At 41.1% G+C, this 144,179-nt stretch overlaps 2 protein-coding genes and 1 pseudogene across 4 annotated transcripts in view; 2 read left to right on the top strand and 1 right to left on the bottom strand.

The window, feature by feature from the left end:
* LOC308420098 (alpha-enolase-like) overlaps positions 1 to 9,847 on the top strand; it is a 23,374-nt pseudogene extending 13,527 nt beyond the window's left edge. The window contains exon 3 of the transcript in view: positions 8,604 to 9,847. The product of the transcript in view is annotated as an alpha-enolase-like (transcript). The remainder of the gene's footprint in view (positions 1 to 8,603) is intronic.
* A 41,862-nt stretch (positions 9,848 to 51,709) lies between these two features.
* Positions 51,710 to 71,089, bottom strand: EXTL2 (exostosin like glycosyltransferase 2). 2 transcript variants are annotated; one of them, XM_080916571.1, is made up of 6 exons: positions 70,701 to 71,089; positions 69,211 to 69,362; positions 67,830 to 67,909; positions 57,371 to 57,798; positions 56,294 to 56,364; positions 51,710 to 52,296 (listed from the first exon to the last, which is right to left on the bottom strand). In XM_080916571.1, the coding sequence occupies exons 3-6, from the start codon at positions 67,835 to 67,837 to the stop codon at positions 51,811 to 51,813; spliced, it is 993 nt and encodes a 330-aa protein (XP_080772697.1). In that variant the 5' UTR covers positions 67,838 to 67,909; positions 69,211 to 69,362; positions 70,701 to 71,089; the 3' UTR covers positions 51,710 to 51,810. The 2 variants fall into 2 exon arrangements, with proteins under 2 accessions (XP_080772697.1, XP_080772696.1); XM_080916570.1 differs by lacking the exon at positions 70,701 to 71,089 and adding an exon at positions 70,062 to 70,213.
* Positions 71,090 to 71,220: 131 nt separating this feature from the next.
* Positions 71,221 to 134,727, top strand: SLC30A7 (solute carrier family 30 member 7). The gene is made up of 11 exons (XM_080915192.1): positions 71,221 to 71,436; positions 71,652 to 71,753; positions 88,127 to 88,240; positions 90,929 to 91,016; positions 91,637 to 91,763; positions 96,368 to 96,511; positions 103,297 to 103,347; positions 106,093 to 106,228; positions 124,457 to 124,547; positions 126,786 to 126,935; positions 134,004 to 134,727. The coding sequence occupies exons 1-11, from the start codon at positions 71,357 to 71,359 to the stop codon at positions 134,049 to 134,051; spliced, it is 1,131 nt and encodes a 376-aa protein (XP_080771318.1). The 5' UTR covers positions 71,221 to 71,356; the 3' UTR covers positions 134,052 to 134,727.
* The last annotated feature ends 9,452 nt before the right edge of the window (positions 134,728 to 144,179 follow it).

Below are 144,179 nucleotides of genomic sequence, written 5' to 3'. Positions count from 1 at the left end.
CAAACAAAAGCACTAAATTAAGAAAAAAAATACCAGTGGAGCTAACAATTTGAAAGCAGAATTATGCTTGTGAACTTGGTTCTCTCAACAACAGAACTGACAGTAAAAATAGAAAACACCCGCACTGCCCACAAATTTTCACCCCTAGGGTGGTATCACAACCAACTCCCACCTTTCACCTATTGGAAATTTAGATGATGGCTTGACTTCTGGAGATGTGAACTCCAGAATTAGTGCTGCTGTGAAATTTTAGTTGTTTGATGATGCCTCAAACTAATGATGTGTACTGCTGAGCATTGTGTGGGTGCTGGTACCGTATGCTGCTGGTGTATTTGTTTACAAGACTGTATTTCATCAGAATGAGTTATATTTTCAAGTTTTATTTAATTTCTGGGTGAGAACCAGTTTAGACTCTGGATATCATGAAGAAACAGATTGCTGAGGGTGAAATTTACGTGACTCGTGATAAGAGGTTGATTCCTGTGTAGAATAATCTCACCCTTGTCCTAGGTTGGAAAACAAAGATAGTAATAAGTGAAGCCTTTGTAAACTGTGCCCCTTCCTGAATCAAAAGAATATTTGTATGTGAGAGAGAGAGGGATAAATATAGCCACGTTCAAGGACTGGAGGGGTCAAGTGAACAGCAGAAGGTAAATGAAAATAGACAACATGGAAGATAAAGTAAAAGAAAAGGAACAAAAGGAAGGAAATATACTCAAGAAAACAGTTACCACTGTCAGAGTGAAGGCCACTCAATAGGAAAAAAAAACATTTCCTGTTTTTATAATATTGAGGTAAAATACAATTGTCATAAAGAAAAAAGCCTCTAAAAATGTAGTGTGTCCAGAAAATATAAAGGTTTTCCATTGTATAGGTTGGTTGTGAGTAAGCCAGCAGCTGGGGTTCACACACTGATGTCTTTTTTATTTTTTTAATTCAAGTATGAGTTTCATACAATGTGTTCTGATTGTATTCACATCCCAGACTCTTCCCAGACCCATCCTTCGTTCCCTACTCACACAACTTTGTGTCTTAAGAAGAAAATCAAGACCAGTTGGTGCTGCCCAATTTTCCATGGATGTGTGATCTTCCATGTATGCTGACTTTAACAGGGCTACACTCTTAGACAAAACTGTTTCCCCCTTTCTCAGTAGCAAAAAGTTGCCATTAGTTCCATGGCTAGTTTTAGAGTTCTATGACCAGTTGCCCTCGGGCATTTGGTCTGGCTTGGACCTGCTCAGGTTTAAGACACTCTGTGACAGGAGATCCAGGGAGACAGGCCTGATAAGAAGGCATTCCGACTAGCCAGGGTGCAGAGAGATCTCTGCAGAGAGATCTCTGCCGAGCATGTGAAAGTGAGCCCCCCTTTCCCAGCTTGGTTAAGGGAACCAGTAACCCGGCATTGAGCTATTCCCAGCATGAGGACATTGAGTGCAGAACGGGCACTCTAAGAATCTACCACCAGGATATACCCAGCAAAACTCTCAATCACCATAGATGGAGAGACTAAGATATTCCAAGACAAAACTAAATTTACACAATATCTGACCACAAACCCAGCACTATAATGAATTATGCGGAGAAAACCCAATACAACGAGGGTAACTACATCCAAATAAAAACAAGAAAACTCTTAAGCAATAAAACCAAAAGAAGCAAGACATACAGGCACAATTCAATCCCCAAAAGCAAAAATGGCAGAAAAGAGCTACCACTATTCCTTGATATCTGTTAACATAAATGGACTCAATTCCCCAATAAAAAGATATAGGCTATCAGACTGGATACATAAACATAACCCAGGATTTTGCTGCATACAGGAAACTCATCTCAGAGACAAAGACAGACACTATCTCAGAGTAAAAGTTTGGGAAAAAACCTTCCAAGAAAATGGCCCCAATAAGCAAGCTGGAGTGGCCATTCTAATATCAAATAAAGTAGATTTTCAACCAAAAGTTATCAAATAGTTAAGGAAGGACACTTTTTACTCATTACAGGGGAAATTTGTCAGGAGGAACTCTCAATCCTTAACATATATGCTCCAAATGCAAAAGAACCCACATTCATAAAAGAAACCCTACTAAAGCTCAAAAAATACATTGCTCCACATACAATAATAGTGGAAGGCCTCAATACCCCACTCTCACCAATGGACAGATGATGGAAACAAAAACTAAACAAGGACACTGTAAAACTAGCAGAGGTTATGAACCAACTGGAATTAATAGATATCTACAGAACATATCATCCTAAAAAAATAATAATACACCTTCTTCTCAGCACCTCATGGCACCTTCTCAAAAATTGACCACATAATTGGTCACAAAATGAGCCTCAATAGATATAAAAAGATTGAAATACTCCCATGCATCCTCTCAGATCACCATGGTCTAAGGCTGGTCTTTAATAACAACAAAGACAACAAAATCCCATATACACATGGAAACTAAACAACGCTCTATTAAAAGATAGCAAACTAGAGAAGAAGAAACAAAGAAAGAAATTAAGGATTTTCTAGAATTCAATGAAAATGAAAACACATCATACCCAAACCTATGGGATGCAATGAAAGCAGTACTGAGAGGAAAACTCATAGCGCTGAGTGCTTCCTAAAAGAAACTGGAGAGAGCATCAGCAACTTGACAGCACAACTGAAAACTCTAGAACAAAAGGAAGCAGATACACCCAAGAGGAGTAGATGGCAAGAAATAATCAAACTTAGGGTAGAAATAGACCAAATAGAAACAAAAAGAACCATTCAAAGAATCAACAAAGCCAAAAGCTGGCTCTTTGAGAAAATTAACGAGATTGATAAACCCTTAGCCAGACTAACTAGAGGGCAAAGAGAGAGTATCTAAATTAACAAAATCAGAAAGAAAAGTAGAGAAATAAAAACTGAAACTAAGGAAATTCAAGAAATCATCAGATCCTACTACAAAAGCCTATACTCATCAAGGCTGGAAAATCTAGAGGAAATGGATGAATTCCTAGACAGATACAAGATACTAAAGTTAAACCAGGACCAGGTAAACCATCTAAATAATCCTATAACACCTAAAGAAATAGAAGCAATCATCTAAAGCCTCCCAACCAAAAAAAGCCCAGGTCCAGATGGGTTCAGTGCAGAATTTTATCAGACATTTATTGATGACATAATACCAATACTCTCCAAACTATTCCACAAAATAGAATCAGATGGAACATGACCTTTTTTTTTTTTTTTTTTTTGAGGCTACAATAACCCTCATTTCTAAACCACACAAAGACCCTACAAGGAAAGAGAACTTCAGACCAATCTCACGTATGAACATTAATGCAAAAATACTCAGCAAAATCCTTTAAAACCGAATCCAAGAACACATCAAAATGATCATTCACCATGACCAAGTAGGCTTCATACCTGGGATGCATGGATGGCTTAATATTCGGAAATTCATCAATGTAATCCACCATATAAACAAACTCAAAGAACAAAACCACATGGTCATCTCACTAGATGCTCAGAAAGCATTTAACAAAATTCAGTACCCCTTCATGTTAAAAGTATTGGAAAGAACCGGAATTCAAGGCCTATACCTAACATAATAAAAGCAACATACAGCAAACCAACAGCCAACTACAAGCTTAACAGTGGGAAACTTGAAGCAATCCCACTAAAATCACGGTCTCGACAAGGCTGCCCATTCTCCCCCTACATATTCAACATAGTACTGGAAGTCCTGGCCGGAGCAATTAGACAGGAAAAGGAAATCAAAGGGATACAAATTGGAATGGAAGAAGTAAAAACATGACTGTTTGCTGATGACATGATAGTGTACTTAAGTGACCCTACAAATTCCACCAGAGAACTCCTACAGCTGATAAAAAACTTCATCAAAGTGGCTGAATATAAAATTAACTCACACAAATCAGTAGCCTTCCTCTACTCAAAAGACAAACATGTGGAGAAAGAATTTAGGGAAAAGATACCCTTCAAAATAGTCACAAAAACTATGAAATACTTTGGTGTTACTCTAACTAAGCAAGTGAAGGACCTGTATTTCAAGAACTTCAAACCTCTAAAGAATGAAATCGAGGAAGAACTCAGAAAATGGAAAGATCCCCCATGCTTATGGATTGTAAGAATCAACATTTTAAAAATGGCCATCTTACCAAAAGCAATCTATAGATACAATGCAATTCCCATCAAAATACAAACCCAATTTTTCATTGAGTTGGAAAGAAGAATGTGTAATTTCATCTGGAATAACAAAAGACCAAGAATAGCGAAATCCTTCCTCAACAACAATAAACATTTGCGGAAATCACTATCCTCTAACTCAAGCTATATTACAAGGCAGTTGTGCTAAAAACTGCATGGTACTGGTACAGAAATAGGCACGTGGATCAATGGAATAGAATAGAAGATCCAGAAATGAGCCCTCACATATATGGCCACCTGATTTTTGACAAAGAAGCTGTAAACATTCAATGAAAAAAGGACAGCCTATTCAACAAATGGTGTTGTTCCGACTGGCACTCAGAATGCAGAAGAATGAAAATAGACCCTTTTTTATCTTCTTGTACAAAGCTCAAGTGCAAGTGGATCAAAGATCTCCACATTAAACCAGGTACACTGAAACTATTAGATGAGAAAGTAGGGAAAACCTTAGAACACATAGGCACAGGAGAAAATTTCCTGAACAGAACACCAATGGCTTGTTCTCTAAGGTAAAAGATCGTTAAATGGGACTTAATGAGATTGAAAAGTTTCTGTAAGGCTAAGGACACTGTCAAGAAAACAAATCAGCAGCCAACAGAGTGGGAGCAGATTTTTACCAACTCCACATCAGATAGAGGCCTAATATCCAAGGTATACAAAGTACTCAAAAAGCGAGACACCAGAGAATCAAACAACCCTATTAAAAAATGGGGTAAAGAGCTAAACAAAAAGTTCTCAATTGAGGAATATCAAATGGCTGAGAAGCATCTAAGGAAGTGGTAGACATCCTTAGCCACAAGGGAAATGCAAATCAAAACAACCCTGAGATTCCACCTCACACCAGTCAGATTGGCCAAGATCAAAAATTCAGATGACAGCAGATGCTGGCGAGGATGTGGTGAAAGAGGAACATTTCTCCACTGGTGGTGGGATTGTAAACTGATACAACCACTCTGGAAATCAGTCTGGTGATTCCTCAGAAAATTGAACATAGTACTACCTGAAGACTCAGTTATTCCACTTCAGGGCATTTACCCCAGGCATGCTCTAACATACAGCAAAGACACATGCACCACAATGTTCATAGCAGCTCTATTTATAATAGCCAGAAGCTGGAAAGAACCCAGATGTCCTTTAGTAGATGAATGGATACAAATATTGTGGTACATTTACTCAATGGAGTACTACTCAGCTATCAGAAAAAATGACCTTATCAAATTCTTAAGAAAATTGATGCATCTAGAGTTTATCATCCTGAGTGAGATAACCCAGTTACAAAAGAACAGACATAATATGCAGTCACTGATAATGGGATATTAACCCCAAAAAACTCTGAACACCCCAGAAACAACTCACAGACTGTGTGAAGTTCAAGAAAAAAGAAAAGAAAAGAAAAGAAAAAACCGTTATGTTTACTCCTTACACACCAAGAAAACCTTGACTGATTCCAGGTTACATCCTGTTTTACATGTACTCTATGCTCATTGTAACTAGTAAGATCTTAATGCACACTATCAAACCTTATTTTTAAAAAAAATCTAAGCAATGACAAAAATGTATTCATATACTTTTATGCAAAAATGTTTAAAATTTGTACATTTATTTTCATTTTTTAAAACAAAGTTCTTCAATTAAAAAAAAGACACTCTGTGACAAACTCTGTGAGTTCATATGAGCTCTTCTGTGTCCAGAAGACACCTTTCCTTAATGTTCTCTGTGCCTTGGAAAGGGGTATTGTATGTATGTGTATGTTTATGTATATGCACAGTATATACAAACTCTCTTCCAAGGTATATAGATAAATATAGATAGATATAGATAGATATAGATATAGATATAGACATAGACATAGACATAGACATAGACATAGACATAGACATAGACATAGACATAGACATAGACATAGACATAGACATAGACATAGACATCGACATAGACATAGACATAGACATAGATATAGATATAGATGATATAGATATGGATATGGATACGGATACAGATACGTATACAGATACAGAGACGGATTCGGATACGGATTCGGATACGGATACGGATACGGATACGGATACAGATACAGATATAGATATAGATATAGATAGATATCCTTTATTACCAAATATTCTGCAGTCTCCTGTCCTCTACACCTTGGCTAGTATAGGTTACTCTGTTTGTCACATCTACTGCAAATAGAAACTTCCAAGTAAGGGTAAGAGATACATTTAAATCTAGATAAAATGATAAAGCGTCCATTTAAAACTATGTCCTTTTAGGAGCATAATAATTGTAGGTTCCTCCTAAGGTCCACAATTGGTTCTAGCTATAGGTTATAGGCCCATAATGGTAATGGGGCAACATTTCATGTTGTGACGCAGGGTTTAAATCCAATTTAAAAGAAAAAAAAAATTTTAAATGTTGGTTGCTCCCTTAACGTCCATGCCAGTACAGCATCAGTAGGCATGCCTCTCTAGGGCAGTAATTACTGTAGCTCAAAGGGTTCATAGCTGAATGCGACTGATAATTTTTATCATTATGAAAGCTAGCCAGTAAGGATAAAGTCTTCAGGTCATACCAGCTTGATTTTGCGATGTTCTGTGACTCAGATTTGTAGGGCCTTTGTAATAGGATTTTACCAACATGTTTTGGATGGTATCCAAAACAACAGCAATAGACTTTAACATTTTGGGGACTAAAGGATTTCACTGGTTCATAATTGCAGAAGAAATAAAGCTTTTTGCTGGCAGTGTTTTTTTTTTTTTTTTTATTAGTTTGTCTCTAGTGTTTAGTACAAGCATGGATGCCCATTTATAGGGTAACTCTACCTTAAATTTTTATGAATATTTATTTGTAAACTTCTTGAGTAGATTTCCATGCATATACCATAGATCATATAACCAAGATGCACAAGACTTGCAGATTTTAATACCATACCAAGTCTATGCTCTAGGAAAATACTCAACTATGACTCTATATAAACTAATTTCAATGGACCAGTTTCCAAAACACAATATAGCATAAACACAGCTAGGAGCACCGTGGAAATGCCCATTCCAGAGCTGTGCTCGAGATATGAGTTAAACTAATCTAAGGGCTGACAAAGTTCATTGATAGCGTAGGGACAAGTAAAACTTATTATAAAAATCTTCATGAAGTCTTTCTGAAAATTATCTGTAAGAAAGAGAATGAATGATAATTCAATGATCAGCAAAAGACTTAGCAGAAATGTGGACTTAGGCAAACTTAAAGGTATTGTTAAGGCTGAAGCCCTACTCCTTCATGAGAATGAAGTGGCAGTGAACCCTGAGGTGTCCAAGCCAGTTAGAGCTTGTTTTGTCTGAGGCTCCCACAAGAAACAGGCAATGCAAGTGACTATCTTTGACCCAATTTCACTATGACTAAGGTCTTTTCCAAGTACAACAATTAATTCCTTCATGGAACATGCAAGGAGAAAATCAGACACTCAGCTGATCAATAGGACTATGGCAATGAACAAAATAAGCATTTTTCTCACTCCGCAGAATTATGGCCTAATCAGAGAAAGAGTATGTTTTATATTTGAAGAACATGTCCCGTGGAGCGTTCACACTGGGATGCTGCAGCTGAGGACCGGAATGTGCATTGCACTGAAAACAATAAAATGTTGAAAGGAAGAAAGCAAACCAAATAAAAGGCTTCTTGGAATAGTCTTAGAATTGAAAGGAAGCCAGCCATGAGAAAAGAGAGGAGGAAGAATGTCAGAGAGGACTGAGGCAGGAGACCAGTAGTGTCTTCAGCAGTAGTGTCTCAGTCCCCAGAGCCACACAGAAATGTAAATATTTTCTTGGAACAGAATATTTACTCTCTAACTTTATCTTATAAAAGGAACTGTGGGAGGGGAGACTGGGAGGTGGGGTCAACAACTGGAGTGTAAATAAATAAAATAATTAAGATTTTTTAAAAAGTGTCTTTTGATCTCACTTTCCAGACTGGTTGGTGTCCCTAATAAAATTCTATGTGAACTCAAACCAATGGATCTCAACGATTATTTCATGCATAGCCATTAAAGGTATTGAAGCAGTGGTGTGAGGTGGAACCAGGCTTTCATTTTAATATCATGTTAGCTTCTCTGTATGTAAAGATGCCCACTTTAGAGGGGGCGTCTGTCCAGGTATCTGTAGAGCAAACCACAGAGGAGAGTTTGGTAGCTGGAGAGGCCTACATCTGTGGATGTAGATTAATACCTAGTGAGGTCAGCTAGTGATGAAGAGTAGTCTGTACTTCTGGAGAGGAACAGGTGATTAAGTATATTCAAAATGAAAAATGATAATTGATATGGCATTTAAGATAAATGATATCGTTTTTTAAACACATTTTCTGAAGCTGACTTTCTTCAGTGTCTACAGAACCCTCTTTCCTTCCTTTGCAGCGATCCAACTGCCAGAGGTTGCACCAAGTCTATTCTCGGGATCCATGCCAGACAGACCTTTGACTCCCGTGGGAATCCCACTGTTAAGGTGGATCTCTACAAAGCAAAAGGTGTCTTCCCAGCTGCGGTGCCCAGTGGTGTGTCCACTGGCATCTACGAGGTCCTAGAACTCCGAGACAATGATATAAGATGCGTCATGGGGGGCGGTGTTTCAAAGGCTGTTGAGCACATCAATAACACTATTGTACCTGCTCAAGATGGACGGCGCCGAGAATAAGTCTAAATTTGGTGCAAATGCCATCCTGGGAGTGTCCCTGGCTGTCTGCAAAGCTGGTGCCGTGGAAAAAGGGGTCACATTGCTGACCTGGCTGGCAACCCTGAAGTCATCCTGCTGGTTCCAGCTTTTAATGTGATCAACGGTGGTTCTCCTGCTGGCAACAAGCTGACCATGCAAGAGTTCATGGTTCTGCCTGTGGGGGCAACCAGTTTCCGGGAAACCATGAGCATTGGAGCGGAGGTTTACCATAACCTGAAGAATGTCATCAAGGCGAAGTATGGGAAGGATGCCACCAGTGTGGATGATGAGGGTGGATTCGAACCTAACATTCTGGAGAACAAAGAAGCACTGGAGCTGCTCAAGACGGCAATTGCAAAGGCCGGTACACCGCCCAGGTTGTCATTGGCATGGATGTGGCTGCCTCTGAGTTCTACAGGGCTGGCACGTACGACTGAACTTCAAGTCTCCAAATAACCTCAGCTGGTACATCACATCCAACCAGCTGGCTGACCTGTACAAGTCCTTCATCCAGAACTACCCAGTGGTGTCCATTGAAGGCCCCTTTGACCAGGACGACTGGGATGCTTGGCAGAAGTTCACAGCTAGTGCGGGCATCCAGGTGGTGGGGCATAACCTCACAGTGGCCAGCCCTAAGTGGATTGCCAAGGCTGCTGATGAGAAGTCCTGCAACTGCCTCCTGCTCAAAGCGAACCAGATCGGCTCTGTGACCGAGTCTCTGCAGGCACGTAAGCTGGCCCAGTCCAATGGCTGGGGTGTTATGGTGTCCCATTGATCTAGGGAGACTGAGGACACTTTCATTGCCGAACTGGTGGTGGGGCTCTGCACTGGTGTCCCTTGCCGATCTGAGTGCCTGGCCAAGTACAATGAGATCCTTAGAGTCGAGGAAGAGCTGGGCAGCAAAGCCAAGTTTGCTGGCAGATCCTTCAGGAATCCGCTGACCAAGTAAAGCATGGACTGGAGATCCCGCCAGCCACCAGCTCTGTCCCTGAGTCATCCAGGCTGCTCAAGGCCAGAGCAGTGCTTGCCCCTCCCACATCATTGCTTCCTTAGAAGTCCACACCTGACCACCTGGAGCCTTGCTGGAGACCCCAGCTTTGCAGTCATGTGATCAGTCTGAATCATTGTTTCTGTCACCTGACTTCCCAGCTAGTGTCTGGAGCCCTCAGAACTCCAGTGTAATTTCTAGGGCTCCAACCTTCAAGACTCCCTCCTGTGGTTTACATGCAAAAAATAAAAGCTGCAGAAGCACCGCCCCCCCCCCAAAAGTGGTATCACCAAATCAGTGTTAGTTCAACACCAGGTCCACAGGAAATAACATTAAGAAGTCCCTAACATGGAGCTGCAAGAGGAGCAAGTGTGAAAATGTGTCCTTTCTACTTTATAAGTTTTTTGGGGGATTAAAACAGGAAGTGGGAGATGAATAACATGCCCCAGACAGCTCATGCTAAAAATAAAACATGTCTCCCTAAAATGAAATTTTTAAAAAGGTCAGGAATTTAAACTTTGGTCTCATTAATATTCAGATATCACCAAAACCAGTTAGTCATCCTGAGGACTGATGGATGACTGACTACATTTTGGGACCATTTCATCTCCAATGAGCAAGAGTACCAAACATCAAGTAAAATAAAATAAAATAAAATAGAAGGAATTATTAAAAGTAATGTCCCTAATACCTGACGAAGAAAATAGAAATTTTAATTTCTAAATAGAAAGCAAGAGTGACAGCTTGACTCTGTGGTCAGTTCTTAAGTGAGAATCAGGTAGCCTGTTGTTCCCAAGTTCATTCTAAATGCCTGACTGGCACCTCCAAGGGCAAGAATTCAGACTGGAAATGTCAAAGTAAAAATTAAGGAGCTCAGTCGTGGTGATCAGCAACCCATGTAATCTCCTATATAGCCTTCTCGCCAACATGCCTGTTCTGTTCGGTCTGCCATTGTGCCCACACAAGGATGCCTGACAACAGAGGCTGGATGATATAATTAACATCTTGGTCGTTTAGTGCCTCTTTCATACAATATGTTCATACGTGGAAAAGTCTTCATACTTCATATCCAGTTCTTCAGGAGATCGCCCATATGTGTTACCTCTGAATTTTCCTAGTCTTTATCTTCAGACATTTCTGTTTCCAGACTCCTAATAACCAGTTAAAGAATACTTACTTGTAAACGTACTTATTTGGAGTACTTCTTCCGCTCAAGGATAAACACACAGTCTACAGTGATCTGCTCATTGGGAAGGTAACAACTCCCACCACTGAATTCTAGGACCATCCATCCATAGGTTCTTGGTACCACAGTATGGTGGCACAGCAGTCTTTAGAGATCTGTAGGCATACAATGAATCAACATATCAATAAATCAACACTGCACATTTTTATCTTTTACCAGCTCAGTGTAATGGAATCCCTGTTCTTCTCAATACTGGTATAAGCTGAAGATTTGGGGCCCATGCAACAATCATGAATGATAATGTAGTTCTGGAACATTCATACAGCTATGTGTGTCTTTAGCCATGTTCCTTCACTACTCCAGACACACATGCCAAGAATACAGAAGATTCTATGACAGAACTCAGTGTTTATGAAGCAACTCTTGTCACGTGTTTGTTACTTCCCTCATTTGTAGGATTCAATGTTCTTTTCATGTTACTCAGACACTGATGATTTCTCCTCTTCTACTCCTTTATTACTGACAATAAAGATGACAACTTTCTAGACCTCTGTTAGGTAATTAAATTATACTCAATGGCAATAACACAGATTCTAAAATAAAACTTTACAATAAAATGTTATATTCTATATGCATATACATATCTATTAAATTTTTTCAAAGACCAAATGTCTTTGGAAAATATAGCATGGATCAAAAAGTCTATATCTGCCCCCAAGAGCCATTGCAGATGTGGCTGCTGTGTTACATGTGTGTCAGTAGGTAGCAAAGAGGAGAGAGGCCATGTCTATGTTCAGTGTTCAAGCCTATAGACATCTGAATAATTATTAACAACACTCCCTGAAGGAAATGAGCTTGACATGACAACCAGTCCAGTGGGTTCCCAGGACAGGGATCAAGTCATCAGTCTCATCTCCTTTGTGGTAGCCTGGTCAGGAGAGAGATACCCTTCATTCTCGGGCCCCTCAACCCCTATAGCAGACAGGAGACTTGGTCCTGGGGTCATAAAAGCAGGAGATCTGGCCCAACCCCACAGCAGCTGCAGTATGCTGGAGAGTGGGCCCTGCACACAAAAGATGTTTCATGGTTATATAGTGAGATTTATTACGTATTGTTGTTTTACTAAAATCACCACTAAGTTTTGTTTAGGACCTTACAATTTCTTATCGCTGACTGCATAAAATCAGTCTTGCAGACAACTGGTAACTGGTAGATACATGAAATAGTTTATGGATAGCAAAGTAAGGAAACTGATCTTAATTTTAATATCATATGAAAAGATACACTGGATGGAGACATATATTGTAATATGGATGAACACATAATACTATTTATGAATTGTACCTTTTAAATAAACTAACTCACTAAATAAGCCATTAAGAATGTTTCAAAGTTTCTCAACTCATACTTTTTTGTTAGAACGTTTATGAAAATGTACCTTTCATTTCTTCAGAATATCAAAGGGTATGGAGCTTCAGAAAATGAGATCCAAACATAGGAAGACCATCAACTTGGAGATTTAGATAACAGAGGTTTTTTTTTTTTTTTTTAATAGTACAGAATAGAGTTTATTCAGGTCATGGGAGAGTTAAGAGGGTGGTAGAGGCAGAGAGAGAGAGAGAGAGAGAGAGAGAGAGAGAGAGAGAGAGAGAGAGAGAGAGAGAGAGAGAGAGAGAGAGAGAGAGAGAGAAGAATAGGCAAGTAGAGGCTGGCCATGAGCACGTGGAGGGAGAGGGGGGAAGGGGAAGCGGAGGGGTAGGGATGGGAAAGCAAGGCTGCAAACTCTCTCTCTCTGCCTCTACCACCCTCTGAACTCTCTCATGACCTGAATAAACTCTATTCTCTACTAAAAAATAATAAATAAAAAAATAAAAAAGTTGATAACAGAGTTTTTAAAGAAAATATTCAAGTTGTGTGAACAGAGAGGTCGGGGGAGAACCAGCAGGTGATGACTTCGTAGACATGGAAGTGAGAAAGTCTCAGGGGGATGAGCCAGTGTCACACCATGAGGAGAGGTTACAGCTAAGAGGTGTATTTTAGATTGGTGGCTCAGATTTCACGTGTGTCCTTGAGATGGGCATATTTAGTACAGGCTGAGAATAAAACAAAATTGTGTCTCACATGAGAAGCAAAAGTGAGCTGAAAAAAATATGATGTACCTTTTTTTTTTATTCGAAGACTGAGCTTATATATTTTTTTTACATTTCCCAGAGCTCATTTGTTGCATGATTTTATTTCCTAATTTTCTTTTTGTAAAAAACGACTTTATTTTACAAAACAAAGATAAATGTACAGATTTTAAACATTTTTGCTTGAAATTATACTTTTTTGTCAGTACTGTTTTTTCAGACATTAAAATAATTTTTCACATAAAACCATGTGAATATATTTTTTTTAGTCAGTACTTGATTTTTTTCAAGGGCCCGACAGTACGCATTGAAAACCCAATAGTTACAATAAGCATAAAGTACATGCAAAACAAAACGAAACATGGAAACAGTCAAAGTCTTCTTGTTTGTAAATATATGTATATTTTTTTTGTTTTCTTTATTTCTTGGACTTCAAACACTCTGTGAGTTGTTCTGGGGGAGTGCAAGCCTCTGGGGTTAGCATCCCACTATCAGTGACTGCATATTATGTCTGTTCTTTTGTGACTGGGTTATCTCACTCAGGATGATATTCTCTAGATGCAGCCATTTTCTTAAGAATTTGGTTAAGTCATTGTTTCTGGTGGCTGAGTAGTATTCCATTGTGTATATGTACCACAATTTTTGTATCCATTCATCTTCTGAAGGACATCTGGGTTCCTTCCAGCTTCTGGCTATTATAAATAGAGCCGCTATGAACATTGTGGTGCATATATCTTTGTTGTATATTAAGGTGTCTCTGGGGTATATGCCCAGAAGTGGAATAGCTGGGTCTTCAGGTAGTACTATATCCAATTTACTGAGGTATCGCCAGACAGATTTCCAGAGTGGTTGTATTAGCTTGCAACCCCACCAACAGTGGAGAAGTGTTCCTCTTTCTCCGCAGCCTCGCCAGCATCTGCTGTCATCTGAGTTTTGGATCTTGGCCAATCTGACTGGTGTGAGGTGGAATCTCAGGGTTGTTTTGATTTGCATTTCCCTGATGGCTAAGGATGTCGAGCACTTCCTCAGATGTTTCTCGGCCATTCCGTGTTCCTCAACTGAAAACGTTTTGTTTAGCTCTGTACCCCATTTTTTAATAGGGTTATTTGATTCTCTGGTGTCTAGCTTTTTGAGTTCCTTGTACACCTTGGATATTAGGCCTCTATCTGATGTGGTGTTGGTAAAGATCTTTTCCCATTCTGTTGGTTGCCGTTTTGTTTTCTTGACAATGTCTTTAGCCTTACAGAAACTTTGCAATCTCATTAAGTCCCATTTGTTAATCTTTGACCTTAGAGCTTGAGCCATTGGTGTTTTGTTCAGGAAATTTTCTCCTGTACCTATGTGTTCTAAGGTTTTCCCTACTTTCTCATCTAATACTTTCAGTGTATCTGGTTTAATGTGGAGATCTTTGATCCACTTACACTTGAGCTTTGTATAAGGAGATAAGAAAGGGTCTATTTTCATTCTTTTGCATGTTGAGTGCCAGTTGGACCAGCACCATTTGTTGAATAGACTGTCCTTTTTCCATTGAATGTTTACTGCTCCTTTGTCAAAAATCAGGTGACCATATACATGAGGGCTCATTTCTGAATCTTCTATTCTATTCCATTGATCCACATGCCTATTTCTGTACCAGTACCATGCAGTTTTCAGCACAATTGCCTTGTAATATAGCTTGAGGTCAGGTATAGTGATTCCCACAGATGTTTGTTTGTTGTTGAGGATGGATTTCGCTATTCTAGGTGTTTTGTTATTCCATATGAAATTGCACATTGATCTTTCCAATTCCATGAAGAACTGGGTTGGAATTTTGATGGGGATTGCATTGAATCTGTAGATTGCTTTTGGTAAGATGGCCATTTTTAAGATGTTGATTTTTCCAATCCATGAGCATGGGAGATCTTTCCATTTTCTGAGATCCTCCTAATTTCTTTCTTTAGAGGTTTGAAGTTCTTGTCATACAGGTCCTTCACTTGCTTAGTTAGAGTCAATCCAAGGTATTTCATAGTTTTTGTAACAATTGTGAAGGGTACGTTTTCCCTAATTTCTTTCTCCACATGTTTGTCCTTTGAGTACAGGAAGGCTACTGATTTGTTTGAGTTAATTTTGTATCCAGCCACTTTGCTGAACTTGTTTATTAGCTGTAGGAGTTCTCTGGTGGAATTTTTGGGGTCACTCAAGTACACTATCATGTCATCGGCAAAGAGTGATGTTTTTATCTCTTCCTTTCCGATTTGTATCCCCTTGATCTCCTTTTGCTGTCTAATTGCTCCAGCCAGGACTTCCAGTACTATGTTGAATAGGTAGGGGGAGAGTGGGCAGCCTTGTCGAGTCCCTGATTTTAGTGGGATTGCTTCAAGTTTCTCGCCATTAAGTTTGATGTTGGCTGTTGGTTTGCTGTATATTGCTTTTATTATGTTAAATATGGGCCTTGGATTCCTGTTCTTTCCAGGACTTTTAACATGAAGGGGTGTTGGATTTTGTTGAATGCTTTCTCAGCGTCTAGTGATGTGACCATGTGATTTTGGTCTTTGAGTTTGTTAATATGGTGGATTACGTTGATGGATTTCCTTATGTTAAACCATCCCTGCATCCCAGGGATGAAGCCTACTTGGTCATGATGAATGATCGTTTTGATGTGTTCTTGGATTCAGTTTGTGAGGATTTTGTTGAGTATTTTTGCATCAATGTTCATAAGTGAGATTGGTCTGAAGTTCTCTTTCCTTGTAGGGTCTTGGTGTGGTTTAGGTATGAGGGTTATTGTAGCCTCAAAAAATGAGTTTGGTAATATTCCAAATGATTCTATCTTTTGGAATAGTTTGGTGAGTATTGGTGTTATATCCTCAATAAAAGTCTGATAAAATTCTGCACTGAACCCGTCTGGACCTGGGATTTTTTTGGTTGGGAGGCTTTTGATGACTTCTTCTATTTCTTTAGGGATATTTAGATGGTTTACTTGGTCCTGGTTTAACTTTGGGACCTTGTATCTGTCTAGGAATACATCCATTTTTTCCAGATTTTCCAATTTTGTGGAGTATAAGTTTTTGTAGTAGGATCTGATGATTTCTTGAATTTCCTCAGTTTCAGTTGTTATGTCCCTACTTTCCTTTCTGATTTCGTTAATTCGGATACTCTCTCTTTGCCCTCTAGTTGGTCTGGCTAGGGGTTTATCAATCTTGTTGATTTTCTCAAAGAACCAACTCTTGGTTTTGTTGATTTTTTTCAATGGTTCTTTTTGTTTCTATTTGGTCTATTTCTGCCCTAATTTTGATTATTTCTTGCAGTCTAGTCTTTTTGGGTATATCTGCTTTCTTTTGTTCTAGGGCTTTTAGCTGTGCTGTCAGGTTGCTGATGTGAGCTCTCTCCAGTTTCTTTGTGGAAGCACTTAGGGCTATGAGTTTTCTTCTCAATACTGCTTTCATTGCATCCCATAGGTTTTGGTATGTTGTGTTTTCGTTTTCGTTGAATTCTAGAAAATCCTTAATTTCTTTCTTTATTTCTTCTTTGACCCTGCTATCCTTTAACAGAGCATTGTTTAGTTTCCATGTGTATGTGGGCTTTTTGTTGTCTTTGTTGTTGTTAAAGACCAGCCGTAGACCATGGTGATCTGAGAGGATGCATGGGAGTATTTCAATCTTCTTATATCGATGGAGGCTCGTTCTGTGTCCAATTATGTGGTCAATTTTCGAGAAGGTGCCATGGGGTGGTGAGAAGAAGGTGTATTCTTTTACTTTGGGATAGTTTGTTCTGTATATATCTATTAATTCTAGTTGGTTCAAAGTCTCTGCTAGTTTTGCAGTGTCCTTGTTCAGTTTCTGTTTCCCTGATCTGTCCATTGGTGAGAGTGGGGTATTAAAGTCTCCCACTATTATTGTGTGGGGTGAAATGTATTTTTTGAGCTTTAGTAGGGTTTCTTTTATGAATGTGGGTGATTTTTTATTTGGAGCATATATGTTAAGGATTGAGAGTTCCTCCTGACAGATTTCCCCGGTAATGAGTAAAAAGTGTCCTTCCTTATCTTTTTTGATAACTTTTGGTTGGAAAATTTACTTTATTCGATATTAGAATAGCCACTCCAGCTTGCTTCTTGGAGCTGTTTGCTTGGAAGTTTCTTTCCCACCCTTTTACTCTGAGATAGTGTCTGTCTTTGTCTCTGAGATGAGTTTCCTGTATGCAGCAAAAGGCTGGATTTTCTTTATGTATCCAGTCTGATAGTCTATGTCTCTTTATTGGGGAGTTGAGACCATTTATGTTAATAGATATCAAGGAATAGTTGTTTCTGTTTCCTGCCATTATTGCTTTTTTGGGTTGAGTTGTGTCTGTGTTTTTTCTTTTTTTTCTTCTTTTAGTTTTCTTGTTTAGGAGTTTTCTTGTTCTTACTAGGCTGTATTTTCCCTCCTTGTATTGGGTTTTCCACCTATAATTCGTTGTAGTGCTGGGTTTGTGGTCAGATATTGTGTGAATTTTGATTTGTCTTGAAATATCTTTGTCTCTCCATCGATGGTGATTGATAGTTTTGCTGGGTATAGCAGCTTGGGCTGGCACTTGTGCTCTCTTAAGGAGTGCATGATGTCTGTCCAGACTCTGCTAGCTTTCATAGTCTCTGTTGAGAAATTGGGTGTGAGTCTGATTGGTCTGCCTTTATATGTTACCTGTCCTTTTTCCCTTACTGCTTTTAGTATTCTTTCTTTACTTTGGGCGCTTGATGTTTTTACTATTATGTGTCGGGAGGTATTTCTTTTCTGGTCCAACCTATTTGGAGTTCTGAAGGCTTCTTTTATGCTCATGGTCATCTCATTCTTGAGGGTAGGGAAGTTTTCTTCTATGATTTTGTTGAAGATATTTACTGTGCCCCTTAGTTGATACTCTTCTCCCTCTTCTATTCCTATTATCCTTAGGTTTGGTCTTCTCATTGTGTCTTGGATTTCCTGGACATTTTGGGTTTGGAGCTTTTTGTTTTTTGCATCTTCTCTGGCTGTTTTGTCTATGTTTGCAATGTTGTCTTCTGCCCCCGAGATTCTCTCTTCGATCTCTTGTAATCTATTGGAAATGCTTGCTTCTGTGACTCCTGATTTCTTTTTTTGGTGTTCTGACTCTAGGGTTATCTCTTTTAGTGTTTTCTTTATTGTGTCAATCTCTGTTTTAATTTCCCTCTTCCATTCCTTTATTTCTTTGGTTCTGTTTTCCTCTCGTTCTTTGAGTTCTTTGAGTGTTTTTCTTGTTTTTTCTTTAAAAGCTTCTGAATCTTTTTGCTTTTTCTCCCTTTCTTGTTTAATTAACTCTATCAGTGTCTTGAGGCATGATTTCAGGTCTGTGTCTTCTTTTTCTGGAGTGTTTGGAGTTCCGATGTTTGCTGTTATGGGAGAGCTGGGCTCTGGTGTTGCTAGATTGTCTTGGTTCCCTTGGGATATACTCTTTCTCTTTCCTCTTGCCATTTTGTTGTCAGTGATATGTTCTTACCTTTCCCTTGTATCTGGTCTGTGTCCCTGGTTCTCCACTGGTTGAGGTGTCAGATGGGTCAAGCCCTGTTTTATGCCTCAGAGTCGTCGGGTGTGAGCAGAAGTTCCAAAGTTCTGTTTCTGTTTGCTGGATCAGGCACAGTTGCTCAGCCTCTGTGAGCCGCCGTTCAGCCTGGCAGGTAGGCCAGGCTCCTCTCTATGTCCGGAAGTCTCCTCCGGGTGGAAACAGAAGTTCTAATTTTCTGTTTTCAATCGCAGGGCGGGGCAGGGCGAGTTACGGTGTGCACTTTCCGTGTGCACTCCACAGAGATCTCTCTGCTCCCCTGCAGTCTTGGTCTCCCACTCACCAGTTGCTCAGCCTCTATGAGCCGTCGTTCCGCCTGGCAGGTCATGACGTACCTTTTTTATTTTTGCCATTTTAAAATTGCTTTATTAGTGATGTCATTGCACACAAGGGGTTAAGTGATGGCAGCTTCACACATGTATGTACAATGAATATCGATCACATTCACCCCTGGTGACCCTGGAGAAGCCTCAGTGGGATAAAGGAGGGTATTTACAAATGATGTTAATACAATGTTCTGCATAACTTTTTCTTTTGTTGTGATAAGGGTACAGCAACTTTCAAGAGATTTTTGATAAAATTTAGATATACAATAGTTTTATGTCCATTGACCTTTTATCCTATAATATTATTGAATTCATTTATCATTTCTTGTAGGTTTGTATTGGGTTTTCTTTTCTTTCTTTTTTGGGGGGTGCTTATGTTTTTTTGTTTTGTTTTTTTTTTGTATTTTGTTATGTTTTTAGTTTTTTTTTTTTTCAAATTTTAGTATTCCTAGGTAAGTAGGTTGATTATATTATTTTATTCTTTACCTACTACCAGATATTTGCTTTTCTTTCTCTTTTTTTTCTTATTGTATTGGTGAACACAACACCCAGTGAAAGGTGTATAGGAACATATCCTGTGCCTGAACTTAGGGGGGGGAGGCATGTCCTACTTCAGTCTTTTCCAGTGTTTTAGTAAATAAGTATTTCAGCAAATTGCTTTCCCAGGATGAGCTCCACTCACTCACAGCATCAAATCATATATATATATATGATATCATAAAAAATGATATATCATTAAATTTGCAGGCAAATGGATAGAACTAGAAAAAGTCACTCTGAGAAGCAGCCCAGACCCAGAAAGGCAAACATGATATGTACTCATTTACAAGTAGATACTTAGCTGATAAAGTAAATCCCACAGCTTCAGAGAAGTTAGATAAAAAGGAGTGGTCAAGCTGGGAGACATGGGTCTTCCTGGGAAGGAAAATAGAATAGATTTTGTTCGTGGAGTGGGGCGCATGGGTGTGGGAGCAGGAGGGATCAGATGGGGGAGGGAGGTCCAGAGGTGAGAGATGAGTGAAGTGGTTAGATATTTAGGGGCAATATAGAAACCTAGGACAGCAGAGACTTCCTGCAACCCATGAGGGTGATCTTAGCAAGGACTCCTGGTAATGGCAGATATGCAGCCTGAATCAGCTACCTTCTTTTACCAGGCAAGGCTCCATGGGGTAGGACTAGGACACCAGTCCAGTCAAAATCTACAACCCATAACCTACCCTGCCTGCAAGATTCCCTGGGGAGATGGTGGGTCGGAGCTTGTGGAAGCGGCCAACCAATGACTGGTCTAACCTGAGGCCAACACAAGAGGAAGCACTTGCCAGACACTGCCGAGATGGCCAGCATCGATCTAGAAGCTGGATGGCTCAAAGCCCCATATTGAACTAAGTAGGGCTGATAAAGAAAAGTCAATGAGTCAAATAGTCAAATGCTATTTTACGATAACCATAGTATCAGTACCTAGACCAGTTGTCATCAGAGAGGCTTCCTCCGGTAGCTGATGGGAGCAGATGCAGAGATCACAGCCAAACATTAGGCAGACCCTGGGAAACCGTACAAAAGTTAGGGAGAAAGGATGGTAGGAGCCAGAGGGGTCCAGGAAAGAGGGAGGACATTGCCCATAGAATTAACTAAGCAGGGCTCATGTTAGGAGCTGACAGAGACTAGAGCAGCAACTCCAGAGCCTTACATTAGTCTGCACCAGGCCCTGTAGACGCAGGCTTAGATTTTTTTGTTGGACTACTGACAATGGAAGTAGGAGTGCCTCTGATTCTTAAGCCTGCTCATGTGACCCATTTCCTGCTGGGTTTCCTATTCTAGCCTTCATAAGAGCGCATGTGACTAGTCTCATTGAATCCCGCTATGCTGAGTTCAGTTGATATCACTGGGAGGCCTGTCTTTACTAAAAGAAGAGAAAAGAGCTGGGGAGAGGGGAGGTTGTGGGGGTTGGGAGAAGAATGGTGGCAGGGGTTGGGGTGTATTGTGTGAGAGAAGAAAAAATAGAAAGGGCTTTTTAAAATAGAATATGGATGGAGCTCAGTGATCTTTTTATTGTTTAATTAAATTCATAAGTTTTCTCTGTTTCGGTTACTTCGCCAGGCTTTGCTTATCATACCTATTTATCAATAATGTAATAACATAGTATCTACAAAGTCTGGGATGTCTCTGTTCAATTTGTAAGGTAGAGATTGTGTTGTGAGGACTCCCTTGAGGACTCCCAACTGGGATGCTAGCGATTCTGAGGGGGTCAAAAGGGACATTATGAGTCATGAGAAACATTCTCGTGCTTCTGCATGAGGGTGCCAGCTCCACAGTGGCAGGACAAAAATGTCTCCTGACATTACCATGTACCCAGACATGCAGGGAGGGGTCCTACTGCTCTCCACAAAGGTTTAGCTTGAATTTCTCCCTCTATTGTTAATGTTTCTATCTCAAGGATTTCTTATTTGTAAGCACCCCCCCACTCACTTTGATCTTAATGTTTTTTTTTTTCTCTAAGAGCTGAAGAGGTGGGAATGTTTACAATTGACTTTAGATCTTTGTAATAAGATCATTTAATGATGCAAACGTTTCTGGCAAACTTTAGTTTGGCAGCTTTTCCCACATATGGTGGTTTTGATTCCACTCAATGGAAATCATTTTCTGATTTTCTTTATGACTCTTTTTTAAAATTTTTTTAAGATTATTTTTTATTTTACACGTATGAGTGACTTGCCTGCACCTATGTAAGTGTACTGTACGTGTGCCTGGTGCTGAGAGAGGCCAGATTGTATATAGGGTCCTCTGGAACTAGAGTTATAGACAGCTTTATTGAGACTTAAACCTAGTCTTCTTCAATAGCAGCCAGTATTCTTGACCACTCAGCCATCCCTTCAACCCCACTGACTGGTCCCCACATATACAGTCTGCTCCCCTCCTCCTTCCTCATCTTAAATGATAAACAGCAATTGACTCCAGTCAGTCCTTCCAATGCAATGCTGTTTTCTTCCATGTACCTTAAAACAAGTCACACTGGACACTGTTTCCGAAACAGGCCATAAATGGTTACCATTGGTTTTGAAACAGTCACTTAATTGGCGCCATATAATCCAGCCAAGTCTTTCCAAACATTAGCAATTATACATGAAAAATAATTACATTGAACTAACAGCTGTGTTGATGGGTTTTGAGGAAATGTTGCCATCTGTTGTGATGACTAAATGTATGTGCTATATGAACTAGTGATTAATTTTGGGTCACAAATAATGTACTTGTGTCACATTAAGGGAAGGAGTAAAAGCACTTGCTCTCAGAATGATTGAACTAAGAGTGAGTCCAGATTCGAATTCTCTACTTCATGTTCCCTGTGTTCTCTGCCTTCTGTCTGTCTGTTGCACGAGTCTGAACCTGTGCCTGCCTGATACATCCCTGTCCCTGTGTCTATCTCTGTTTGTATGTCCCCATCTGTTACGTGAGCTCTGCGGGTCTGTTCCTAACAAAGTGCTTTACTCTATATTTATTGAACACCGAAAACATCACATGGGGGGAAGGAATGGGAAACTCTACAGAAATCTTTAATAGAGTTACAAGGGATTAAGTCAGTGACTCCAAGTTACCCAGAAAACAAACACCATTGTTTATCAGCCAGTATCTGTAAATGGTTGCTCTCTAATGAAAGACAGAAAGTGGGTAGATCTGTGTGAGATAGGAAGTGGGGAGGAACTGGGAGGGATGGGGGAACAATCAGGATATAGTATATCGGGGAAATATCTACTTTCAGTAAAAGGGAAAAAATGCCCATTGTGGTCACTGAGGAGGTAACATTTCTCTGAATAAATTTGCAGATGTCTCCCCATATGCCCTCTCTCCTGAAAAGTGTCCATACACGAGCCACTGTTGTGTTTGGCACTTTTGTAGTTGCATAGAAACACATAAACCACCTCTCTTTGTAGATGTGCTTTGAATGCTGGACTCCTGCTCTTCCAGGACATGAACATATGGAGGGCCTCCTGCAAACTCACTGCTTCTCATCTGAATACTGGTCCCTCTTTTCATCTCTGCTCTATTCATGCAAAAGAGATAAATTCTGAACTTTATTCCTCTAATTGTCATAATAAACCAGTGAAAGGACATTAAAAAAAAAAAAAAGTTCCCTTGTCTAACTGCCTGGTCTTCTAAGTGGTGCATTAGCCAGAAGCATTAATAGCTCAACACTTTTGTAGTCAGCATTAGCTTTCATCTTAAAACTAATTACTGCATTACAAAGGAATAGATGAATATAAGAACAAAGACAACAGACATGCTGAGCACCACCCTACCACGCACAGGAATCGAGTACAAAAAGATGAGCAAAGAGAGTTGCTAAAGACAAAACCTTTAATTTAACACTAAGGTGTTAGAAAAGGGTTTTTAGCGTGTTCATTAATAGAAAAGGCTCAACATTAAGTCGTTATGATCTCCCGTTAGAAATATGATTCATTGTCACTTGGGTTATGTGTTTGGTAAAAAGATGCTAATAACTAAATGAACTAAGTCAAAAACATGAAATGTGTTGTAACTAGCATTGGTGCAGCAAGGTACAGACTCCTTTCCTAAGAGTTGGGGCTTTCCGGTGTCAGGTTTGTTTGTATGAGCTGGTGAGCTATTCAAAGGAATTTTAACTCATCCAGGCCCATCCAAGATGGATGGCCAAAGGCTATATAAATTATATAGAATGTAGAATTAGGCTTCAGACTCCCTGGAAGAGTTTTTACAGTGTAGTCTCAAATCCGTACCTATTAAGTTAGCTTTTGCCAGCAGTTCATTGGCTACTTGTTGGCAATTCTCTAGGTGACTGTAAGGAGCAGTTAGAAATGAGACGTCCGTATTGATTTAGTATTTAAATACGCTCCCTCTCCTGTGTGTCTTCTTGTCAGCCTGCCTGCTTGTGTGCATTCGTGACCTTCCCTCAGGTGTCATTTCTCATTCATTTATCTATTTTTTTTATTCTGTGGGATGGGGTCTCTCACTGGCCTGGAACTTGACAAAGAGTCTAGCCTTGGCTAGTAAACCCACCAGATCTACCTGCCTCTACTTTCCAAAGGCTAAGATTAGAAGCCTTAGCCATTACATTTAAATTTTTTTTCTTTTAAATGTGGGTCCTGGAGATTAATCTTGTGTCTCGGTAGTTACAAACCACTTTACTAATGGAGCCATTTCCCCCAACCCGAATACAGTTATGTTGATGGCTTCTCTGATTAGACCCAATCAGTAGGTCTAACTTCTTAGACCTAATGCTGTAGTAATTTCTTCCCATATTTTCTTATCATTTTTATGACATATATATTCCCATTTACATAAGATTGTCCTCAACTTGTAGTCATTGTTTAGAATCTATTTTCTTTTCATTCTTTTCACTTTTCTTCCTCTTTCTTTCTCAACTTATGTCAAATGACATTGTTGTGGTGTATTTTTAATACAGAATTTTGCCTTAACTATAACCCAGGTATTAGATACACATGTAATGTCTCTTAAATTTTGTTTACTCTTTATTTGAAGATCAGAGTCCATCCGGTAGAAGTAAATGTTCAGTGAGTTGCTCAAATGAAAAATAAAAATGGAAACTAGAACTAAGTTATACTTTTCATCAAATTCAATAGGACTCTTATGAGCCCTGATGAGTCACTGACGACTGGTACAGCTGGAACATCTTCATCATAACAAGGAAATAGAACAAAGCGTTACCCTTGATTTGGTCTTAAATTCCATTCTGCTTGCTGCTTGTGGGATGCAGTGTCCTGCCTATGCTTGCTTGCTTGTTGCATGCTAGACAAGCGTTATCCTGCAGCCGTACATTCCTAACCCTGATCGCTGTTGTCCGAGTGAATAGAAATGGCACTTTTCAGCTCAAATTGTAAGCCTGTAAGCTGTGTGATTTTGGTGAAGTTACTTAACTGCTCTGAGCCCCCAGGGGATAATATCAATGACAACTCAGTAAGCTGTATGGGAGTGAGATACTTCCGGGAAAGAATGGGAAGTCCTTCAAAAGCTAATTTTAAAACACTAATGTGTTGGCTAGTTTCATATTGCTGTGACCAGAATCCTTGACGAAGGAAGGTGGTTTATTCTCGTTCACAGTTTCAAAGAGTTCAAAGTAGAGTCCATGGCCAGAGTGTGGAAAAGCAGTGCCTCACATCTGGGAGGCCCAGGAAGCAGAAGACGCAGCAGGTGGGCAGGGGCTGGGGCTACATAAAAGCTTCAAAGACCCACATTCCTAGTGATCTATTCACAGCAGCCCATTCAAAACTCTGGATTCTACAGCCTTTCAGAAACAGGGCCACAGTGTGGGGAACTAGCATTCAGAAGACAGCCCTGCAGGTGACAGTTCACATTCAAACCCATAACACATGGCTTTTGGACAAGTGCCGTGACTGCCCCTGGAGTCCAGCAGACCTAATGAATGGTGTGACTTCTGGCAAGTTCCTTAATGACTTTGGATCTGTGTACTCTGGTCATTGTGGAGATTTGGTGAAAGCACCATGTTTGTGATGTGAATATTTGTTTTCAATGGTCACTTATTTTTAATATATGACAATGAGCATGGTGAAATGAAGAGAAAAGCTTGCCAGCTTGCATCTCTTAGCATCCAAGCTCTTGGGGATGGAGACAGTGATGCTTACTAAGAATGACTAGACTACTCATAGTCTGCGAAAGACATGAGACTTGAGATCATTGTGTTTTAAGTAGAAGCATCATGTTTGTTACAATGATCCAGTCTCCTGACTAATACACCTACTGCATGGAGATGTTTTCAAAGTAATAGAGAATCTCTAAAAGGGCCAATGGATATATCTAGCTACTATACATATCCAGCAGCATTCAGGAAGGGGCTGTAGTCACTGGCTGGCTTCTTCCATTTTTATATTTTCCTTCAAAAAGCCAAAGCTGTTCACTGTCTTGTGATAAAAAGATATGTGTCCCATTTGTGCTAACATAAAATAGAACAAAGGACTGGAACATAGATGTCTTTCAGAGTCACATTGCCGATAGCTACATACTACAAAGTTTCAGTGGGAATCGCTCCTGCTTCTCTCTGACCCAAACAGAGTCCAAGGAAACGAGTTCAAGTGACTCAGGGCTGAATAATCTCAAGCTCTCTCCTCTCCTCTGATAACCAAGGCTTTGGTGTTTGAACATATGATATCTGACTCTTCCCCAAGTTAAGCTCTTTGCTAGAAGGATCTTCTCAGCACCTTAATGGAAATAGATTTGCCTGAGTCTATTCAGCAGCATACCTGAACTACATGAGTAGCTTCTTTTGAGCTGGAGGGATGGTTCAGAGGTTAAGAGCACTGACTGTTCTTCTAGAGGTCCCGAGTTCAAATCCCACAACCACATAGTAGCTAACAACCATCTGTCATCTGTAATGGGATCTAATGCCCTCTTCTGGTGTGTCTGAAGACAGTTACAGTGTGCTCATATACAGAAAATAAATGAGTAGATTCTCTTAGCTTCACGAAGAGTATGTATATATGTATGCATGTATGTGAAGCCAGGTGGACTGCTACCATGTAGAAGTTCCATACACGGTGTTGTTGTTTTTGAAAGTTGTCAGGCTGGAGAGTTGGTTCAGTGGTTAAGAGCACTGACTGCTCTTCCAAAGGTCCTGGGTTCAATTTCCAGCAACCACATGGTGGCTCACAACCATCTGTAATAGAATCTGATGCCCTCTTCTGGTGTGTCTGAAGACTGCAACAATGTACTCATATCTCATGTCCATAAATAAATAAATAAATTTAAAAAAGAAAGAAAGAAAGAAAGTTGTCACTAATAGATTATATGTTATACTCTCTAAAATTTCATTTCTTCTGTGTGGTGGCACAAGCCTTCAGTCCCACTACTCAGGATGCAGAGGCAGGTGGATCTCTGTGAGTTCTAGTCCAGCTTGGTCTATGTAGCAAGCTCCAGGCCGGCAAGGGATATATTAATTTGATTTAATGTAATAACTGTTCCTCTCTGTCTCTGTGCCTGATTTGTACTGTAAGCTTTTGAATCACTACTGTCACAAAGTTTGACTGACTTTGATTCTACATGCTGTCATGCAGCAGAATGTTCTAGACACAGAGGTGGATTTACTCCTACCACTAAAAGAAGTCAAGTCAGAAAAATGGACTCAGAATGTCTCACATCCGTTCGAATTCACCCACTATTGTTTTAAGATCTATTTTTAAACACATTGTTGGTGAATTTTCTTTTGATTTTCATCAAATATGAATCTTTAAACTTGGCAAGTTTGATAAACCATGGTGATTTCCCAAGGAAAGTGAGAGTGTTTGATGCTACAGGAACTTTTTATGGGTTTTGATCTTTCTTTAAAGCAGTCTTCAAGCAGAACATGTGTGCCAGACTTTCACTAATATTGCAATTAGCATGAATTGTCTCGCTTCCTTCAGAAAATACTAAAGGGAATTTTCTGCTTCTTTTAGTGGACAAAAACCTAGCAAAAACAGGACCTAGTATAATAAGCCTTAGGGTGTTACTTTTTTCCTGTGTTAGTACAAACAGTCCCATTTTTAAATCAAGTCATTAACACCAACAATAATAATTTGATATTTAATTCTTTCTAAGTTTATTTACTGACTACAAATTTTATTGAAAATGAAAGTCTGAATAGTAGAATATTTGGAATGAAAAAAAAAGTTCATTTGATCTAATCATCTTTTCTTTTTTTCTTCTTCTTGCAATGCTGGGGACTGGCCTTTGGCCATTCTTAGCTAAGTGCTTTGCCACTGAGACACACTCCCAGCCTTAAACAAACCATTCTAGCATATACACTAACATGGTAGCCAGAGATAGTACATCACTTGAGGGTTTGCTTTGTGTTTCACACACCTAGGTCTTCTGGATGTGTACTTGAATAGAAGAAACACCAAGAAAGCCCCCTCCCCAGGTTTCTTACTTCATTTATGACTGGGCTCAACCATCATGGTCCAGTCACTTCCCAAGGACCATTCTTCCCCAAACTATTGCTTTTAAGTTTGAGATCCTTAACATATAAATCCTGGGCAGAGAGAACAAATATTTCATTTCCAGAAAGCACAATGTTGGTTAGTGAAATACCCAATTTATGGTAGTTTCCGTGTGTTATGTAAAAATGTTTCTTTTAAATAAGCATTTATGCCATAAACATTTGTACTCAGATAGGATATCAGAGTTATGTTAAACATTAGTCGTGTATTATGAATACATACTAAGGCTCATCCTACTTGGTCACCATTCTGTAGCAGCTTCATATATCTTCTGGTGCAAATGATGTGTTAAGAAAGGAAAAGAGGGCCAGAGAGATGGCTCAGAGATTAAGAGCACTGTCTGCTTTTCCAGAGGTCCTGAGTTCAATTCCCAGTAACCACATGAGATATCATAGTCATCTATAATGAGATCTAGTGCTAACTTCTAGCCTTTTTAGCAAACATGTAGGCAGAACACTGCATATATAATAAAAAAAAATCTTTTTAAAAAAGAGAGAAAGGAAAAGAGAGAAGTGTTTCAAAATAAAGTACTAAAGTCTGAATTTACGAGAAAAGTGAAGTTAAACTGTTTACCTCAAGGCATTGTAATTTTAGAGACTCGAATGTCCCTACAGTTGGTTTTATGCCCTTGGTATTTCACACAATAGCACAAAGAACATGGAAATTGTGACTTCATCTCAATGTGCTATGCTTTCTAAAGCAACAAAAACATCAACATCCACATCAAATGTAGATATTCACCTGGAATCATCAGGGCTATGACAAGTAAGGGTCTTCACTGATGTAATGGAAGGGCAGTGCTTACTGTAAGAAAGGAACCAAGACTCAACTCTTCAGGATAAACTGCAAACCTTCCCTTCCTACACCTACCTCAGTGGGACTGGGCATTTCTTTCCGTTCCTTACTTACATCAGATGTCTATTGGCCACTACTTCAGATGCTTCTAACTGCCCAATAATCCAGCCCACACTGTACCTGTGACCCATTTGCTTCAGCCATTCTGACCAGATTAACAGTTCCTCTCTCTCTGCCTCTGACTTCCTGTTTTGCCAGGATTTCTCTGAAATCTGCAGGTTCAGTGCATCCACGGAAACCTGCTTCATCTTAAAATCTTTCTAGGTCCAATAAGAGTAGCAGGGTCATTCCTACGGTGACCATATTTGTTGTAAGGTTCTGGTCTTATAAAACCAATGCCTGTTAGACTGTCAGAGTATGGCTAAAGTTTATTTTATTCATTTTTTTATTAGGTTATAATCTCACCAAAGGTAAGGCCTTGGTTAGGAGTGGACTGCACTTTTAAATATATTTATCTATAAGAAAGGCATTCTGTAAATGTATATTTGTTTTTTTTTTTTTTTTTTTTGTATATTTGTTAACTACCTACATGCACTAAAATTTTTAAGTGGATAAGCTTATCTAAAGGCCAAGGTTAAGACTAAAATTTGCATGAACTTTAAGGTTTATTAATGGTGTTTTCTTTAAGGGTAAAAGCTAGAACCACCCTACCTTAACCTATTTATTTATTTATTGTATATGAGTACTATCTTACTGTCTTTAGACTTACCAGAAGGGTATCATCGGATCCCATTACAGATGGTTGTGAGCCACCATGTGATTAGTTGCTGGGAATTGAACTCTGAACCTCTGGAAGAGCAGCCAGTGCTCTTAATCACTGAGCCATCTTTCCAGCCCTTCCCTCTGCCTTTTAATAGTCTCAAAAAAAAATACAGCATGGTAAAACATAGTGTATTTTAAAAGTCTCTAATTAATAAAGAAATTAAAACTATATAAATAGCATGAAATTTTTAAAGCTGCATATAAGATGAATATTTGTGTTCATTAATATGGACACACACACACACACACACACACACACACACACACCAAATTGTGTAGTTTAGAAAATATTACTAAACTTTACACAAAGGCTCACTGGCCATAAAAGACACTCAGAACTGTAAACAGCCCAAAGACGTCATGGTATCCGGCACTCTTCTTCTAGAAAGGCACAAACTCATCTTGGTTGGTGAACTGCTTAAACTTTTCTGAGAAAAAGCTTTATCCCCGAGGGCTGGCTGGGGCTGTGTAGTCAGTTCTCTGGGCTCTGTGATATTTCCAGCAGAGAGAGAGATGTGAGGTGAAAGGATGACTTTAACCCCTGGTTAAGGTCAGACCTGTTATTCCACTCTCCCCACGCACCAGCCAATTCCTCTGCTCCAGCTGACAGTGAACACCGCCAAGCACTTGTCTCTTGAATGAGCACAGAGGTTTAGGCACAAGCAACCTGACTCCAAGGCCTTTCCTCTTAGATGTTTTATATCTAAGAATATATTATGAAACAGCTCCTCACTCCTCAAAAGCTAATGCAGTGATGTGCAGGGATTTGAGTAGATCATGAAGTCTCTTCCTTCATCTGTGGGTTAGGCATTGATAGATGTCTTCATAATTTGATGAGCTACAGGGAAGTGATGAAGTTTGGAAAGTGGGATCTTACTCTATTCTGTCTGCCTGCTTCCCTCTCTCCCTCCCTCCCTTCCTTCCTTTCTTTCTTCCTTCCTCACTCTCTTCTTCCCTTCCTTCCTTCTATCCTTACAGCCATCATTCCTTGCTTTTTCCCCCCCCTGTAATAAAACACTCTACAGTAGAAACAAAACAACACAGAGAAAGAAAGTGCCGATTTGGCTTATACTTCCAGGTCATTGTCTATCACCAAAGACAATCAGTGGAGGAAGAAATGCAAGAACTAGAATCAGAAACCACGGAGGAGTATGGCTGGCTACCTCACTTGCAGGCCAATATTTAGCTGGACATTTTATACATTCCAGAACTAACTGCCCAGAGGATGGTGCTACCCATGGTGTACTGGGCCTTCCTAATCCATTATCAGTTAAGACAAACCCCCAGAGGCCAATCTGATCTGGGCAATCCTCAGTTGAGACTCCATTCTCAGATGACTCTGGACTGTGAAAAGTTGGCAATTAGAGATAAGATAAGCCTTGTTGAAAATAATAGTACTTGGGGACTAAATCTTGTCCCTATTTTGTTCCCACCCATGTTCTCCCTCCTGGTTTCCATGGGGTGGTTTCCTTTACTGTGACCTGCCTCACCATAGATCACCTTAGAAACAATGGAACCAAGCCACCACTAACTAAACCCTCTAATACTGTGAGACAAAATAAATCTTCTTTCTTTACATTGTTCTTATGCATTACCTCATAGTGAGGTAAAACTAACACAGAGTTATTAATTTTTAATAATGAAATCTTATAACACAATTAAACATATTTCTTGTAAAATAGCTATATGTTTATCAGCCAGGATGAATAGGTATTAACTTATCCTCTTTAGCCAATTTTAGACCTCTATTTCTTCAAAATTGTTTCATTCCCTGTGATCTCTTCCTTATCTTTTTTCTTTTGGAGATTCAATAGTGTACATGTTATATCATCTTTATTTACTTACTTATACCTAATTATATTTCTGTAATATTCATCATCCTATTTATACTTAGCATTATCCTACAGTTCCTCATGATTTATTTTTTTATCTTGGTTTAAATTTTGTAATCATGTCTATGTATGGGGGTACTGGCTCCTCGGAGTCAGTCTTCCCTCCTTCACTACCTGAGATCACCTCATAACCAATTTCAATTTTAATCCAGAGAGTTTTTACTGAGTTGTTCTTAAGTTCATCAATCCTTTTTTCCTAGTGATCTGTCTACTCTTAAATATGCTGAGTGGGATTTTTGCTTGAAACATTATACTTTTCCATTTTAGAACATTTCCTTTGATTTTGAGTACACTTACTCTTAATCCAACATTCTCTTACATCTTTATTTTTTTTAAATCAAATCAAATTAACCTGGGGCTTGATGGTGTTTCCCTTTAAAATATTTTTAGTTCATGTTTTATCATTAATAAGTTAGGACTTAAAATCTAATTTCCACAAAAAATGCAAAAGACTAAATCCCTACCCCACCTCCATCTCTTTTGCCTTCTGAAGAAGTGTTGCTGTGTGGTTAAACTTGCCTCTAAATTTATTTAGCATTCAGGGCTTTTCTCAATATCATCCAGTCCTGTCAGTTACCATCTAGCACCGTCGTCGTTTACTCTCTGCAGTAACGAGAGACTAGTTCTACCGATTTACTCACACACAGGATGTCTGTCCTATCCTGGGAGAAAAACAACCAAGGTTCTTTGACAGAACATAAAAAGCTCACTTCCTTGTGAAAAAAAGGGGGGGGGGTTCCTCTGGGTACTCAAGTCTGAATCTTGGGGAAGAAAGAGTCCATATAGTTCCAGTTCACAGACTACCACTGGGGAAAACCATAGTGGTAGGAACCTGAACAACTGATTGCATGATATCCACAGGTTAGATGCTCAGCATCCTCTTCACTGAATTCCTTGTCCTAGAAAATGTGCTGACCAAGGTGGGCTGGGTCTTCCCACATCAATTAGCATAAGACAGCCCACTATGCTCACAGGCCAAGCTGACCAGGACAGTGTCTCACCTAGACGTTCTTTTGTTAAGATTTATTTATTATATATGTAAATGTACTGTCTCTCTCTTCAGACCCACCAGAAGAGGGCATTGGATCCAATGACAGATGGTTGGGAGCCACCATATGCTTGCTGGGAATTGAACTCAGGACCCCTGAAAGAGCAGTCAGTGCCAGGAACTGCTGAGCTATCTCTGCATACTCTCACCTAGACTTTTTTCCCAGGTGATTCTGGATTGCACCAAGCTGACAATTAAAGCTAGCCATCACACCATTTATTTTTTCCCTCTCTGGTCTATGTTTGGTCTCTTCCCAGAGTCGATTATGGCCTTGAGGGTTATATGTACCTGAAACCTTATATTTATATTATTTCAAAGCCCACAGAATATATTTTGGTGTTGAAAGTCAAGGGAAAATGGTATTGCCCAATATGAATTGCTGTCAATATTCCTACACTTTAGGTAGAATTTCAAAAAAGGGTTCTTGCCTGTTTCCTTCACAGGGGTATCTGAATTGCTAATAGGCATCGACAAAAGGTGAGAATGCAACTATATGGGATGAATATGAACAGGAGCTAATTCTTCTAGATAGTTTCCTCTTTCTTCATACATGAAGCTTAGAAACTTGACTTCCTAACTGAACATCAAGTTCAGCTGCTTTGGGGGATAGCTAACTAGTTTTTCTAATGTAAGCATTTCCTTGTCTTTAGATAAAACTAAGCAGTAATGAGTAAGCTCATTTTAGTAATATGAAATGCCTTCCTGCTTATCTTACTGTGTGATTATGCTGTGCCTAAGCCAGAAATAATTTCTCAAAGTTTGCCAGTCACAGAAGCATGAAGATAACACAAAGCAGGGGTTTTCTTTTGTATACTGCTGACTCTCAATGTGCCCACAGAATACCTGCTTAACCCAACAAGAGCTCAGAGATGCAGGTATCTGGGCAAGCATTGAAAGTGTCATTAACTTATAATATCTGTACCATCTTAGGATGTCATCACTGCCATGCTAGATACATCTTTTCTTTAAACTAAGTCTCTGTGTAGTTCTGAGGGACCTTAGATATTCTTTTTATTATTTTAATTAATTTCTTCACATTCTGCCCAAAACTTAGCCCCACCTATCCTCTCAGTTCCCACTCCCCTCCCCATCCCACCAACCATATATCTATCCCTTTCTCTTTAGAAAGGGAAGACTTTCCATGAAGATTAGCCAGCCTTGGCATAGCGAGTTGCCATAAGACAAGGCACATCTTCTATTGAGGCTAGCAGAGACAGCCCAGTAGGGAGAAAGTGTCTCAAAGGCAGACAACAGAGTCAGAGAAAGACCCTGCTCCCGCTGTTAGGAGTCCCACATGAAGACCAATCTGTACAACAGTCACATATGTGCAGAGGTCCTAGGTCAGTTCCCTGCCTGCTCCCTGTTTGGTGGTTCTGTCTCTGGGGGCCCCTTTTGGGGGTGGGAATTGGAGTGGGGGTAGGGTGGGGATTGGAACAGGAGGGATTATATCAGGGAGAGCACTGGGAGAGACAACTAGAATGGGAGGCATCTCTGGGACAAGCTAGAAACTCAGGGCAATGAAAATGCCCAGGAATCTATGAGAGTGAGCCTAGCAAAGACTCCTAGCAATGGGGGAGATGGAGGCAGAACTGGCCAACACCTATAACCAGGCAAGACTTCCAGTGAGGGATCGGGGCACCAACGCAGCCACAAAGCCTTTGACCTACAATATGTCCTGCCTACAGGTTTATAGAAGTAAAGATGGAGGAGAAATTGAGGGATTGGTCAACAAATGATTGTTCCGTCTTAAGACCCATGCAATGAGAGGAACCCACCCCTGACACTGTTAATGATATAATTTTAATGTTTCAAAGTCTACCTTTAATGATTGTTTTCAAATGCTTTAATCTCCCTTGTAGCTCACCCACCACCCACCAGAGGTAGTGGGAAAGAAAGGTTACGGGGTAAGTGGAAAGGTTATTTGACGCAACTCCCATCTGTGTTGTCTGGAAATCGGCAGTTCAGTTCACAGGTTAGCTGCGGCAGCTCAGTCCACTCACAAACATTGCACAGATACATCAGCAGTCCAGTTTAGTAACGTCAGGACAGCAAACATGGATCAGAAGTGGTGGCACCACCTGGCCGAAACAGCCAGTCCTCAGCCTTAGCACAAGTCAGCAGGAAGGACCTGGAGAAGCTCTCAGCGAAGTGAAGATCAGCTCAGACTTGAGACCAATAAGCGTTATGCAGCTAGCTTCACCAGCAAGCCTAGTTCTGCCTCCATCACTGTCCATAGAGTTCTATTTATCCTCCCTCCAAACGTCATTTATCCTCCGTGGGTCTTGCCTCAGCACCAGTCTTGCCTCAGCATGTGTGTCTGTTTCAGCGGACATCACTCTGCCAATCAGCCCAAGTCCACAGAAACAGCAAGGAACTGTAGCACACCACCAGGAATTTTTGGTGCATTTCTCTCTATGGAGTCCTGACAGATGGTGCTCATCTGCACAGTATAAGGTGGACTAATATATGCATGTTATTAGCAAAGAATCCCTCATCACGAGTCTTTCGAGTGCTCGATATAGCAGAACATCCTTTTCCCTGTGCCTGCTTCAGCAAAACATTCCTTCATGAGTCTTCCTTAGCCTTCCAGCTGTGTCCACTTCAGGAAAACACTCCTTTTCATGTTTGCCCCAGCAAAAGACCATCCAACACAACTGACTTCCCAAAGAACCCTTAAGTTTCCACTTTATTCTGCTATGCTTGCAGACAGGAGCCTAGCATGATGATCATCAGAGGGGCTTCATCAAGTAACTGATGGAAACAGATGTAAAGACCCACAGCCAAACATTAAGCTGAGCTTTGGAAATCCTATGGAAGAGGAGGAGGAAGGATTATAGGAGCCAGAGGGGTCAGAGACACCAAAAGAAACTATAGAACCGACTAACCTGGGCCCACAGGGCCCGTAGGGATCTCAGATCCTTAGATTTTTTTCTATGTAACCCTGACTGGACTTGAATCTAAAATCCGACTCCGCCTCATAACCCACCATTTAAAAATAATAATAAAAAGGGTCTCACACAGCCTAGGGTCACCTACATAACTGAGGATGACCTTGAATTTCTGATCTTCTTGCCTTTACCTCCCAAGTGCATATCACCACTTCATCTTATGTCAATCCAGGGACTCAAGTTTAGGGGTTATGAATAGTAAACAAGTTCTCTATGTGATGCACCATTTCCTTCAATTGGACATTTTCCTTACAATGAGAACTTAAGAGGTTACTCTTTTTACATGTTAATTTCCTACTTTTTTTCCCATGTTTCTTACAAGGCATATTTTATATGTGTGTCATATGATTTCTGTGCTGTAGAATGGGAGCCTGAAGTCCTGTGTGATAAAACTTCTAAGCTGCGGGATGCTTACTAAAATTTTCTGATGCATTTAATCAGAAAGATACCGCACACAGCCTAACGTTCTGTAAACGAGAAAGCTATGCAGTGGATGAGGGAGGGCTGCTTTTGGGGTTGCGATTCTGCATGCTGCAGGAGGGAGCCAAACTTCTGAACGTCTACTCTGTTGCCATGGACTCCTATTCATTAGCAAGGCATTCCTGTGCGTTCTGCTTTGAAAAACTGGAAATTCCCTGAGAACTTTCCCAGAAAGCTGCAAGCCATTTAAAGGGAAAGAAAATTGAAAGTCTGTACGAACACAATATGTGGGCAATGAACCTAAAAATGTAGAAGCTTGGCTCTGTCTGAGTGGCTGTACTTTTGAAAGATATGATACTGTTCTGTCTTAGACATGGGTGCATGTATTGTTGTCTCCTGTGTTGGATTTTTTTTCTAGTCTGTAATCAACCAAAAAAAAAAATGTATTTATTGACTCACAATACTTAGCTGTGCGTGAGACAGTGGGATGTCTACAGAAGAATCTGTGTACTCTCTGCCCTTCCAGAGCTCTCTACTAAAAACAAAGAATAAAGTCAATACATTGAAGGCATAAAGCAAGGCAAGATGGCACATAATTTCTCTAAGTGCTAAAGTGTAATGTACAGACTGTTAGTACCATACAATTGTTTGGAGAAGGAGGCATGGCATCCAGGAGTTGCTTCCAGAATTCAAAAAGTCTATTTCCCGTTTCTGAGGAATGCAGGGGTGTTCTTTCTTACAGCCGGTGGGTAAACTGAACTCGTTAGTTTTATTCACTTTGTTTATCTTACAGTTCACAATAGAACTCTTAAGGGGAGATGAATAAGACCCACAGCAATTTGGGAAAAAAAACCATCGGAGGAAATAGAATTGTTGTGGGTATTAACATTGGCAACAAGAAGAAGAATCAGTGTAAACACAGTGGGTGGATAGGGGTTCAGGGATGGTGGGTGCTGGCCAGAGTAGATATGGAGTTTTGTGGGGAAGTCCAGGACCAAAATCAAAGTTGAACAATCTGAGAATGGAAGAGGAGAATTAAGGGGTTCGATGACTTAACATAGAGGCAAAGGGAGAAATTTGATGCATGTTTTAAAATATCCACGGGTAACAGGTTTCTCATTTGGTTACTGCACTGGTTCTCAATCTTCCTATTGTTGCGACCCTTGAATACAGTTCCTAATGTTGTGGTGTCCCCTGATCATAAAATTATTTTTGTTGCTACTTTATAACTGTTATGAATCATAATGTAAACAACTGATATGCAGGATATATTATATGTGACCCCTATGAAAGGCTTGTTTGACCCCAAAGGGGTCAAGACCTTCAAGTTGAGAACTTCTGGGTTACAGGAGCTGAAGGAAAGTGGTTGTGGCTTTGGTATCCTCATAGGAGAAAGTAGGAAGCTGGCGTGATAAAGAGGAGCAGAATCTGGATCACAAAGAGATGAGGGTCTCCTCTCACTATTGCTAAAGAGGCAAGGCTGAGAAACACCGCAGAGAAGGAAATGCTGCCTCCTGGGTAAGCAGAGAGAGGAAGGAACAGGCAGGAGTAATGAACTCCATGCTCCACAGTGCCTGGGAGATCTCATTGCAAGTGACAGTACAGAGGTGGTAGAACTAGGTAGGATAATTTGATCTTTTCCGTGAGGAGCTGACATGGCAGTGGAACTGGGCAACAGTGGTCCAGTCATTTTGCAAAGTTGCACAGACACATTCTGATGAGCATATTTAAATGCAAAACATCCTGACCGCAAATGAAACCCCACACTATATCATACAATACATACCATTAGATACCCAATAGTAACAGCACCTTTCAGTAGAATGTCAGACAAGAAAATCAAGCGTGTTTCTCTGACTGAAAGCTGTCACCAAACTCACCAATATTTGTATTCGTTTCTACTTCAGACTGGTTTGTGCCCTGTACACACTCGAAATAAAGGCTGTGTACTTTATAGCTGTTGTCTTTCTGTTGGTGGTGATGTCTAGGTGACACAAACCATTCTAAGGATGATGTACATAAATATGATTCTGTGTCTTTTTAAAATGTGAAGAATAATACAATAAAAATGAAATCTGTAAAAGTCCAAGGGATAGGTAAAATCAAGGAGGCAGATTTTGATTCAATACAAAAAGCACTTTCTAAAAATGTGAACTACCCATAAATGGAAAAAGCTAAGCATATTCCCTCTTCTGGAAATCTTGTAGCAGTAGCTCAACTCTGTAGAGATGCTATATATAGGATTCTGACTTGGGGCTTAGGACTGAAAGACCTCCATAGCATTTTCCTATTATCGTCCTCTTGTATGTCCTGGATAAGGAGAGAAGCTCATATGAATACCAATTGTGTTCTCTTATTTGTGCAAGTGGTGGTTTGGGGGTCTTTAATTAGACATTGAGGATGTAATAATGCACAGCCTGAACTAATCTACATGACTTTGCAGATAGTAAGAGATGCAGGTAGCTGGCAGATAAGCGTTCTTCTAGAAGTAAATATATGGTACTTGGGGAGCATATATCTTAACCTTAGGGTGCCAAGGAACACTTTAGGGAATAGATGACATATAATATGAAGTATCAACCATTAAATTGAACTTGACTGATGAAGATAGAGAGACTTCAGTCCCTGTAATCTGTTTACATGTTTAGTCTTTATTATCTGAACACAAGAACACTCACAGGTTAGGAAGCTTAGGAGGAGGGCCCTCTATGAGACAAAATGAACTTCATTCTCAAAAGTGAAAAGATAATCTTTATGCATAAGATAATATTAGGAGGTACTCAGGACTTGTTCACATGTAAATGTATATCTATATGTCTAACTTGGACACTGAATCTTCCTTATTCAAGGCTCCTATATCAAATAGGGTTGTCCAATCGACCCAAGCAGAGACAAGGCAGAGGGAGGGAGGGCGTCATAGCAAAGCTAGAAAATCATAGCATCAAATTGTTGACTGTTTGACTGTAAAGGTCAAGTAATATAAAGATTGAATCAAGTATTTGCAGGTAAAATTTTCCCTCCCAGAAGGAGATAGCATGAAGGGTTTTGTGTTTTTTTTGTCTGTGTTTTGTTTTGTTTTGTTTTTTCTTTGAGGTAAGGAAAAATGTGTTGGGATACAAAACTACTGAAAATCCACCAAGTGTTCGTACTCCAGAAGCTACTTTGTCCTACCACCGCCTCAGTAACTGTTTCTAATGGCTCCCTCTCATTGTAGTTCTCCCGAGTCGATGAGAAAGCAACGGGACTCCCAGAAAGGGTCAGGGTTTGGAAAATAAATTAAAATTATCCTGCTATGTAAAGTTTAGCTATGAATATAGATGTAAGAATACTTTAAAAAGTTGAATTGACAATCTGAAGTTAGCAGTGTACTAGATGATGAGGATTCAAGTTGGAGAGTAAGGCCAAGTGGGGCTGGAGAGAAGGCTTCACTTAAAGGCTAGGCTCACAGCCGAAACTGTAAGAATGCAAAGCTTGTAACACTTTGTAAAATTCTAGAATGCCATTAATCGAGAGGAAAGACTAAAGGAAATAAATCTTGTGGGTTTATTTTCTTGCAAACTTGATATTACCCCCAAAGAATATTTGTTAATACAAAATTCAGTTTCTAATCTTACACTAAGGGTCACTCAGAAAACATATATTAAAAAAAAAAGTTGAAGAGTATCAACCTTACTTTAAGGGTTTTATTTTAGTCAATTGCTGTTCATAAATTATTTTTGGTAAGTATATGAACAAATGTCTAGCAAATTTAAAGTCAGTAAGATTGCCATATTTCTAATGAAGACAAAACAAAACCATGAAACCAAAATGTTCTGAGGACTCCTGCTCATTTCTCCCTTTAGTCACCATTACTACTGCCTATCTAGTGCTTCGATCAACAAACCACAGGAGTCAAAACTGGGTACGAGAGAGCATACTACTAATCCCATTACATGGGAAGATCATCACAAGTTCAAGACTAGCCTGGGCTGCATAGTCAATTTAAGATCAGATCAGCCCAGGGCTATAGCAAAATAAAATAAAATAGGTGTCCACAGTCAACCTGTCAGCACATCCCAAGATGGCAGTAGGGTTATCAGTGCATCAGCTGTAAAAACCAAAATCTCCCCAGTCCTTGCTAAATGCCCTCTGGGAAGTTAGAAGACACCAAGTCACCTCATGATTCTTGCCCATTATTAGTCTTCTTAATTGTTCCATCTTACCCCATACAGCAGCCAGAATAATCTTGTTAAGGTGTACAAGAACCCTGAAAGACTGTATGTAGGCTGCCAAATACAGTGATTAGATTTGTCTCTTGGGAGAAAGAACTTGTATTGAAGCAAGAGGCATAGAATTGAGGTCAAGGATAACAGAAACTTGGGGAAATGAAGAAGCATAGCTTTGACGAGGGAGGGGGACCAACAGAATGCTACTCTGATCCCGGCTCTGCCGTTTGAAAGCCCTAAGGCCTTAACCAGACTTTTGCCTTCTTGGGCTTCAGTTTCTACATCTATTTGATAGACATGATTACTCTTACCCTTGGGATGACAGGAGGGTTAAATATGACAACATGTTAAAACATTGCGTTGTGCCTGACTCACTGTAATCAGTGAGTGACCAGCAGCTGACAAAGCATCCTAGGTAGTAGCTAACAGTGTTCTGGAAGAGGGTAAATTGCAGAGATCGTAAGGTAAGCAAGCTTGAAAAACTGACACTTTCAGGTTTGGGGATTAGGGAAAAGAAAAGCACAGCTTTCAGCTTCTTGACAGGCAGCAGCTTCGTGGGGAAAGTGGAGTGACCACCGTAAGCTTTGTGAAGATGTGGGGTGGCCGGTTGGTCTCTCCTGCACAAGTATCTTCTGCTTCCATCCTTCCTGCTTCCCCTTCCCGCCATCCTGTCTTCCTGCCATCCCACAGTCTGTTTGTTTCTTTGCCTCCTCAAGTTGTAGTACATCAAACACAAAGCTGTGTTTAGAAAGAAAAACTGCAGCTTTAATTTCACTAAACCAAACCTAGGGTTTTCACCAATTGTCAGTTTAGGGGGAAGAAAAAGAAAACTACGGAAGGTAAGAGTGCCTATGACATTAAAAAAAAAAATTCTATCTTGGGCTTGGTCTTAGCAGGTGAAAGCACTCGCCACGCCCTGATCACCTGAATTAGATGTCAAGCGTCTATGAGGTTGAGGGATAGAACCCACTCTCCCAGATTGTTCTTGGACACGTTCGACATGATATATGCAAGTCCCCTAAATAATAATAGATCTAAAACTATAAACACATTTTTGTTATTTTGGAGTTGCCACATGTTTCCCCAAGTATCATTATTTTTGTGAAATTATAGCATTCTATGTAATCCAAGTAAGCATTATTCTAAGGAGTCGCTAGACATCTCCGAATGAATGCTCTCCAAATGTATTTGGCAGAGAAAGGTCAAGACTTCCTTCTGGGTCATTACATGGGCCATGTGTCTGCTTCACTCTCTTAAGTTGTTGTTTCTGTGAATTCTTGTCCTTCCTTCTGTCTGTAAGCCTCAATTGCCGCCCTGTGTCCCTCCGAGATGAACACCCATGTGACTTCATGTGCTTCCCAATTGTTCTGACCACTCTTTGGATGCATCCCTTTACACTCAGTCTTAAGATGTAAGAATGAAGCAGGTTCTGCCCACTCACTTTCCCACCATCAACAGACATTACTGAGCAGAGAGGACAATGCTTCACAGCTTGCTACTGAGCACGGACAGCTGGCAGCCATTTGCCATTTGGAGGTGATAGTCAAAAAAGAAGAGACCTATATGGGAGTTACCAGTCAGCCGGCAAGTTACTTTGCTCAAGCTGAAGTTTTATGGCATGTGAATTCCCAGTGATTCATCAGCAGTGGTGAGAGGAAATTCCATTAAAAGACCAAGTTTGCCAAGATCGGGCAATGCTTGTAAAGCTGTGACTGCATTTTCTAACCGTCTTCGAGACATTACGCAGAGCGAAGTGAAGCACATATTGTTCTCTGTCTTGATGGATGTAGCACAGTTGGCTAGAGCAGGGAACAGGTGGAATATTTAGGGTATTTTCACTTCTTGAATCTGTCTCGAATATGATTTTGATGATTACTCTAGGTACAAATATTAGGCAAACATTCATTTTTCTCTGAGTGTTTGATTTTTTCATAAATGAATGCATGACACCTGCTGGCTGATTATGGGGTTTACTTAGCTTATTAAATCAAAGTTTATGAATTTTACATATGATGAAATCCATCAATTGCAAATGTATGAGGCTGTGTTTTTGATCTGTGTGTGTGCTTACATAACCACCACTGTAGTCAGAATCCGGAATAGTCTATTATTTCCCATGGTTTCCCTGCACACATTCATAGACAAGTCCATCTTCAGGACCAGGTGGGTGCTGACTTGCTTTCTGTTCTAATAGTGTTACATTTTCTAAAATGTCATGTGGATGGAATCATATTGTATGTAATCCTTTGTGCCCGCCTTCTTTCCTTTAACTCAATGCTTCGTAGATTCGGCCTTGCTGGTACAAATATCAGTAGTTAGTTCTTTTTTATTCTAAGTAACCTTTACAAAATGAATACATCACAATGTGTTTATGTGCTAATAAATAATAGAAATGTGGGCTATTTTCATGCTCTCTCTCTCTCTCTACACATACGTACACATGTGTGTATGTACACATTGAAACTTGGCATGTAATTGTACATATTTATGAAGCACAGTGTGGCATTTTGGTACCTTTTAAGAAAATCTAATGATCAGAGAATGATAATTGTCCTGTCCATCATTTCTGTAATTAACCATCTCTTTGTATTGAAAACGTTCAACATCCTCTCTACTAGCTGCTATTTTGAAACATTCAATTAGCTCTTTTTCAATTAGTTATCATACTGGGCTACAGAACACTAGACATCATTCAGTCTGCCCATCAAAACCCTTGAACCACCTATACCCTCTCTTCATAATTTCCTCCAGGAACCTTCTCAACCTCTGGAAGATGCTGTCCTATTCTATATAAAGTTAAAATTTAGCACACATACATGCAAGTGAGAGCAAGTGACATTCGTCATTCTGTGCCTGATGTATTTACTAAACAATGTTCTCCAGATCCATCCATGCTGCAGCATGTTATGGATTTTATTCTTTTTTGTGGCTAAATAGTATTCCAGCATGAATAATAACATATTTTCTTTATTTGTCCATCTGCTGATGGATGGAATGATACCATAGCTTAGCTATTTTTGGCAGAAGACTATTACAGTCAGCAGATGTCTCTTTGTAGTGATAATTTTGGAAATCTTATTTCTTTAAAAAAACAAAGAAATATTATAAAAATTTGTTTTCATTTTAATCCCAGGGGTGTGATATGGGGCTGCTACAGCTGACTATGATTTGCCTAGTGCTCTAGCAAGGGTGTGATTTTGGCAGCTGTAGATAGTTTCTGCGACTGTTTGTTATTTGGAATCCTGGGAACTTTTCAAAGGGCATATAAATGCTAGGGCTCAGAGAGGCGAGGTTGGTTGTTAGTGGGTTATGGGGGTTGTTGGTCATTTGAGGGAGTTGGATGCAGTTTATTAATAGTGTGCTCAAAACAGAAACAAGAAACTAGATTTAGGGACCTTTTCCTCCTTCCCTTCTATCCTATTTTCTTTCCTATCTAATGTTAGGGAGTTGAAGTGGTGGGTAAAGGGTGAAGAAAGGGAGAAGAAAGAACCTGGAAAGTAGAGTAGCAAAGACCATCTATAGCTCTTCAATACACTGATTCAGTTTCCTTTAGTTATCTGCCCAGTGGCAGAAGAATGCCCTGTGGTGGCTCTATGTCTAGCTTGTTTGAGGGAAACTATACTATATTCCACAATGGCTATATTAATTATATTAGCATCAAAGTAGTAAGAGTAAAGTATTCTTGCCTCCTCCTTACTAACATGTGTTTTGTTCTGGGGTATGTGTGTGTGTGCGCGCGTGCTTGCTTGCTATTAAAAGTCATTCATTAACTAGCTGGAGTGAGAGGATATATCATTGTAGCTTTGATCTCTTAGTGGTGCTTAGAATTTTTTTCATATATTTACTAGTCATTGGTAGAAAGATAGAAAGAGATCTCTTTATTTATTGTGTAAACATGTTTAGCTCTATAAAATCTCACCTGACAGTCTTTGCATTTGCTGTCTATATTTTTAAAATATATACTTTGAAATATGTGTATATTATATATTTATATTAATATATATGTAGTCCTTTCAGTCTCTTAGTCTATAAGTATCTGTTTCATTTTTTAAAGTGGGGTCTCCCCATGTAGACCTAGTTGGTCTGAAACTTGCTATGTAGATTTGGCTGATTTATAAAGTCATTAAAGGCATCATGCCCTCACGTCCAACTAAAACATAACATCTTGGTTTTGTTATTCAAATTTTTAGCCTCAATTTCATCTATTTACTGTGATTTTGTTGATTTGCCTCATTAAATCTGGGGCTTGTTTTTCTCACTGTTTTAGTCATCTTGCTAGGTTGCTCATTTGAAACCTTTTTATTTTCTATTCAGGGGGGATGTTGAGTTTCTGAACCTCTCTCCTTTACCTTCTGAGCACTGCAACAGCCTGCCCTGTTTATGTGATGCTGAAGGTTGAACCCAGGGCCTTGTGTGCTAGGCTTTTAGTACGCTTGAACTATATGTGATAGCTTCAGACATGGTGTGTTTCTATTTTCACTTGATTCAAGAATATTTTTACCCTTCCCATCAATTTCTTTTTTAAAATTCTTATGTTTCTTGAGATTATAATATAATGACATAATTTCCCCTCCCACTTCCTCCTTCCAAAGTGTTGGTCGGAACCTTTGTGTTCCCTTCAGGTGTTGTGCTTTCGTCCTTTCCATGTTCCTTCTGCCCCCAGCATTGATGCATCTATACAACCGTTGCATTTTTCCAATTTTATGGGCTTTTGTTATTGCTTTCTTTAGAGAAAGATCCATCCTTGGGGGTGCTTTGTGAGAGTATCAGCTATGGCTTGTTAGCTGTAATTTTGTGTAGAATTAGAGATCATCTAATTCTCTCAGCTGAGTTACTCTTGACTGGCGGCATCAATGACCTAGGCTGGGTGGATAAAGGGATCACCTTAAAAGGCTGTTGCAGGTGCTTGGGGATATGTCATTGAGCTGACTGTGTAACAGGTTCACCTGAGGGCACAGGGTGTCTAATAAGGATCAAAGGGGACAAAGAAATGCAAGGAAGAACAACGCCTTCAAAGGAACACATAAGTCTGGAAGCCAGAGTGCCAGTCTTTCTTCTGGGTCTCACCTCTGAACAGTGAGGATTATGGTACTCCAGTGATGAGTGTCAGGAATGGAAGCACGTTGTGACTGTCAGACCCCAGGAAGGAATACTGGGGGCAGTGGGTCAATGTTAAGACGGTGCCATGCTATAGATACTTATGGCACAGAGGGTGGGTTCCTGCTCTGTAAAACACGTGAATTCTGAGAAATTCTCCAAACTTTGAGGGCTGCCACGCTCTCCTGTGAAGACATGGAATGACCAAAGGACCACTGGAATCTTAGAATAGGTTTTCTGTGGTAAAAGGAAGTCTGTTTGGTCTTTGAGCAGGGCTGGATGGGGCTAGAGGCAGGATGCTCTGGCCTCGTACACTCCTCACGCTCACAGCACTTCTGTGCTCCCTCAGCCACTCAGCAGGAAGAGTCAGTTGTTGATGTAGATCCCTTCTGTGGGACACTGAGTGACAAGCTATTCCATTCTGTCCTGGTGACTTTACGTCTGCTTTTGGCTCCTAGTGATTATCAACAGGATTTTGATAAACATTTGTGTATTTGTGTGCATGTACATCTCCATATCTGCTTGGTAAATATTTAGGCCTTGGTTACTATTATAAGATGAATGCATGTTTGACTTTATAAGAAACAGTGTCTACTGCTTTTCAAAAGTAATTTTATACATGTTCCTTATGGTAAATGCATGTTTACATTTTTGTGGTTCTCTTTATTTACTTTGTTATATTTGAGGCAAAGAGTTTGAACTCGGGTCATCAGGCTTGGAGGCAAGCAACTTTACTGGCTGAGCCAACTCAGTCTCCATAACTTAATATCTCTATAACTTTACTGAAGAAGATGGAGTTCTCAGGGAAAATCAGAAACAGTAGGTTTCAACACTGCTAATGTAAAGCTTAGCTAAGTTGACTGGCAAGGAGCTAAACCACCAGAAATCTTAGTCCGTTAGGTTGCACTGACATCTGCTGGTAAGAAAGTCAATTCCATAAGATTGTGTTTTGTAAGTAGGAAACTTGTAGTCACATTCTGGGTTTACATTAACGGCTGTAAGTAGAAATTTATGATGCTTGCAAGCCTGCGACAACTTTCTAAATGTACCTTATAAACTTATAAACCAGCCTTCCTGATGTCATAACACTTTAATACAATTCTTCATGTTATGGTGACCCCCAAATATATGATTTTCATTGCTACTCTATAACTGTAATTCTGCTACTGCTATGAATTGTAATGTAAATGTCTGTGTTTTCCTATGGTCCTAGGTGAACCCTGGGAAGAGATCTTTGACCTCCCCAAAGGGGTTTCGACCCACAGGTTGAGAACCACTGCTATAAAGGAAGAAAGGAAGTGTCTTCAGAGATAGCCTCTCCGGGTGTTCTTATCACATGACGATGCATCCTCAAACACAATGATACACAGCAATGTGTATGTCAGATCTCACTCCAAGACCCTGCTCTGGAAAGTTGGGCCTCAGCTTTAAGTGAGAGCACCGAGTTTCAAGATGGGGACATTCCAGAGTAGAATTTTCTCTTGCCAGAATGTAAGACATGGCTGCTACTGCCTTTGTTGAAGATGGGGCTTCACATGGTCCAGGGTAGCCTCAAACTTGCCATGTAGCCGAGAATGACCTGACCCTCCTGTCTCCACTTTCTGTTGAGTAGAAGGTGTGTGCCCCCACACGCAGTTTATGCTGTGCTGGCAACTGAACCTGGGGCTTTGTGTATGCCAGGTGAGCACCCCACTAACTTAGCTACATGCTCAATCTATGGCTGTGCTACCTTTTAAGAATATTCTGATTTAGGATCATCAGACTTTACAGTTGGAGAGACATTTACTAATCATTTAGTTTTCCCCTTTCTTCCATGAGGAAGGCAAGAAAAAGAAGTTAAAATATCTTGGATACCTGGAAGATTCTAGGGGGAAGAGCCCCATGATATTCCAATTCTGAAATCCTTCACTAGATGTGTATTTGCTTATGATTTAAATAAAAAAGAAAAAACCTGATACATGCAAACATGTTTTAAAATCTATATGTAGCTTTTCCCGACTCATTCATGCCAGCTTTCTCAGACTCACGGTGTGTTATTTGAATACATAGAGTATTATGTAATGCTGCTATCTGGCACTTCCAAAATAGGCTTTGTTCCTAAGTCCTTCTCAGAAAAGCAAGCTGTCTTCTGCATTTCTTCAGATGGAAGAATGGAAGGGGAATGTGGACCAGTCTGAATAAGCCGTCACTGGAGATATCTGTGGCTTTCTGATGGGACAGTGCTTCACAGCCTCGCACACTGGATGTCTTATCAGACAAGCACACTTCCCCTCAAGTTTGCATCCCAGTAGACATCTTCACACAGGCAACTTGCTTGTGAGAAAGCATGCTGTGTACATAATTAATAGCCAAATGACCTGGTAAGTGGTGCTAAGCAGGCTTTTTCTTAGCTGTGTCACCATCAAATCTGCCTTATCCGTTGGTGGGAACTTAGCAACATCACCTTTAACATACCAGTGGTGAGTAGCATGTCTCCATTTGTAACAACCAAAGCTATTTTACCTAAATTGCCAGATGTTCTTGAAACAGAGAGACAGACAGACAGACACACACACACATACACACATGATTAGTCCAGGTAAATACCTGGTATAAAATAAAACTGGTTTCTTGTGAAAAAAAAAAAGCAAAATAAACAAAATAAAAAGGAACTAAAAAATAAAATCCCAATTGGGTTTTTAATATTTTCTCTCAGAAACAAATGAAATACTGAGATACAGAGGCTCTAGAATCACATAAATAAAACTTTATAGAAATTTTTTCTGGAGCCAGGCATGATACCCAGGCCTATAATCCCTGTGATCAAGAAGCTAAGACAAGAAGACCCTAAATTGAAGGCTTGCTCGGTAATAAACTAAAGACCAGACTGGACTACAGAGCAAAAACAAACAAATAAGTACATCCCTTCTCTTTGGTGGGCTTACTATAGTACATTTTGGTATTTGCAGAAGCTTGCTCCATTGGGCTTACTATAGTACATTTGGGTATTCGCAGAAGCTTGTTCTCTCTTCTTGCTGTAACAGTATGATTTTGATACACCCATATGTCATAATTAACTTTAAAAACAACCTCCTGGCTGCATGGCCCCTTTTTTGTGATTTCTGAACTCACTGCCAAGACCTTTCTAGTAGACAGTACCCTTCCCAAACAAGTGCAACAGGTAAAGTTTCAGGGCAAGTGTCTCATCCTTACCCTACAGGGAAGGATGTTAAGAAGGGTCAGGACCCAGCGCAAGTGTGTTAGAAAATAATTGGGTCTTATGTTGTGGGAGACTTCATGAAAGGAGGGAAGATGGAGGTGATTCCGTGTGTATTGGGGTATGGGGAAAGGAGAACAAAGTTGGGAGTCTTAGTAAGACAAAAGCTGACATAAGTGGGGTCATGTGTCTATACAGCAACCTTGAAATTATTTCTAGACGTATTTCTAAAGCTTCCCGGATGCTTCTACTGCCCTTTGAGCTGTCATTGGACAGTTCCTTGTCTTGCCTGTTCAACCTTCTCAACACCAAGTTCTGTGAGAGAGAAACTTTTAAAACCTTGTAGCCCTCAGACAGTTTATGTGGAATGAGTAGATGACGGGAAAACGGAAATGGCAGAAGTCAGGAAGGCTGGTAGAAAACAGGTGTTCCCAGATGGGCTATTAATAGTGTTGCCATGGCAACAGTTCTAGAGGAATCTAGCAGTGTGTATCAAAACACATAAAAGATTAGATGAATCCCGCTAGATAGATCCAGGTGTGCAATTTTGTTGGACTTCATTTTAAGGAAATAATCACAGGATGTGCTCATAGATCTGTAAGGTAGGGTGATCTATCCAGTTTGATACTTCTATCCCACATGGTGGAAGGAATTCATTGATTCTGAAAAGGTGTCCTCTGGATATCACACACATGCCCATGCCCACACACACATCCCTGAGTGAACACACACACACAGAGGGAGGGAGGGAGGGAGGGAGAGAGAGAGTGAGAGAGAGAGAGAGAGAGAGAGAGAGAGAGAGAGAGAGAGAGAGAGAGAGAGAGAGAGAGGCAGACATGGTCTTACTTTGTAGCAGGGCTGATCTTCACAGGAATTCTCCTCCTGAGTGCTAGGATTATAGAGGTGAGTCAGCACAGCTGGATCTCTGATTTCTTTACACTGCTGTGAATATGCCCACACTGATAGAATGAATATTACTGTTCTAATATGAAGAGCCAGGTGTGGTGTCTCATGTCTGTAATCTCAGCATTTTGGGAGATTCAGGCAGGAAGGCCTTGAGTTTGAGGCTAGCCTACATTAAAGAATACGAGTGTCTCCAAAACAACCAAGGCAAAGGGGAAAAGTATACGAGGAATGAAAACAAGAACAATCCTCTGGTTCCTGTGGGCTGCGCTCTCAGTATTTCCCTTGGTGGATGTCGGGTCTCCAGCATTAGAGCACACAGATGTACTGCTTTGAGCATCTAAAATAGGGACGCCACTGTACCATAGTAATGCATACCATCCTATTTTTTAAAATTAATTCTTAATATAACGGTGACTACTATCCTATTCTCAGTTTCCCAGTGCTTAGAATATATAGGCATTACTTAAGAAAAATGAAGCAAAGTGATCACATTTAATGAGGAAAAGGGGCTCTTTAAATGTGGTGTGTATAGCAAGGATTTCCACCCAGAGTCTCCTATCAGAGCCTGTAGACTGCACTCCTGAGCTACACAGCTCCACAGGTGGGGTTTTGAGCCCGCACCAGTAATTTTGGATCCTGTGGGGCAAGAGTAAGAGGGTTCATGGAATGGTGGTCTTAGGAGAAATCTTTCTTTTTCTTTTTTTTTTTTTTTGTTTAACAAGAAATGTATTTTTTGTTGACTGTTTATAGCACGTGAGAACATAATATAATTTATATGCTATAATGATGCATTTAAAACAAGATTTAAAATTACAGGAAAACAAACATGGGACTATTTTTCCAGTAGGAAACTTATTCCTGGTGAGCACATCAAGTTTTCAGCTTCTTTGTGAGTTGTATCGCAGAGTACACGGGAAACACGGAACAAATCACCAAAGCGGCACGCTCAGCTAGTAACACAGTGGACAGCTGACATTTATTTATTTGACAGTGGACGACCAAGAGGCAACAAATGTATTACCAAATCTGGAGAAAGCAGATAACCGAAACGACTTCTAGTGAGATCAAGTAAAGTGGATTTCTGATTGCATTAAGACAAGCACATATGTTAGACAGACAGACGCTGAACTGAACTCGGGAAGAAGACCTTGCAGTGGGACTTCGGCTGCCAGGGTTCTAGTTTCATGCCTTTGAGGATGAGTAGGCCTCATATGAAGAGAAGGAGGAAAGTGATCACGGGTGCCTGGTAGAGTACTCCTTTTCAGTAGTGGTGAACAAGGTCAAACCAAAGGACACCAGGCAGGACACAGACACTGGCTCCCAATTCGAGGTGCATGTAGTAGGAACGGGCAACTCCTGAGGGTACCCACAGCCTTCCTACATGATGGCTCAGTCTTTTTTTATTTTCTACAACTATGGAATTGAAATTTCATCATGATGAATAGTGCCTTGGAACTTAAAACACACACACACACACACACAAAAACCTAACAAAATCATGGGTTCTGGATAGAAACATTTCTGTGTAATACACTTATTAAATACTCAAAAGACAGCCTATGCTTTAATAATAAAGATCTTTGATGCTAAGTTTTTAAATTTCTGCTAGCTTCTACTTAACCACTCTTTCAAAAGTTATTTATATATATTTATTCAACACATTCTGTAAGACAGAAGAACTAAAGTAGATTCTCAAGGTCACACACAGTGACAGATTACAGGAAGACACCGACTCCTTGTTGCATATAGGTTGCATATAAGAAACATGGCTGGCACATTTTAGTGATCCGTGCAGAGTAGGCCCACAAAAACAAACAAAAAACCCAAACAATCAAACAATAGTCAGCCATGAAAACTTACACTCCCAGTCCCAACAGGCCTAACAGCAAAAACACCAGCACTGACAGCTTCACCAAAACCATGCTGGGCTCAGTCAGTTCTGCTTAGAAGGGGCAGAAAGGGCCCTGGCAACCAGGAGATTTCCTGGTTCTCGACACAGGGTTCAGACTAAACTCTCCTCACATGGCTTTTCCCTATACCGCAGGCATTTCAGGCTTCAAATAAAAACAATCAACCTTCACTGAAAAGCTGAAAATGGTCTCTTTTGAGTCTCTGGAAGCAGCTTGCTTGTAGGTCCTTAAGGCAAATGCCAGGGCTCAAACAAACCAGAGAGCAGTCTCAAGATGTAAACAATAATATTGCCTCCAAGGAGTGACAACCTTGGACAAAAGCTCTTCACAGCAAATCCTATCTGGGTAAGGCCAGCTTCTTGGCTTTTGAAGTCCACGTGTTCTATATTTGAGAAGTACTGCATATTTTTTCTATCATAGATTTCTGGACTAGATAAAAGTTCATGGTGTTGCTTGAAGAAAAAAAAAAAAAAAAAAAAAACACAGCATGGAGAAGCCACTGAAAACCAAGAGGTGGTTTGGGTTTTTGTTTCTAGCTCACATTTTACTCTTGTGGTTGGCATATGGAAAACCAAACTGGGTAATCATGATGTTGGAGTACTTTAAGGGCATGCCGTCGTAGATATTAACCAGCTTATTTAGACAGTAGGATCTCTGCAGAAAGTGCTCTGCCCGGTGCCACATCCCAGAATACCCGTTGGTTTCTTTCTCCAAATTGACCATGTTTATAGGTTTCACAAATATCCCCGAAGGCTTGCCAGTGTGCTTGGTGACGATGAAATTCATGGCAATATCATCACAGTTTTGAGTCTCATCAATCAGTGCATGGACAGCCGCTGGCTGTTTCTGGAAGAGTTCCAGGTATTTGCTGTTGAAGAAGGAGGCTCCAATGAGCACCATGGAGTACTGGTCGCCATTTCCGAGCCCAGGTGTCTGCAGCTCAAAGCCTCCGTAACTGTAGATACCAGAGGAAGTGGAGACGTGTTTTCTAGGTACAAATCCTACAATTTGATCAGGAAATTGCTGAAGAGAGGAGGAAAGGGATAGTTAAGTGTGGTGTTTCTTTAGAGCAGACACAGACAAAGATGCTTATGTATTAAAGGGGCTGTCGCTGGTTTGTCAACTTTCCCTTAGTCCTTATTTCTGCATTTTCCTTATTTTTGCACCCTAACTTTCTCTAACTCTAGACAGTTATGATTTTGTCTATGGATAAGTATACAGCTTAAATTCCATCACAATCAAAAACTCTGAAGCATTCTTACCTTACAAATATTCTCCCGATTCTAGCATCCGATTCAAACACATTTTAATCCCCAAGGAGACTAGTCCTTCAAAGTTTGCTCTAAGAAAAATTGATCATGCTGGTGTGTGGTGGTACATACCTTTAATCTCAGCACTCAGGAGGCAGAGTCAGATGGATCTCTGGTCTATAGAATGAATTCCAAGACAGGCAGGACTACACAGAGAAACCTTTGTTTTGGAAAAACCAAGCCAGCCAAACAAAGGAACCCCATACTTCCCAAAGCATCAAACAAACAAACAAACAAAAAAGAAAACTTGCTCTCAAGAATATTATTATAGGAGATAAGAGGTAAGTGATCGCGGTTTTTGTTTATTTGTCTGTTTGTTTGTTTGTTTGTTTTGAGATAAGGTTTCTCTGTGTAGCTTTGGCTGTCCTTGAACTCTTTCTATAGACCAGGCTAGTCTGGAACTCACAGAGATCCACCTGCCTCTGCTTCCTGAGTGCTGGGATCAAAACTTGTGCCAGTACCGCCCAGCTACAGAATTTTTTTGACTGCTTTGCAATGTTGATTTAAATGTTCTTAAATGTCAATATTGATCTTAAACAATATTATATTTATGCCTCTCAGATTTTGATAGTTCCTTTTGGGGGTCGGTCTGGTGCTACAATGTATTCAAATGCCCCCGCCCCCAAGATCCAGTTGTTCTCATGCAAGCAAATTTCCATGTATGATGGCCTTTGTTGTGTAAACCTTGCTCCCAAATTTAAAGCTACTGGTTAAATAAAAGTGGTTACAGACAATTACAGTGGAGAATAGAGGTGGGTGGAGTTTCAGTTACCAGGCTGGGAACACAGGTATGAACCACAAGGAGGAGGAGGAAGGGAGGGTTAGAGGGAGAAGGAGGGCAAAGGAAGAGGAAGGAGAGGAGGAAGAAGAGGAAGAGGAGAAGGAAGCAGGTGAAGGAGAAAAAAGATGGAGAGAGGAGATGGCCACCATTAGGCTGATGGATACTGAGCACAAGGCCAAGAGAAGTGCACCCTGAGGACAGGAGCAGACATAGCAGACATAGGGCAAGACTCAAATAGCAAGTACTTCGGGAGCACAGCTGGGAATAACGAGTCTAGTATATAGAGAACTAGATTAGGGGCAGTTCACCCAGTAATTGGGATAAAGCTGATTTAAAAATCCACGGGACTCTGCCTCAATTATTGTGGGGCTGGCCTGGTCATATTAATAACTAGTAGTTTATTAAAATCCATTTATAAGTTCCTTTTCAAAAATATGAATTTAAATAAGTAAATACAACAGAAATTATGTACTTACATATACATACAGATAAGAGACACTTCAAGATCTTTGAAGAACAGATAATAGCACAAACAATTCTATCAAGAGGGGACTTAGCAAAGATAAAACAAACAAAAGAAATCACAGAACTTACCGGACTGAAAGTTTACAAGTTTAATTATTCTTGGGAATAATGTAAACTTCACTCAGTTTGAGTGTCATTTGCCAAGGAGAGGGGGCGTGGCACGCACGCTTGGGAGCTTGAGGGCTCGTACACACACACACAATCTAGGTCGAGTTAAATTTTACTTCAAAGAGCATAGAGTATAAGGAAGACATGCTCACAGGTGAGCAGTGGATTCCCATGAGAGGTCAGAAGGCTGGAAAGGAAGCTGCATACGGCAGATCGGAACTTGAGAAGCATGAGAAGTGTTGCTGGAGGCAGAGAGGTGGTGGATAAAGGCTCCAAAGAAGTACCATTACCCACTCCAGATACTGAAGGATCTCTCAGGCTGGAGAAAGGCACCAGGTGGGATAAGGTGGAGGAGGGGTGGTTAACAGGCCTATGATGGGGTGGGTGGTTAACTGGCCTGTGATGGGGGTGGTTAACTGGCCTGTGATGAGGTGGGTGGTTAACTGTCCTGTGATGGGGTGGGGTGGTTAACTGGCCTGTGATGGGGGTGGGTGGTTAACTGGCCTGTGATGGGGTGGGGTGGTTAACTGGCCTGTGATGGGTGTAGTTAACTGGCCTGTGATTGGGTGGGGTGGTTAACTGGCCTGTGATGGGGTGGTTAACTGGCCTGTGATGGGGTGGGTGGTTAACTGGCCTGTGATGGGGTGGGGTAGTTAACTGGCCTGTGATGGGGTGGGGTGGTTAACTGGCCTGTGATGGGGTGGGGTAGTTAACTGGCCTGTGATGGGGTGGGGTAGTTAACTGGCCTGTGATGGGGTGGGGTAGTTAACTGGTCTGTGATGGGGTGGGTGGTTAACTGGCCTGTGATGGGGTGGGGTGGTTAACTGGCCTGTGATGGGGTGGGTGGTTAACTGGCCTGTGTGGGCACAAGTGACCCGTCTCTCCACTGTACTTGCATAAACACCAAACAATGAAGAGATGCAGGGCACTGACCAGGTGAACCACAGATACTTCTTGCCAATGGATTGAAATGGCTTCTGACATTTTATGAATAAAACTTAAAAGACTATTTATATTTCTTTATACTTCTATTCAAGTTGCTCTAACCAATCACATTCTTTGTATTGTACCTGATCCTATCTTTATACACAGGATAGGCTGATCTTTTCTTAAAAGAACAAAACCAAAACCACAAACCTTAAGTGGAAGTCTCACAGGTGAAGCATTACATGAGAACGTTTTGCCTAAGAAGATTTCGTTTGGGGGCAGGAAAAAATGTTAGCATAGAAAAAAGTACAATCCATTGATCAATACGCTAGGCATGGAATTAAAAACAGCAGCTTTTGGCAGGCTGGTGTTGGCAGACCACTGTCACCACCTGCCCTTTGAATCCTCTGATGTTATGTGGCAGGTGGCCTTAGGGAGGACTTACTGCAAATATGGCCAACTAGGATAGCACAGTATTCAGTCAGAAGATCTTCACAGTTCTGGATTCAGGTAATCTGTAATATTGCTTGTGAAGCTCAACTATTATTAGCTTATTATGTTTAACAGGAGAGCTAGCAAGCAATTAATGTCCACTCATTCAAGCTGGCATTTAGGGACAACCAAGCCAAAACAAACACCTGCTGCCACAATGATACACACAGAAGATATACACATATGCTTGGGCCAGGGAGTAGCACTATTAGTGGCCTTGTTGGAGTAGGCGTGTCACTGTGGGCATGGGCTTTAATACCCTGGTTCTAGATGCCTGTAAATCAGTCTTTTCTTAGAGGCTTGCAGATGAAGGTGTAGACCTCTCAGCTCCTCCTGCACCATGCCTGTCTGGATGCTGCCACGCTCCTGACTTGAGGATACTGGACTGAATCTTTGAACCTATAAGTCAGCTCCAATTAAATGTTGTCCTCATGAGAGTTGCTTTGGTCATGGTATCTGTTCACAGAAGTAAAACCCTAAGTCAACTAGTATGTGATTTTGTTTAGGTGATAAATGCTTTCTTTTATAACAAGTTTCTTACATTGTTAGTATACAAATACACTTGCCATTTGGGACACAGATGGTCTGGGAAAAAATTTCCTGCATTGTTGTCTTGGCTGCTCCAGATTGTTTCATTGTTCTTGGGAAGCTAATTCCACTTTTTCTTCCTATTATAAGAAGATGTTAAGCCAACCTTCATTTTGTCTTAACTAAACTCTAAAACTCTTGATTGGCCTATGATGATTTCAGCTATGGTTTTAGATGCTGTCTGTACTGTCTTAGTAGCCTCCATTAAAAAACTAAGCTGCCCCAGTTAGGTATCACATAGAAAAGACTTTACCCGTATGTTGTCATAAAAAATATATAGGAACATTACCTGCCAAATTGAGAAAGCGAAAACAAGGTCCTGGGCACTAATGAGCGTGTCATCATCTACCATTAACACCGCTGGGAGGGAAAGGGAAAAAAGAGACACTGAACAATGTGGAAATGCAAAACTCAGGAAGATACAGCTGTGTCTATATAGACCATTCAAACTATTTCCTAGCCCAATTACGACATCAAAAGATGTATTTTAGAGAGATTTGTCTCCTAGGGGGGAAATCTGCTTGAGGGGAAAATACCATCTTGGAATTATAATCCATTCACCCAGAAACTAATAAATTCTGAAACAGAACCAAGGTACTTTTAAGAAAAATCACACCCCGGAGAAATTGTTACAGTGGGAAGAAAAGAAGGTCACACATGCTTTAAACGTAAATGTCATTGTGCTGGCTTTATGTCAACTTGAGCTGAGAGGAAGGAGCCTCAATTGAGAAAATGCCTCTATAAATCAGGATGTAAGCAAGCCTGTGTTAGGTATTGGCTTAACTAGATTGATAGGGGACGGCGGAGCCCATTGTGGTTGGTGCTACTCTCCTGGGCTGCTAGTCCTGAGTTCTATAAAACAAAACAAAACAAAATAAAACAAAACAAAACAAAAAAGCAAGCTGAGCAAGCCAGTAAGCAACACCCCTCCATATCCTCTGCTTCAGCTCCTGCCTCCAGACTCCTATGCTGACTCCTTCAATGATGAACAGGATGTGGAAGTATAAGCCAAATAAACCTTTTCCTCCCCACGTTGCATTTGGTCATCGTGTTTCATAACAGCAACAGTAAACCTGACTAGGACTGTCATCTTATCAATTTTTCTGTAGTGAATAAGATACACTTTGTGTGTACTATGCCACACAACATACCTTTTAAAAATATTTTAACACTACCCCTTTGTTATCATCATAAGATATCTGTACGTCCCACCCCCTCTGACCCCTCTTCCCCAGAAGCTGGTTGTTGGAAATCTGGAAATTGCTTCTTAAGTATTTCGAAGTGCCTTTTTAACGGTGATTTCCCTGAAAGCCGGAAGTCCTCCCAAACACCCACAGGAGCCCTGTCAGAGCCAGCTTTGACTCACCGTTGGTCTCCACTTCAGGGAAGACCTGGAGTCGATTTCTCATTTTGTTTGCTGTTTGTGGTTTGAAGATGACAGGGATGGGGTGAGGCCCCAGAGAATTCCACAACTCCTCTGGTCCCTTCTCTCCCACATTGTTCCACACCACGATCACTTTGTGCAGATTCGGTACTGCCTGATAATGATTCAGGAGTCTTAGTAAGAGGTCTGTTCTGTTGTATGTCTGCATGATGAGAGTGAACGAATCCAGGGCCGACTTGCTCTGGGATTTGATTTCCCTGCGCAGAGTGAGCATCTTGTCTTCTTTGATGTTGGGGAGTAAGTTGGTCAAAGCTCCAGCTACCAGCAGCAGTACAAGGATGACCACCAGGGAGAACCGGAGCACTCGAATCCCCATGACTCTTCCCGGAAGTTTGCAGATGTGGCAACCCCTGGAGTAGAGATGGCAATAAAATACAATCACTATGTTTCAATTAAGTCATTGACCACTCTTGTGAGGGATTTACATCCGTTTGTAAAGTGATTTGGCCCTGCAGTCTTACGTCCTTTAAAAAATATAGTTTTATTCATTTTTTGAGAATGTCATACATGTATTTTGATCATAATGCATTTCCCACTCCTCCCCACAGCTCCCTCCAGATCCACCACCACTTCCCACAGCACTCTAGGTCCTCCTTTCTGCTTTTTAAGAAGAACCCACTGTTGGGGAACCTTTTTGTACATTGTGTCAGGATTATCTTTTTAGCTTTCCATTGATGAGTACTGAGAGGATCTTGATATTGTTATTCTTAGGGGTCATCACGTGCCAGTCACCTTCGTCACTTGCTGATTGGCCTAATAAAAAGCTGATGAACAACAGCTAGTTAGGAGAGAGAGCTCGGGACTTCTGGGCTGAGAGAGGCTCCTGGAGAAGAATCAGGCTCTAGGAGACTTGCCAGGAGGACACTGAGGTGCTCAGACTTAGTACCAGGACTGAGAGTGAGTAAGAACTAGCTATATGCAGGCTGTGAACTAGGATACTCAGATGAAGTCAGTGCAGCTAGCTGAGCAGTAGACTAACCTATGGCCTAAGCAATAATAAAAATGAGTAAGTCTATATATCATTATTTACAACACTGATGGGTCCAGAAAGTTCCATATAACTCACAGAGACCAACTTGTGCTGACCATGTGTGCCTAAGTTTGGGTCTACCCCTGGAGTATAGTCCTTGTACTTCCACGGGGCCAGGTCTCACAACCTAGATCCCAAGGTATGGTGATGCACATTGCAATCCCAGCATTCAAGAGGCTGAGGCAAAAGGATGGCAAGTTCCAGGACAGCCTGGACCACATAACTCTAACAAAACAGAGCAGTCTTCCTGAGCTAACCATGGAGGGGCAGCAGTGAGTACAGCAGGAGAGGACAGACTGGATCCTCAGGAGTGAGGAGCTTTTAGCTAATCAACCTCTCCAACACTTTACACACTGAGACATGACTTTCTGGCTCCACACACTATCATTTCCTGGATTGCTACCTCCTGCTCTAACACTGATAGTTTTTAAATTAACCCTGCTTCTCATTCCAGACGATTTATTACACCCACGAACCTCCACTAAGCTTTTCAGGCATGTCCTTACATTGTTATTTTGGTAACTGTCTCGGATCCATTTTGTCAACAGGTGAATCCTGCTTGTCATGGCTGTAGCCATCTTATAATGTAACCTCCAGGACTGTCTTGAGTAGGAAGCGGGGCTTCCTTGAACAGTTTCCCAGCGCACCATAAAGAGATAAAACATGGAATCACTAGGCTTTGCTCTCAGACCCTGCTCTAGGCAGATGCCTGAGTTTTTAATATGATTTCAGGATAAACCAGGTACAGTATAGATAAAATGTCTGCCTTTCTTCCTTAATTTGAGGCTAGTCCTAGGGCCTAGTCTACAATACAAAGCCCAGACTTGGGAAAATAGAGTCTCCAAAGAAATTCATAAATGAAGAGACTAGATTTAAAAAAAAGTCAACTAGGAACTTCTGCTCAACATAAAAGTGCCTTTAAGTCAACAGAACAGATTTCTCAGGATGACAACAAATATGAGGGTCTGGGAGAGACAGCTCAGGGGGTGACATCACCCAAGCCGGAGGATCCGAGTTTGACCCTTAGCACTCCTATGAAAAGCTGGGTTTGGTAGCAAGCACTTGTAATTGCAGCTCTGCAGAGATAGGCAAGTGGGTTCTTGGTGCTTACTGGCCAATTGAGCTTAGTGGATGAACAGCATGTCCCAGTGAGAGAGACAGAGATAGAGATAGAGATAGAGGGATGGAGAGAGGGAGAGAGAGAGAGACAAGGATAGCCCATATCTCAAATAATCAAGGTGGCTGGCCCTTAAGGAACACTAGATTGATTAATTATGGATAACTGTAAATTGTTGACAATGTCAAGCACACACTCTGGACTGACAGTGTCCCTTTCATTTATACACCTAAGTTGGAGTCCATCCTCTGTACCATCACACAAGACTTCTCCTTCAAACACCTTCTAATCCCCTACTTTACCTGTATCTGAAAGGTTTCCAGAGATCTGAATAATTTATGTCTTTAGAGATAGATCATAAATATTTTATTTGGTACTTATTAAATATCGCACCTCAATTAAATTATGCAAATTTTAAAATTTGCATGGAAGGGCAAAAGAGAAAGGACTTTCTAAACCAAGGGGCGTACTACTTTGAAAATAACTGAACTCAAGCACTCCTGTAGGCTCATTACAAACAACCTTGACACACTCCGGAGAACAGTTAAAGATTTCTATTTTCCCTCCTAAGGAAAGACCCCATCACCTCATCCACAGCTTGTGCTCCCCAAGGGACATAAAGACATCAGTGCTATGTGAATGAGAAGTAAATAAAGCTGGCCACCTTGCTCTTGCTCTCAATCCCAATTATTCTCCTTTATTTTCTTTTCCATTTTAAAAAATCAATATGCACATACTGTCGTGTTGGGAAACCCTGCTACTTGAAGTCAAGGTCTACCATATCTGGATAGCTCCTCTGAGCTAGGTGAAAAACAGAGGGCTCCATTGCCCATCGGGGCTTCCTCTTCTCTACTTTATCTGGGGAGCCCCAAGTCCCACACTCTACCCGAGGAATGTCACATAATCTTTCCTGGAAGCCTCTCCATGCAAATGAGGTATCCTAAGAACCTTAAATTTCAGCCAAAGAAATTTCACTTTCAGAAGAACCCCTTCCCACTTTCCAAGGTTTATATGGACCCTGTTCACCCCAATAATCTGTATTTTGTAATCTGTTTCATTGAATACCGCCTGAGAGCAGAGAGAACTGTTTGAAGGTTGTCTAAAACACTAAAGAGCTGTGATACTGAGAGATATCTTCTGAGGAGACCTCCCTCAGCATTCACTGCCAGACCAGGATCCGGCCGATCCAATCCACCCATTCTAGACTTTGCCTCATCCTCCCCCCTCTTCCTAGTGTGCATCGGGGTCCAGACACCCCAGGGTAAGCCATGGACCTCGCACCTGGGCTCTGCTCCATCTTTCCCTGCTTGACGTGCAGCAGTGCCTGGACACCTCAGGAGAAGAAGCAAATCACGAACCACACTGTCTCACTCCAGTGAGAATCTCACAGCTTCTTCCCCGCCCTTCTCAGACAGTCCCTCTGTGTTGCCCTGGCTGGTCTGAACTCATTGTGCAGACCAGGCTGGGCTTGAACTGAGAGATCGGTTTTCCTCTGCCTCCCTAGCACTGGCACTAAAGGTATGCATCGCCAGACCCCCAGCTCACAGCTCTTAGTCTATGTTTTCTGCCTTTCTCTCACCCCGACAACCACACTAGACGAGATACGACTATTAAACACTGCAAACGTAAAACTACAGCATCCTTCTTGTCTCCAGAAAAAAAAATAAAATCAAGGTTCTCTCGGTGTTTATTTCTACTTGTTCCAATGCTCACATCTTAGCTCTCTGTAGGGAAGAACACACCCTTTTGGTTATTTTGCTAAACTGTTATCTTACACAGGAGGTTTTCTAACCAGGGCTTGTTGTAGTACCAGCCAGACAATAGCTAGCCAAGTCTAGAGACGTTTTGGGGTTGTCATAATGGAAGTAGAGATACTGTTCGATATCTAGAGGGTAGACATTAGGGGCGCTGCTAAACACATCACACTGAGCAGGATGGCAGCCAGTGCAGAGTATCATTGGGCCTGTTATGCCCAACGTGCCAAGGTGGATAAGCCTGAGTATTCCTTTAGGTTGCCTAATAAGATCTACTTGAAAATGATAAGAGAGACTACCAGTTAGCCCATGGCTCTTCGTTGTGTGCAAACATGGGAAGAGGCTGTCAAAGATGCCCTGATATTTACTTGCCTGACTGCATAGATTTAGCGTCTAGGGACAGACACTTGCCTAATGTCAGGCAGTCACGGTGGGATACATGGCAGCAGCAACAGAGCCAAGGCATGACTGTCACTAAAGTACCTGGCAAGACATGTAAAAATTCATTCTTTGTGTACCAAACATTTTTATAGCTTCAGAGGGATGTTACATTGCATTTGATATACCCACCTAAGGAACATGGACATCTTGTTCTGATATCCTTCCTCACAGAGTTTTGGAAACACAACATTTTTTTTTTTTTTTTTGTGTTGTTGTTATTGTTGTTCTGCTTTTGGTTTTTAGAGACGGGGTCTTACCACGTAGCCCAGGTTGGCCGCACATTCTAACTTGTGCTCCCACGTAGCCCAGGTTGGCCGCACATTCTAACTTGTGCCCCCTCAGCATCCCGAGTGCTGAAAATGCAGCTAGGTGTCAATGATTTATTTTTGAAACATTTTCAGTGTCCCAAGGGAACTCAGAGCCGTCCCTCCAATTCCCATTCATCTCTTCCTTCCCTAGCCCCAGACATCCACAAATTTACCTTCTCTCTCAATGAATTTGCCTATTTTAGTCATTTCTATGAATGGAACTATACATAATCTTACTCCTTTTACCTAGCAAAAATATTTTAAAATGGCATCTCTTTTTTGGCATATATATGTATGCAATGGGCGTGTGCATGTGCATCCTGAATGTGGGTAGGCGCACACGTGTGTGAACTCCAGAGGTCCACTGGGTGTCTTCCTCAATTATTATGTACTTTATTGACTGAGGCGGAGTCTCTTACTGACCCCCGAACTTGCAGATTTGGCTACTCTGTCTCTGCCTCTGGAGAGAGAACAGGGAATGGGGGGGGGGTGGCATACCATACCTGCCTGGCATTTATATAGGCCCTGAAGACCCTCACATTTGCACTGCAAGCACTAAACAGTGAAGCATCCGCTTGGTACCATTCTATTCTCACTGCTAGATGACCTTCTGTCCTACAGATCTTTCACATTTTGCTCCCCTGTTCACTGATGGCTGGGCACTTTGGTTGTTCCCACATTTGGGTTCTTATTAGTGCTGCTGCCATGCTTGTTTGTGAGCAAATGTTTATGCAGACAGTTGTCATCATTTCTCCTGGGTGAGTGCTGAGCAGTGGAATTACTGAGTTACGGTGTGAGGAATGTTTAAACTTCTGAGTGAAGTGCTTTCTGGGTGATCGGTACTGGATTTTTTTTTTTTTTTTTTTTAATGAGGACTTAAGGTAAAGCAAGAAAGAAAACAATACACAGCAAATAAAACTATGAGTTCCAAATTCATGGATGTATTTAGACGGATGTATTCAGGGAGATCTGCTTTTCCCGAGACTCGCTATTTATCAACATCCCCAGAAACAGTGCTGCTGAATTCTTTTCTCGGGGCTAGTTTCTTCAGAGTGGGAGAGCAATAATTATGCAGAGAGAAGCTGTAAACAAATATGCCAGAGTGGAGCAGGAACAAAAAAAATATGTCCTCTGGCTCATCAGGTAGAAACACAGCAAGCATCTTGGCACCCGACAGCGAGGATCTGCCGCGTTCATCTTGTGCCACAGATGGCGGAAGAGTGATAACGGTTCTGCCTTTTTGCTGCAAGATCTGCCCGATACAGCACAGACTGTTTCTCTCTGGGCTCCTTCTCCAGGATATGTACTTGCATAAAAAAAACTGATGATTACAGACTACAGATGCTCAGAAAAAGGCCTTCGTCAGCCAGGCCTTTCTCCCCCAACCTCCAACCCCACTATCCCAAGGTGGAATGCAGAGGTCGACTCAAAATGTGATCTTTCATCTACAGATGTAATGGGTGATCTACAAAAGGAGAGCTGGGAGGAACAGCTGCCAATTGCCTAGCAGCCTAGCAGCTCCAGGCCAGGTATACTGCATGCATATAGCTGCACAAACTGAGGCAAAGGAGCAAGCCGGTCTCTGTGTTTGCATTCTCCTACAGAGCACGTCCTTCTGCCCAGAGGAATAAACGTCTACTGGATTCTTACAAATACCACCTGTACTACAGTCTTTCCCTCACAGCTGCCCTTCTGTGTGCTCCCCAGAACTACAGACATGGGGACAGACGCCCTTTCCCGCATTATAACTGCGCCCCATCTCCCTTTCCGGAGTGGATGAGTGATAACGGTTCTTTTATTACAGTTATTTATTTGGTACAGTTATTTATTTATTATCTCAGTTTCTACAGAAACTCTTGGTGAACAAACTTATTTATCTTGGGGAAAAAAATCACCATCATCACCAACTGTTAGACATCATCATCCTTTGAATTTCCCCAAAGGTTTAGGAGGTGATGATAACCACGAAGTGTCTGAGTTACTCAGGCCGGTGACAGACCAAATCTGAGCAGACACTATTCTTACCTACATGCCTGTTACAGCTTGGTCCTGAGCTGCCTTCTATAGGTTCATGTGACTGAATACAGAGTCTACAGGTAGGGACACTCTTTAAGGAGACTGTGGAGCCTTTGGGAAGTGGGGTCTAGCTAGAGGACTTGGGGTCATTCAAGAGTAGGCCTTATTGGTTATTGATCCTCCTGGGTCCAGAAGACCTCTCTGTCTCCTCGATGGCCCTATGTAAAGCAGCATTGTCCAACCACCATGGAGCCACCAGCTGCCGTGCCTTCCTTCCTATAACGAACTGTAACCTCCCAAACAACAAGCCATCAATATTGTTTCTATGAGCTATAAAGTAATGGATACACTGATAGATTACAATTCAGCTTGGGCTCTTAAAAGGTAATGAAACTGTAGACTTTATTGCCCTGTAGTGAGCTTGTCCATTAAAATTTTAAGCAAAATAAACTAGAAATTATACACACACACACACACACACACACACACACACACACACACACACATACAAACATTCATATATATATATTGCAATCTGAAGTTTTTGTCTGGGTGTTTTAGGGTAGCTTAGGAAGAGAATATTTTTGAAAATTATTTATTTTTATACATGTGAGTGCTTGCCTACATTGTGTGTTCATATGCGTAATACTTATGCCTGATGTCTTCCACAGAGGCCAGAAGCACATCAGATCTCCTGCTAGATGATTGTGGGCTGCCCTGTGGGTGCTGGGAACCGAACTTCTGAAAGAGCAGCCAGTGCTTGTAAGCACTGAGTAGTCTCTCCCACCCTAGGATATTTTGAGGATTTTGCCCACATTCAGGAATTCCTTCTTGTCACTGTTACTTTAGAAATGCCATGCAGTTCTTCCTACGTTCTGTCCCTCTGTCCTCTCACTTTATCCCAAGGAAGCTTCACTTCTGTTACTTGCTTTGCAAGTCTAAACACACCACAGATATTTTGCTATTTTGCATTCATAATAAACTATAAAATGTAGGACACACACACACACACACACACACACACACACACACACACAGGCACACAGGATCATTGATAACCACCTAAGCCCTATCCTTTAGAAGGCCTAATTCCATCTTTAGTACATTTTTGGAACCATCTGAAACAGAACCAATAAAACATTACATTTGAAACTCTCCATGTCTACGCCATCACCTTTGACTGGGTAAGTACCAGGTCATTCTTCATTACAATTTGCGAGAAAACCATTCACTGATCACATTACATCTGAGCCCTCTCCTGTGTGCATCCAGGTTGAGTGAGCCATTTTGTTAAGCACAAATCAAGTTAGAGGGAATCACACTGGCAGCTTTGAAAGCAGAGCATCAGTCCCGGGACAGCTGTGTCTCCACTTCCCTCCCTGCTCTCCCTAGCCTGTCTGCACCAAAAGCTGCTCATCAGTCTTGAGTTCTCTTCTCTTCCTTCTCCTCCTTTCTCCCTCAAAACATCATACTCTCAACCCAGCTCCCCAGAGCCAATATCAATAATTAGAATTTATTATCAGTGATTTATGGAGAAATAAAACATAAACACCTATAAATTGTTTTTAATGCACCGCCTGCCTCTTTCAATCTAGCCATTCATCACTGAGGCACCCAAGGAGGTCCTCTCCATCTTCAAAGTGCACATGCATGAACTATTATAACTAAAGAGTTTCCTAGCCTCGCTCTTTTCTCTTGGAATTGTCAGTCAATTATGGATGATTAAGATGATAATGATGTGTTGGGAGATGACCAATCCAATGCCAGCATACTAGAAGAGGCTCGAAGGGTGGCCTTGTTCCTAAGAAAAACATTGCAGATGCCTATAAGAACCTGAGGCATCAATGGATCCTAAGCACTAATCTAGAAATAGAAAAGCATTTTTAGCCCAGCAGAATCTAATGCAAAATTAGTTTGAGAACTGGGTCAAAAAGAAGTCAAGGACATCTGCAAATCTTTAGTTTTTGCCATTTCAGGACCCTGGTGCTTTTCATTTGAACCTCTAGCTGTTTTAGTAATAGGAAGACTGGGGGACAGGAGAGCAAGATTGTCCGGCAACAAATCCCTGGACTGCCAGCAAAACTTTCTCTCCTGGCTGAAGCTAGTGTTCAGTAGCTTCCAAAGCTTTCTCTCCTGGCTGAAACTAGTGTTCAGTAGCTTCCAAAGTCACCCCTTGAAGGGAAACAGCTTCATGCCAATGAATAATGGCTTGTAAGTATTTTCGGAGACTAAGCCTAAGATAGAGTTCTTCCTCTTTATGAGAGCTTTTTCCCTTTGGTGGGAAAAAGAAAGCAGACATAGCTCCTACCCTCACTTAGCCTAGGGACAGCAACACAAGTTGTCAGAACTTTCCTACTTGTGAGCTAGACAACAGTTCCAACTGATTTCTAATTTTTGAAGAGGAAATAAAAATAAAATAGGCATGTCAGTAGATGCGATAGCTGGAATAGAATATGAAAAGCATTTTCGGGCAGCACGGAGTGGTGGGCCAGCACCAAACCCCCAACTCACCTGGGAGCCACTTTGTATTCTGTGTTTTACAGGTCTCTGTTTTCAGCTTTATTCCAGACAACAAAAGTATTCTATATAGAGGGGTGATGGAGGTGGCGGTGTACCTACGTTCAGTGACAGGATGCATACTTAGGGTGTATGTGAAGCCACAGGCTCAATCCTTAGATAAACTGATAAAAACAGACATGACATTTGATCTTAGCCAAAAGGCCAACTCATGATGGCTCCATCCTAGAAAGGCTTCCATCCACCTTAAGAATAAATAGATAAATACATGAACTATAAGTATTGATTTTATCCTACCATCTGGACTATGATTTCAGTGGACTCACCTTAAAAGAGGTGTTGTGGTATTTTCTAATAGGCCCTGGTCTCAGCCAGAATTTTTATTTTTTATTTTTGGAGACAAGGTCTCATTGTACTGTCAAGACTAACACAAAATTCAGAGTCCTCATGGCCTAGCCTTCCTAGGGCTGGGCCTGCTTCCCTGCATGCCAGAATTTTTAGTTTCAAGAAAACAAACCAACCAATGTAGAAAATCTGAACTAAGCCAGGTATGCTGACACATGCGGTTGACACATGCCTTTGATCATCCAAGGACTCATAGTCAGAGCCAGAACCAGGTAGATCTCTGTGAGTTAAGAGGCCAACTTGGTATGCATACTGAGTGGCTTCTTGGCTCGTCAGGGCTACAGAGTGAGACCCTGTGTCAACAACAACAACATCCAAGTGGACATCAACCTCATACTAAAATAATGGTATTTCACCAATGTCATAAGATTCTATTTACAATAGTAAACCAAACCAAGCCAACCAAACAAACAAAACCAGTCACCCAAGTGTCCGTGTACAAACAAATAATCCACCATTTGGGAAGTGTGGTACACACATACAATGGACTTTTAATTCAGCTTCAAAAGGGAACTTAAACCATGTGAAACAACCACCACACAGAAGGGACCACTCCTGGATGCTCTCACTTACATGAGGTATTTAGTCCAGCCAAACTCACAGAAACATGATGTACACCCACAGTTGCGGAGGGCTGGAGGCAGGTGGAGGAGGATAGTTTTATCTCAGATCAGTTATACAACAACATGAAAATACTTGCGACCACAGAACTGTAAGATGGTACATTGTGTTATATGTATTTTACTGGATGTTTTTAGTTTTTTTTTTTAAAGAGAAAGAACCTGTTACTTACCTCGTCATATTATTAATTCTTCTTTTTACAACAGCATTCCTTACGACTTCAGTGCATCATAGGAACAGGCTCTCTTGGTACTATTAAAAGACAGCAAAGAATTTTCTGTGACGTTTCGAGTGACTTTTAAATGAGAAATTGCTATTCTAGGTTCCACAAATGACATTTGGAGAGACTAAGGCATCTAGTGTTTTCTTGTTGGTGGATACCAACACTGCAGTGATTTTGTTTGTAGATTTCTCTGGGGGTCCAGAAGCAGAGAAAACAGAGACCATCCCAACTGATGCACTTGAAACCAGAGCACACACACAGTGAAGAGTCACCAAGGACCATGAACGTAATTTACATCACTAGTTAGTTCTTAGCTTTACATGTATCTTCACTCTTACCCTGTATTACATCTCAACTCCTTTTTAAACCAACACTTCACAGGACAGTAATCTGATGTATCTAATAAACCACGGGCCTAAAATAGGGTTGCAGATAAATGCCACACAGATTACTGAGGTTGACAGATGGCACCCTTCTCATTCTTGCTGTCTGTTACTGGAAAGGACCCAGGACAGGAGGAATTTCCTCCCTTCAATCTTCTCTGTTTTTACATTTCAATCTTCAGCACACATCTAACCCCCACAGTGTGTACAATTTCATCTAAAGCAACTAGCTGACTATATAAACAAATATCTGAAAAGAAATGCATTCATCAATGTAAGAACCTTTATTGCTGTACACATTTTATGATCTTCCCTAGCCGGTTAATCTTTGTAATGCATGAAGGACCTATGACTGGAGACTTCCCAAGTACCTCATCTGATTTTGAACTTGCTTAAACACTGACCACTAAAACAGAGCTGAGAAATCAAAAACATTGTTCCGCCAACTCTTTTTTGTAATGATAAGATTACCATGGGAGTAAAATGAACAGGCGAGCATTTAAAGAAAGGCTCATCTAGCAAGAAGAACTGTCTCTGTTCACTGTTTCAAACTCATCCCTTGTGCATAACTTAAAGACCACACAGTTCTAAAATACCGATGGGTTTGTCTTTCTCCCCACCTCCCTCTCTTTACATTAATTTCTCCTCTCTATAAAACTCTTCAAGGAGAAGACCTTTAACTTACCTCAATGGATAGTCACGACCCCCAACACAGAGCCAACATTCTAGATTCTCATCAAATGATAACTGAGTCCAATTTTGACATGGGGGACATATGTTAACATGTAGGACATATGCTAACCTATGTGTAAGTTAACATGTACAGGGCAGACATTATTTCAAGATTACAAAAAGAGGCGAGGCACAGTGGAAACAAACTTCTACCCCAAGAGCCTTTTCTGGTTGAAAGTGTGTCTTTCTGTGCTTTCTACTGTAAACGAAAATACCTTTAGTGGGAACTGGTCTTTATGCTGTCCAGGGCTAAGGATGAGAAACAGCACTGCCACAGTTAGAAGGGAGAAGATCCTCGAGAGCAGATCCACCTTCTGTCTTGGGGGAGACGGGTGTTGAGGGAGATAAATCTAGGAGTCTCTGGAAACTGATAAAGCTGGAATTACATTTCTTTAATGTCTTTCAGAAACCATTCAATAACAGGTAATGTGGGCCTCTCCCTATGCCAGCTAAGCAATTTCAGATTTACAACGGTGCAAGAAGGAATACAGGATTGATTTCCAGCGGCCGAATAGGAAGCACACCGGCTCAGATTGCAGCTGACCTTGATGAGAAGGCTGGAATCAGTGGCTGAAACTTGATTATTTCTCTATACCATCCCCACCATCACACTGAAATAAAGCAGTCTTGAAGGAAAAAAAAATCAATTGAAATCGCCATTTAGCCTTAAACGACCCCATCTGCAACCAGTTAAGGCTGCTCCAGCAATGCGGTAGAATAAAATTCAAAGACTGCTCTAAACAAACAAACAAATAAAACATATCCCCTACAAACTAAATGCTACTAATTGAGAATCTTTGCTTAAATAAAATAATGGCAAATAACCCAAGAGAAGCAAAGACAAAACAGATATGTTCGTCCTAGAACTTATAATATAGAGTCAAGCGGTTTCTTACCAGCAGTTTTTAAAAGGTGAACATTTTAGAACGTTACAAGATATATTTTCCAAAAACAATTACAGAATAAATCCTTCCCACTCTCAAAGTCCCAAGAACGAGGGCAAAACAGGCGTAGGTCCCAAATGGAAAAATAAAATCAACCAAGGAGAATTTTACAGTTGCCTCACCTCTAGTGCAGAAGATTGAAGTTGGGCCAGCGGATTCTTTTGCAGCTTGGTTAGCATAAATCGGAAGGGGAGTCTCCTTTGCTTGCCTCTTTCCCACCCACTTCCCTAAACCGGGCTCCCAACCTCTCTGCTGGTCTAATTGATAACCGAGGAAATGCGCGGCCTGCAAAGTGAGTGCCTGAGGCAGGGTATGGTCCCCAAATGGCCACCCCTCCCTCGCTTTGGGTGACGCTCCACTTCCTGTTAGGCAAAAAGGCTTTCCCAAGAAGCTCGGTTTTGTAGTTTCCAAGCCAACCCCCAAAGCCAGACCTTCTTTCCGGGTTTCCCCTCTAGGTAACAACTTTTGATCATTCACATGTCCCGTCAGCTGACCTTGTCTAAACAATCCCGGAGAAAGATGCTACCCAGCCCAGGCCTGCAACGCTCTCATCTCCAGCGTCCCTTCATCCAGCCGGCTTGATCTGCACACCCAGAAATGGACCATAGTGACAGCTACTGTCTCGGGGTGACAAAGATGCTAAAGGAACGTTAATGCGGTTGTCTACAGGGCTGCAACCAATTGAGGTTGCTGGGGAGAAAACAGGTTGGAGCGGACCTCAAGGTCTATAGCCCTCTTCCTAAGCGATGACTTTTAAATACCTTTAAGTGTTTCTTCTGCAAGACACTCAACGATCGCGTCCCGCATGACGGTTTCCGCGGGTGGGGTGGGCTCCCTTAGCATTGACCTCGCGAAGCCGTCCTCGCACATCCCGCGCTGTGGCGGCGCAGCATGTGGCCGCCTGGGTTTTTCAGTGATGCAGCCTAAGGCACAGCGGGGATTTGAGGTCCTTAGGGGGTTAATGCTGAAGGGGCAGGAGCGGGCTGCACTGCATCCGGGGACGTTGTTGCTGGACGATCCGGGTGGGGGACAGCAGTCAGTTACATCTGCAGAGCGTCAGCAGGGATATCGTTCATGAGTTAGGAGATAGGACCCCCAGCTCAGCTAGAGCTAGATCCCCAAGCTTTCAGCCCCCGACTTTCCGCAGCCCTCCACAGTCCCGCCTTCTCTCCGTAAGCCCCGCCCCTGACGGAGCCCCCGCCCCCGCCTCCCGCTTTCCCGTCCCAGGACGCGTTGCGCGGCCCGGGCCGGAAGTCCTCGAATTCCCGGGTGTGTGTCTGTGTCTGTGTCTCGCGGCGGTGCCGCGGCGGCCAAGCGCTTTGGGGTCCGCGTCTGAAGCGTCTCCACTGTCACTGCCGCCACCATACCGAGTCACTTCTAGAGGGACGGAGACCCGGCCCTTCGCCGGGTGGAGAAGATGTTGCCCCTGTCCATCAAGGATGATGAATACAAGCCACCCAAGTTCAATCTGTTCGGCAAGATCTCAGGCTGGTTTAGGTGCGGGGTGCTGTGTTTGCTGGGAGGGGGCTGCCCGGCAGGCTGAGACAAAGCTGGAAGCTAAGGATGGCCTGAGGTCCAGGATGGGAGCGTCACCCTCCTGCTGTGGTTTAAGGAGCATGTGGACTGGGTGGGTTTTGAAAGGGGAACCCGACTTCAGGGTCTCGGCACCCCCTTGGCTTCTGCTTGTTCCTAATCACCTGTATCGTACCCAGGTCCATCCTGTCAGACAAGACATCCCGGAACCTGTTTTTCTTCCTGTGCCTGAACCTTTCTTTCGCTTTTGTGGAACTACTCTACGGCATCTGGAGCAACTGGTAACCAAAGGGGAAGATGATTGGGGCGGAAGCAGAGGGTGAGGGAGACTAGCCAGTATTTGCTTAGTGCCACGTAGCTCCTTACCGGCAGGTTCAGGTCTTACCTTTGCCACTATCACTTTTGCTGAGTTGCTCTCATACTCTAACCAAATGGGAAGGGCTGCAGTTCTAAGATCAGGGACTCAATTCCTGCAACTCCATTAAACAGAACTGACAGGCAGGCCCTCTTCTCCTTTTTTGTTCCTGGCCGATGGAATGAATTTCTTCTCCAATGGAAAAATGAGATGATTCTGTTAGCTAAGCTGCCTGTGGGTGTGGTGTGACTCTTTTGTTTGTTTGTTTGCTTTGGTTTGGTTTGGATTTCACCCTTGAGATTCTGAGAGTGAAGATCCGAATGGCCCTGCTCAGTTTGGTCTTTGGATGGCTTTTGAAGAGGTTTGTGGAGAGACCTTTAGCAGAGCATATGCCATTCTCTTTTACAGTGAAACTGTCCTAGGATTTTCCTCAGATCTTTACTGCAGTAGAAAATCCCAAACAATTTTCTGAGAATGCCATTTTGATTTGATGGCTTTTGGTGTTGCCTTTGGGATTTTTGTTTGTTTTTGTTTTCTGGTGTCCTGATTTGGGTAGAAGAGAGTCCAGTGTGACTAAGGAACTAAAGGCACCAGCATTTAAGAATTTGCTCTGGAATAACTTCCGGGCTTGTGAGATTGCTCTGCAAATATCAGAATGAGCACACTTCTCAAGTGCGCTAACTCCATTTCTAGGTTTTATTCCCCTTTAAGAATCTGCTAAGAGGAGCTGGAGTTAAGACTGCTCACTGTTCTTGCAGAGGGTCGGAGTTTAGTTCTCAGCACCATATTTGGTGGCTCACATCTGGCTGTAACTCCAGCTTCAGAGGATCTGACACCCTTTTCTTGACCTCACAAGCACACACACACACACACATGTGGCAACACAGACAGACACACCCATACACACATGCAGGTATAAAAACAAAATGTTAAAAAGAATATGGGGGATATAACTCTCTCAGAATCTTTAGGTTCGTTATATACAGTCTTAGATTAACCTGTGCCATCTGTGGTTTATTTTTTGTCATAGTAAACTAACTTGGTCTCTGTCTTTTGAAATGCATTTTCAGAGAGGAAAAAGATGATAGTCTTTGGTTTCTACTTCTGTTGTATTTGAGCAAAGTAATTGTTTCAATCAGGTTATCATGACTTCTTGTGATCGTTTATATATGTGTGGGCCAGGGAGTGGCACTATTAGAAGTTGTGGCCTTGTTGGAGCAGGTCTGTCACTGGCCATGGGCTTAAGACCCTCACTGTAGCAGCCTTTGGATGAAGATGTAGAACTCTCAGCTACTCCAACACATGCCTTCCCTGTTGCTGCCATGCTCCCACCTTGAAGATAGTGGACTGAACCTCTGAACTTGTAAGCCAGCGACAGTTAAATGTTGGCCTTATAAGAGTTGCCTTGGTCATGGTGTCTGTTCACAGCAGTAAAACTCTAACTAAGAGAGAAGTTGGTACCAGGAACTGGGGTTTTGCTGTGATAGGCCTGACCATGCTTTTGTTTGGAAGAATTTGGATTTGGAAGACCATGGAATGCTTAAGTGGGACTTAATGGGCTAACATAGTAGCAATATGAAAGACAGTATTGCTGAGGGTCATTTGAACTGTGTTGGCCTGCTGGCCCAAGAGGTTTCAGTGGAGAAGTACTTTAATATGTTGCTGAGAGACTGTTTTTGTGATGTTTTGGTGCAGAACATGGCTTCTTTCTGCCATTGTCTGAAGTGATTGCCTAAAGCTAAGGTAAAGAGATTTATGTTTGCATGGACAAAGGAAGTCTTTGTCACAGAGACTTTGTTCTTTGGTTAGGTCTGATGAAGAACATTTTGAACAAACTTAGCAAGCTAAGAAAGGAAAAATACAAAATATATAGTTTGAGTATTAAAGGGACACTAGGAAGTGAAATGGAGCCATGGAGCTGAATCCTGAGTTCAAGGATATTAAATTCAATTAAGGGAGTAGTGACCTTGGGGCAAGATCCCACCTAGCTAAGTTTAGGTGCAGGCATGGTAGTACAAGCCTTTAATCCCAGGAGGCAAAGACAAACAGATCTCTGAGCCAAGACAGAGCGAGTTGTAGGTAAAGAAAAACTTAAATCCAGGTTTGGTGGCCCTCACCTTTAATCCCAGTGTTTAGGAGACAGGCATGCAGATCTCTGAGTTCAAAGTCAGTCTACAGAGCAAGTTCCAGGGTAGTCATATTTAGGCAGTGTAGGAGTTGGAAAACAGGAAGAGATAATGTAATAGAATAAAGGACTGCATGTTCCAGTCTCAGCAAGCAGGAGCTTTGGCCACATGGCTCTGGCTTTAGAGTACAGAGTAGAAGGGACTGCGGGGACATTTGATGCTGGTTAGCTGGAGCTAAGAAATTAGTGGTGATTAAGAAGAGACCAGCATCACGGAGGTGAAATCTTCTGGGAAGTGTTTTCTGAGAGTACAAAGAGGCTGTGTTCCAGAGATAGCCAAAGTTATACCTCATGCTGCAGCTGTACTTGGTAGTGTGTAAGAGTCACCCAGGTGGTAGTGGTTTTGAAGGCATAAAGGCATCATGAAGAACAACTGAGGCTTGCCACTGTGACAGGCCATGGAAGGCCATTGGTGAAGGTGCAGTTGCAGTTGAAGGCCCAGGACTGAGGGGTCATGCAAAGGAGTTGAGGCTTGGCATATAAAGAGAGCCTTTGAGAGGCAATTGGTGAAGCCTAGTTGCAGTGGAGGCCCTCAGTGTATTGGAGATGCTGGTACCATGGACGATCACCAAGAACAGCAGCAACAGTGAGTGGAGTGGATCAGCCTAAGCCTAGAGCACCACAGAGGGCAGAGCTGGAGTAGTGAAGCCAGCCCTTTGGAGGAGCCCAGAAGATCATGAAACAAGACATTGAGACAAGAAGGTGTAACATTGAAGTTGCACTGGAGACCCTAAGATTTTGGAGATGTGCTGAGGAAAGCTGCTAACAGGGAGGGGAACTAGCCTAGGACAAAGAACTTCACTGCAGTCAACAAACATGAAAAAGGAGTTGGAGATCTAAAGACCACTTTGACATCAGACACGGTGACGCAGAGTTTGGAGTTTGCCCAGCTGATTTCCGTTCTTGCTTTGGGGATTACAGTTAAGTGATTGGATGAATTTCAGAAGAGACTTTGACTTTAGACTTTTAGCACTGTTGAGACTGCCATAGACTATGGGGTCTTTGGAAGTTGGACTAAATGTATTTTGCACTATGCTATGTTTATGTATGGCTCCCATAGTCTTATATGTTTGGACAAGTCTATGGGAGCCAGGGAGTGGAGTGTGATGGTTTGTTTATGCTCATCCCAGGGAGTAGCACGATTAGAAGGTGTGGCCTTGTTGGAGTAGGTGTGTCACTGTGGGCCTAGGCTTAAGACCCTCACCGGAGCTATCTAGAAGTCAGTATTCTGCTGGTAGCCTTTAGATGAAGATATAGAACTCTCAGCTCCTCCTGCACCGTGCCTGCCTGGATGCTGCCATGTTCCCACCTTGATATAATGGACTGAACCTCTGAACCTGTGAGCCAGTCCTAATTGAATGTTGGCCTTATAAGAGTTGCCTTGGTCGTGGTGTCTGTTCACAGCAGTAAAACCCTAACTGATTGATCCCAGCACCTAATTGATCCCAGCAATTGGGTGGCAGAGGCAGGAGGATCTCTGTGACTTTGAGGCCAGCCTGGTCTATCTACATAGTTCCAGGACAGCCAGGACTAAGACATTTTTATCCTGTCTCAAAAAAGAAACAAACAATATAAAAGTCCTCAAACAAAACAAAACCTTCAGTAAGTAGTAAATCATAAAGATTATTGGTTTTGTTATTGCTTGGGGTACAAAAGTCAGATGAACATCATTGACTTAATGTATCTAATACCATTTTGATTCCCCTGAGAATTGTATATACATTTCAGAGGACTCCTCATAACACTATTTTCAATTTATAAACTACTTAATACCTTTTAATATATCATATATGTTGAAAACACTATCGTCTTATATTTGAATATAAAACTTTAATAGTGAATATATTCTATTTATAATATAGTTCATTTTTTCTTTTTAAATTGTGTCATAATTTTGGCATATGTCCTGTTATTCTATGACTACATTGTAGCTTACACACACACACACATTTTACTGCTTGTTTTATATTGTTATATAGTATTTTTCATTATGACCTTTCACTGGCATAAATCACTCATAGAATACCTCTATCTAGAGATTCATATTTTAAATGTCTGAACCCTATTTCATGGAAAGTTGGGTGTATAGTACCTTTCTTTTTTTAATCTATCTATTTATTTATTTTATTAGATACTCTGTATTTACATTTGAGATGTTATCCTTTTCCCCCCACCCTGCTCCCATCCCTCCTCCCCCTCCATTTGTCTTCACAAAGGTGCATTCCCTCCTAATCACCCTCTCCACCTTATTGCCTTGGCATTCCCCTACTTTGGGAAAACATGGCCTCCATGGACCAAAAGCCTCTTCTCACATTGATGCCAGACACTGGTATCTTCAGCTACATATGCAACTGGATCAATAGGTCTCTCAAAGTGTGCACAAAGGTTGGTGTTTTAGTCCCTGGGAGTTGTGGAGGCTGATAATGTTGTTCTTCCCATGAGGTTGCAACCCCTTTCAGCTCCTTAGGTCCTTTCTTTAGCTCCTTTAGTCCTTTCTTTAGCAACTTCATTGGGGTCCCCGTGTTCAGTCTGATGGTTAGCTGCAAGAATGCTTAGCTGTATCTTTATGACTCTGACATAGTCCCTGAGGAGGCATCTCTATCTGGTTCCTACCAGTAAGTACTTTTTGGCATCAGCTATAGTGCTTGGATTTGGTGGCTGCATATGTGGTGGTTCCCCTGGTGAGGCGGCTGCTGAATGATCTTTAATCCCTGCTCCTCTATTTGACTTTGCATTTCCTCCCTTGAGTGTTTTGTTCTCCCTTCTAAGAAGGATTGAGGCATCCCCATTTTGACCTTCCTTCTTTTTGAGCTTCATAATATCTGTGAATTGTTTTTTGGGTATTCAGAGCTTTCTGGGGCTGGTATCCATGTATCAGTGAGTGCATACAATGTGTGTTCTTTTGTGACTGCGTTACTTCACTCAGAATGAGTCTCTAGTTCCATCCATTTGCCTAGGAATTTTGTAAAGGCATTGTTTCTAATAGCTAAGTAGTACTCCATTGTGTAAATGTACCACAATTTCTGTATTTATTCCTCTGTTGAAGGACATGTGGGTTCTTTCCAGCTTCTGGCTATTGTAAATAAGGCTGCTATGAACGTGGTGGAGCATGTGTTCTTGTTATGTGTTGGAGCATCTTTGGAGTGTATAGTTCCTTTCCAGTCTGATCACCTAAAGTACTAAAACCATTTTTGGCCAAGCTGTTTGTCAGTATACATTATTACATATGGGAAATATTAGTGGAACCTGCCTGGTTATCTGTCCTTAGGTGATTTGCTTCTCCATTTTGGGGTAACTTTCTGCTGTCTTCAGGTGACTTGTTCTGTCATACCTAAGGGTTCATCCTTTCAATGTGTTATTAAATCATTCAGACTCACGGTGCAGCTTAGTTGCCTGTTGTGCTGTAGTCATCTGTACCCATGTGTATTAAGTCTGATGTCCATAGTTGCTTAGTCCCCATATTGGTTTGTGTCAGTGGCTACAAAACATGAATCATTTGGTACTTGGGAGAATTCTGAAGTTTGTTGGGGATTGTGGTATAGCTTAGGGGTATAGTTATTGCGTATCATATGCTATACCCTGGATTCAGTCCTTAACATTGCTAAACACGTGCACACACACGTGCACACACACACAAACACACGCACGCACTACTGTAAACCTGTAATCCAAGTATTTTGAAGGTGGAGCAGGTCATGTTTAGCTACATACTGAATTAAAACAAAAAAAATTTCTTAACTTGGATCTTTATAGAATTTGGCTTTCTATGTTATTCGGACACAAAATTTTTCAGATTTTTTTAAATTGATTATTTCTTCATGATATTGGATTATTTCTGCTTATTTCTCATCTAAACTCTACTTTGTCTTGGTCATTTCTATGTTTGACTTCATTCTTTAAAGACAAGTTTCAGGTTGTGAATATAAAAGACCAAGGAGTTTTTCCTGGCATAGAGGATTAAAGTGTGGGTAAAACATTCCCTTCACAGAGATGCAAAGAAATATTTGATAGAGTAGCAGCAAGTATTAAGTTCTGCCTTTTTTTCCGGGCTTCTGTTTTCAAGGAAGAGCTTGGTTATAATCCGGCTGTATATTTGATGGTGAGGTGTCTTCAGTGGGAGAAGAGCTCAGTTCTGTGCACCTCTTCCCTCTGACTGTCTACTCCCTTTCAACCAGATGGTAGCTTTACTCAAAGCTCAGTACATGTGCTGCATGTGACAGTGCCAGTCACGTATTTGGTGAAGGAAAGAGTGAGTGGTTGTATGGTCCATCTGTCTGTACTAACTGCTAGCTGCTCTGTTAGGGGAAACAAAAACACCAGAAACAAAAGTGAAGCATCCTTCTTTGGTTCTTAGAAATTGGGAGGTAAGTGTAGGAATACTAGCTGTATTTTTTATTTCCTTCTAGTGTTTTGCTTTGTAGTATTTTCTCTTTTTTTCCCCTTTTATTTAAAATAAATTTCTTTTCATATACTATATCCTGGTTATGGTTTCCCTTCCCCCTATTCCTCAGTTTCTCCCGATTGCCCCTCCCCTCTGGATTTAACCCCTTTCTGTCTCTCATTGGAAAATGAACAGGCTTCTAATGGATAATAATAAAATAAAATCTAAGATAAAGCAAAGCCCAACAGATTGGAATTGGACAAAACAAATAAACAGAAGGAAAAGAGCCCAAGAAAAGGCACAAGAAACAGACCCATTGAGGAACCCATTAAAACACTAAACTGGAAGCCATAATGTATATGCAGAGGACCGGCTGCAGCCCAGTGCAGATCCTGTTAATTTTCATCCATTTATTGTTGAGTTACTGCATAATCTTAAGGTAATATAAGAATGTAGTTTTCTATCATCAAGAGTATTTTTTTTCTAAGTTACAGAAAAAAATCAAACCCAGTAATTGAACAGATTTTTTTTTCCAAGATGGTTGGCTGAGGGGATTTCTCTGGGTGCTAACACATAATGCTGTCCCTCACACTGTATCACATGGTCATGTCTAGAAGCAATGTGGTTTATTCCACGAAACCATGTAGAGTGATTCAAACCAAGGCTTTGTTACTGAGGAAGAAAGGGTTTATGTACTGGAGAAAGAGGTGAACCCATTTAACACAGGAAGTGGAGGGGCAGTGTACGTTTTCTTCTTTCCAAAGTTACAGGAGGCCTCCAGCTCCTTTTGTGTGGGTTGTATGGTCCCCCTCCCCCATATTCTAGTAAGCCACTGTGTCTGACTTTATGTGTTTCCAGGATCTGCTGCTACACATTGGCTTCAACACCTATTTAAGAATTAGTTTCAATGATGTCATCTACTACGCTCTTGGAAATAGTCTCATTTAGACACCGACGAAGCTCCTGAAACAAACTGTAAAGGTTGATGTTTCTGCTTTAATAAATCTTTATCCTAGAAATGCTTAAGGCCATATTGGGAGTTTACTTGGTCCTGCTTTTATGGACTGTATATAGAAGATCCTTGCAAAGAAATTTCTTGGTGAAAAGTGCACTTCCTAGTTGCATATTTTTCTGTTATATTAAAATTTAAAGATATTTTAGTCTTTCATACTTCTTCTTTGTATGACAACAACTTAATCAGCTTTGGCAATTTTGCTGGTAATGTATTTGTTTATAGTTTTATTTTACACCTTAAAAACTTAGACAAATATTTCATTTGGAAGAACATTAAGTATCATTGGATGTCATGGAGTTGTAAGTTATTCCACTATAGTTCTTTAGTTTATTAACTTTCCTAATGACCAGGATTCGAATTTTCTTCTTTTTAAGTGTGTTCCTATGTGATTGTGTGTTTGAGTGCATGTGTGTGTTCGCATACTTGTGATGGTCAGAATTTGAATTTAGCAGCTTCCTCCATCTCTTCCCACCTTATATTTTGAGAAAGATTTATTGCCAGTCTACCTTTTTTAATATCTTGATTATATCCTACCCACTTATTTCACATTATGGAAATCAACTGGCCAAGGGTTTGTGACTCACGATAATCCCTTGTCTTCAAATGTGAATTAATATTTAACAACCACTGTGAATAGACAATTAGCTCAGTTACCAACAGACCTTTTGAGGAAGTTTTTATGATGGAAAGTCTTAAGCAGATGTAAATAGTATGATGGGCCTCGTGGGACCATCAGCCGTCTCTACAAGCTACAACCTGTCTTACTTCTGTCTGTCCACTGCACAGATACAGGGTCCAGTCTTTCCATATTTGCTCAGTGCTGATTCTTTAGCAATAAGAGCCACCCCTAAACAGTTTCTAAATGTTCATGTGTCCCTTATTATGCATTCTTTTTACATTATATTATGTAAAAAAGAATATAGGTAACACCCATGCATAGTGTTTGGCTGATATGGGAAGATCTTATGTCTCTTAAAATTGACAGGTTTTTCTTTCTGCCTTTATTTCCACAAGTGGATCTTCTTTTCTTTTTCTTTTTTAAAAGCTAGTCTTACATTAGGCCAGTCTCAAACATCCCAGTGCCAGATTACAGATACATGCTACCATTCCTAGTGTTAAATAAAACCCTTTTCAAGAGTTTCCTTCCCTTTTAAGTTTAAATTGCTTTTTATTTTCAAAAATTTTTGTTATATTTTATTTGGTGTGTGTGCTCCTGCGTGTGTCTTGGTAGACATGTAGAGACCAAAGGATATCCTGTGGGAGCTCTCTATTTCTACCTTGTGGGTCCTGGGCCTTGAACACAGGCCCTCAGGCTTGGTGTCAGGCACCTTTCCCTTCTGAATCATCTTACCAGTCTCTACCTTTATGTTTTAAAGAACTCTGTTGTACTGTTGGAATGAGAATTCATGGTAATGCATAGTACTGAAGGTGAGAGATGAAATTCATATTTTCCCACCTGTATCCCACCTGGAGTTTTACATAGAATGAGAAATGGAGGCATTTTATGTGTGCTTATCTACTGATCGGTAGCTAAGTGACTTTCACATTATGGCCCTAAGTTCAGAGAAAAGGCTTCGTATCACCTGCTGTAAAAGAACATGATGCTCTCCATTTCAGAGGAGGAAGTAGTTTTTCAGGTTGGGTTACATTTTATTAAATGCCAAAAACTACCATGGGAATATAGTGCAGTGATACAGTTCCAGCACCACAAACAAATGTGTGTGTATGTATGTACCGACATACATACGTGCATGCATACATACATAATACATGTAAATATGTATTTAAAAGAACTTGGTTGCTAGTCTGTAGGATTATAAGTGGCTAGCACACCGGAGTTTCTAGTTGGGAGGTAAATCTAAGTTCCAGTGTTCATGGGTTGGTGCTTTCCAAGTTGTCTGGGAAAGAAGCTGCTCTTCCTTGATGTGCTTCATTGATAATATTGGACATTTCCTTGGCTGATGAAGCATTAACAAAGAAAGTCACATTCTGATGTACTGAGGGTCAAACTTTAACAGTGCATGGCAGTGTTTATTAAATGTGTAGATTATAGATAGATATCAGTAAATGTTTATTAATTTATATTTATCTAGAAAGCATCCCATTTTAAAAAAAATCTTATTCATAGTTGGTTAAAAGCCATTTATAGAATAAAACATATACATTAAGAAATTAAAACATGGGCCTGGCATGCAACCTTGTGATTTCTGAAGATCTAGAACATGTAGACAGCATGTAGCTATGAGGAAGCCATCATCCTTGCTGGAGTGAGGTTTTGTTTTTGGTGGTATAGTAGTAGTTTGGGGGTCACCTATGCTTTAACATGCTCTCACCCATGGTATGCAATAAGTAAGTCACTGGTTAGTTCTTTTAATTACCAATAAAGTCATTGCTTCACCTAATTGGGCTAAGGTAGAACCGTACTTTCATTTGTTGTTGCCACTTTATAAGAAGACGTGTCTCCTCTGGGAAAGTATTTTCCCAACACCAGGCAGAGTTGTCCAAGAATGAGTTTGGGAAGGGTGATGGCATCGCTCTTACTGAGCTCAAGTTAATCCAGTTATGGTTCTGTTTCTCGTGTGGGGAGCTATAAGCCCTGTTGCTGTAGCAGCGGTCATGGTGTTCTGACTGACTTAATGAGATGTGTCGCTGAGGCCAAGATGGCTGCCCAGAGGAAACTTTTTGGAAAGGAGGAAATAATTATAACAGGAAAGAGACATAAGGCTAGCCCATCTATGGTTAACCTCTGAGTTGGAAAGTAGGAAAAAAGGATGAAGTTGAAGTGTTGCCACTTCTTAGGGTTGTGGGAACCAAAGGTAAAGAGAATAAATACGGCCCAGGTCTATGGTAGGAAGCTTCCTGTGGTTCAGAACCTTGGAACTCGGGAAGAGTTGGGTAGTAAAGAATTAAAACTCTGAGTGAAAGTGAGAGGTGGTGGATGGAGCCCATTCCCCAGGTAAGAAAGGACAGTTTTCACCAAGAAAGGAGGATTCGGCAGTGAGTTTGGGCTTTGGACTGAGCTTTAGTGGGTTTGATGAGACTCACTGTGCTGTACCTGCTACTATGGAAGTATGGAACAAGTAGGTTTTGAAAAATAACCACAATGAACAAGTCAACAAGCCCTTATGGAATGGGTGGAAACCATGACAACCATTTCCTTTGACAAGGTGGCCAGAGTGCCTGCTGATAGGTGAGGCCTCCTGTAAGCCTGGTATTGATGTGTAGGCCACTTAATAGTTTTCCCATTTATTTAGGTAATCTTTTATTTTATCAGTATTCTATAATTTTGAGAGTATAAGTTTTAGCATTTGTTAAATTTGTCCTTCAAAATGTTAATTTTTCTTTGAGTGCTGTTGTAAATGGAAACATTTTAATTTAATTTTTGCTTATTGTTACCATGTAGAAATGAAAATCATTTTGATGTTGACTTGTTCATTGTGGTTATTTTTCAAAACCTACTTGTCTTAGTCATGGCTTCTATTCTGGCACAAAACATCGCAACCAAGAAGCAAGTTGGGGAGGAAAGGGTTTATTCAGCTTACCCTTCCACATTGCTGTTTATCAACAAAGGAAGTCAGGACTGGAAGCCAAGCAGGTCAGGGAGCAGGAGCTGATGTAGAGGCCATGGGAGGGATGTTTCTTACTGGCTTGCTTCCCCTGACTTGTTCAGCCTGCTTTCTTATAGAACCCAGGACCACCAGCCCAGGGATAGTGCCACCCATAATGGGCTGGGCCCTCCCGCCTTGATGCCTTGATCCCTAGTTGAGAAAATGCCTTACAGCTGGATCTCATGGAGGCATTTCTTCAGCTGAGGCTCCTTTCCCTGTGATAACTCCAGCATGTGTCAAGTTGACACAAAACCAGCCAGAACACTACTTTAATAAGGCTTCTTAAATGCTTAACCTCCCTCTTAGCCCACCAATCACCAGAGGTAGTGGAAGGGAAAGGTGAATAGGGCAAAGGAGGATGTGGACCTGTTTAAAAATAGTTCTTTTGGGTTTTTCCAATCTTTGTTGTCAGTTCATATGAATCAGCAGTAGTTGTTCAATGCAGAAGAAAGTACGAGGCTCTGCCAACCAGCTTTAGTCCACAGAAGCAGCAAAAAGCTGCTGGAATATCACAAGAAGTTCTTTAGTGTAGTTTTCTCTACAAAGTCATGAGAAGCTGATGATCAGCAAAGAAGGCATGGCAAATCAATGCCAGAGCACTGTTAGTGAAGACCAGCATCAGCAAAGCCTAAGGGAGACCAGCAGTGAGTGGCAAGGCGAACCAATGCCAGAGTGTCCTTCACTGTCTTTTGAGTTATAGTTACACCCTTTCCAACATCATGTGTCCTCTCAAGCATTCACTCCAGCAAAATATAACATGCTTCCTTTCTAGGCACCTTCCAGAAAAACACCATGTGTCTGTTCTCAGCAAAACATCATCTCATAAGACAGTTTCCAGAACAACATCACATGACACAGCTGAGTCTTGAAAGAAACTAGAAATTTCCACTTCATCGATCTCCTGGTTATGTGGTAGTTATTTCTGACCCTTAGATTTGGTGTAGTTGGTCTCTGTTTACCTTTATGTCAGTCCCCGTATATTTTGATTAATGTACCTCTGAGCTTTTGATATTGGAAAATTTTGGTCTTCTTCAAAAATATAATTGTTTTATATAAAACTACTGCTCTCTATATGAATTAACTTTTTTTAGGTTAATCAATCAAAGAGCCTGGTCTGGACCTAGGCCCCTACACATATAGAGCAGATATGTGGCTTGATCTTCATGTGGTTCCCCTAACAATTAGAGCAGGGGGTGTCTCTGACTATCACTGGTTACTTGCCTTTGGGCTCCTCTTCCCTAATGGGTTACTTTGTCAGGCCTCAGTGGGAGAGGATGCACTTAGCCCTGATATGACTTGATGTACTAGGGAGGGTTGGTATCTGGGGTTGGAGCTGGGGGAAGGTACTCCTTCTCTGAAGAAAAATTTAGGTTAAGTTTTTTATGTGTATGAATGTTTTCCTGTATGTGTGTATGTATGTGTACCTTGTGCTTGTCTGGTGGAGGTCAAAAGAGGGTGTCAAATCCCCCAGAACTGGAGTTTGAGTGGGTATTTATGAGCCACCATGTGGGTACTGTGAACTAAACCCAGATCTTCTGGGAGAGCAGCAGATGTTTTTAACTGAAGAGTACCTCTTCAGCCCCTATTCTTCTTTTAATGTGAATGTTTAGATTGGCTTGACACTCTCATGATAAATTGAAAATGTAGCTCATTTGGGGAAGTATGGTTCTGAGTTCTTACTGATGTGTCACATGTACTGAAATTGAAATGGTGCAGAGATTAGCATTGCCCCTCAACTAAAGCGACTCACACCTTCATGAAGCTTTGCTTAGTTCTGAAATGAAGGTTAAAGAGTACTGTTTTGTGGGCGTAGGGTGCAGCTCAGTGGGAGAACATATATTTAGTGTGTCTGAAGCGTTGGTTCAGTCACAAGTACTAAAAATGTGTTTTGGTCTATTGCATATATAAACATGAAAGTTTTCCCAATTATTTAGGTACTCTTTAATTTTATCAGTATTTTATAGTTTGAGTTTTAGCATCTGTTAAATTTATCCTTCAAAATGTTCATTTTTCTTTTGAGTGCTGTTGTAAGTAGAAAAATTTTAATTTAACTGTAGGAATGAAAATTATTTTGATGTGGATTATATTTATCATGTAAAATTACAGTAATTCAGGCAGGATTTTCTATGTATTCCTTAATATTTTTATATTAAGATAATAACATCCATAAATATATATAATTTATTTTTCCTACTCTGAGGAACTTTGATTTCATTTTCTACCTTATTGCCCTGTTTAGATTCTCCAGTAAAATGATCAATAACAAATGAACCATTTAGTGATGATATCAGCTATATACTTCTGTAGCTGTCATAAAGAAGGTTTAAGAGACTCTTTGTTTTCAATCACCAGGTTTGCTACATTTTATGCAATGTCTTTTGTTTGTTTACATTTGTGTCCTTTATTCATACTAAGTAATAAAGGACAAAGATTGATTTTCATATATTACAGTATCTGTAAGTTCTTGAATTTAGTCACATTTGGTTAGGATATGTTCACTCTTGAATTGCATTACTGGATCTGCCTCCTGGTGTCTTGTTGAGAGTTTTTTTGGATTCATGTTCATAAGAGGTAATGGTACCCAGTTTCTTTCTCAGTGGCTCATATGGCTTTGGTCTGAAACCAACACTAGTCTTATCCTAGGGAAGTATTCTCTTCTGTTTCTTCCAAGTGTTTGTGAAAGATTAATCTTGTTTTTAGATGCTTGTGACTTAGTGAGGCCAGCATGGGATGCTTTGTTGGTAGTTGTTGCTGTAAGCTTTAAAATAACTAAGTCAGTCTTTTACCATAGGGTTCAGATTAACTTTCAGATAGATTTATGTCACTGGTTGCCTCTCAGAACTTGTTTCTAGACAGTTTGTTGACTTATACTTCATAATCTTTCCTTATTATTCCTTTCAGTTCTGTAAAGTCAGCAACATCCCTCTTTATTATTGATTTTTAGTGGTAAGAATGTTTCTGTTGTCACTGTTTTTTTTTTTTTTTTTTTTTACAAAAACTCACTGTGTAGCCCAGCCTCAACTGCTTCTTCAACTTCTGTGATCTGGGTTACGGGCTCACCCGTGCCCGGGGCTTGGGTCTTTTTCATGGATCAGTTCACATAAAGGTTGCCGATTTCCTTGATCTTGTCAAAAAATAAACATTTGGTTTTGATAACTTTTCTCGGTTAAAAGAAATCTCAGTTGTCCTTAAAGATAATAGAAGTAGGCCAAACTTCTTCCTTATGTCTTTGAACATGTTGCCATGTTATGTTCTGACTTGGATCATTTCCAGTAAGAAGCATGACTTATACATTTTTCCCTTTTTATCAACTTTTCTTCTTTCTTCTTTGTCTTTGGTATTCTGTGTAAAGTATGTAGGTCCTCCCCTCCTGGAACTCACTAACTATCTGGATTATGATTCACTTTCTTTGAGGAATTTTGGCTAATTCACAGTTACTTCATCTGATTCTTTCATGTAAAGTTTCTGTTATGGAAATTCTCCTTTTGTTCGTGAGTGTTTTCCAGGTCCACACTGTATTCTTTAACATACTCATATTTTCGTATTTCTATTTGTGCTTTGTGCGCCAATGCATGCCTGGTGCTCACAGAGGTCAGAGGGTTGGATCCCCTAGAAGTGGAATTACAGGCAGTTGTGAGCCATTGTGGGTGCTTAGAACTTAATCTGATGTTTTTTAACTGCTGGACATTCTCTCCGGTCCCTGATCATGTTTATTTTAGAGCTCTCTGACACTACTAACACCCAGGCCATTTCTGGCTCTGATTCTGTTGCTTGCCTTAGTTCTTAACTGGGAGTCTTTGATAGTACTCCTCATCTTCTCCTTTCTTATAAGTATTTCATATAATGCTTGTTTTATGTAATAAGTAGTTATTAGCAGTATTATATTTAAAATAAAGCCTGAGGTTTATATTTACTATATACAGAAATGGTCTACCTGTGAAGCTTCCTGACCAACAACACTAGTAGGGATTTGAAGGTGGTCCATGGTTGATCTAGGTTTGAGTGTGGGGATTTGTTTTTGATGATGAATTTTACTAAGTGACAGTTCAGTTTTCTTGTGGCTCCTACAGACCTGTGCTTGCTATAAAATTTAGAGTATTAGAGTACTACATACTTCATTTTATCTCTCCAGCCTCTAATTATATATTTGATCATGATACTTGCTCTGTTCTCAGCTTTCAGCAAGTCTGTGCCAGTACCACAGCCAGGTCTCCCTGTGGTCTTGGTAGATTTCTATTGCCATGTCACAAACTTGCTGAAGACATGGTGAGAGTTCTACTGTGGTTTTACACTCAGGCCGTTCACGTTCAATGAGTGTCGAAGTTTATTAGTTTATTATTTCCCCCCCTTAAAATAAATTATAGAGATTTTGGTGCTGGAGAGAAGGCTCAGAGGTTAAGAGCACTGGTTGCTCTTCCAGAGGTCCTGAGTTCAAGTACCAGCAACCACATGGGGTTCATAACCATCTGTGATAAGATCTGGTGCCATCTTCTGGCCTGCAGGGCATACATGTAGCTATATACATAGTAAGTAAATAAAGAAAGAAAAAGAAGTTTGTTAAGCTTGTGGTTCTAGAGGCTGTAAAGACCAATAGGAAGGTTCTGACAGCTGATAAAAGGGTTTCTAGTTGTATCGTAGCACAGAGAGGGCGTCACAGGTAGACAGCTGAGAGTGGACAGTTAATAACAGACGTGGGGGTGAGGCGACGACTCAGTGTTAACAGCACTGGCTGCTCTCAATTACCAGCATTCATGTGGCAGCTCACAACTGTCTGTAACTCCATATCTAGGGATCTAATACACTTCTGGCCTCGGCATCAGGCACACATGGGGTACACATACATACATGCAGGTAGTCATACACATGAAGTAAAACAAATCTTGAAGAATAATAATGATAGCAGACTTCTTTGCCCCAGGATAAGGGTCTCCTCCAGCAATTCCTGTAGCACACGGCTGGTTTTTACCATTCCCAACAGCGCTGGGCTTTTAGTTAACAGGGTCTTTCTGTGTGCCTTAGAAGGTAATTCTGGAAGAGCCTTAGTTTTTAGGGAGAAAGGATTACTGTTTGCTTTGTATTATAATGAACCATTATATTTGTTCTTTTCCAGCCTAGGTTTGATCTCCGACTCTTTCCACATGTTTTTTGATAGTACTGCTATATTGGCTGGATTGGCGGCTTCTGTTATTTCAAAGTGGAGAGATAATGATGCTTTCTCTTATGGGTAAGACTTTAAAATACTTTTCTTGAACTGTTAAGATACACAGAAAAGTATACAGCTCTTAAAGCCATGGGTTTTACAAGTTGAATTTGCTTGTGTGATCTGAGCTCTTGAAACTCATCTCAGGGTTTTTATAGTCCTTCCTATGCATGCCCTCAGGGTTTCCTCTTAACTTCCTGGATTAGATTTGCCTGTTTTAAAAGCATATGGAGAAAGAAAAGGTAAGGGGGCGATAAAGAATTATATTATGACCCCCAAAATAAAAGAAATAGTTTTTTAAAAATACATGATCAGGCTCTGTAATGTAACTTTTTTCATTTACAAAACCTTCTGTTTGGCAGATAAACCCTTAGTTTTACCAAAAGAATTTAGGAGATATATTTTTGCTGTCTAAGAATTTCCTCATAACCTTTTTTTTTCTGACAAAGAAAATATCTTTTTTTTTCTATTCTTTTCCTAAAGACATACTTTGTTGTTATTTATTTAAAAGCATTCCATAACGTGGTTTTATTTGTCTTTTTAGCTTTGCTTTATGTCTCCTGATTTTATCTCTGATTTGTACACTCAGCCACTTACTCGGCAAGGACTTTTGATAATCCAGATTAGAGCAGACTTGACTTCCCACCCCCTGACTGGGGAAGCAATGGATTGCTCATTGTTTGATTTAAACTTCCTGATTTTCCTGTTTTGAGTTCATAGACCATTTCTTGGTTCAGTTGAGTTCATCAGAAATGAAAACTAACATCCACCTTTGTCATGATGTTAATTCCCTCCCTGCTCCTCCTTCATTTCTTTTCTCTGGGCTCACCTCCTGTCTGCCTGTCTGATTCTCCCCTCCCCCACCCCTCTTGGTCTATCTCCCCAACCCTCTTCAGTCTGTGCTTTTCCTTGGGCCCTCATTTCGCCTTGGCTGAAGAATTCATACATGAGACATGCTTAGGATTCTCTCATAAACTACACATTTTAATTCTAAGGCTTACTCCGTTCACGTAAACATAATCATCTATGATCATTTGTCTAGTTCTTCTTCTTCATTTTAAACCTACCACCAGGTGCAGTAATATACCAAAGCTGACCCAGCACTTTATGGGAATGCATGAAACATATCTACCAACCTAGAAATTAGTAACCAAAAGTTGCCTAAAAACGTTCTTGCCTTTTATTTATTGAGCTAAGGATAAGATGCTTTCTGTCAAGCATGAGCTATGGAATAGAGTAAAAATGCTCTTTGGTTTGAACAATAATCTTACTGATTTATTAGATAAATCTCTTAGTGTAAATTATAGAAAGTTGGGTGTGGATTATTCGAATTTCATAAACTTTTCTCCCAAAAAGTAAGTGAATCTAATTTACTTGTATTTGTTTAAAACAGAATGCAAATTCATACTGTGTTATATCAACTTGATAAGCTGAACTCAAATGTAGGTAGATAGAGGACCTGTGAAAAGTTTGTCCAGCCTGGTATGGTTGATTGCTTACGGATGTACTTCCAGAAGCTGGAGGTAATTTCAAGCCCAGCTGTAGCTCCTCAGTGAGTTCCAGGGCTGCCTGAGAAGGTCTCTACATACAACAGTGTTCATCAGAAAAGAAAATGTTCTCCTTACTTGAAAAACCATTTTTACAGCAGAGCATTACATTTAGAAGTTGATATAGAAAACTGGCGAAGGCAGGCGGTAGTGGTGGTGCCCGCCTGTGACCTCAGCACTCGGGAGGCAGGTCCAGCCTGATCTACAGAGTCTCAGGACAGCCAGGGCTACACTGTGAAACCCTGTCTCGAAAAACCTAAGAATAAATTCATTAATTAAAATTAAAAAATTAAAGATAGGCTTCTTACGTAGTCTAATTTGGCATAGACCTTACAGTCCTCCTGGCCCAGCCTCTGCTGGGGACGCAGACGAATGCCAGCACACAGTATCTGAAAGAGTTTTGATGCTTTGTAGTATTGATGAAGGACTAGCTGATGTGAACACACTTTGACTTAGATGTATAAAAATAAATAGTTAAAGTTGTTTTCATGGCTGTAACATGTCATATAGAACAGGGAGATCTTTCCCGAGTGCTTCACCTAAGTAAGAAGCAAATGATATTTGGTCCCAGAGATGAAGGACAGGCATTTAAAAATGGTTTCATAGGGTGATGTGAAGATAGAGTTAATTCTAAAAATAGGTAAATGAAAGTTTAGTCTGAATATGCTAATCTTAGATAAAGATAACAAACTAAACCTCAAGCTGTCTCTGCCATGACTGCTTTAGCCCCACGTGAGATCAGAGCTCCATTTCCTGCAGACTTTAAGCTGTAAGGTGTGAAGCCAAGCATGCATTCTCAGAAAAGGAGAAATCAGTGTATTTAAAGCGGATTTCCTAGACACTTTCTCTTACTTTCTTTGGACCCTTTCTCTTGTCCCCTTGCAGCAGCGACTTTAGATTTACAGTACTGCAATAGGCCTTTCTATGCCCACTTACTATTGGGAGGCCTTTTGCTTTCTGAAAGTCTGTGTTTTGTGACATTTGCTATTAAATATATTCATAGTAAATTAATTTTCTCATTTGGTTTACATTATTATATAAATGTATTCTATAAATAAAGACTTTGTTGGCACTTAAAATTATGTAATATGGTTTACAATATCTAAAATGTATATATTCATTTGGATTTTAAGAAGCATAATTCACTGTTTACCTTCTTCTTTAGGTATGTTAGAGCGGAAGTCCTGGCCGGCTTTGTCAATGGGCTGTTTTTGATCTTCACTGCTTTCTTTATTTTCTCAGAAGGAGTTGAGGTATAGTGGATAATCATTAGAGCCAGGAAATTACTTTTTCAATAAAAACCTTTCTAAGATGCAATAGTAATAGAGATCTTTCCAACTATCATGTATTGAGGCTTGTCTTGTGTTTACAGGAAGACTTAGGAAATAGTTAAAAAAATGTACATTAGATGAAGTATTTTGAGATGGGAAGCAAGGAAAGAGTAGAGCTGTAGACACTGTGAATGAAGTGTTGCTAGTGAGGAGCAGAGGTGCATTCTGGGTAATGAGAGCCTTTGGACATTGTTTTTGAAAAAATCTAGAACCTGAGAGTTTTGCTAGTAAACTTTTAATACTTGGTATATGTTTTGTAAAAAGGGAAGGGAAATGTGAAGATTAGTGAACTTACAGAGAGCAAGAGGAACAGGTTTGGAAGCAAATATCCTCACACCTGTTTACCTTTATTTGGAAACAGTAATTATTACTTTTTCTGCAAATATGTGAAGAGTAGTTTCAGCTGTGTCAGCTTTTGACAGGGAGTTTTAAACACCTTTACTTCTGAAAACAACTAAAATTTTATCACGGCATTACACTTCTACTAGTTGCTCAATCTAGAATTGTATCAATGATGTTTCCTTGTATTGTGTGTTTTCTAGAGAGCATTGGCTCCTCCAGATGTGCATCACGAGAGACTGCTGCTTGTTTCAGTTCTTGGGTTTGTGGTAAACCTAGTAGGAATATTTGTTTTCAATCATGGAGGTCATGGACATTCTCATGGCTCGGGTATGATGGTTAGAACTATTTGTTTCTTCATTTTTTAGTATTGTGTGTGTGTGTGTGTGTGTGTGTTTGTGTGTCCACACATGTGCACAGGGATCTCAGAGGACAATTTGGGAGAGTTCAAGTCTTCAGACTTGGGGACAGATATCCTTGCCAGTTACCATTTCTTCTTTTTCGTCTGTCTGTCCGTCTGTCCGTCCATCCACCCACCCACCTATATCTTGCATGTTGCTGTCATTAAATACTCTAGAAAATTAATAATTTTAAAGTTACAGAAGTATGATGTCTAGATCTCAGAAATGTGTTCTTGAGCCATCCCTTGAACTTCTCCATAGTTCTCCATCCCAGTGCCTTCCAGAGCTTCTATGTGTGTTAGCATATTCGTATAGATCTCTCTAAGCTTGTGCCTTATGTAATATTTAATTCATACTAAAAGACAGGCATCAGAAAACCACAAATCTAGTTATTCAATTAAACTGTATTTGTAAGTTACTATATAATGTGTTTCTAAGATCCTCCCATTGATAGATGTCCGTCTACTACTTTGCATTTTTTTATTAATTTATGGAATTATTTTATTATATTGAACTCACATTGTCAATGGCCACAGAAAACTCCATAGTATGAGGTCAGGATGCCTACAATCCCAAGGCAGGAGGATTAATGCTAACGTCAGGCTTATCTGTTCTACATAGTGAATTCCAGTCTATCTAGGGTATGTAGAGATAAACTGTCTCCATCAAAAAATAAAGAATAAAAATAAAAACTAAAACAAATAAGCGAAACCCCCAGAACCAAAGGAATCAGAGAGCACAAGAAGCTGCCGTGTTGCGCAGTTCAGATCTATACCTTTTCCATCTCTACAGTCAGTTCTTTTCATTCACTGTATTAATGTATAGATAGAATTCGTAAAACATATACACACTTTTAGTAGATAGATGTTTTTAGTTTTTAAATTGCCTCACAAAATGACTCATTCAGTTCACTTCCAGAAACAAATATAATTATTACTTTTCTCCCCAACCCACATCGACCTTTAATATTACAGATTAAAGAGGTTTTGCTCACATTTGTGTTTTTCATGCCCCTGGTTAGTAGTGAAGTTGAACGCTCTAGGTGTGTTCTTAGACTACGAGCGCTTCTCTATTTCCCCACTCCATTATACATTATAGTATCACTTACAGTGTTGCTGCTTTCCTTTGTTTTATGTGTTGTGAATATCTTCCCTAAGTTGATGCTTGTATTTAAGTTTTTATACAAATCAATCCCTATAGGGATTAGTGTGTGAAGGTTAACATTGTCACAGACACAATCTATATTCTGGGAAGACAGTCTCAATGAAGGGTTGTATACATTAGGTGGGCTGAGGGCGGTTGTCTCAGTGTAGCGAACTGACCGGATGGCATCATTTCCTAGAAGGGGTCCTGAAAATGAGCTGAGCAGCCAATGAGTTTACCTAGAGATGTGAGGTGGTGAGCAAGCAGAAACAGCCCTTCCCTCCGTAGTCACTCTCACTTCAGGGTACTGTGTCATAGCAACAGAAATGAAAGTACAACAGAGTCTGATTTTTGTTACGTTTTGTTTCTTGTATATGTATATTTTTCCTTTGTTTCAGGAATGTCCTTTTCCAGGGCCATGGATACCAAGTCCTCCATATTAATGCTTTCATTTTGGTTTGATGGTTTCTTGCTACCTATTTTGTTCTTCCATCTATTTATACATTATTCTTTCTGATGAGTGACTTTGAGATATTTCTCCCTTAGGAGGAATAAGCATTTTCCAGTCATTCTCATGTCCTGGGGATAACAGCATCTAGTTCAGGTGCTTAGTAAGTTAACAGTGATGTACAAGAACTGGGCCCACTGTGCTTTTGTCCTTTGCCCTTCCTTTATGATTATTGACACGCATGCTTGTCACCCATTGGTACAGTTTCACACTAACTGGCTCGGGTCACTCTTTTCCATGCCTTTGCGCTTGTCTTCCTGCTTTCCATTTTTCTTAGTGTGGGTTAGAACTACTCTTTGGTGTCCTTTGATTTACCCCCAAAGCCCTTTACTACTTTGAACGAGCAGTTGCTCATCTGGATTGCCTCAACTTCTCCATTATTTTAAAGAGACTTCTATAGATTCTAGAATTTCTGATTTCTGCACCCCACCATTTCTATAATTATCTATTACCTTTTGGCCTCTAGGGTTTCTTTGTTACATTTTAAAATTATGTATTTAATTGTATGTATGTGTGTGCATGTATGTATACCTGTTATGGCACATATGTTGACAAAGGTGTTATTTGGCATGTGAAGGAATATCTAACATTTTATTTGCATATCAGCTTGGCTGTTCTGCTTGCTGCACCTACGGCGGTGGTGGCTGCTCTTCCTCCTCCTTCCTCCTCATTATTCCGCCTTTTGTTTTGGAAGCATCTTCCTCAGAGCAGATGCTAGGCAAGCTGTCAGGCTACACATGTGTGTACATTCCCGTGTGTGATGTGGGAGTTCAGCTAAGACCCTGAGACATCATGTTCAAACAGTAGGAGCCTCACCTGTAATTCCAGCAGTTGGGAGGCTGAGGAAAGATTGTTACTTCTGGGCTAACCTGGTATACATGATGCCTCAGTACTTGGGCTTTTGCTGATGTCTAGAAGATCCACCTGAGTCCTGCTCTCAGTGCAATAGGTGGTGTTAACTGAGACAGGAACAAAGAGAGGACCCACCTCAGTCAGGTCTCCTTGAGGGCTGCTCTGTGAATCTGAGATTTTGATGAGTATTTGAACTAATGGACATTAGCCATACAACAAGAAAAGCTGACCTTCAAGATTGTCTCATGTTTGGCTTTCAGCAACTGATATCTGATATGACATCACATTCTGTTTGGACTTTGATGGATTTTTTTTACTATAATGATAATCAAACTGTGGTCATTTTCAAGCACTGGCTCCTATTTCTCTCGTGCCTTTCTCTTCTTTGGAGATTCTGACTTGTTTTCTTCATTCCCTTTTCTTTCTGCTTTTGAGAATGTGATTTCTGTTTCCCTGTCTATACATTGGCCTCAGATTCTGCAGCTCAGAACTCTTACGGAGTCCTAGGAATGGCTGCTTTATTTTGCTGTAATTCCAGAATCTCTGGAATTTAACTTTTTTCATCCCCTTCTCCTCTCTGCACCCCTTCTATATATATTTTTGTTGTTTTGAGACGGGGCTTTGCTTTATAGCCCATGCTAGACTTTGGACTGTAGCCTCACCTCCCTGAGTGCTTAATTTTAGGTGTGATCTACTACATCTGGCTTTATGGTGTCTATGCTATTACTGTTAGTGACTTACTAAGTCTATAGACCCAGTTTCTTTTGGCTCATTGAATGTGTTCATAATGGCTGGTTAAAATCTGCCTACTAAGTCCATCTCTGGGCCTTTTCAGAAGTCCCTTCATTTAGCTGGCCAGTTCCTGGATGTGAGATGGACACTTTAGATCACTTATTTCAAGATCTCTGGTATCAAATTGTATCACCCCTTTAAAGTTTGTTGGCTGTGGTGCTTTGTTCTTGTGTTACTTCTCCTTTGAGTCGTTCCTGGACCAGTTGAAAAATCATACGCTTCTTGTAGCACATGGCTATTGAATTGTCTTGTAGTTTTTGTTTTAAATTTTTTCTTTTGTTTTTATCCTGTCTTACTAATGGGCACGTATATTAGTCACTCAGTTTAGTCAAGTTCTTTAAGTGACTTGCTTGTAAATCTCCCTCTTTTGGCAAAGGGATCTTTGTGAGAAAGTACATCTTCCAACTCTACCTCCTGGTTTATGAGGCAGTCCTAACATTGATTTCTTCTTGCTCAGGGTCAAGGAAAGATGGATGGCAGTTTCTTGCTTTTTAGGTCTTTCTTAGGTGTATACACAGCTTGTGCACACCCTTTATGTTCTTAGGAGTGTGAAGCTGCTTTTCAGAGTTCTCCATGGGATCTGTCTCTCTGAGGTTTCCCTGAAGTTTCTAGAACCCAGAGTGGCAGCAGCTTATTCACTGCTGAGACTGCCCACTGCTGTCTTAGTGCCTGGAGCTCAGCAGAGCTCTCAGTCTAGGAGACTGGGGACTGCGCCAGTGAATTACATTGCTGAACAAAACATGGACTAACCAGAAGTTGGTGCTTTAGCAGTGCACTGAAAGCAACCTGATCTCTCTGTTATCTATAACTTGGTGGCTTTGGGTTGTTTGCATCTTAGGCTGGGGAGGAAGACTGTTTTCCCTTAACAAAGCCCAGTAGCTGCTTTAGATAAGGACATTCCTGCATTCTTTGGTTCTGACTGGTTGCCAGAGTTATGACATGGTTGCTTTATTGCTTGTTTTTATTGTGTCTTTGTGACTTAGGAGAGGGGTGATTGGCTACTGGATAGCCATCAGGGTTGCAGGTCTCCTGTAGATCCTGCTGGATTTGCCTTTTCTGGCCTTCAGAGTTTATTTCAGTGCCCCCTGGTAGGAACTCTGGGATAATTTGAGTGTAATGGCAGTACTTAATAGAAGCAAGTGTTGGCTGCATTGAGTCTGGAGACATTCTCCTAACTAGTATTATTGTGGTCAATTATGGATTTTTCATATATTCTGTTCAACTGTTTTCTTTTCTAGGCCATGGACATAGTCATTCCCTCTTTAATGGTGCTCTAGATCACAGCCATGGTCACGAAGGCCATTGCCATAGTCACGAAGCCAAGCATGGAGCTGCCCACAGTCATGACCATGCTCACGGACACGGCCACTTGCATCCCCACGGTAAGAGCCGCCAGAGCACCAGTAGAGGGCTAGGCTCCCAAACAAGGTGTGTGAGGTAACTTCCTAGCTCGAGTGGTCTGCTGGAAGAACGCATATTCAGCCTCTAGTCAGTCTGTCTAGCTGCATTTCGTTTTGTGAAAGTACGACAATGGATTTACATTTCCTTTTCATTTTTCAGTGAGTATAAGACAATGCTAGGATTTTGTCTGTGTGAAAGAGAAACAGTTGAAGCTTAGCAAATGAAAATTATGATTAAGTCTGACAAAGCCTTTTGTAGTATATGTTTTGAAAATAGTAGAGATTTTTTAGTTTTTATTATAACTGTTTGTGCTAATGGCCCAATATTTCCGTATTCCTTTAGAGATCTTTTTGTAATAGGAGGAGATAGTTAGTTATGAAGTATTTATCAACATATTTTATTGCAGATCATTTATTCACAAGTTCTTAGTATAGATTAATACAACTGCTTAGGTAACACAATCTGATCACACCTTAAATAAAGTATGTGCTTAGATGTTTACTGGTACTGGACATATTGACAGAGTATGAAAGCTTTGCATATACAAACTATGAGAAGAACCTTGAAGATCAGATATTTTAAGGCCTAATTTTGTAGTCTTCAAGGTTTCAAAATTTCTTACTGAAACATGATTGGTAAATAAAATGCTCTGCATATTCATTGATTATGCCTGATCTCAGGGATTAGTTTGCTCAACAGACGTTACCTCCCACCTCTTTATTACGAGTTCATTCATTTCGATGAGAGCACAGCATAAAACCTACCCTTCTGACAGCCTGAAGCGTACAGTCGTGTTAGGGTGGTTGCTCCAGTGTTACACCGCTCTCTATACTTTATGCACCAACAGTATAACTGAACCTTGTGTCCTTTGACAATTACTCCTCCAACCTCCAGCACCTGGAAAGTGCCCGCCTCCTCTCTGCTTCTATGTGCTTGATGCTGTTAGCTTCTCATATGAATGGTAGCTGGTGTTTCTTCTGTTCTCCTCATTTCATGTCTTCCCAATTTATCCATGTTGCCCTAAATTGTGGCTTTCTCTTTTATAAGGAAGAATGACCCCGTCCATCCATCGAGCACATTTAGGTTGCTTCCATGTCTTGAATGTGGACTGTTACGCTGCAGTGAAGTACACCTAGATACTGGCATCTGGGTCTCAGCTCCTCTGTGTGCCCAGAGCTGATGCTGTGCTCATGGTACAGCTCTGTTGATTGTTGAAGAACCACAGACTCTTAGAGTGGTTGTCCCAGTTTGCATTCCTACTGATAGTGTATAAGGAGTACCTTTCCTCCATAGGCTTGCTAGTTCTTTTTAAAAAGTATATACTAGCTATGAGTCTTCCTAAAATTTACTTGAAATTTGATTTGATTTCCCTGCCTAGTACTGGTATATTAAATATCTTTTTGTATGCCCACAGTCTGACAACATTTTCCTTTGTGTTGTTTGACTTTTTTAATATATTTTAGGTATTAACACTAAGACATACAGTTTTTAGGGATGTTCTGCACTCGTAAGATTGCTGTTTCTTTTTGTTGTTTTTTTTCCCCCGGCTGTGCAGAGGCTTTATGTTTGGTATAGTAATTTAATCAGCTTTATGACCTCTTTCAATCTAGTATGCTATGTTTTGAAACAGACTGACCTGGATTTTTCAACATTTTACTAACATACATTATGGTAAAATAATTTTGAAAAATTGTTTACCTCTCACAAATTTATAAAATAATTTCTGAAGTATTATTGAAGTATAGAAGCAAAGAATATGATTCTTGGCACATAATACTTTAATTAATTAAACAGTTAATTTACTTACTTGATTGGCCTTTTGAGACAGGATGTCAGTATGTGGCCCTGCTGCCTAGAAGTTACCATATAACCCCAGGTGGATACAGTTTGGTCTCTGCCTCCTTACTGATGGGTCTCCAAGTGTCTTCTTATACACAATATTTTAGGATGAAACTTCTACAGGACTCTATTGAATGCAGTCCTCGTTTGCTTTCTGTTGTGATAAGGACAAAACAGCTTGAGGAGACCCAAGTCCACACTCTCTTTCCAAACCTTAGCTTCCTCATCCACAGCACACAGCTTGTTTCCTAGACCCAGGCTGGTTCCTCTTCACACCTCTTATGGTCCTTGTCGGGTGTCTCAATCCTGACATCTCTAGTCTGTTGGGGTTTCTACTGGAACTGATGTTGTACCTTCTTCAGTGGCCGAGTGGTCTCTCCTCAGAGACTATAACCTGCCACCTGATGCCAAGCCTTGGCTTCATCTCAATCTCATTTAATCTTAGGTCTCTACATACTAAAGATATGCATTTATCACTAGTCCCTCTTGCTCTCTCACAGGACCAAGCTAACGGTGACATCATTGTCCATCCAGTCCTGTAGCCTTTATGTCACCAGAATCTGAACTGTGTGGGAGACTTACACATTACCTGGTTCACGCCAGCTTGCAGTGCAGCCTTAGCCTGCTCCAGGCCACAGCACCTGAGTCCTGTTCCTGAACAAATACTTCCCAGAAGACTTCATCTCTGGTGCTGGTCTTTTCTTACTCAGAGCTGGTTCTTCAACCCCAGATAACCAGCATCGGTTGTCTGGCAAAACAACAGTTTTGGCTCCACAGATTCTTTTTTAATTGAAAATATCACGTGAATAGGCCATCTAAAATTTCGTAAGCCAGACCTTCAGCATCTGTACTGCAGAGTCCCAGATACTTCTACAGTCCTCCCTGGACAGGATTAAGCCCCAATTATATCCTGGTTTGTTTTCTGTTGCAGTGATGAAGATCATGGCCAAAAGCAATCTGGGAAGGAAAGGGTTTACTTTATCCTATAGGTGACAATCCATCAGCAATAGACCTCAAGGCAGGAACCTGGAGCAGGAACTGAAGTAAATACTCTCTGGATTCACTACCTTTGTGATTTGATGCTCACCTGCCAGAGCCATAGAAAACTATAAAGCTCACATCATCAGATTTCCCTTATTTTCTCCATTTTACTTTCTAGAATTTCTTACTAATGGAGTGTGCTTGTATACAGTCCTAACTGATTCATTCCTGTGTCTTAGTAATAAGCTATGAACATGGCTGGAGAGATAGTTTAGTCTGTTAAGGGTCTGCTGCACAGGCACAAAGACCTTAGCTTGGTCCTCAGTGCCTACATCAAATGTTGGGAGGCAGGAGATGGTGGTATTCTCCTGGAACCCCACCCTGGGTGAGTAGACACAGATGGCTTCCGGAAGCTTGTTAGCAGACAGTCTAGCTCAATGGTTCATGACTTTCCTAATACTGTGACCCTTAAATACAGTTCCTCATATTGTTGTGACCCCCCAACCATAAAATTACTTTAGTTACTTCATAACTGTAATGTTACTACTGTTATGAATCATAATGTAAATATCTGATAAGCAGGGTATCTGCTATGTAACCTCCAAAGGGGTCATGACTCACAGGTTGAGAACCACTGGGACTCTAGTAGCTTCAGGATCAGTGAGAACCCTCAAGAAGTAAAGATGAAGTCACGAATGCCGACCTCAGGCTCACACACATGTATGTATATAAATTCCCATGCTAAAGTGTAGACACATCACATACAAACATAATATATAAACCAATAAATACATATGCTATAAATTTAAGTTTATTTTTTCTGAGAATGTAATACTTCAGAGTTTTCTTTTAACCAGAATTATTGTAGTCATTAAGGAAAAAGTCAATTGAAATAGTTTTGTCTCAAATTTTGTTAGTTATGGCCCGTCGAAAGACAATATTTTACTTGAAACATATTTCTAAATTAAAGGTTTTTTGTTTTGTTTTATTTCTTTTATTCTGTTTTGTTTTTCAAGATAGGGTCTCTGGAGTGTAGGCTGCCCAGAACTCACCATGTAGCCCAGGCTGGCCTCCAAGTCATGGCACCTCTCCTCCCTTAGCCTCCCAAGTGTTAAGTTAAAGATTATGTTTATTCCTAATTTACTAGACAAGGCCCTTTGTGTTTATGCTTTCATAAAAATAGACATTTTGGAAAATTGAGAAAAACTTTAAAAATTGCTCAGGTTCATTTTGTGGGAGTTCAAGCAATGGGCATTGCAGATATTATCCTGAGTGCTTGGTGCGTACCGGACTATTCTAAGAACTTTATGTATGTTAACTTTTATCATTTTCTCTGTTGAAGCAGATATAGCTCCTGTCCTCATTAATTGAGATACAAGCAAATCACAGTAAATAATCAATTAAAAGCTAAGATTTTGGACCAGTGAGATGGCTCAGTATTTCAGGGATGCTTGCTGCCAAGTCTGATGACCTGAGTTCCATCTTCAGATCCCACATGGTGATAAAAGAGAACAGTCCCTTAGATTGTCTTCTCACTTCCATGTGTGTAAGTGTGTGCACACACATGTGTATGCAGACACACATAACAAATAAATAATTGTAAAATGGCTAGAATTTGACCATTAGGTTATACAATGGGATGTGTAAGAAAAGAAAATGTCCCTTGATTTTTTTTTTTTCCCCAATACCCTTCTGCATCTCACTGAGCTTTGTAGTTCCTGGAACAACACTATGAGGGGCTATGTTATTTTTAAAGCTCTAAAGCTGGTTGTACAAGGCAGGAGCCCAGTGGCTCCTCTGCAGTTCCCATGTAGACATTCCTGTGTACCTAGAAGAGGCTTTTATGTCTTGTACATCTTTATCCACAACTCCCCACAGCATCAAAGGGAACAGTTAATTTGTAGACTCAGGAGGCAAAAGAAACAAGTTTAGAGAACAGTTAGCGAGCCAGCTTCTGCCACAATTACCCTACACCCAAGGGGACTTTGACACTTAACTCTAATTGGACTTAGTTTTTGATCTGGACTATTCCTTTCACGATACTGATGTCGATAATGACTTTTCTAGACATTTCATACATGCAGAAGCTTGGTGATTTGCTCAGGAGCTAGAATCCTGTAATAGCTGTGTATGTGATTGTCAGCAGGCTTTCTGTGGCAGCAGTGTCTTTCATGAGGGTGCCGCAGAGCCATACCTCCGCAGTGCTGTGCTGGGTCCTGCTCTTTGTCTTGCCTGCCCTTTGCCCAGCGCTCTGCAGTGTGGCTCGCTGCTGCCCTCGCTCAGACGTGCCGGCAACTGCAGCCAGTGAGTCCTCACGCTCACAAAGCTCCTTGCTCTCTGCTGATTTTAAACAAATGCTGCCCACCTTTTCCACTTAGGTTTTTTGTTTCATTGCAAGGCTGATGAGTAGTCTCTGACACAGTCAAGTATAGAGATAATAGTGCTTTTTCTTTTCATCATAAAGAAAATTTTATTTGTGTTCTCCAAAAGCAATTTTATTAAGAGAATTGACCCCACACACACTAACCTACTGAACATGGGACTGATCTAAAATTTATTTATTTTTTGCTTGTCAGCACATGTGATTATGTCAGCACATGTGGTTATGTCAGCACATGTGATTATGTCAGCACATGTGATTATGTCAGCACATGTGGTTATGTCAGCACATGTGATTATGTCAGCACATGTGATTATGTCAGCACACGTGATTATGTCAGCACACGTGATTATGTCAGCACACGTGATTAGGTCAGCACACGTGGTTAGGTCAGCACACGTGATTATGTCAGCACACGTGATTATGTCAGCACACGTGGTTATGTCAGCACATGTGATTATGTCAGCACATGTGATTATGTCAGCACACGTGATTAGGTCAGCACATGTGATTATGTCAGCACACGTGATTATGTCAGCACACGTGGTTAGGTCAGCACATGTGGTTATGTCAGCACATGTGGTTATGTCAGCACATGTGATTATGTCAGCACATGTGATTATGTCAGCACATGTGGTTGTGTCAGCACATGTGATTATGTCAGCACATGTGATTATGTCAGCACATGTGATTATGTCAGCACACGTGATTATGTCAGCACATGTGGTTATGTCAGCACATGTGATTATGTCAGCACATGTGATTATGTCAGCACATGTGATTATGTCAGCACATGTGATTATGTCAGCACATGTGATTATGTCAGCACATGTGGTTATTTCAGCACATGTGATTATGTCAGCACATGTGATTATGTCAGCACATGTGATTATGTCACATGTGTCGTCCACTTTCCTCTTCGCCTCTCCCACAGAATCAGTCAGCAGTGACCAAGTGTACCTCACAGAAGCTTAGTGACAGCTCACTTGCAGGCCTGCGGCACACAGCCTTTCTGTTCTTTCAGATTCCAGGGCTCATCTCTGGCAATGACTGCTTTTGCCCCTGTGGACGATGGAAGCTTCGGGTGGTTCACAGGATAAAGGGCAGGATTTTAGGGAGGTGGCTGTCGTCTTTGTAGAAATTGGCACAGGCATGTAGTCTCCGAAAGCCGCTGTCCTCAGCTACCTGCTGTCGGTCCTGGATTTCATTCATGGACCGTGCAAACTCGACATAGTAATCTCATTCCCTGTGAGGTTTCCAATTATGAAAGTATTAGAAGGTATTTCATTAATACAGTACTGGTAGATTTTCACAGCATTTTTAAATTTCGTGTGATTTTTATTTCTAGTACAATAATTTCTAGAATATTCTATACCCTTGTTCCATTTCAAAATTGCCCTCGTTAAATTCACCTATATTTAATTACTTGATTGAATTTAAAAACTGGCTTTGTAAGTCTAATATGGCTGTATGCTCATACAGTTGAGCAAAAAGGACTCTGAATTGCAAACATTTGAATCAAGAATTGAAGAGATGTTTTAAAATAACTTAACAAATTCTTTACAGATGGCCCATCCTTCAAAGAAACGACAGGACCCAGCAGACAAATTTTACAAGGTATGACAAGTAGTTGTGGGTTTCTTAATTTCTTGGTTGCCCTGAGTTCTCCTTTAAGAAAAATTAGTACAAGGTAATAATATTGTAAGTGTTATCCTTCCTAGTAAATGTACACATGCACACACGTGCACACTCACACTTTTGTGATGGGTATATTAGCGATATTTTGTCACTTGGCTGTTGGCTCAGATTTAATTTAAAAAATAAAGAAATGAAAAACCCTGGAAAGGGAAGTACTAGATCTGGCTCAGTCACTCGAAGGTAGCGTGTTTGCTTTCCGGGGATTATTACACTCGTTCCAGGGATGAAATCCGGTGAGACCTTTATCATCTGTGAAAGCATCAGTGAAAGTTATTGATGGCTAAACGGGAGCCTAGTGTTTCATAAGTGACAGCAGCTAGAGAAGGCCTGCCTGTCAGTTGGCTCTGGAACTCGCCTCTGGTTGTAAACCAGTCCTTTTCAGTTCCCTAGACTGGACTGTCAAGGCTTTTAGGTTCTCGTCTCCCTGCTTCTGGCCGTTTAAACCAACTTTCATCTGGTTATGCTGTGGTTCAGATGAAGCCTCTCCTGCTGCCACTGCTTCAAGGTTGAGTTCTTGCTTTTGTATTTTTCCATTACTGAAGAGATCACCGGACTGGAAGGCGTAGGTTGACTTCTGTCACCAGTTTTCCATTTTCAGAATGTATGGCATTGCTTTTAAAAGAGCCTTTGTGCATCCTTGATGCAGCTGTATCAAGTGCTATCATTGGCTTTTCATAATAACATATTTAGTTATGAAAACCATCATAGATGGTAGGAAAAAAAGCTTATGTAGCCTTTTATTGTCTTTTGTACAAACTATTATGAAAATGAGTTCCTATTTCTGAAATACACAAGTCTGTTGGTCTCAGCAAGGTCTGGAGGAAGCTGACGGGCAGCTGCTACTACCTGACGTAAAAGTGTCCTGCCCAGCAGCAGGACAGACACTCACACACGAGCCCCTGTCTCACATCTTCAGTTTAGAGTTCCAAGTTTTAGACGTATTAGACCATTGGTATATTACAAGTGTCATAGGGTTTCAATTTTATGTGAGTTAAACATACTTTATATGTTTCCTTAATGACTTTTTCATGAATAGTTACTATAAAATAGTAATGATGTATGCTAATAAAATACTCTTTCTGGCTAGGATTACATGTAGGCAGGAACTTTCCAACATCAGGAAAGTGAAGAAAAATTATTTTCTTCCTTTTTTCATTTTTAAGAACTATTTTTATTTTTGTTCCTACCAAAACCCTGATTGAAGAATATAAAAGCTTAAAGCTGTATAATTGCATTTAAGTTTGAAATGTAGGGATTTTCAGTTGTATTTACTTATATCCATCTTTTTCACTTTTAGTTTTTGAAACCAAAATGGTTTTGATACAGATATAGATTTTATTCTCTGGTATTTAAAGTACTGTAGAGAAGCTGGTTATTTACAAGTATTTACCGGTAGACATAAACATTCATTTTTATTTGCCCAAACAAATAGCACCTGCTATAGAACAACTCTGGGGCTGGTGAGGTGCCTGCAGAAGGACATGCAGCCAAGCCTGGCAGCCCGAGTTCAGTCCTCTGCGTACACACATCCACACACAAATGTAAAACATTCAGCAATTCGGTCTGCACAGACCAGAAAGGAATAGGAGATACAAGGCCGAGTGTCTTTTGCTGTGGCCTGCTGTCAATTATACACGGTGGCGGGTGATGTATCTCTTCCCAGCAAACGTTAAGATTTAATGTGACTCAGTAGGGCTCAAAATTTTAGCTGCTACAAAGTTTCCTTCAGTTTTAATTGGCTTTTTATTGTTCAGGGAATGTGACATGAATTTCTAAGCTGGTCACATGTCTGTCCTCTTACCCAGCTCCATGTACAGCTACAGCACTGAAGACCAATGGTTTATGTTTTTTGTGTGTTTTTGTTTTTATTGATACTTAGGTTTTTAAACTTCTATTGTGTGATGAATTTTATCCATTAAAGATGTACATGTTGAGTGAGCTACTGTCTTAGGTAGTTTCAAAAAGAATTGCATATATAATTTCTTTCTTGAGATTTGTATGGTTTTCCAGGCAAACCTCACTTATTAATCTTATAGTGTCTGAGTTCTTAAGCAGTTAACCAGTGTCCTATTAGTACCTAATCTCAAAGGTTCAATATACATTTACTCATTGTAGTCAGGTGACTTCATTTTGCATGGTGAATTTGAGCATAGTAACAAATTTAGTTAGTAGAATGTTTTGGGTAGTTAATGTCAAGTTAAGTAGCGTTAGGGTCCATATGAAATTTTAGTTCTAAAGCAATATTTTTAATCACCAGCAGAGGGCTCTATGTGCACATGTATTCAAAATTAAAATGCTTTTTTAGCAGGTTTTTGTTTTTTTGTGTTTTTAGCCTAACGCCCTTTCCTTTAGTGAATAAATTATTTAACCTTTTTTTAAAGTAAGGGTGAATATTCATAAACAGCATTTAAAACTAATTTTCACCACTCTTTCATTTTTATTGTTCTATTAAGGTTGAGCATAACTTACCTGTTAGATGTTTAAACAGGTCAGTGTGAAACGTTATGTCAGTTTATAAATATTCTGCTACACAGTTACTAAGTAGTCCGTGCTCCTCCTGACCGATTTTTTTTTTTGATATGTATAAAAGTTTGACTATAGGAGTGTAGTTCTAAGAAATATTCCCACTTCAATATTCTAATCTCTGCTGTACTTTCTTTGTAGGTGTATTTTTACACATTCTAGCAGATACACTTGGGAGTATTGGTGTGATTGCCTCTGCCATCATGATGCAGAATTTTGGGTTGATGATAGCAGACCCTATCTGTTCGATTCTTATAGCCATTCTTATCGTGGTAAGGTGAGTGGTCCAGACTGTTCCTCCGTTACCGCATGAGAGGGAGGGAGGCCACCACAGACTGATGGCCAGAGACTCAGTGCAGATTATCACGTGACTTCCCTTTGCTCTTGAAAACAAGTCCTATCCAGGTTCTCTTTACACCGTCACCTATTCCTGCATTTCCCATTTGTATCTTGCCTGGAGTTTTAACATCTCCTTTTGATTTTTGACATTTAATTAACTGATCATAATTTAAATCTTAAACCATACACTCTATAGAATAAAATATTGGCAATGTAAACTGCATTAACTTGAACATTATAGTTTATATCTAGATCTGACAATGTCAAACCCTAGTATCTACGTTGCCCCTGCTAGACACATCTTGGATTCTACCATTTCTTTGTTCTCTCTTCTGCTCACCTACCCTGGTGCTAGTGCTTTATGAAGACCGCTTGCTGCAGTGTGTTGGGTCGTTAATATTATTATCATCTAAAATCCTTTGTCCTAAAACACTTTATTGTTGGCTTCATTTCTACTTTTAAAAGTAGGATTATATTCTTTTATCTTGCTGCATTCGATTATTTTAAAATTTGCATAACGTGTCTCAGTTGGAGTATCATCATCTCTTCGTATCTCTGAGTGGGGGGGCGCTGTGCAGTGAGGCGGACGCTGAGGGGGTGAGACTGTGAGACTGTAGCTCAGCACTGGCTCCGACTGAGGGAGCATTTTAAACATGCACATTAGCCTTTAACTATCTGCACAAGGAACCAGGTAATGTTTGGAAGCCTTTGTAAAGTTCAGTTTCCTCATCTTTGGAGGTCTTACCACACTGCGCGGAGTGACCTTGGGTGTGACCTGCTCCTGCCTGTCTTGCTGCGGGGTCTTGAGCAGCACTTTGTTGTGTTGTGTATTATGGTGTTAGTTGCTCCTACTGGTTCTTGAGGAGTACCCTAGTGCTCCCTCATTCTGTCTCCACCCCGCTGTTGTGGTTTGGTGTGACCTCTTTGTCCCTCTGTCTTCAGCTAGCCTTGTCATGCTGCAGTGACGCTTCTTGGATGCGGATTATATGATATACTGCAATTATCCTTCTCTGACTCCTTATCTCAGAATAAAATTCAGAATCCTTAATAAGACCTTCCTGATACTGTTTAATTCCGTTAACCTCCCCTCCCTCCTGCTCTCCTGCCCCACCTCCAGTCTGTCTTCTCTTTTCGGTTTGGTAAATATGCTGTGAGCCCCTGCATTCCCGTTCATGTCTCCTCTCTCAACTCTTCCTGCATTTAACGCTTTCCCTCATCCTATAGGTGTGTACCCCAACTCCATATTCTTTCCATGAAGTGTCGTCCTAATAGCACCCCTTCAGGGAACATTTCCTGATTTGCCCACCAAGCTGTGTGGAGTCCTTCCCATAGTACCTTCTACCAAAGCCCCCTTCCAAAGCATTTAGCACTCTGTCCAGAGTCTGGTTATGTTTCTCTGTAGCTCTGTGGGCAAATCCACGTCCAAGTATTGTAAAGTGAATGTAGGGTTCTCCTGGCAAAGGAGTCGGCACACTTCAGATTTGAGTTGAAAGAACTTAGGCTTTTTACCCTAAAGAGTTACATTTTCTATTTCCAACTTGGGTTTTTTTCTTTGTTCTCTTTATACTCATTCATTATGCAAATAAAAATAAATAATAGATAAATTCATATGCACACAACGAACTTAACCTTTCCACAATGTCTGATACATTTAAAAAAATCTTTATATATTGTCTTCAACAAGTAGCTTCTTTTATTGGCCCTGAGACCCCTACTATTTTGATTTCATCTTATAGAGATACAGTCAAATCGGTAAATGAAGACAATCTGATATGATTATTTATATTGTGTAGGACTTGATTGCTGGTCACTGAGATGTCAGCTGAGACTGAATGATAAGGAAAGTCTACAGGCCTAAATATTAGTCACTGAAGGCTTTCTAGCCTAGGGACCAGTTGGTTTAAAAAAAAAAAACCAAAAAGCAAAAAAACAAAAGAGCCAGATGCCATAGGGGGGCCAGCGTGGCCAGAGCACAGGGAGAAAGAGAAGAGTGGTTTGGGATGAAGCTGGAGAAATACACCAGGGAAAATTACAGGACTCGGAGGCTGGATTTAATTTCAAGTGCAGTGGGAAATCATAGTAGAGTGACCCTTGGTCTATATATTTTGTTTTGCGGTGCTGGGGACCAAGCCAAAGCCTGGGCGTGCTTGGCAGGCACCCGCCGCTCTCCTCCCTCCTCCTACCCTGATTTGTATAAGTTTATTTTCTGTTATGTACATGAGTGTTTTACCTGCACGACTGCCTGAGTATGATGTTTTACCTGCATGTATGCCTGTTGCCTTGTTGAGGTCTAGAGAGCTGGTCGGCTCTCCTGGAACTGGAATTTTAAGGTAGTGTGAGCCACCAGGTGGGTGCTGGGAACTGAGCAACAGTGGTTCTTGGCCACAGGGCTATCTTTCTAGCCTCCTGATTTGATTTTTTAAAAAATAGTTTTTAACTGGGCATGGTGGCATCTTTAATCCTGGCACTTGGGAGGCAGAGGCAAGCAGATCTCTGTGAGTTTGAGGTCAATTTGGTTATATAGCAAGTTCTAAGCTACAAAGAGCTACATAGTGGAATCCTTTAATACACAAATTAATTGCCTAAAATAAAATAAAAGAAAGATAAAAAATAAAGAAGCTATTTAACCCAGGTTGCAAGGGCTACTAGTATAAACAAGTAGAGCATCTAGAAGATTCCATAATGGTTCAGGGGCGAGGCCATAGTAGCTTGGTCCAATCAAGCAGTAGAGAGACCATAATAAAGCCAGAAAATGGGGTAGAACTAATGAGATTTGCTCATGGATATGGATGTGTGGGTGAGGGTTGAGTGAACGGGAGCCAAGGCAATGCCTGAAGCCCTTACCCAGGATGGATGGGGTTGTCACTGAGAGACGACTGGAACAGAGCGGTGCCTTCCCTCCCTGTTGAAGGCACTACAGCTGAGCAGCTGTGTTCTGCTCACTGCTGGCCTGAGACGATTTGTTGTGTACTCGAGTGGAGGCTCCCAGTAGACGATGGGTGTGGATAGAGGACTGCTGTCACTCAGCTAACACAGAGCTGTGTAAAGTCACATCTAGCAGTCAGCAGTGCCACCATGCCACTGCTTCCTTCTTGGAAGTGTCCCATAGTCTGAAACTGGCTTAGCAGCAGTCCTTTTTCAGTATAGTGCTTTGAGCAGCCTCAGTCAGTCAGTACAAGTATAACCCTTTCTAGTTTTACCTTCTGCTGTTCAATTTCTAAAAATGTTTAGTTTCCGTATACTTAACATACTGAGAAATGGAGGCATTTTAATTATAATTCAGTTAGTTACTGAAATGTAACTAATTTATTATTAGATTATTAAAATTTTACCTCTTTGAGACAGTGAGTAACGACAGTGTATCTGAAAGTCATTCAGCTAACGCTGTGGTACCTATTCAGCTGGGCCGTGATTGCCTGGCACATCCCTTACCCCCACCAGGGAGGCAGTGAAGGAAATGGGTATACAAGGCAATGATGGGACAAGCACAGTGCAGTGCGGCAAGAAATGAGAGTGCTTTCAACCCATCCAATGCTCTCGGGCGATCGGTCCCTTAGAGCATACACTGGGGAGGGTGGTGAGAAGGACAACGTGATCAGAGAGCCAACCAGGGCAGCACCCAGGACCCACTCAGAGGTCTGTGGCCATGAACTTAGTAAAAACAACTAGCATGGGTGTGTGTCCTCTTGTCCTGTTTAGCTGCTTGGTAAACGTTCTAGAAGAATACAAAGAATGGGTTTAATTGATGTGTAGTTTTGCCAGGTGAGTACTACTGTAACGGGGGTAAGAGGGATTATAGGAGAGGGAAATTAATGAATAAGAGCCCTGCTTAGGAGTTGTATTATACTCCATGATTGTGTGTGTTCGTGCGTGCATGCATGCATGCTCACAGGTGCGTACATGCAGGTGGGGCACTCTTACACATAAAATAAAAATACGGCATGCTTAAAATCAAGAACTAAGGTCTGAGTTATACTGATCGAGGTGGAGGAAAAAGCACTGTATAGAGACCAAAGGATGGCTGGTCCTAAACCCAGAGTCAAGAGAGAAAGCAGTAGATGTGGCAGGTCAAAAAAAGCCAGTACTTAGATCTTCAGTGACCTAAGGGTAGTGACTAAGAATGTGCCCCTGGTACTCAAAAGGGCTGGGAGGTATAGTGTGTGCAATGGGAGTATGTGGGGGTGAATGGGAGCTAAAGGTAGAGATGATAAGCAAGCTATCCCCTTCCCCCTGTCTCCCATAAGCCTACCTGAGAAATCTTAGACTTTATCTAAAGTATCAACTTACTACTACCTTTCCTGTAAACCCTGTGCTTGCATAAGAACACCATGGGCAGCAGCGGGAGCATAGAGGGAGCTCCATTGCAGTCACAAGACTTGCCTTCCTTCTGGTATAATTTTGAGCCTCTCGACTCTGGGCATGGAGACAGGCACCCATGATCCTGCACCTGGGAGGAAGCAGCCTTCAAGTTTGAGGCCAACCTGGGTTAGACAGCAAGAGAAAGAGAGTATTTTTCTTTCCAGTCTTTACATGTTCTGTGTGTCACGTTCTCCATGTAAAGTGCGCTTTGCAAACCTGCTCTGTCCTTTCTCATTTAGGCAGACTCAGTTTTCCCTCTGACAGGAAGGGTTTTCTCCCAACATTTCTGGCCCAAGCAATGGGGAGTGAGAGTTTCTGGTGCTGGTTTATACTGTGGTGACTTTTGTGGAAGCTGCAGGGAGAGAGTGATCTTAGTTCCTGGAAATGATCTCGGGTGCTTTACAGTGGTTTGCTCCGTCCTCCTCCCACAAGTAAAGCTGGCGTTGAGAGGAAGAACAAAGCCGAGGAACTCGGTTGGTCATTGCAAGCTCTAAATGATCCCTTTGACTTAGTGTGATTGTGTTCACCACTTGAATAAAAGGGATCCCTACGTTTGATGAGTACGCAACAGGACAGACACACAGCAATGCATGCTGTTACAGTGTGTTTCTGAAGCCTGCTAGACTATTATTATCAGTTTTCTGAAGTATACCCGTTATCATCTTTATTGTTCTTTGTACTTATTAAAAACAAAATAGTCATGTAGATGTAGAATAAAAGCTTTGTAGACAAAAGAATGTTCTCTGTTTTGTATAAGAAGTTTTTAACTAAAACATTTTTCTTATCATATTGAGGGAAAGTACTGATGTCAAGGCAGATGTTAGAGGTGTCAGCACTGATGGGCACTGTCATCATTACAGGCAAGAGCTAGAAGGACTGTGCATGAAGAAGAAAGCTATGCAGGTGACATTCTCTAAAGCAGCTGGCCACAGTCATTGTGCATCAGATATGATTTGATCAGGACTCCAGTTTTGGCAAAACGTAATTAATTCCAATTATTTGTGCTTTATAATAAGCAAAAAGCACACATAGGAAGCTACTCTATCTTCATATAAGTCGTATATAAGAGATTGTAGGCATTTTATCTTTTTCAGAAATGTTTTTAGGCGTTCCCTAACAATTTCCGTTGTGGTTTCCCTTTCAAGTGGCTACATTTACTATTCTTTGGGCAGTGTGAGACAGAAGAAAACAGTCTCTCAGAATTGTAGCTGCTGCTTGTATAAGTTTTCATTTTGTAAAACTAAATGAATTGGATACAGTTTCCCAGGAGTTATATTTAAATCATATTTAAGTCATATTTAAAGCCACTGTACTGAGAGATAAAGACTGTTCAATCTAACACCGTTTTCCAACTAGCTTTCTGGGGAAGGTCCAAGGACATAAGGGTCTATTCACAGGTAATCAGTATTTGCCTCATCTAGAAAGTGCTGAGCCTGTGTTATTCTTGGGGAACTAAGTGGCCCTCGCTCTGATCACCTGTGTGTTTAGTGGGTCAGATGAAGAATACTAGTTAGGAGATGCTGCAGAGAGGGTCTCTACAAACAGAAAAACCAATAGCATTGACTCAGAAATGCTGAAAAGAATTTTCAGTTTAAGAGTCTATTATGTAATGCTACCATTTAACAAATATACAGCAGTTTTATTGAATCACTTTTTTTTTAACATTTTGAGGATAGAACACTAATTCAGTCAGTTTTTACCTTTGTCTTTAAACCATAACGAGTATATGTAGAAATGTATTACTTCATCAGACTCGTCATTCTTTCCCATTTTCTCCTTCTCTCTCTCTTTCTCTCTCTCTCTCTGTCACACACACACACACACACACACACACACACAGAGAGAGAGAGAGAGAGAGAGAGAGAGAGAGAGAGAGACAGAGAGACAGAGACAGAGACAGACAGACAGATCATAAATACCTCTCAATTGTTAGTCTACTTAAATTACATAAAGTATGAATCAGTCACTTGAGGACAAGGTTGTGTCCTTGACAGGGAGGAAGAATCAGGGTTTGGGTTAATAGGAGCACAGTACAGGAGTGAGCTTTGTTCTCATTTGATGCTCATTGAGCTTCCTTTAAAGAACACTGGCAGCTTAGATGACATAGTTGACCATCAGATGTTAACGAGTGTTACAAGCCACTTAGAGCCCACTCCCATTGCAGTTTTTCCTGGGGGGGGGGGGGGTTATGATGGGTTTTTTGTGTTTTTTCCCAAACTGCTAATTAATATCTTAAGACACAAGCAGCTTGTAGGCTAGGAGTCTACCTCCTCTTCAAGTGCTTCTTTGCTGAGGGAAACACTGGGTCTCCATGTGAGCTTCTCAGTAACACATTTCCCTTTCAGCATCAGGCACTTCGTATTGTTGCCCTCTGTCCTAAGGTCAGAGGTACATGGATAGAGCTGCACACCCACACACCCGTGCATACACACACCTGAGGAAAACAAGACGTGTGTGTGTGCTCTAGTGCCTAATCCTAAAGTGTCACCCAGAGAAAGGGCTGTGGTAAAGGCTTGGTCTTGACTGGAGCACAGTTGGGAGGTGGTGGAGCTAGGAACAGTCTGGTGCGGGTCCTTAGGTCACTGGGGTGTGTCCCTGAAGGAAGCAGAGAGACTGCTGCGTGGCTGTCTATGCAGTAAGTGAATTTGCATTGCCATCCCTAGTCTGCCCTGAAGTGCTGCCTTACCATGGACCTGAGAACAGTGACCCTGACTGTGAGACAAAACAGTTCTTTTCTCTTTACAGTTTGGTAGCTCGGTATGTTTGTTATAGTAATGAAAAGTTGACTCACATAGCAAGGTAAATATTGATCTACTGATTTTATTAAGTAGACATTGCAGAAAGTTACCTTACTGATGCTTCCAGAATAAACCTCTTAGGATCAAATGCTGTTATCAGTCCCTTGCCTGTTTTTCAGTCTGTAGCTGTTTTCCATCATAGTTCCAGTGCATAACCTCACACTTCAGCTTGTTATTTATGGGAAATGCACTTGCTTGCCTTCATTGTGCCTTTAGTCATAGTATCCTAATCTGTGGTTTCCTTCTTCCTGTTTCCTGTCAGTCCTGAGGATTCTCCCAGACCTCTGAAGCTTTCCCTGTTCCTAACTACTTACACCTCTGAATTTATCCTCTGTTTTCTAAAAGCGGTGGTGCTTTATGTGGCAGGGCGGCAGTAGATAGAGGTGTCAGTACAGCAGGACTCTCATCCTAGCCGGACACTGATGTGCTGGAGACCCAGGCTGATGATTGGAGGCTTGGCTTCTGCTTCTGCTCTGTCATCCGTGAGTGTGAATTTTGTTGTTGTAGTTGTTGCTTTGTAAGTTTAATGATTATGTGATTACTAAATGCCTGTTCACAGGTTGTTGGCATAGGATATACTTCCAGCATGCTATAAGCCAAGGCTGGTCATGGAAAATAGGAAAAGACATGCTATAGATCGCTCTAAGAAGTAAAGTGTTTTCAGAACCAGGGGGCAAAGATTACTAAATGACAAACAAATCTGACGTTACACTTTAAGGAAGGAGGCCAAGGCTGTTTGGATTTGCACTGCGGAGATGAGGGAATTGAGTCTTTGCATTAGAAGCTGTATTAAAACCTTTTCAGCGCTGCGTGTAAATAACATTGTAAGAAATACTGTTATTTTACAGAAGTCTCACTCCTCCCTCAGGAGTGATGGAGGAGGTTGTTAATGAAATATAAATAAACAAATAATGTCTCCAAATCGATACAACCCTAATGTAGAATTCTTCATTTCTGCCCACTGTTCATTCCTAAGAGTCATGATAACGTTATAGAGAAAGGATAAAGCTCTACCTGACTTTTTTGCTTTTATTAAAGGCTTATAAGATGCCACTTTTTCATACATTTTTCTCATTTTCCTATCCCAAAGATCTGAAGTCCAGGCGTAGTTCTCTACAGTATTACTGGGGATGAATGAGCTGTCTCTGAAGTGGCTGAAGACTTCAATGTGAAGTAGGAAGGGAGCTTTGGGGAATGGCTGACTACACAGATTTTCCCGGCCTGCACAGTTACCTCACAGTTTCCATGATCAGTATTCTGGGCATAGCCCAGCTGCCCTCTCTGCTCAGGCCTCACAAAGCTGTAACTAATGTGTTGGCTGGGGCTACCGCCTCCTCTGAGGCTCAGGGTCATCTTGCAAGCTTATGTGGTTGTCAGCAGAAATCCTGAACTTGCAGCTGTTGAGCTCCTGGTGGCTTACTTCTTCAAAACCGGCAGGGAAGCCACTGACCTCAGCCAGTGCTTTAGTCCCTCTCTTAAGGGCTTGGCTCTGATCAAGTCAGGCACACACAGGGTTTTTTTCCTTGATGAACAAAATATCAACTTATTTAAACCTTAAATACATCTTAAACTTACTTTGCCTTAGTTGTATTCTGTATTCTTAAAGCAAGCCACAGGTTTTCCATACACGTGAGACTGGGGGATTATATATCTGTGATTCACTGAGGGTCACTTTAAGGTGTGAGACTCTTACTTTTTCTTTCTTTCCTGTTTTCTGAGTGTCCAGCGCCATACTTAGACAAGAGCTAGGGCCCGCCAGTGAATGGCTAACTCAGTGAAAGAGCAGAAAAGTACAGGTACCAAGGACTCCTTGAGGTCTCTGCCGCTTTCACACTTCCAGCGAGTGTTCTTGTGCGCGGCGTGTGTCGTCTCCAGATGTTTTGTTGCGCAGTAGTGCGATTCTGGTTCTTTAAAATAAATCAGCAGAATGCTGTAATTCTTCAGTGTTTGTCAAAGCCACCAGGAATGATTGGCAAATCACCCCTGGAGGCTTCAGATTTGTAGTTTGTGAAATGATTTTCAAGCTATGTGAGTTATGAATTATCTAACAGCAGATTTATTATAATTTAGAAAATTTAGTGCCATTTTCAAAAAGTATTCTGGAAATCATGTACAATTTGTGTTCATTCTAAGAATGCAAAAATAATTCAGTATTATGGAGTTTACACCATTTATCATATTAAACAATGGAGTGAGAAAACCATGCGATTATTGCCAGAGATGCCAAAGAAACATTTAGACAAATGCACTGGCCCTTCCTTCCTTCCTTCCTTCTTTCCTTCCTTCCTTCCCTCCCTCTCTTCCTTCTTTTCTTCCTTCCTTCTTTACTTCCTTCCCTCCCTCCCTCTTCCCTCCCTCCCTTCAGCTTACACTTCCATACTGCTGTTCATCACCAGAGGAAGTCAGGACTGGAACTCAAGCAGGTCAGGAAGCAGCAGCTGATGCAGAGGCCATGGAGGGATGTCACTTACTGGCTTGCTTCCCCTGGCTTGTTCAGAGCCTGCTTTCTCATAGAACCTGGGTCTGCCAGCCCAGGGATGGCACCACACACAATGGGCTGGGCCCTCCCCACTTGATCACTAGTTGAGACAATGCCTTACAGCTGGATCTCATGGAGGCATTTCCTCAACTGAGGCTCCTTTCTCTGTGATAACTCCAGCTTGTGTCAAGTTGACACAAAACCAGCCAGTACAGCATGTCTTACTGATCGAGATAAATCTCCAATCTTGTAGTAACAAGATAGACAAAATAGGCCTTTTTAATATACTGATGACAGGAATAAGAATTGTCTCCGTAAGGAGAAATGTTAATATACTAGCATTTGTGAAATCAACCATTTCTACACCTAGAGACATCGCAGAGATAAATTGACAAAAACATGAAAAGATATATTTATAAAGTTATTCTTGTGGCTGTTTGTTTCTGAGAGCAAAATATTGGAAATAGCACAGGTATTTGTCAGTAAGAAGTTGTGTGCAAGGGAGTTCTAAAAAGGAACATAGGTGGTGTCTTGTGATGCGGTATGGTTTCCAAGATACAGTCTTCTGAGAACAGGATAGTCCCTAAAAGCACTATTTCCACGAGGAAGATGTATAACATACATCCTATAAGAGCTCTGCAGTCATTTATATAAACGGGGAAATAAGTACAATTACTTAGTTTGTAAAAGAAAAACACAAACCAAGGAAATTCTAGACATTCTAGGAAGGAAGAAGGAAGGGTATTAGAAGGGAGACTTTACATTTTAATATTATTTCTTTCTGTAAATTTTTATATTATTCTTGCACATTTGTGTAACATGTAAATGTGGAGATCGGATTAAAACTCTGTGAAAATAGATTTTATGTTGGTATCAGAAATCAGACTAATTTCACCAGGCATGCAAGCAAATGCCTTTACCTTCTGAGGATCTTCCTGCCTCCTTGATGTCCCTTTGACTAGAAAGTAGTCAATGGTTTTAGCCTTTGAAAGTAAACACAATTTAAATGCTAGAAAGCATGTCACCATGGTCTTCATTTACTTGATGCAAGAAGAAAAGAATGATCTTTAAGCCTTCAGTTTTAATGGTTTTTTATTAATCTATGTGTAGCTTAAAATTATCTGCTGCTAGGTGCTGTCTACATAAAGGTGACTTTGTTCTTTTGCCTAATTAGCCCTTTGAAAACATGGTTTCATTTGCATATCCACAACTCCTCAGCATTTCTGGGGAACCAGCATCCAGTGAAGTACACCAGTTAGAAACCACTTTGAGATTCTCTGTTACACTCACTCAGGGTGGTTTCTTATTTTTAGGGAAAGCTTGACAGCAACTCCTTTGGGATTTGCGTTCCCTTACTACTGTAGTGTGCTCTTTCTCATGTTAACTGACTCCAGGGAGTTCATCATCCAGTGGAGGGGAGAGCAAGAGAGAAGCCACTGCTTGTCAGCATTGGAGCCTTCAGGTCTCATTCTTCTCAATCTGTTTGTCTCCCGGCGTTTAATACATACAGTTGGAATTTACTCTTACCTCTCCTTGTAAAGCTATGTGTCTTTGGTGGAGCCTTTTTGTTTCCTTCATTGATTGTGTTGTCTCTTTGCATTTTTCATTTCCTTTTCATTATATTGATGGTTTGATGACTCGATTATTATATTTTTATTCATTAAAATGAAGGAAACATTTTATCAAGAGAACAGGTTAGGGTCTGTAGAGGTGGTTCCGGAGTTAAAAGCACTTGTTGCTGTTGCAGAGGTCCCTGGTTAGTTCTAGCATCCATATAGTGCCTTACAGCCAGGAGATCCGATGCTCTCTTAGAACTCTGTGTCACCAAGCACAAATGAGGGGCACATGCATACATGCAGGAAAAATACACATTCAAATAAACATAAATTATATATAAGTCTAAATAAAACTTTAAAAGAAAACCTAAGTTGAAATGGGACATAATCATACCTGTAATCTTATACTTCAGGGGGTGGGAATACTGTTCATGGTCATTCTCAGCAGCATAAAGATTCCCAGGGCAGCCTTGGCTACTTGAGACTGTTTCAGACAGGCAAAACAAAACAAAAACAAAAAAAAACAAAACAAAACATCAAAATCTGAAAGTGCTATCCATTCCTAAATAGAATTCTTTCTCACCTGTATGTAAACACAGAATAAAATGCCAAATGCCTTTTATTTACTAGAGGTTCTTTTTTTTAAGAGTTACAGAATTGGGGGCACTTGACTCTTACGTTGAAAGGTTTTGTGTCATATAAATAAAAGGTATCCTGTATTCCAAGTATTCTTCATCACCAACTATTTTTTTAATCTTATTTGTGTATGTCTTGCATATGTTTACATGTGATACATGTATGTGACTATATGTGTGTGTGACTTATATAAAGGAGGATGAAAACTTACTGCACATGCATATGGGGCCAGAGAATGTTCTCCTGTGTTGACCTTGCGTCCAGCTTGTTTGGGGTTGGGTGTCTTTGTTGTTTGCCCTTGCGTGTCACAGACCGGCTGTCCCAGCAGCTTCTGGAGACTCCCCGCCTCCCATCTTGTCTCAGGCTCACTGGTGTTACAGATGTGTTCCGTGTGGTTTCTAGTAATTCAGACATAAGTCCTCACACTTGCATGTCATCTGCTTTATGCAGTAAACCATCTCTCCAGCCCTCATTTGGATCTTTGATAGTTAATACATTCAATGTGTTGTTATTCATCCAGTGGATCTGTTACCTTTTCCCTTTGTAATTAGATAGATGTTAAGTGTGTCCCATGTTCAGATTGCTATGCCAGGGCCTAGGAATAAAGTGAGTGTAACTGGATTTGACCCCAGGATACCTAACTGTGAAGAGAAGCTTCAGGTAGTTCCAATGCTTGACTTGGCCCTGAGTCGCTAACAGCTTCTTACCCAGCTGCAACAAGCCACAGTTGTTTTATCCTTTCTCAGTTGGTTTTTTCATCTGTAAGAGGAGAATTAGGTCTAAATGACCCTCAGAGTTGTGTCTTCAATTGGAATGCTGTGATCCCAACATTTTCTTAGGGTTACTTTGGGCTGTTGTGGAGGATGAAATTAGATAATTTTTATGAAATCACTTTTAAAACTATTAAGTGTTATATAAACAAAAAATAGTATACTTTGCTAATTTGATGTTATAAGCTGATAATTTTTGTTGTTGTTCCAAAGAGCAAACACATGAAGTGTTTTAACTATGTCCCAGATGCTTGAGGAAGAGGACGATCTTTTCATGACTGTAGAGGTTCCTTAGTGTCGGTTACTGTCTCCTTTCTGGGTAAGAAATACCTACTGTACTGAGCACTGATTTAGACCACAGGTTCCAGAAGTTCTGTTGTCCACCAGGTTTATAAATTCTAGAGTAATAGTAATCATCCATAACCATGAGCTGATTGGACTTGTTTAAATACAGCCACATGTCTAAATGTTCCTATTAAAAATCGAATGTCTTTGTCTTCTTTTGCCCATTAAAAGGTTTTGAGTGGGGCCAAAGAGAGGGCTCATTAGTTAAGAGGACTTGCTGCTCTTACAGAGGTCCCACATCTGTGACTCCAGTTCCAAGAAATACAGTGCTCCCCCTCCCTTCCCCCTCTCTTCCATTCTCTCTCTCTCTCTCTCTCTCTCTCTCTCTCTCTCTCTCTCTCTCTCTCTCTCTCTCTCTCTCTCTCTCTCTCTCTTCTTTTCTTCCTCTCTATCTGAGACAGAGTCTTATTATGTAGACCAGGCTGGCCTTGAACTCAGAGTTAGCTCCACCTGCCTCTGTTCCCCAAGTGCTAAGTTCAAAAGTATGCACTACCATGCCATTGTGTTTCAATTATTGCTGGATATTTGTTCTCAGACTTTATTACTTAAAACTCTGAAGTTTTTAATTAAGAATGATTGTTCTTCACATGTTTTCATAATGTATATGTGTTTTTAAAAGGTTTAAAGATGTCTATATTTTTATTTTTTTAAGCATTTAAGTGTTTGCTTACATTTAGGGATATATATGTTTCACGTGTATGTCTGGTACCCAAGGAGGCCAGAAGAGGACATCAAATGCTCTAGAGTTATCATTAGAGGGCTGTGGACCGCTGTGTGGGCTCTAGGAAATGGTGCTGGTCTTCAGCAAGAGTACCAAGTGCTCTTAATCATTGAGCCATCTCTCCAGTCCCACTAAATTATTTTTGCTTACATGTATCTTAGTGTGTCTGTATGCATATACTCAGCTCTGTAAGTGTCCAAGGGGCCCAGAAGCGGGCATCAGATCCCCCTGGAGCTACAACTATAGGCAGTTGTCAGTTAGCAGATGTGGATGCTGGGAAGTAAACTTGGTTCTGTTCATTCTGCGTGGGCAGCCAGTGTTCTCAGCTGCGGAGCTATCTCACCAACCCCAGTGTTCTCAGCTGCGGAGCCATCTCACCAACCCCAATACTTAGTTTACTTCACTTATAGTTACTATAGATTTTTAATTTACTTTTGGAATGTGGTGAACATCTTTCCCTAAAAACTGTATCTGAAGTAAAACTTGAATTTTTCATTGCAAATTACTTGCAGCAAAGAGTAAATATTGCTCATTTAACCTGTTAAAAGGCTTTGAAATTAATTTTATGTTTATTGTATAATTATAGAATTATGTTTAGCTTTTGAAAAATGAAACCATTACTTTGTATTACTGGTAAATTCATGCCTAATGAGTCATCCTCCCTTCTCATTTATGATAGGAAAATAAAGCTCCATTGTGAAAGCTAGAATTGAATTAGTCAACCAGAAGAGCCTCTAATTGTTTCCAAATGCTTTTACTTTTCCTGTAGGGTTTGGATGCTGCCCTAATTCTTAGCTCAGTCAGGAATTTGCTAAGCTTGTCTTTTCCTCCATATCCTTTCATTATGGCTAGATAGATCCACACTAAAATCCATTTTATGATGCCCTGTTATGATAGTTAATCAGAAAAATATGGGCAGAAACTCCTGAGCTAAACACAATTTTAAAAGGCAAAAGCTGGTATTACTACAGACTTTTTTTTTTTTTACATCTTATGGACTTTGGAAATGACTGTGGTCAGCATTGCATCTCCATCTGTGAGTGAGCAGGCTGTTTTCCCAGCAGCTGGGTGTCCACCCACTGCGCCTACAGCTGACATTCTGACACCGTTTCAGGTGCGGCATATCCGTGTGTTGCGGTGAGGTTTTTGCTGTGATGTACTAGCCTTTCCAGTTTTCTTAGAAGAGCCGGACAGGGAAGGTAACTGTTAGCCCTGTAAGTAGGTAAAGCAGTTTCTGACTCACCCTTTTCTTTCCTTGAGAAATAAAGACGTACTGGAGAAAACGGAAAGTCTGGATTAATTGTCCTGCAGTCACTTCATTTCTTTGCCCCGACTCGACTCCTTTACTGTACCCAGGGAGTCTACCTAAGAGTGTGCAGTGGATAGAAACTAGTGTTTCTCTTCAGCTTAGGTGCCAGTCTTCTTTGTCAGACTCATTAATTCTCTCTAGTTGGTTTTCTTTCCCAGCCTTCTCTGACCTATGGAAGGCCTGGAGCAGCAGTGCATTGTTTTGTGGACAGCCTTCTGTTTGCAGTTCCTTCTGTGACCTGTGTTCTCATGCAGATGCCTTTCCCATCCCCATGCTTCACTGACTGAGCCTTTACTGTCTGCATAAGTGCCCCTTCTCTGTCCATAATTTCATTTATTCTACAAGGGTTAGTAATTTTTCCTGACCTAAAATGTACTGTTTGAATGAATTATGTTTAGTGGAATTAGCATTAAGTTATGTTCCATAAACATTTATATATCAAACACTAAAATGCTGGGGACACAAACATAAGTCATGATCCAGAAAGTACTTCTCAGTGAATATGTGTAGAAAAACAACTTGGTGATTTTGCAGTATAATTTTGTAGACACCATTAGTTTTTCTCTTTTTAAAAGACATTCTTTCTATGCATCCTAAGTGGGAGCCTTAGAGTGTGGGGATTACAGGCCTGTGCCAGTGCTCCACATCCTTCATGGTCTATAGGAGCATTCAGAGGACAGTGAGTAGTCAGGAAATATTCCCCAAAGGAAGTCAGACGTGAGGTTTGAAGACATACTAGAAGTCGAACAAAGGACCCACCTACCATTATTCTAGGCAGGGATTATAGTATTAGCCAAAGCCTGAAAGAAATGAACAGCACAGGGCCAAGCCCAACAGTTTTGAAGAACTTAAAAAATATAAAGCAGGGATTGAGTGGAGGGAAAGGTAGAGAAGATTAGAGACCCCCCCCCACCCCCAAATAGTACCACATTAAAGAGCTTACATGCCATCCCTGGGGAAGCTGGGAGCGTTTGACCCAGCCTTAGTAGGGAACACATAGAATCAAGTGGTTGGTTTCTGTGGGTTAGCCCCAGAGCTCTATAGAAAGCAGTTATGTATAGATTCACAGAGATCCCACAGAAACCTAGTAGTGAGTATTCATTATTATCATCTAGTCTCTGTAACTCAGGAGGCACGGCTGTCTGAGAGTTCTCTCAAGGCAGCAAATTGTCGGTCCAGGCTGCAGTCACTGCAGGGTGTATTGAGGAAGAAGCTACTTCTAGATTCCCTCAAGCAGTGGCTGACATGCTTCTGTTCTTTGGGTCTGGGGGGTGCGGGATTCTAGTTTCTCTGCAGATGCCCCATGGGTCTCTTGTAAAGGAGCTCACAGTATGGCAGCAGTGAGAGTGAAGGCAGAAGCTAGGTTGGAAGCCAGCGTATGAAAGAGGATCAGGAAGCAACAGTTCACCACTGGTCCTACTCAGTGCCTGTTAGTATTAGGTTGTTAGGTTTAGAGTGAAGATCACATGGGAACAGGAATGAATCCTAAGGTCTTGGGAGCCATCTTTGAAGCTGCATACCAAGTGGACTTAAAGGCTGTAAGACTAGATACCAAGGAACACTTAGGAGGCTAATGTAGTCCCAGTGAAAGATCTGGAAAACCTCGTGGCTATGGAGCAGGATGAACTAGTTTACGACTAAGTGTCAGGACAGCGTTTTAATCCATTGAGCACAAAAGCTATGCAGGTTAAGGAGTCACAGGTTAATTCTTGGTTCTTAACTGCTCTTACTAACCAAGTGTTCTTGCCTCCTGTCCATGTTGAAATTACCACCTGGCTGTCACTGTGTCCCACTCTGCTGTAAGAGATCAGGTATTTCTGCCTGTTTAACTCTCCTGTCTTTATCCCATTGCTACTCTTCTTTAGTCAAGAGCCAGTCTATACCTAAGCGTTGAAAACAGACTTCTAATTCTTTTTCTGTGTCCTTTTACTTAATCTAGATTCTAAAATGCCTGGTATCTGTATCTTTCAGTCATTCAACCAACACTTGTCATGGGCACTGGGTGACCAGCACTTTACTGGGCCTCCTTGGGAATATGATGGTGAGCAAGACAGTGCCCCTGTCCCTTTGGTCGGCATTAGTGTTTCCTCTTCTTTCTCACCTGGCAAAGAACCCTTCAGTTGTGAATGTGATGGGGAGCCCCTGTTCCTTTTGGTCTGCATTAGTGTTTCTTTTTCTCATCTCTCAGAGGTAGTGAATCCTTAAGGCACAGTTCCACTTTGACTTTCCTGTGAGGTGCTGATCCCAGGCATGAATTCCCGAAGTCCTCTCCTATAGCTTGTTCCCAAGAGAATTCTATGTTTGACACTTAGAGATCACGGAAGAATAAAAGCACGCAGTGGCTTCAGTTGTTGAAGACAGTGACACTGTTTCTGACCTCTCCCCTCAGTCTGTAGCCAACTGTTGAGCAGAGTGTCACCCTCTGGCTAATGGGAATCATCTGCAGAGCTTTGCAGACCTGTAGACATCAACCTTAGGTATTCCAGATGTTAGTCTGTTAAGGCTGAAAGTAAATTAGCTTCAAGGTAAATCTCCTATCTAGCTGGATTCAGGTCCTGGCCACCACCCTTACCATTGTGCGGTTAACTGTTTGTGTATACAGAGTCATCCCAACAGCCCAAGGAGGTAATTCAAACAATAGGTGGTGGTCTCCTGTGCTGGCCTTTAAACTCCAGTCCTAGAGGTACCCTTTTTCATCTGGAAAGTAACCAGCCTACTCTAAGTTTTAAATAGTGAAACTATGATATACAGGGCCAGGGGCATGGGCTCAGTGGTTATGAGCACGTGCTGCTCTTGTAGAGGACCAGAATTTAGTTCCCAGCTCCTACAGTGGATGACTCAAAACTGCCTGCCTCCGGCATCTGAAGCCCTTTTCATACTTCCTGGGTACCCAGAGGCTCAGGTGCATGAATACACCACACACACGTCTATACAAACTGTTTAGAACTATGACTGGTAAAAAACCAGATTAAGAAACAGCAGATGGATCACAGCTACATAGTGGACGCAGTCCTCCAGCTCTTTCCTCTAATAGCTTACTGATTCTATGAGAAATGTAGAACAAAGACGAGTAGGTTATTTTTTCCTGAAATTTTAAATAATTGTAGTCTGTTCTTAGAAGGAATATATTATTATCATCTTGCAAACAGAGATTGTTAAAATGTGGCTTAATAAAGTTGTTTTTCCCCCTTAGTGTGATTCCACTTTTAAGAGAGTCTATTGGAATATTAATGCAAAGAACTCCTCCCTCGTTGGAAAATACACTTCCCCAGTGCTATCAGAGGGTAAGTTTCGAAAAGCATTGTATTGTGTGTTGTTTCTAAACGGTTAGGGCTTTATCTTTCATAAATATGGGTAGTGTGTGAATATAATTAAATCTTTCAAGATTGCATGGTGACCATGCGTGTCATTTGTATAAGCCCAACTGAATTTATTAGAAAATATTGAACTTTACTAAAGAAGATGTATACACTGTCTTCATCTAGAAATGGAGTTATTAAAATGAATATGGATAACATGAAATAAATATATATTCAGCTGTTTTAGTAGGTGCTTTATTGCTGTAAAGAAACACTGTGAGCAAAGCAACTCTTACAAATGAAGAGTTTACATAATTGGGGCCTGCTTACAGTTTTAGAGGGTTAGTTGTTATCTTTATAGTAGGGAGCATGGTGGCATGCAGGCGGGCATGACAACGGAACAGTAGTTGATCTATATCCTCACCAGACAGACAGACAGACACACACACATATACACACATGGCTTAATGTGGTCTTTTGAAACCTAAAAGCCAACTCCCGGTGCCATACCTCCTAATCGTTCACACACACTGGTGACTAAGCATTTACCTATATAGGCCTATATTCACCTATATATGAGCCTATGCAGACCATTCTCATTCAAACCGCTACATCAGTGTAATTAATTATGTGTATGTGTGTCTATGCGTGTGGGTACTGTTGAGGAAGGAAAGAGGGGGACCAGAGCCGCTGGAGCCAGAGTGTCAGGAAGTTGTGAGTTGCCGGATGTGGGTGCTGAGAGCTGAGCTCCAGTTCTCTGAAGAGCTGCTGCAAGTGCTCTAACCTGGCTGTCTCTCCAGCCGTCTGGATGGTTTTGTTTGTTTGTTACATTGTATTTGTTTTGTCTTTCTGGCATCCACTGTGTATCCGATTCTCTTTTACAATACTGGAGACGGATGGGGAACAAAGAAAGACACTGCTTCCATGGAGCTCTCAGCCTAGCTGGGACAAAGTCAATTTTAGATGCTGTTGATGGTGAGCAATGCCAGTGATGCCCCATGAGAGGACGGAGAGTGAGGTAGATATGAACGGATACCGGGCTCAGCAAGGAAGCCAGGGAATGATGACCAGGAGCGTCCAGCCGTGTACAAATCCTCAAATCCCCGAGAAGAATGTTCCCGGCAAAAAGAAAACCGCTAATGTGGGGCAGCTATGGCTGGAACTGATTTAGTGTATTTGGAGAACGGCAAAACAGGTTTTGTGGCTGGAGCATGATAAATGAAGGGAAAGTCATCGAGAGGTTGGAAAGAAGGCAAGGGCCAGATGTTAGGAGGACGTGGTCCTAAGTGGTCCAGACTTCATCACCCCCACTCAGTGGGGAGCATCGGGAATGCAATGAGTCTTGTGCTTTAACATGATTGTCCTATGTGTTTTGGGAAAAGCTGGCTGAGAGGACTGTCACTGGCAGCAAGACAGGCAAATAGACTTTTGGGGTGTAGTTTTGGAGGTGGGTTGGATTAGTGAAGGGAAAGCGGTGTTGTCTCACAGGTTAGTAATGTGGAAAGCTACTGTTAAGGTATGCTCAACTGTGGAGGCTCAGACTAAAATGGGCAGTGTTTGAGAAGTTATTCCAAAGGAAGATTCTGTGTATAATGTATTAAAACTGAAATACCAGACAGGCACTTAGGGAGAATGCCGGCTAAGTGGCACATTTGGAATGATGGGCACTGATTAGGACAGAAAAGATTTGAAATCAGGCCAGGGAAGCAGGTCTGGGGTAGAGGACTATGCAGCATGCGTTGGGCCGGAGTACGGTGAGGCTGTGGCCGAGGGCGTGGTTCTGGGCTCAGCTCTGCTCAGCTCCCGATCCGGGGCACAGCTGGGAGGGACTGCACTTCCTCTGTTTACAGAGGTATGTCTATTTACATCTGCATTCCAAATGTGTCTTTATGATAGAGGGATAGACAGACAGACAGGTCAAGTGTCCCTCTCATTTCTATGCATGTGTTGATTTCTGTCCTTTCCCCTCATTTCTGTGGTCTACCTTTTCATTCTTTTTCTAGCTCCATAGCTTGCCTGTACTCTGATTGATGTGTTGAAATTAGAACTTTTGATAAGTGTCTGTCTCGGGGTCATCTGGGACATAATGAGTACTCCACAGGCGTTTGTCTGAACATGTCTTTCTAAGTAGGGGGTCGGGTCCAACTTTCTGACTCCCTTCATCATCGTATTTGGGTGGAAGGCCAACTTGCTCTCAGTGCTGACATCAGTCTGGTATTTCAGGTGCAGCAGTTACAAGGCGTTTACAACTTGCAAGAACAGCACTTCTGGACACTCTGTTCTGATGTTTACGTTGGGACCTTGAAGCTTGTAGTAGCCCCTGATGCCGACGCCAGGTGGATCTTAAGCCAAACACATAATATTTTTACTCAGGTATGACTTGTTATAAATCTCTTTTAAGAAGTTTATGTCTCTCTGTTTTGCTAGCTTTAAAAATCCTACACTTAGCATATCAAATATAGAAGCTACTAAAGTAAAAGAAGAGGAAACATTCTCAGTCAAATTGAGAAAGTCTGTTTTCCTCCACAAAGTCTCTCTCTCTCTCCTCTCCTCCCTCCCTCCCTCCCTCCCTCCCTCCCTTATCCCACCCCCCCTTTCAGTGCTGGGTATTGATCCAGGGCCTTCCATTTTAGCTAGTATATTATTGGCTGGAGTCTAAATATTTCAATAAGCAGAATTACTTTTCTGTGGCATGTATCACTGAGTATGTATTTCTCCTCTGCCTTCACATCTTCAGACATGGATATAGTATGCAGTCTAGCATTACATAAATTAGCGATGCTGCCTCCTGATGAGAGATACACATGCTTAGGTTCCTTATGAATGAATTACTGACAAATATACTGTTAATTAGGGTTTACATAATCCCAGTCTTAGATGCAGTTAAGACTCTGCTATACTGTGTGTTGGTTCTACTTACAGCATTTTAATAGCTTTCTGAGAAGACACAGTATATAAATGTGACTCATGTATGTAAATGGGGATCATTGTGGCTTTCTTAATGAAGCCTTGGAGGCCTAGGCAGTATGTCTGAGTACTTCTCATATGGACTTCATGTTTCGGGGGCAAAGGAGAACAATGTGGCAGTAACTGGCAGACTGCCCTCTATAGACCAGCCATGATCCTCCCTCATCCTGTGGCATCTGGTGCTACTTCTGTGAGCCTCCTGGGCACCCTGATGCTCACGGCTTTCCCTTTCAGTCAGTTTTCCCTGTGAGAAGAAATGTGCTTCCTACTCTGCGACCTGTGCTAGCAGCCACTGTCTGTTGGGGCTGCTAGAACTATATCACCTCGGAGCCAAAGGGGGCCTTCTGAGGCACAAACCTGGCTTTTGAAGACAGGGAAATATGAATGTTCCTTCAGCTGCCTCTTCTGTTTCAGAAACTACATTTGGGATTTCCATCAGCCTTTCTTATCAGCTAAGGTCCTGACTAGTTGATTTCATTCCTTGAAGCTACCAGAGATTCCCTTTGAGGTTAGCTATGAGGACATTTAAACCCATTCCCCACCATACCTGGGAGAGAAAGGGGGAAGTGTGGTGGGGAGAGGTGTGGTCACATCTCTAAAATAACTTTTATTCCTACACTTAAATGATTTTAATATTGTTTTAGTTCTCACATACTAAAATAGAATTTTTAAAAATTTATTTCTTTTTCTGCAGTGTCCTTATAGCATGACTAAATGTCAAGGCTTACTGTAACAAATATTATTTCATGAAATGTAAATTGTTAAATTGCTTTGTATTTAGGTTACATCTTACTCATTCATAACTTACACTTATCAAAATTAAACCCCCACTTGCTGCTTTTTTAAGGGGGAAAAAATCATGACCCTCAGATGAATGAAATGTCTCAGCAGGTAAAGGACCATGTGCCGTGCCTGGTGACCTGACCTCAGGTATAGGAAGAGAAGATTGACTCCTGACCTCCACAGACACTCACAGCTCACTCTAGAATGAAAGAAATGGGCTTTGGTTAAAGAAGTTGTTTGAAAGCTTATATTAAAGTAACTTTAAATTGAAAGAAACAGAAATCAGAGAATTGTAAGGTTCTACTGTTTAGTTACCCGATGCTAAGTCTGTAGTGATTTTGAAACCCTGGGGCATTGTTCTATTTAATAGCATTTTCCGGGTCACTGATTTCTCTTGAGGTGCTAAAGAAATGGGCTTATGCATGTGTGGTACAGGGAAGGGGGCTGCTGCAAGTCACTTGGCTGCTCAGACTCCTTGAGAATACTAGTTAGTGTGGTTCAGTTAAGCCCAAGGTTTTCTTGTGAGTCAGTCTTCCTCATTATCCATCTAAACTAGTTTTCAGAACTGATTATCAGTTGATAGCTGGAGAGATGGAAAGGTTGTTTATTTGTGTTTACTTAGAAACAGAACAGAAAGTGAGACTGGGGATTAGAAAGCAATTCAGTGGTCTAAGGTTTTTGTTTTTAACTGGTCATGATCACATGTTAATCATTTCATGGTTTTCTTCACAATTACAATTACAACCTTGAACTTTTAAATATGCTCTGTTCCATTAGAAATGATGTTTAAAGAGAAAAAGTCAAATATATTCAAAGATCTAGAAAATGCCTGGGGTTCATTATGATCCTTGGCTTCTCAGAGCACAGAAGACAGCTACACTTCCTCCACATTCTCTCCTGGCAGAACCCCTACTTCATTTTTTATCTCTCTTTCCCCACTGTGCCTGTTAAGTCCTGAGCCCCCAGCATCCTGAGCCCCCAGCTTCCTGCTTCTGCCTTTTGTGCTCTGTTCTCTGCCCTTAAAATAGAAGTGAGCAGTTATATCCAGGAAGGAATTAAAGCCTCCTCCCAAACACAAGTCAGGATCCCTGAATCACAGACACCCACCTCCTCCAGTCCCTATGTCCGTTCACTGACCAGGCTTGTGCTATCGGCTTGAGTGATGTGCTCAGAAGAAAGGGGTGTCTCCCCTTCTCTAGCTTGCTTTCTGGTTTTCTACCCCTTGCAACTTTAATGGGTATTGATTTTGCTTGCCTGCTTTGCAAACTTTCTAGCCATCGGTCTCTTATCCTTTGTCATCATAAGTACCTAGAATTCAGGAGGCAGCCATGTGTCTTCTGTATCCCTAGGTTTGCTGTTGTGCATTAAGGCATGTAATGTAAATGCTCACTGACTGCTTGTTGGTAATGAACACAGTGCTTGCAGCAGCAGCAATGCTGCCTCCTCCTGACCGCCCACTAGTGACAGGTACTGGGACAGGATAATGGATCAGTTACCACATGGTGGGCTGTAGAAAAGGAGATCACATCTGTTTTTTTTCTTTTATTATTATTATTATTATTATTATTATTATTATTATTATTATTATTATTTTGTTGTTGTTGCTGTTGGTGGTGGTGGTTCGGGGATGCTAAGTAAACAGTGAACTGTGTCCTCAGTTCTTGGTTTCTCTCGATGTCTCATTAAGTAGCCCAGGCTGGCCTTGAAGTTGCTCTGTAGCTAGCACAGCTTCAAAATTGTAATCCTCCTGCCCCTGCTGCATCTGGAGCACTGGGATAACAGGGGTGTCATGATAACCTTTTCTGTTGTTATTCTTGATGTTTAATTTTGTCATGTTTATTTACATTTCATTATTTTGTAGTATCCTTCATGGAAGAGTAAGATAGTTTTACATGACTTCATTTTACATTTTTAAATTTTGTGTGTGTATGTGTGTGTGCGTGTTTTGCCTGCATGTATGTCTATGCATTATGTGTGTGCCTGGTGGCAGCAGAGGCCATAAGAAGGCCTCTGGAACTGGAGGTACAGATAGCTGCCATGTGGATGCTGAATTGATCCTCTGGAAGAAGAGCCTTAGTAATCTCTGGGCTAGCTCTTAAACCCTCCTTTGCATTTTAAAGCGATAAAGATTAACAGGTTCAGTTAAAAACTCAAAAACGTGTTTATAGTGTTGGCCCATAGAGAATACAAGTAAAGAACAATTTCTGTTGTCATATTCCTGACTGTTTTCTACCTGTAACTTCTTTACACAACCTGAATATTGCTTGGAGATAGCCCAAGCCTGTGGTATCAGGCTGACTTTTGGGGTGGAGGCAGGGGTAGTGAACTTAAAAGGGTTAAAATAACTACTGGTGCTGAGACCATGGGGTAGCTGTGGTGCTTTCCTGTGATTAAACTCTAGGTTCTTCGCATCAGGGAGTAGGTCACTTGCCAGATTTCCTGGAAGTTTGGCTTTCTCTTTACTTTGAAGGAAATTGAAATGAACACTGGACCTGGAGAACCAAGCTGCCCATCTCTACAGGGACAGGTGGATGCGGCAAATGACTTCTCAAGTGACTTCTTTATCTTTGCAGTTGGATGGAGCTTTGGTGGAAAGCTGTTATCCCCTGGAGGGACTGATACCAGTTTGAGTAATTAACTCATGATTATGCAAAGATAATTTATCTAGCCCCTTTGTTTCTCTTTCCTTTTCATCGCCTTGAGCTACTCATTTCTTATTACTGTCTTCCCCAGTAAGACTGGGGAATGAAAATGGCAGGCAATAAGAGAAGCCCAACTGTTTGCCCATTTAACTCGCATTAGCAATTTTGTTTAAAAAGAAAAGATGTTATACAATATGTTTGTGCAATGTTTTTATTTTCTATTAAGATTACACACATAAGAGTTTTTCAGAATAGTTAATTCCTCAGTCATTTCAGAGCCATCTGGACGAGTTAATCAAATCATATACTTGTAGTAAATCAGAATAATTTATAGTAACAGCCTTTGTAGGGTGTGAATTTTTTTCTCATACATTCACAGAGGATCAAGATAACAGTGCCTACTCCTGGGTATCAGATTTACTATCAGCTTATAAAGTATTAGATAATACATATAAAACTCCTACAAATTGTTAGTGCTGATTTAATCAACACTGTTTCACAGTGAGGAAAACTGAGCTTTGGTTTTAATGTATAGGTAAAGATCATGTAATTGCCACATTCTTCTCCACCAGTCTGTTAGCCAAAGTAGGAACAAGTTCATTTTTCAGTAAGTTAAGTAACAAAAGTTGTAGTTTGGTGTGGGAAGGTTTTTGGTGGGGAGGCAAATGGGGTGTTTTTTGTCTTGACAACCTAGGGAGGGTCTGTCTACTGTCCTAAAGCCAACTAAATTCGAAAGCTATCTCATGCATTTATCAGTATTGCATGAACCCTCCCCACCAAGTTCCTAAAAAAACAAAGCAAAACAAACAAACAAACAAACAAAAAACAATCCATAGAGGGTGTTTTGAGGAGCCCAACAATTGCTGCCATAGGTCACACTGAAACCTCTTTGCTCCTGAGCATCTCTCCTTGTAAAGTACTGGCAAGAACAAGCTTGTTTCTTTTTTCTCTCCTCTCCTCCACTTCTACTTAAGAGTAGTTTTTGGTTGAAAGAAAGAAATTAATAGGATTTTAGTTCATTCAGTAATATTTACTGACTGACTGCTGCTGTGTGTCAGATACGACTGAAATTTCTGGGTGTCTGGAATGTAAGAGGACGGATATGTTTCTCTTGGAGAGTTTACATTAGAGTAGGGAAACAGAAATAATAAACACACGGAATAAGTAATCTTTATGATTTTAAGGCACAATGTAGGTGCTTCCAGAGTGTAGTGGTCACAGTGTGAGGGTATTTGGGGTAGAGTGAAAGGGGAGAAGGCAGGGGATGTCTGAAAAACCTACATTCTCTTTAACAGCATGTCTGTGCTTCCCCAATGGCATTACCATCCAACAAGAGCTATTTTCTTCTCTTTTTCATTTCCTCTTCTTTTCCAGGCCTCTGATAGAATATGAACTCTGTGAAAACAAGGCAGTTTTCTAAAATGTTTTCTTCTCTGTCTTGTATTCTTAGGTAAAAGACTGTTGCTTGGAAAACAATAAATGCAAAAATAAATATTGTTGGATTAGAAAGTGAATGATTTTTATAATGGCTGTCCTCAGCCCTCACTGATGACAGGAATGTCCTGTGGCCGCTGTAGGGAGTATAGCTCACAGGAGGGCACTGTAGCTAGGGGAGTAAGGAGTATACAGGGAGGAGGAGTAACACTGCCAAACTGGAGGGCAGGAGCTCAATCCCTCGCATCATGGTACCATGGGACCGACTAAGATGGACTGGTGAACAGTGAGGAACACACAGGGAGACTTGCCATTCTAGTTACAGAGAGAAACCAGGGCCGTGAAAGCCTGGTGGGGGGCATTGTCGGGATCTAGACCAGAGCTGATTGTGGCTGGGGTAGGTTCAGAATGAGGGAGACGGTTTAAAGTGGTCACGTTCTGGGCATGGATGATTCTTTTGGAGGGAAAGCCACCGAGGTTTGTCAGTGGGTTGGGTCCTGGGTGTGAGAAACAGAAAGCAGAAAGAGCAGTGGGTTTGATGTTGCTGTGCTTCTTAGATTCCCCCAGTACAGCCTCACTGTCACGCATGTGCAAGTTCCCATCTGCATGTGCAAGTTCCCATCTGCATGTGCAGACATGGAGGTGTGAACACATACAAAGGTTGACTTACAGTCTGGCTGCAGAGATCAGTAGAGAACAAGTGTAGACCATAGAACAAGAAAGACTAAGGTGTGGCAGTGCTTTGCTTAATGGTAGAAGAGACTGGGAAGGAGACTGACAGTTTGACACATGACTGACTGACAGTGGACACTGGAAGCATTTGGCACTGGGAGGTGGTACCGTGTGTTCTGTCTGCTTACCAGGGCTGAGAGCTGGCTGTGGACGAACACCAGGAGCAGGTTGGAAGTTGCTTGGCAGGTGGTTGTAGAAGATGGGGAGAGGTATTAGGGTTGGCTGGCTGACTGTTAGAGCAAAGGAGCTAGAGACAGCAAATATGGGTCTGATGGGGAAGTCTAGCTCTCCCCAGAGCGGACTGAGAGTACACTAGGCGGGCAGGGATGGCGACATGATAAAAGCTGTTTGCTTTTGTTGTTGTTTTGTTTTTTACTGTAGAAGAAACTAGAGTGTTTGTAATAGAAGTGACCCAGTTGAAAGAATAAACTTGATAATACAGAAGAAATTAGGTACAGTTTAGACAGCAGTACCCTTGAGTAGCAAACGCATATCTTAGACTTAAAGGGGTTAGAATGTAAAATCAGTAACCAGCTGTTAGTTGTGATTTTAAATAAATGAATGTGATGCCATGGGAAGATTTAGCCGGTGGTGAGCTGGTCTGAATGGGGGCTAACCGGCACTGTCCTGTCCTGACAGCCATGGGCAGAGATAACCCCATCCAACGGCACATCCGCAGGGCATGTGGCTAATAGCATGGGTCTTTTTCCTGTAGTGGTTTGACAACTGACAACGAAAATAGTTTCTTAGAAGCAGAAGACAAATATAATTCCACTTTTAAAGAAAAATGAGGTGTTGTTTGCTTTACTACTGTTTTTCTAGAATGTCCATCTGTTTCAGGTTTTCAGGTTTGATGTTCTAATTTTTCTTTCTAACTTTCCAGGCTGGAGTGAGACAGCTTTATGTACAGATTGACGTTGCAGCAATGTAGTCAAAGAAAGGAGGTTGGTTGAGGACCAAACTTTTCCAGTATTGTACAATCCAAAGCATTGTACTTACCCAGTGCTCTGAAGCAGGCGTGACAGCTCTGAAGCACCAAGTACACAGATGGAGCCCGCCATAGGCTTGGGGGTCACAGCCCATCCTGCCAGACTGTTGCCTGTGTGCTTTTTCCCTTCAAGCCACTCTGACTGCTGAGGTTTCTGGGTTCATTCTAGGGTACTGGGTTATCTTTCCCCCGAGGGTTCTTGCTGATCACCTTCACCCATCCTCTTCATCCTGCCCAGCCAGTGAGAAATTCAGACTGTGGGCCTCCAACCTTCTGAATGTCTTCACTAAAGCTGCTGGAAATCACTGCTTTTATTCCCATAAAACCAGTGTTGTTTTTACAAAAAGAAGTCTGTTTTCTATGTAATGTCACAGCTGCTGACGTTCTTCAGTGTAATCATACATTTGTAAAAATTGTTTGTACCTTGCAAACTTACGAACCAAACCATATTGGGTTTTCAAAGTGCCTTTGTATCAGAAATATATTTGCCAGCATAGAAATGTACCATCAAAGGTCATATGTATGTTTTTTTAAATGGATATTCTGTAATTTGTACAAAATAAGACTTGGTAGTAACATACATAATTGTCTTTGTGTATTTCCAACATAGATTTAAATATATTAAAATTTTTGTCTTGTGAAAAATGACATTATTTTGCTTTATAAAAATCCACTTATCACATTAAGTTACTTTGTAGCCTATTTTCAAAAATGCAGATTTATTAGAAAAAATGTGTCTAGATCTAAAACATCTGCTATATCACATATTCCTATAAAAGTCTTCACCTGTTTATGGCAAATTCTCCAGAAGCTCTTCTTGCCGTGTTTAGGTTCTGTTAATGACAGACAAGGGTGGCAGAGAACAGTGCTGGTGCCATCTTACATCTAAGCATTCTCCTGGTGCCATGGGGACAGCTGGGTTCTCTGGGTTTGCTTGCGCAAATACAGACTACTTCAGGAATTCTAGGACAGCCGTTGATTGAGTAGGAGCTATCACACTACAGAGCAGATTTGTTGACAAGGAATCTTTCCTCACATGGGTGTCTTACAGTGGCTGATTTTCCAGGGTCCTGAGTATGTGAAGTGCATGGTTGTGACAGTTATGGTGAGCCACATGGTAACTCCAGCACTCAGGAGGTAGAGTCAAGGGATCTCTGTGAGTTCAAGGCCACCCTGATCTACACAGTGAGCTCCAGGACAGTCAGGGCTACACAGAGAGGCCCTGTCATAAGTTTAAAAAACAATTGGGATTTTTGATGGCAAGTGTTTAACACTCAAGTATTCTTGGTGTTTCCTGAAAAAAAGCAATTTGGGTGAACATTTTCACATTGTACTTCACTTATCCCAATAAATATTTACTTTAGTTTAAGTAAATTGATACTGTTAGAAAAAATTTATAAACCTCGCCATGCAAAACTATTAAGGGTATAGATCAGTGACAGGTACTTTATCAGTAAGGTGGCAGAATCTACTGTGGATATTTGCCTGAGTTTTCAAGTACCTTCCTCCCATTTCTGACCTAGAGTTTTTGCGTTAGGAGAGCTATGCAGTGCTCAGCAGTAGTAGAAGGCCACACAATGTCTGTGGTGGCCATTTTGTAAATCAGGTGATAATTCCAAAGCCTATTTGCTTTCTGTCAGGCAATTCTAACTCTTAGTCCCTGTGGTAGATTGTGTTTGAAACAAGTGCTGGAGTCTTTCAGGAGGTCAGGTACAATGGAAACATCCTGATGCTGTACTCCTTTTTCATTTCCTTTCCGATATTCCCCAGCACACCCTGCTGAAGGCAGGTCTAGATGAGGGCAGAGCCCGAGATGTGCAAGCCAATCCCGGCAACTGTTGATGCCGTCTATAAATTACCAAATCTGCTTTCCACTGGGCCCTTAGTGAAGTTCTTGTCAAAATGTGTCATTCTGTGTATGACCCTCAGTGCACAAATCCATGAATGTTGCTGGTTCCTTTGGTGAGGCAAAGAATATGTTTGGTGTGAAACTAATTTTGCACTCTGTTCCAAGAGCTTACCAGCTCATAACATTTATCACATTGGCTTTGACTTTTTTTTTTTTTTTTTTTTTGCTTAATTAAATGTTGGTGTACCTGTGTGTATTTTATTTTTTAAATGTGAACAGAAACACTTTTCACAGAAAAAAATCTTGTCTTCTAGTATTCTCGATACAAATGTATTACTAGCAGGTGGTTTTACTAAGAAAAACTGTCTGGTTATGGTGATAAAATAAATTTTAAATACCCCTAGCATTCGGCTAACATTACCAAACAAAAAGCCAGTCTGGGTGTACAGTTGCCAGTCTATGAATAGCCAAAGTTTTCTTTTCCCTCTGAATAACAAACCTACATTGTTCAGGGAGTGTTTACCCTACTGGATAAACATCCCCAACTAGGTAAATTTTTAAAACTCCACTGTACTACTTGATGAAGAACTGACCTAAGTCCAACTTTTGAAGCTCCTGTCTGTCTCTGAAGGACAGTGTCTAGCATGTGTACACTAGTTGTCCCTCTGTCTTCACCTTTCTCTAGTTGCGGCATAAGAACATGGCCACAGATGTCATTTTGATTTCTCCTTACCTAGATACTTCAAAGCCTATACTGTGGAGCAGGAAAATCCTGTGACGCCAGTATCAGTGTGCTGCTATAGAGCAGCCAAAGCACTACCCCACAGTGTAGCTGATGCGAACTCCCATGGGAACCAGCCTGGGGTAGGATGCTGGGATTTAAGAGAAACGCATTGGTAAAGATGGATTTTACACCTGAGCCAAGACCGCTGGCAGTGAGCGGTCTGCTTCCTCCTCTCATTTTCACAAGAGACACCGGAGGCAGAGAAGCTGCCATTTCTGTAACATTACAGTGGTGGCAAAGCCAAGCCTCAACTGTGATCATCCAGTTGAGAGTTCTTGACACTGTGCTGTGCTGCTCCCTGTGTGACATTGCCATTCTGTAAATGTGCCTGAATGTGGCTTGTAAATAAAGAACTTGACCTCTAGTTTTGGTTCATTAAGGCACTTTATATATGCAGTGTTGTCTTTTAGTTTCTGAAGACCATTCATTTAAAGTTCCATGAAACATTCTCAAGATGTGATTTCCAGAGGCCACCTTAATGATTCTGATCTACCTTAGAATCAAGACAGAGTGAAGGATTGTACGTCAGGGGGTGTTTGCAGAACTGTAACAGAGAGGTGTAGCAGCTCCACTTAAAGGTCAAATTGTTGGGGCTTTATCGGTGAGCTCATCTTTGGTTTATATTTAGCCATTTCCTAACTGTAGAAAACAAGGTCGGTCTCCTTGCTAAGTATTTATGTTCTAGGTACTTAGGGGCTTTGCTCATTTTCTCACTCACCTTTTTATAAAGAGAATCTTGCATGGTTTTATGATTGACAGCATCTTAAAATCTAGTTTGTGATCCTTATGGCGAGAGGAAGGAATCCTTATCTGACAAAGTCTGTGGTGCAGTAGCACTCAGTCCTCTGTCAGCAGCACGTGGAAGGCCTCGGAGCTGGAGCTGCTCTGGGTAGATTCCTGGGAAGTGAGCGGACAGTGGTGCTGCCATTGCTGTGGGATATCTGCAAGCTGCCTCCAGCCCGTTCCTTCCGTGCTCTCAGATGCTTGCTTTGTAACTGGGTCATGGATCCAAACCCATGCTGGGGGAGATGGCATAGACGCCTTAGATCCATCTAAAAGGCAACTAGGAGAAAGTTTCATGGGAAGTCATGGTGAAGCTGCTCACTGAGGGACACTAAAGATAGCATCCTCTGTGCCAGCATGTAGAGTGCCTGTCCTCAAGACTGTCACCGGGGAATCGTCTGCCAAGAAGCACAGATCGATGTTCAGAAGGTTTAAGTAAATCACAATACTGCATCTTAAACCTTGTCGAGAGAAGAAATCTATTTTATAAATGGAAGTCTGTGCTTTCATACAGCTTTAAACGTGAATTTGTAAATTTGATGATGATACCGGAAAGCATGAAAAACAAAAGTAGTGGTTATACATGCTTTTATACTGCAACTCATTGAGCTATGTTAACCTGCTCATGAATAGTTCAGTTCCCAGGAAGCCTTGGTAGCGAGTAGCAGACAGAAACTGAAGCTGGGACTCTGCAGGAAACATCTCAGCAGTTCTGGTATTTCTGCGCAGACCGGATTTCTGTTCACTCTGTCCTTTCCCTCCAGGTAGTGAGTTACTGAATGTGTTTTCAGGTTCCCATGCTGTTGGGATTTGGCACAACCAAGCGTGTGCACTGTGACCTTCTGGACTGCGTAAAGCCGTGCTGGGGATTGTTTTGGTGGAGAACTGCATTATTGCTGTTTCTTTAAGAACTGTCTACCCTCCTTGGATATTCTGTCATTCAGAACTCTTCCAGAGGTATCTAATGAAAACACCATGGGTATTATGTGATTTAAATGTCCCTCGACTATACTTGTTTCCCTTCAAATATGTTTTCTATGTTTTCTCCCCTAATTTGGAAACAATGTGATGGAACATTTCTCCCAATCCCTTCTTCCTGTATCCTGAACACCTGCTCAGCACTTCCCCACCTGTAATAGTTGAAAACATATGGCAAATTTTGGACTTGGGGTTGGTTCCTTGGTGAAGATAACGCATCAAAGCATTTCTAAAAATGTTCACACACAAGGCTAGGTGGGAATGCCACATGTAAGACTTGGGTGGTTTGAAAATGCCACTGTGAACAGTGATGACTTGCCCACGTGCACGGTAGACCCACAAAGTGTCTGCCACCTTCCTCCGTGCACACACTGACGTATGTATTTTGTTGAACCGCAGTGTATTTTTGAATGGCCATAAACAACTGTATTGAAATTTTGTTTTCAATTAAATGTCTGTGTAAAAGTCTTCCTGAGTCATGTCTCTGAGTTGAATGGGCCAGAAAGGACACTTGCAGAATTTTCAGGTGACAGAGTCCCTCCCTACATCCTCTTCCTCTAGTGCAAATCCACTTACGGTGTGTTCTTTTTTGAGATTCCTGCTAGCATTGAGTTGTTCATGACCTCATGTGACATGAAGCTGACGCCACATATGATACCAGTCTACGTGGCCCTTCCAAGGTATGGATACCAGGCATGACGGTTTACACCTTTAACCTCAACACCAAGGAGGTAAAGGCAGGTGGATTTCTGTGAGTCTGAGGTCAGTCCAAGATAAATAATTTTTAAGATGAAAAAAAAATTCTCTTCCAGAAAAATCTCATGCCATCTTGTCAAGGGAATCCTGTCAGGCAGCCTCGGTTGTCAGTCTTGCCTGTCCTGTAGCAGCCTCAGCTGCCTCCTCCTGCATTCTCAGGGTGGATGTGTGCTTGCTCTGAGTCTGCACAGCTCCCAGAACTCTGGTTTCACTTGTTTGGTCAGAGTTTTGTACATGTTTTGCCAACACACAAAATCAGAACAGAAATAAAATCCTCCCACCCATATTGCTGGAGTGACTGTTTTATTCAGAATTCCTTATAGAATCCTTGCAGGTGAAACATCGCCACCTCTACTTCCTCAGCGTCCCACTGAAGTCCTCCCCTCCTTAGCAGTCTTCTGAAACCACCTTTTCCTTCCCAGGAATACTACTGGGCTCCCCACATGGCTGAAAACAGGTTCACATTTGAGTACTGCTCATGTTCCCACAAAGTCCATGCCTGTCTTTGCCAGTCCGCTTCAGCCCCGCCCACCAGCCAAGAAAGACCTGGCTCCTGGGCGGGGCCCTGAGGAATCCGCTGGGCTGGCCTCCCGCTTGCTCTACAGCCTCCCTACTCACAGGCTCTGTCCGCTGCTCACTGCATGCACTAAGTCAGTGTGGCTAGGTCAGGGAATGTCTGCCTTTGCTCTGCTTCCTAGAGTTAGCCTCTGAGTCAAAATCCAGTTTTCATCTTTCACACGGTTGAGACAAGTCGTTTACAGTTCAGTGCTGTAGCCATTTTGCTTTTAAAGGAGTCTGTTTCCTTCCCTAGACGCCTGCCTGTGTTGCTTGGGCTGCCGAGGTGTGCTTCCCGTATATTTGCAGTCTCTAGCTCAGAATGCTCGCTCTTTTTCTCAGTGCTCTTTCTACTTGTTTTGGTTCTTCCCTGGAAATAATCATTATTGCTTTCTTGTTTTAAACTCTAAGTCTGCATTCGTGGCTTGATTATTTGGGGGAGGGGTTATAAGTCCCTGGTATATAGTGCTGCCTGGGGGAGGGGTTATAAGTCCCTGGTATATAGTGCTGCCTATGAATAAGTTCATTTTTTTAACAGGTGGCTGTCCTGGAACTCACTAAGTAGACCAGGCTGGCCTCATAGGGATCCACCTGACTCTGCCTCTGCTTCCTGAGTGTACCAGGTCCAGCCAAGGGTTTGTTTATGTATACAAGTGCTTTGCCTACAGACCAGAAGGGGAAACTGAACTGAAAGCCCAATACGGTCCCTGGGATTTCAACTCAGGACCTTTAGAAGAGCAGAACAACCAGTGCTCTTACCCACTGAGCTACTTCTCCAACTCCTGTGGAAATTCACTTTGTGTTTTCTAATTTTGTCATATTTCTTACAGTGTGGCAATAAACAAGATTTTCATCTAGACTGGAGACAAAATGAAGACAGAGAAGCAAACATACAACAATGTAACCAATACCAACAATTTTCTATTTAGCATTCTATTCAAGGGAAAAATAGGAAATTAACACTTTGATGGTTCTTTTGAACATTGTCAGTTAGACTAGCCCTATCTCCAAGCTTTAAAAAAAAAAAAAAAAAGTACCAGTGGAGGCTGGAGAGATGGTTCAGTGGCTAAGAGTGGCTGACCTTCCAAAGAATCAATGCTCAGCTCCCCACACCCAGCTCACAACCACCAGTAACGTCAGTCCAGGGGATCTGGTGACCTCTTCTGGACACTATGGGTACTGCATGCACATAGTACACAGACATACATGCAAGAAAACAACCATACACATTAAAATAATATTTTAAAGTCTACCATGAAATTCATGCTTGCTTGTGTCACCAGAATTTAAATAGACAACGGTATCTAGGAGCCTGATTCATGCAAATAGTCTAGCACAGTAGGAAGTCAACATTTACTGATTAAAAAAGCAGAAGAAGGAAAAACAAGCTGGAGAGAGAGCTTGGTGGATAAGAGGTGGACAAGCACTCTCATGAGTTCAAACCTGGGCATGACCACACTGGTGTCTATAGCACGAGCTCAGGCGAGAATCGCTGGGGCTCATTAGCCACCAACCTAACCTCCAGTTTCAATGAGAGACTGTCAGAGACACCCAATGTCCTCTGGCGTCCACATGTGAGCATATGCCTTGTATACATACACCCACCATGAAAAATGTAATGAGAAATTTAAATCTTTGGAAGTAGTACTGAATCAATTACTAAGATGAATCTTGTTTGGTTTGTAAGACAACTATTGTTAAACTTAAGAGATTAAAAATAAGACAATACAAAGCTAAAAGCATTCCATATAGTATTTCCTGAATCTGGCAAGGAATATTATCTTCTAAAGTATAACATTTTATAAACAACCATATTTCAATGTAAGCATTGATACAGTTTCGGGGCAATTATAATTACAACTTTGCCATTTTTTTTTTAACTTTTAGAAATGTGATCATCTAAATTTATAAGTAAAATAGGGACAACCTGATAGCATCTCGTTGTTCTTACCCTAGGCAATGCGCTAGATCACCATGTTCAACTTTACGGGAATTCTCTACGTCACGCTACTTCCCCTTGACGAGTAGAAAGGTCACATTGACTTAGGAAGACTCCAAAAGGCAAAGTTAACACATCTGCAGTCCTGTTAGCTTGAGACTTGTCAGAGGCAGTGCCGTGGTGATTGATGGCCAGCAGCTACGGAAACCAACAGAAGCGTCAACTCCTGAAGGGCCATTTTTTTTTTTTTTTTTTTTTTGGATTGGAAAAGATATGGCTTCAAAAAGACAACTAATCTCCCCCCCCCATCTGTCTTTGTCTGTCTGTCTATCTGTATCCGTGTCTCTCACCCCCAACCCCCACTCAGGAAATTATGAATTGAGGAGTACCGAGACTGCCAGGCTCCATGCTGAGGACGGGAAAGGGAGCCCAAGGAACTACGGGCTGGGGGAAGACTGAGGGCACAGAAGCCCAAGAGAATCAGGTAAATAATTTATGGACCCCAAGGATCACCTTCAAATCATTAATGCTTTGATGTTGGTCTTACTTAGCAAAATAAAAAAGGCCCTATCCAACTCCCCAAGTTCCAGACTAAGTAAAATAAACTACACAGGGCCAGCTCTACAGTCTCTGACCAGTGTGCATTCAAGACAGACTAGCACTTACACTGCACTACACTGCCTGCGTGTGAGAACAGAAAGGCTGACGTCACCGTGGTTTTAGAAGACCTAATATATGATGTTCAGAGTGTCCCATTTTAATTCCGGGTCAGTTGACCAAGTGCCATATCCATGAACATTGGATAACCCAGTAACGATCTTGATGTAGCCACTATGAAAATGCACAATTCTACAGTAACAAATAATCCTGCAACAATCTAACGTAAGAAATTGGAGATTAGGGCTGGGGAGATTGCTCAGTGGCTAACAGTTACTATTCTTCCTTCAACAGAACCCAGGACTGGTTCCTGTACGATGGCTTCAGTTCCAGGAGATATAACATCCTTTTTTAGTTTCTGTGGTTTCCTACAGATAACTCACAATTGCATATGCACATTAAAAAAACCTTTAGAAAAATGAAAAGTCAAGACAATAAGCACAAATCTAAAACAACATAAAATTAGCTCAATAGTAGTATAAAAGACACAAGGGTCAATAACCTTGAAGACAGATCAGGAAAATTTACCCATCAGAACACAAACCATTTTAAGAATGAAACAACAGAAACAGACCAGAGCTTGGCAGCTGTAGGACAGGCAATGTCTGCCACTCCTATTATCAGACTCATCAAAGATCAAAAGAGGATAAAGCATTCAGTGCAAAAAGGAAAAAAAAAGAAAGAAAATTAAAGAATGGCTGTATACTTCCCACACGGGATAAGCTCCAAAATATCCACAGCACATGGAAGACTTGCAATCACTCTCACGGGCATCACCGCAGGTACCCATAACATCACACCGTCCCATATGTGACAAGCAAAGGGCCAGAAAAACAGCTTCAAAAGGAAGGGAAGGGAAGCACACTTCCTCTTGTCAACATCTGACCCTAAACTAACAACGTCAAGAGCCTGGGGTATTGTGCTGCCTGTCTCCAAAAGCCAATGGGTACACAGGAACTAAGTTTAAGTTGCATTTTTCTTCAATCTGTGATCTGATAAGGTGGCAAATCGACATCCTTTATGAACAACCTTCCATCTAGTCTTCAGCTAGCAGTGTTTGTGAAAGGAAGAGACAGTCAACTATTCCAGGGTTGTCTGGCAAGAGACAAGCAGTAAGAACTCACATGTGACGCTGCAAGGATGCAGAAAGAAAACGACAGTTTGGAAGTCATTTTGGCAGGGTTAAGTCCCGAGTGTCACTGCTGGAGTAGGCAGTTTGAGGGAGGGAGGTGGTTCTGTTTGGCTTACAGTTCAGGGCATACAGTCCATCATGGTGTGGTGGTGCTATCGCAGAACCAGCTCCTTATCTTTGGCAGCACAAAGCAGGTTGCTCACATCTTGGTGGATTGGAAAAAGGAAATTGCTGGTGTTTGGGGTATTTAACTTCCTCTTTTTTATTTCGGTTTGATCCTAAACTCAGGATTTTGGTACTGTCCATATTCAGGGTAGGGTCCCTCTGTTGCTGAATCTTCTGTAAACACCCTCAGACACATTCAATGCCTTAGACATTTCTTAATGCAACCAGACTGATAATCAAAATTAAAAATGTATTAATTTAAAATTTTCAGAATTACATAAGCATAGAATGTACTTGATAAAATTTGATGCCCACTACGTACCTTCAGCTCCTTGTGGATAGTCTACATCACCTTCTCAGCTTGACTTTTTGTTTGCTTGTTTATAACCCAGAGTCTAATTGTACTGCTCATATTCAAGTGGGTGTGTCATTCCTATTGGAGCATGGGCAACCCACCAGGGACTACACTCCTA

Source organism: Micromys minutus (genome assembly GCF_963924665.1).
Source record: "Micromys minutus genome assembly, chromosome: 4".
In the NCBI taxonomy this organism is placed as follows: domain Eukaryota; kingdom Metazoa; phylum Chordata; class Mammalia; order Rodentia; family Muridae; genus Micromys; species Micromys minutus.
The sequence above is the reverse complement of the archived record's forward strand: the minus strand, read 5'-3'. Positions and strand labels throughout refer to the sequence as shown.

What these genes read in the sequence shown, in the direction of transcription:
- EXTL2 (XM_080916571.1), bottom strand. An exon ending in CCCTGAAGTGGAGACCAACG is followed by an intron (nt 56,365 to 57,370) that starts GTGAGTCAAAGC and finishes TTTCCCTCCCAG; the next exon opens with CGGTGTTAATGGTAGATGAT. An exon ending in TCGCTTTCTCAATTTGGCAG is followed by an intron (nt 52,297 to 56,293) that starts GTAATGTTCCTA and finishes TCCTCTCTTCAG; the next exon opens with CAATTTCCTGATCAAATTGT.
- SLC30A7 (XM_080915192.1), top strand. Translation starts at nt 71,357, where the DNA reads ATGTTGCCCCTGTCCATCAAGGATGATGAATACAAGCCACCCAAGTTC. An exon ending in TTTTCTCAGAAGGAGTTGAG is followed by an intron (nt 91,017 to 91,636) that starts GTATAGTGGATA and finishes TGTGTTTTCTAG; the next exon opens with AGAGCATTGGCTCCTCCAGA. An exon ending in CAGCAGACAAATTTTACAAG is followed by an intron (nt 103,348 to 106,092) that starts GTATGACAAGTA and finishes CTTTCTTTGTAG; the next exon opens with GTGTATTTTTACACATTCTA.